General features: G+C 45.4%; 2 protein-coding genes across 7 annotated transcripts; both read left to right on the forward strand.

Annotated features, from left to right (window-relative positions):
- Window positions 1-18346: 18346 nt before the first annotated feature.
- Window positions 18347-71932, forward strand: LOC146863347 (uncharacterized). The gene is made up of 2 exons (XM_085642788.1): window positions 18347-18553; window positions 67967-71932. The coding sequence occupies exon 2, from the start codon at window positions 68173-68175 to the stop codon at window positions 69649-69651; it is 1479 nt and encodes a 492-aa protein (XP_085498914.1). The 5' UTR covers window positions 18347-18553; window positions 67967-68172; the 3' UTR covers window positions 69652-71932.
- A 3986-nt stretch (window positions 71933-75918) lies between these two features.
- On the forward strand, window positions 75919-118853 carry LOC146863348 (uncharacterized). Of its 6 annotated transcripts, XR_014978240.1 has the most exons (5): window positions 75919-76060; window positions 97365-97447; window positions 113095-113197; window positions 113293-113371; window positions 113642-115531. XR_014978240.1 is itself a non-coding variant. In XM_085642791.1 (3 exons), the coding sequence occupies exon 3, from the start codon at window positions 117375-117377 to the stop codon at window positions 118851-118853; it is 1479 nt and encodes a 492-aa protein (XP_085498917.1). In that variant the 5' UTR covers window positions 75919-76060; window positions 97365-97447; window positions 117169-117374. The 6 variants fall into 6 exon arrangements, 2 of the variants coding, with proteins under 2 accessions (XP_085498917.1, XP_085498916.1); XR_014978242.1 differs by lacking the exon at window positions 113293-113371; XR_014978239.1 differs by lacking the exon at window positions 97365-97447.
- Window positions 118854-144179: the final 25326 nt, after the last annotated feature.

Below are 144179 nucleotides of genomic sequence, written 5' to 3' on the forward strand. Positions count from 1 at the left end.
ATATTGTATCAGATTCCTCATGATGCAGAATGGTACACAGTAATTGATTTGTGTCATGCTTTCTTTTCCATTCCGTTGCATCATGACAGCCAGCCGATTTTTGCATTTCGGTTTGGAGAGCGTATTTTGGCATGGTGCCGAATCCCACAGGGGTATACAGAGAGCCCTTCAATTTTCAACCAGTTGCTAAAGAAATCTCTGGAAAGTCTAACCATGCCTGAAAATTCAGTTTTGGTCCAGTATATTGACGACCTATTGGTGGCGTCAAAAACACGTGAAGCTTGTGAAGCGGACACCATAGCTTTGCTGAACCATTTGGCAGATGGAGAACTAAAGGTATCTCCAACAAAATTGCAATTCTGTAAAAAAGAACTACAATATTTGGGACATACCATTGAAAAAGGGCTGAGAAAAGTAACCACAGACAGAATCAGAATTATTAGAGGAATGAGAGCCCCAATGACCCAAAGAGAGGTGAGAATGTTCCTAGGGATGGTTGGCTACTGTCGTCAGTGGATAAGTAACTTTTCTCTGATTGCCAAACCATTGGTAAGATTGACGAAAAGTGAGGTTAAAGACCCCCTTGAATTAAACAAAGAAGAATTGGCAGCATTCAGACAATTAAAAAACAGCCTTTGCGAAGCCCCAGCTCTGGGGATGCCAGACTATGAGAAAGAATTTGAATTGTACTGCAGTGAAAGAAATGGATGTGCACCCTCAGTGTTAATACAGAAACATGGAAGACAAAGGAGACCAGTTGCATATTTTTCGTCCATGTTAGATCCAGTGGCGGTAGGTTTGCCAGGATGTCTGAAAGCAGTAGCTGCTACATGCCGAAGCCTAGAGCAGAGTGAGGGAATCGTGATGGGGTATCCAGTAAGAGTGTTTGTACCTCATAATGTGGCGATCCTTTTAACAAGGAGCCGAACACAGTTCATGTCACATAGTCGGCTGACTAAATATGAGAAGGTCATTCTAGGTGCAACCAATGCGAGTCTGGAAAGATGTGTGAATGTGAATCCAGCTACACTTTTGCCTGATGCGGAGAGAGTAGAGGTAAGAGATGATGTTGATCATGATTGTTTGGATGTGCTTGACTTTTGCACGAAACCCCGACCAGACATAAAAGATTTACCATTGCCAGAAAGTGATTGTGTTGTTTGTGGATGGGTCGTGCTTGAGAACAGACGAAGGATTGTTGAGTGCGGCCTATGCTATATGCACAGTTGCTGCAGTTATAGAAGCATCACACTTGAAAGGAGTTAAATCCGCTCAAGTAGCAGAACTAGTGGCATTGACAAGGGCATGCAAAATTGGGAAGAATGTGAGAGTGACTGTGATAACAGACAGCCAGTACGGCTTTGGAGTTGTCCACGATTTTGGCCAACTTTGGCTGCAGAGAGGTTTCCTGACCGCAAGTGGAACTCCTATAAAGAATGCAGAAGTGGTGGGAAAATTGCTTGAGGCAATACAATTGCCAAAGGAACTGTCAGTGGTAAAATGTGCTGCTCATAGTCAGGGTAGTGATTATATCACTACTGGGAATCGCTATGCCAATGACATGGCTGTGCCCGAAATCAATATTCGGTCAATAGGGACAAGGAAAAGGAAATGTTTTCTTGCTCCATAATGTTTACTAACGTTGTGGGAACATGGGAAGAAGTGAGGCAGTTGCAGGATGAAGCAGGAGATGAAGAAATGAAGCAGTGGGTAAAAGCAGGTTGTGCACCAAGGGAAAAGGATCATGTGTGGGTCTATCGGGATGGAAGACCAGTAATGGCTGATAGCATGATGTCAACCATGGCACGGATGTATCATGGCCAAGGACATCTGGGAAGAGATGCCATGATAAGGGCTTTTAAGAAGACCTGGTACAATGCCAAATTCAGGTTGATAGCAGAGAGTCTCTGTCAAAGATGCCTAATATGCCAGCAGTACAATCCTGGAAGGAAAACAGTGGTGAGCCTAGGCACAATAGGCCGAGAGGGAGGACCCTTCACCAGAATGCAAATAGATTTCATTGAAATGCCCCCTTATAACAAGTTGAGGTATGTTCTGGTGGTAGTTTGTCTGTTCTCCAGGTGGGTAGAGGCATACCCAACTAGAAGAAATTATGGAATCACAGTGGCCAAACTCTTGTTGAGGGAATTCCTCCCAAGATACTGGTTCCCCATAACGATAGAATCAGACAGAGGAAGACACTTTTACAATGAGATTATGGAATTGATCTGTGAAGCATTGGGTGTACAACAAAAACTACATTGTGCCTATCGACCAGAGGCTTCTGGTGTGGTTGAGCAAATAAATGGTACGATCAAAAACAGAATAGGGAAAATGTGTTTAGCCACAGGAATGGAATGGCCTGATGTCTTGCCTCTAGTCTTGATGACAATCAGATCTACTCCAGACAGAACTACAGGTTTGAGTCCCCACGAAATTATCATGGGACGAGCCATGAGACACGTATTTGTTCCAGTCAACAAGCTGATGACAATAACTGATGACATTATTTTGGATTACTGGAAAAGGCCTGGCTGACGCAGTCCATTCTGTGTTTCACCAGGTTGGAGCGGACGCCACCACCCTTGAGAGAAAACCAGCTCATGACCTGAGCCCAGGTGACTGGGTGAGAATAAAAGTCTACAGAAGAAGGAATTGCTTGGTTCCAAGGTGGGGAAGACCAAGGCAAGTTATTTTGACTACAACAACTGCTGTGAAGTGTGCTGGACTGAAAAATTGGATACATGCAAGTCACACTTTGAGAGTTCCAAATCCAGCAGATAGCATTGGAAAAGAATATTTTGATGATTCAGGATCAAGTGATGATTCAGGCGATGACAATGCAAATTCAAAAGAAAATCCTGAAAGGGGGGAAAAGGAGCCAAGACTAGTTCAGACTCAAGAGAAGAAATTCTGAGGAAGAGATTACAGATTTCAGATGGTTCAGATTCTGGAGACGAGCAAAACGCCAGTGGCGAGCACAGAAAGAAGAAGAGAAAAGAAAATAATGTCCCGTCAGAAGTAACATTTACACCAGACGAAAGAGTAGAAGAAGTTCCACCTGAGGAAATTCTGGAAGGAGAAGAAGGGACAGTCACAGAGAGAGAGCGACAGATTGCGGAAGACCCCCGAGGAGGTGTAGGGAACTGCAACACACAGCTAGGTGAAGGGACAAGTAGTCAGCAGGAAAATTGCGTGCCGGAGACCCGAGGAGGGACAGAAGTAGGGCAAACACTAAAGAGGGAAAAAGAAACTGTTGAAAAAGAAAAACCACAGAGACAGAATCTGAAGACAGTGAAACTGAAATACCAGAGGGTCGAGTTCTAAGGAAGAGAACTTGGATTGAGGAAAGAAACAGTTAAGACGGCAAAACAAGAAGGAATGCTAAAGGAGATCTTTGGCCAAACAAAATAAAGAGACTAAGATATCGATTGACACGAGTCAAACCCTCAGAAGCTGAACAAGTGAATGAAGTAACAAGTCAGCACAGAGAAAAAGAGGGAGAGACAGAAGTGTTTGAAGGAAACAAACGATCAAGAAAACCAAACCAGAAGTATAAGTCACCTGAATGGACGTACGTGGCACTGCCTGAACAAGGAGAAGAGGTAGATAGTCAAGGAAATCCAGAGGAGACTTTACTGAAAGTGGTGAAGGAAGAAGAGATAGCGGAAATCCTGAGAGTTATCCTATCCGATATCGGAGAAGAAGCGGAAGATCAGGAAATTCTCTATGTGGATGATGAGGAGGAAGTGAAAAACGACGAGAGGCCAAGCTGAGTGATTTCAAGAAGGTCCTTGTAGAAAATATAAAGGATTGAATAAGAAATTGAAGTACTTGGATCACCTGATAAGGGCCTAGCTCTTGCAGGAAAACTACAAGAAGCGGAGTAGAAGAGGCTAAGTCAAAAGACACGGTCAATTTTAACAAGATGGCTAACATAGATGATAACAAGAGTAAATGTACCTTTATGAGAAGATGGTGCAAGACATGTTGTTGTTGTACAGGACTATTAATGCTTCTTTGGAGCGTACTCGCTCTTTTGATCTCTTTTAAAGTAACTTTAGATACACTAGAGGGACATACAGAGAATATGACTAACATAGTGAAAGTTCACTAAAGGTAGTTCCATTTAAAACAAGCACTGAGCATATGCACAAGGATAGGTCTATAACTGATTTTTCTAGCAATGTTTTTTCAAAATTATTGTATGAATATGTAAGAACAATGGCTGTAAGGGATTGCTACGTGTGTATGCAGTTACCTGCCTCTGTTTCAGAAGGGGTGACTTATCACCTTCCAGCAACTTATGGAATAACATGTAGCGTTTTAACCAGCATATTTTATCAAGTAGGGAAATTAGAATATAATCTGTCTAATATAGATAACATTCTTGGACAATTGCCCATGAATAATGAATTGAATCCAGCAAAAACCGCTAATGTACTAGATGAGATTTTTATAGAAACTAAAGAACTAACTTTAGAATATATTTTTAGAAACAATTTATTTGAAGACAGAAGAGAAAACATTTTTGGATATGGTTGAAGAAAGGAGAATGAAAATACATAAAAATGCAGAAGGACATAAGGAAGGGGAAAACATTTGGGAAATAGATGGGAAAAAGGAGACAAAGGGTGAAGCTAGACCAACAATAGCTATAGATTCAACCCAGAAAGGCAAATTATGCATTATGAGGGAAAGATCCCAATATGATTATTATTATATAGGGACAAGTGAGTGTCATGATACATATTTTATTGCATCTGGATGGGGATTTAGAGGCGGAGAAGATCCAGTCTTTCCTGGACTGTACTATATTTGTGGGAACAAGGCTTATTACAGGTTGCCCGACCATTGGTGTGGCACATGTTATGTTGGCCTGGTCTTTCCAAAAATCTTTCACATGGATAGAGTAGAAAATAGTGGACCACATAACCTACTAATGCGTAGTAGAAGAGAAACTTGGTTAGAAATTGTAGGTGATATTTTTGGAGCCTTGATACCAGCAGTGGGGATATCTTTGAATGCAAATAATATTCGGAAATTGTCAACCATAGTGGATCGCTTGTCAACAAGCACCGCTGGAGGATTTCTTTTGGTAAATACTGAGATGGTTGCCATGCGTGCTATGATTATGCAAAATCGACTTGCCCTTGATATCTTATTGGCAAAAGAGGGTTGAGTCTGTGGAATGCTGAAAGTTCAACATTGTTGCACTTACATTCCTGATGAAAGCAAAGATCTAAAAGTATATATTAAAAATATCACAGAACTGCATGATGAAATAAAACCACTGGAGGTTGAAAGTATCTGGACTAGAATTAGTAATAAGATGGCTGCTATTAAAACTTTCTTAGGTAAATTAGGTAGTACTATATTAGGGAAAATATTATTTCCACTAACGTGTGTGATTTTCATATTATTAATACTTAGATTAGGATGTATGTGTTGAAGACATAGAAGAAATAAAAAGAAAATTAGACGAGAAATTATCAAAAAGAAGGAAAAGAAACAAGAAAGAGATTTTAACGAGATAGAATTAGAAGAATGGAAAGAGAGTATGTATGACAAAACCAAAAGGGAAGATGAAAGAGAAACAGAATTTTAATTGAACAAGAAAACATTTTGAATTTCCATAAAAGGGGAAAATAAATTGATTTTTGTGGGTTTTGTTTGTGGTGATAAAATCACCAAAGGGGGGATTGATGGAGCAGGAAAAATATTTTCTTTTTATATACCCAATCCATTTATATATGTTTATATTAAAACGATTAATGAATAATTATAACAACTAATAGTTGATGTGTAAGTACTAAACCAACCTTATTAACAGAAAGAATACACGGGGGAATGCATTTGCATGCCTAAAATAATAAGTGAACTAAGTTTGTATGCATATTAAAACGATAAATGTTGCTTGAGTAATGTTATTGTGATTTGCGCTTAAATAAACCAGCATTAACGGCTTGAATGTTGCATATGGCTAGATAAATGCATACACATAAGGGTATTAGCAAGGAAATAACACTGTTTTAATCATTTCTATGTATTAATTACGATTTTGTGTTTCTTTGCTTAAAGTTGACTATTCTGGCCTACCAAAAGAGGGCCGCCGACTGAAACCTAACTAGAGTACATTACTTCATCATTTGAACAATGGAGAAAGGCGTCTGCGCTGACTTCATTCGTGTCTCTTGTGTGACCTGTCAGACCATGCCCATGAAGACTACCCTGGGCGAGGTGCCAATGCCCCTGAACGTGAAGCAAATGTTGCTGTTGGAAATATGAACTGTCGAACCCAACCTGTTTCCAACGAACTGATACATTTAGGACTACGGATTAGTCTTTCCCATACATTTGCTTTGAGACTTCTTTCACATGGGAAAATCTGAAAATATTTCCTAATGTATTGAGATGTATTAGAGAGGAAATAGGCTATCGTTAGACACCACTTCATCCAGAAGCTATTTGACGGAGAATCGATGATCAGAGATCTTTATGCTGACGGAGAGGACGGAGACTTTATAACTCTGATGAATTTACTGAGGACCAGTTCTGACTTAGAAAACGACAATTAGCCAGAATAGGTAAATATGACAAAAGATGATATTGCATTATTAGGATTTAACCTGCATATAAATTAGATAAAGAAAATCATTATTTGAATTACTGTGTCGGGTGATTATTTCCATTGAAATGTTTAATGATTAAATTGAGAGTAACGGTATCATTGAACTAAATAACAACTAAATGATTTGATCGACCTCTTGATGGAGGAATTGTTAGGGTGATTCAGGAGAAGTGGGTTTCCTCTATCAAAGAGAACAGTTGTGGTTAGGATTTGATATCCCTTTGTAGGTACGGATAGTTTGAGAGAATGAATGTTGGTGTTCTGCGCCCCACCAGCGTATGATGTGTGTATGTGCTTGTGACTGAGAAATCATTCTGTCCGTGGAAGCAAGGGGAAACTTAGTAATCCGAACTTCACCAGAGGCAATGGCAAGCCCTCGGCTCCAGCCGGCTCCTGTGACCCTGTAGTGCCCCTCGGCTGCAGCCGGCTCCTGTGACCCTGTAGTGCCTGCACCACTCTAGCCCAGGATGCCTCAAGTCTGGGGGACCCCCATGTCACATGACACAAATCAGCAGGGGTCGCATTGTATCGGGTGCACCCTACCAGACATTCCAGGAATATTCTATGCAAACGCCGCGGCATTCGATAAGCCCGACGCAAATAATAGAACCGCGTGAGCTTGAAACTCGCATTGCTAGGGGCGTCATTCACTTGGGCACACGCATGTTTCCGCGCTCCATCTGTGAGCGGTTCTTCCAGATCCGCAGCCCAGCTGTAAGATCCAGACGCCATATCAAGGCGGGTTGTCTTCTTTCAGAGCCATGTACAGTCCAGAGATGAGACCCCTACTAGAGCCAGATCCCAGTATGAGACTCAGAGTGCGAGATTCCTCCGGAAACATCATCCAGACCGCCCTGGCTGGACGAGAAAGCTTGGTGTGTTGTACGAATTGTCCCAGACCTACCTGAAACAAAGGCCCACCCTCCTCGCTGTCACAAAGGTGCTGTTGTGGTGCAGGTCTCGCGCCCTCTGAGCGCCACCCGCCGTCCGTTGGGACATCATCAGTGATTGTATGTGCAGGAAAGGCGAAGCCCCCAGAGAGGGGGAAGCCTGGATACAGGGGCTTGCCCAAAGCTCGTGTTACCGCTTGTTCTCAGACCCTCGCTGCCTGCCGTACTGTATATGGTCTGCCCTCCGACACCCTAAGGCTGCACATCAATAGCTTGGGGCGGCCTCCATCCTCCACCAGGCCGGCCAGGAGCCACATGTCCCAGCTGTGACCGTCCACACGCCAGAGTGCTGCGTGTTGCAGGAGTCCAGCCATGTGATACAACTGCAGGGTGAATGCTCGTAACTGTCTGTCCTCGCTCCAGTACCTCTCTAGATAACATAGGAAACACTTGGCATGGCTTCACATAGGGACAGACACCTCTTAGAAATATAATGTCATGACTGCCAAGCGGCCCGCTCCATCTGAGACACCGTCAATCAGTGCAAGACAACACTTTGCATGTAGGGAGAGGAATGCCCAGGTGTGTGACAGGAAACACAAAACTACCCGCGCTGTTTGCTAATTGGATTGAACTACCTGCAGCGTCACACATCTTTTCAGAATACTCCTGTCGAAAATCAGGCAATAGTGAGAGAGGAGAGGGTACTTTGGATCCAAATCAAAAACATACCTTCCTGTAACAGTAACTATCAAGAGAAGTGCCCATATCCCCTAGAGGTCATGACCTTCACCCTTCATTGTAGACAATCCAGGCTCAGTGGGCCCTTCAGACCTTTGGGCCCCGGTGTCACTACACCTGCTGTGCCCGATGAAAGCTATGCCCCTGCACTCCCAGCGAATATTTGTGAATTCTGTTTGGGGGAAGATACTGGGAGACACCTATACTAGGATTCATGGATAGACACTAACATGAGAAAACACTGGGAGACACAAACACTGGGAGACAGACAAGGGATGACCCTGAGAGACACAAACATTGAGAGACATGGATAAGGGAAGACTCTGGGAGACACAAACAGACACTGGGAGACACAGAGAAGGGAAGACCCTGGAAGTCACAAACAGACACTGTGAAACACCTGCACTAGGATTCCTGGATAGACACAAACACAGGGAAATACTGGGAGACACACACAAGGGAAGACCTAGGGAGACACAACCACTGGAAGACAGAGGTAGACAGACACTGGAATACACAGCCACAGGGAGACACAAACAGACACTGGGAGCCACAGAGAAAGGAAGACCCTGGGAGACACAAACAGACACTGTGAGACACCTGCACTAGGATTCATGGATAGACACAAACATGGGAAAACACTGGAGACACAGACAGGGGAAGACCTAGGGCGACACAACCACTGGAAGACTAATACACTGGGAGACACTGGGAGACACGAACACTGAGAGACACCTGCACTAGGATTCATGGATAGACAAAAACATGAGAAAACACTGGGAGACACAGACAAGGGAAGACCCTGAGAGGCACGAACACTGAGAGACATAAATAAGGGAAGACACTGGGAGACATGAACACTGAGAGACACAGATAAGGGAAGACACTGGGGGACACAAACACTGGGAAACACAGAGAAGGGGAGACCCTGGGAGACACGAACACTGAGAGACACAAATAAGGGAAGACACTGGGAGACATGAACACTGAGAGACACAGATAAGGGAAGACACTGGGGGACACAAACACTGGGAAACACAGAGAAGGGAAGACCCTGAGAGGCATGAACACTGAGAGACACAAATAAGGGAAGACACTGGGAGACATGAACACTGAGAGACACAGATAAGGGAAGACACTGGGGGACACAAACACTGGGAAACACAGAGAAGGGGAGACCCTGGGAGACACGAACACTGAGAGACACAGACACTGGTAAACACATACAGATACTGGGAAACACAAATACTAAAAGACACAAACACAGGAAAACACTGGGAGTCACGGACACTGAGAGACACAAACACTGGAAAACACAGACAAAGGAAGACACTGGGATACACGAACACTGAGAGACACAAACATGGGAAAACACTGGGAGATACAGACAAGGGAAGACCTTGGGCGACACGCGAACTGAGAGACACAGACACTGGGAGACACGTAGAAAGGAAGACACTGGGAGAAACAAACACTGGATGACATTGGGAGACACAAACACTGGAAGACATAGACACTATGACACACAAACAGACACTGGAAGACACCTACATTAGGATTCATGGATTGACACAAACATGGGAAAGCACTGGGCGACACAGACAAGTGACCCTGGGAGACAAGAACACTGAGCGACACAGAGACTGAAAGTCACAAACAGACACTGGGAGACATGAACACTGAGAGACACAGACAAAGGAAGACATTTGGAGACATGAACACTGATGGACTGGGAGATACAGGCACTAGGAAACACAGACAAGGTAAGACACTAAGAGAAAGAGACATGAATACTGAAAGACACAGGGAGATACCTATACTAGGATTCATGGATAGATACAAACATGGGAAAACACTGGGAGACACAGAGAAGGGAAGACACTGGTAGACACAAACACTGGAAGACACTTATACTGAGAGACACTGGGAGACACAAAGACTGGGATTTACAGAGAGAGGAAGACACTGGGACACGAACACTGAGAGACACAGACAAAGGAAGACACTGAAAGACACACACACTGGAAGACATAGAAAGAGGAAGACCCTTAGAGACATGATTACTGCAATACACAGCCACTAGTCTGGGAGACACCTACACTGGGATTCCTGGATAGACACAAACCTGGGAAAACACTGGGAGACAGAAGCACTTTAGTCTGGAAGACACAGACACTGGGAGGCTCGAAGAGACACTGGGAGACACGAAGACTAGGAGATGCAGACAAGGGAAGACATAAACAGACACTGGGAGACACCTGCACTAGGATTCATGGATTGACACAAACATGGGAAAACGCTGGAGATACAGACAAGGGAAGACCCTGGGTCACCTTGATGCAAGAAGAAAGGGGGATTGTTTTACAAAACATGCTTGATTTTTTTGTATATTGCTGGAATGTGATTGCTTTATTATGCACTTTGAAAGTAATTGCACTTTTTCCTTTGCTTTACCAACTACAGTTTGTATAGATTCTGTAATTAGGTACTTGCTGATATGGATTGTTTTTATTCTACATTCTGTGCTATTTATGGTGTTGATTGCACTTGCTTGTAATACGTTGGCCTTAAATCTTGTAATTAGCATTGCTTACAATAGAAATGATAACTTCAAACTGAGAAACAATTGCATCAATGTTCTGAAACATCCAAGCAGTTTTTATCCTCAGCCTCTTGCTTGCCTGTTTTTGTCCTACTTACTCATAAAGACATGATGGTAGAAATTGAAATTTTTCCTTAGTTGACATTATTATGCACAACGTTTGACAGTCACAAGTGTGTGCCATGCAGATAATTTACGTTTATTTCTCTTGGAGTTGGCAGGATAATGTTTTATAGCTTGTGTACTCATGTATATTGTCAGTTGAGTCTGTGAAATTGCAGGTTTAGGTTAGACTTTCAAAGTTTCAAGTTTTGTCCATCAATATAAATTCTAACTCAGACCCTTCATGGTTGTTCTTTGTTCTTTAGCAATAGGCAGTTCCTGAGATAATAGGATTGCTCCTCGGCACCCGTGAGGGTCTCAAGGCACTGGGAAAAGTGGCATGGGGACTGATGGGCAGAGAGATGTCCCACCTATAGGCATTGATGCACACACAGAGCAACACATCTACAGGAAGAAATACATGCATATCTTCATACAGGCACCCTTTCACATAAACAAACAGACATGCAGCTGTCATTTACACAGACTAAAACACATATGGCCAGCCATGCACACTGGTTGACATACCAATCAAAATAGAGGCCCCAATGCACACATACGTAAAGGCAAACAGCTTCCAATGCAAATAGACTAAGAGACATAAATGCCCTCATGCACAGAACCCAATATACATACAAATGCCAATGAATACAAACCCTCTTACATTTAGGCACACAATTCCATGGATTCATCGCATACAGCCACCCATGCACACAAACTGGTTGCCCATGCACACAAAGCAAAATACACAGTCACACATACACACAGACTTACAATTACTCATAAATAAAGACCATCACACGTACTGGCACCCATGCACACAGGTGAAAAAAGACAGAGCCTCCAAGCACATACAAAGAATAGGTCTGCAGGAAACTCCCCGCACACAGACACCCATGAACAGTCGACAACACAGATACAGGCATCTGAACACACAGAAGCATATATGTAACTCGCAGAAAATACACATAAAGGTACATCTGGACAGTACTATGAGCATAACGACAGATCAGGAGATGTGACTTGGATTGTTGTAGGTATAACTAGAGTGATACAGGTGTCAAGTACACTTGAAATGTAGCTCCTTGGTCCCCTAGTGACTCCTAAATGATGCCCCTGGTGTACTAATCATATATTATTGATCCCAAATAATGTACTAATTTATTCCTCTTAAGCACATAATTGAAATATTGATAGACACTATTTACCATTAAATTAGAAATCCAAAGGACATACTTTGCGTAATTTATTAGCTAGTTGAGTTGCCTGTATTTAAGTTTTCTTTTCTTTTATGTTTCAATACATAGCTAATTTGGAAATTCCACTCCTATTAGAAATTGACTCATTGTGAATATTTGGATGATGTGTCCAAAATAAATGTATCCATACTAATATGTATGCAAATATAATTTTAAATGAATCATAAACCTGCCCTGTCTTCATGTGAAAAATTAAAGTTGCCCAAAAACAAATTAAGTCCCACAAAGGAAAGTGATACCTTTCAATTGCTCCCTAAGTAAAAGAAATGTGAGTATTGTTCATGCAATTACACGTGTAACTGAATGCTAGTTACTCTGTGCCCCAACCTCCCACCACCTGGCTGATAGGGATGGTAAATTTGAAATGTACATATTTTATACCTTGGCCTAGTAGGTCCAGAATGTTTGATCATGCTTCTGGATTTCCTGAACATATTTGTATGCCCCACATCATAGTCTGCAATAGTGTGTAGAAAAAATGGTTACCGATATAAATAACAAACAACAATGTACTATGTTCTTACTTCCTCAGCTTGTGAGCACATACGTTATTGAATCTTTATATAATCTGATAAGTTGCTCACTGCACAAAATGAGGCATTCATATGTGAGTGGAGCTACGAAAAGGAAACAAAAATCTGAAGTAAAACAGAAGCTTGCAAAGCTTCAAAAAGTAACTTCATTTTTTCCGGTACAATCGAAATGTTGTACTGATAATGCGGCGCAGTCACAGTATGAAGGAGATGATCTTGTTGCTAATGAGCCAGTAAGAGAATATACTGAGGCTGTATCTGCTTCCACTTCCTCTAACATTATAGATTTACAAACTATTGCCGGAAATGCTTCTCAGAGTATAACAGATGACAGCCAATGTTCACAAATTCCACAACCAACAGCAGTGAGCTACGCAACAGATCCTGCCTTATGGAATCCTATCACAAACGAAACACGATCATATTGGGTTCAAAGAGGGTCTTCAACCTGTCAAAATCGAAATAGTGATTTTTCCAGTTCTGCTTGTGTTTATCAAATTGGAGAAAAGAAACACAAGCGGAGTTTATCCGATGCTGCTTTCAAGCAGCAACTGCAAAATGGGGAATTTGTAAGTCGTACATGGCTGTTATATTCTCCTTCACAAGGAACAGTGTACTGTTTTGCTTGTCGTTTGTTTTCTAGCACAGATTCTGCCTTCAGTAGATCTGGTTTTAATGACTGGAAGCATGCAGCCCGTCGTATTTCTCAACATGAAGCTTGCCCTGAGCATCAAAAATGCATGTTAGTATATACCACTCATCAAAAAGAAACTGGTAAAATTGATTCTGAATTAGAGGAACAGATAAAACATGAACAAATATACTGGCAGGGTGTGCTGAAAAGAATTGTAGCAGTTGTTAAATTTTTAGCAGCAAGAGGTATGGCATTCAGAGGAGAAAACCAGATGATAGGATCACTGCACAATGGAAATTATTTGGGGATTTTAGAACTTCTAAACCAATTTGACCCGTTTCTTGAAGAACACATCAGGAAATATGGAAATGCTGGAAAGGGCAATCCCTCATACCTATCAGCAACAATTTGTGAAGAATTTATCACATTAATGAGCAAGAAAGTTTTCTCTGCAATAATATCAGAAATAAAGGAAGCAAAATATTATTCTCTCAGTGTAGACTCCACTCCAGATGTGTGTCACATCGATCAGTTGACATTCACAGTGAGGTATGTAAAGGGTCACGTACCAAAGGAGCGTTTTTTGGAATTTATCTCCATTCATGGTCCTGGGGCAGAGTATCTTGCCGATGTTGTAGTGAAATTCCTAGAGCGGGCCGGTATTCCATTATCAGATTGCCGTGGTCAGTCATATGATAATGCATCCAATATGTCTGGTCAGTATTCGGGCTTACAGGCAAGATTGAAAGAGATCAACAAATTTGCTGTTTATGTGCCATGTGCTGGCCATTCTTTGAACCTGGTGGGTATATAAGTGCAGCATGCAGGTTGTTTCTTTTTTTGACTTTGTTCAAAATTTGTACACTTTTTTTGCTGCTTCTACTCATCGTTGGGATGTGCTACTTCATTCTGTAGGCCCAGATCACAAGGTTGTAAAACGCTTGTCTGATACTCGATGGTCAGCTCATGCAGATGCCCTCAATGCATTGTGTGCTGGCTATGAAAGAATTAAAGCTGCTCTTGATTCACTGACAAATGATCACATTCAGTCAAAAGATACAATGCATGATGCACTTAGTCTCCTTAAAAAAATGGACAAGCTGGAAACCATTTTCTTGACCATTCTCTGGAATGACATACTGATGCGTTTCAACGAAACAAAAAGAAGATGTTAACCTATCTTTGAAGTCTTATGTCCAAAAGTTGAGAGACCAATTTGATGACTATGAATGCAAGGCAAAGGCAAAAGCTCCTGATACTCATTACAGAGATTTTGGAAAGCGTACAAAACAACGAAGCAGTAGACAAACTCGGTTTGAAGGACCCTCTAGTGACACCGTACTTGAAGGGCGGAACAAATTTAAAGTAGAAGCATACTTACCGATCATGGATTCTCTGATTGATGGTTTAACACGGCGAAGCGAAGCGTATAGAGACCTAAATAATCGGTTTGGCTTCTTTATAGAATTAAAAAACATGAACACCAAAGAAATCGAAGGGTGGTGTGAAAAACTTGCCTCTTTGTACTATAAAGACCTGAACAAATCTGATCTCATCAAGGAATGCCAGCAGTTATCCTGTACACAAACATGAAACAATTTCAATGACTTGTCTTTACAGGAAAATAAAAACTGAAAAACTAGAGAACACTTTCCCTAACATTGAAATTGCACTGCGAATATTCTTGTCGATGATGGTCACAAACTGTACTGGTGAAAGGTCCTTTTCATAGTTGAAGCTCATAAAAAATGAGCTACGTAATCGAATGCTACAAGCCAGACTCAATTCTCTGGCTCTGCTGAGTATTGAGTCAGAAATGCTCCAAGAAATAGAATTTGCTGATCTGGTTAATGAGTTTACTGCTAGCAAATCCAGAAAGAGATGCATACTTTAAGTAGTGTCTTACAGGTGCCTAATATTGTACAGAGATGCTCCAAGGTTTGACTTAGAAGCTTTATTTTGCAGAAACACATAGTGACATTTTTGGTATTCATTGAATCTAAGTAAATATTCATAGAAACGCATTTACTTTCCTTTTTCTAAAAATCATCTGCATTAAGATGTTTGACTTCTACAACCTAAACTTCACTTAAAATACCCCTAGATGCTCTGGAATCACAGCACATTGTGCACTTATAGCATTGACATTATATGACAAGAAAAACTGACAAATGGGAAGAAGACCCAAGAACAAAATCACTTTGAATAATGTTCGCAAGAAAATGCCAAAACCGTGTTCTATGTGACAAACAGCATTGTCAAAATTCAAGCCAACAACATAGAGTTCTTGTACTCAATCTTGCCTATTTCGTCCTTCTCCAACTATGAAACAACCAAAGAGGGCCTGACCATTCAGGAAAACAGCATGGATGCCTTGCAGGCATCTCCAAGACTGAGTAGACCAGGAAAATGGTAAATCATAAATAGGGTCCATCTGAGCATCATAAAAGTATTGTCAGCAGTTCACAAAAGCCTATAACTTTCTATGGTCTATAACTTCCTACTTATCATTGAAACTTAATTCAAGCTTTTGATACAGGCAGCAAACATTGCCTTCAACAAAACTTCCAAACCCAGCAGCATTTATGTTCAATTCCTCAAAATTAAAATATAACTCCTAAACACAATTACTGCACAGGTCAGGTGTAGGTAACAAGATTTGCAGAGATACAAGATGAGGTCCAACAAGGATAATTGCTCAATCATGTTCTGTTTAACCTATGAACCATGATGTATATGATATCATCCAAACAAACACCTATTGCACAGAACACGTTGAAGAAGGTTGAACGCCAATGCTTTTCTGTATTTATGACTGTTTGCTGTCAGCCCATGCAATAAAGTTCATCCCAGAATCAACATTGTTAAGGCCTTAAACAATTTGAATTTCACCAGTAAAATGTTAAAGGTGATGTTCTGAGCATGTCTGAGGAAAGAAAGAACCAATGTTAACAATAGAAAGAAGGTAAGAAGAACAGCACTGAAAATAGTAAATGCATAGAAAGTTCTATACCTCAGGCTGAAATGAATGAAAAATAATATCATGGAACAAGACATTGATTGAATCTAGACAGGTGGATACAGAATTTTGCTAGAAAATGGGACAACATCACTCTGGCCTACTTCAATAATGTTATATGTGATACTTAGAGTGACTGAGAGAGTGGTCTAGCACAACCAGACGGCCCCACTGATCTTCATTTGTCTTCAGGTGTGGATTCAAGTAACATAATCACTATAAAATGTAATGTAAGTAATTACAGCTCATTTTTCTTCTTTCTTTTACTGTTTCATACATTTTGAAAGTATCATTAAATATTGCGTGACATAGCAAGGGTGTGAATGAACGTAAAATGGACAGTGAATTCAAAGTTATTGTGAACAGGGGCCCCCCAAATATGTTTGGCCCATGGCCCCCAAAATCCTTAAAATGTCCCTGCTGCAGACCCAGAGTCCGAACCCGCCTTCCAGGGGGTCCGATTTTAGGACATCCATCCCGACCCTGCTCCTCTTGCCCCCCCACACCCCTCACACCAATGACACCAGGAGGCTGTTGGGTTTCTTGATCAGGGAGTACAGCGGGACACAGATCGCGTTCTGCATTACACACAGAGAACGAGGCAGCTCCAGTTTGCTCAAAGCACCCCTGCCCGTTACTGACCCCGGGAGTGTGTTTCAGAACCATATGAAGTGCTCAAGGTGTCCACAACCCGGCCCAAATTAAGGTGGTATTGTGGTACCGGTCCATGTGCTACCTGTATGCCCAAATACCGGTACTTCTCTGTTTCCCAGGGTATCACACAGAACTTTAGATGTAACTGTTTGTGTTCATTTTTAACATGCCCTTCCTGACTTCGTTTACTTTTATTATCCGTCAGGGGTCACACGGGCAGCTGTAAAACACATTTTAAAGCGTTTTTTCTCTAAGATTTGGTGTTTAAAATATGTACTGACCAGGGATAAAATACCAGCTTTCTTATTTTTGTACCCGCAGGGACATTAGAATACCGGTAGTGCTGGCATACAACTGGCCAGGTGGCACCCTAGGTCCTGAAGGCGGGTATGAACAAAGTGAGCAATTGCCCAGGACCCCCACGTTCCAAGGGGTACCCCGAGAAGGTGAACTTTCTATTCGATGCCAGTCTTTTCTCTTTCTCAATAACACCTCTCTCTCTGCGCCCACCTTTACCTCCTCAGTGTCATCTTAAGGATTTTTGGGGCTCCTGGACAAGGGAGGGTTCAACGGTTCCTGGTTCTCAAATGTTGACTTATATTCAGAATTGATCGGCATCATGCGGACGTGAATACGCGGGACATGGATTTTGAAACTCAAAGTTGTTCTGAACTGGGATCCCCTAAAAGAGGTCTTGGCTGGGGATCCCAAAAACCTTAGGATGGCATTGGTATCATCTTAGCATAGTCGCTGGCCTTCACCGGCAGGGGCTGCCTCCCATGTCCTGGGGCTGTTAAAAAAACACATCCAGGATTTCCCCATGCAGAGCCTGCATTATAGGAAGTGGAACCTACTCTGTGGTAGGGTTTTCAGCTCACCCTGTTTTCAGCGTCTGGTGGCTCGGTGGACTAATGCGTCCCCTACAGGAGCATGTGTCCGACGTTATGGTTACAGGTTAAAATTGCGGCGGCTCCACTCAGCCTTTTATCCTCTGAGATCGATAAAATGAGTACCATCGAGTTGGGTAACAAGAACAAGTAGAAATAAATGTATTCGATATGACAACAATATCCCACGTAGGAGTATTCAATAGAATGTTTAAAACTTGGGTTGTATGGATATATTATATACATATTTACAGCAAGACCAAATACCACAATACCATATATTTAAATGGTTTTGTGGTATTTGGTCTCTTGCTGTAATATATTGGCAGAATTCCACAACTCCGCTCGCTCCCTTTAACAAGCTTCCAGCAGAACAAAGACGTGTGACTAACCCTCCGTGCCAGCAGGGGGCAGCAGCAGGCCTCGGCGCGCAGCCATAGAGGGCAGGGGACGGTTGCTGGTGGCTGCTGCAGCAACGGAGACAATACAGTGCCACGGCAGGGCTTCGCAGCGCAGTCTGCACACACCTACGTCTGCACGGGGCTCCGCAGCTGCAGCCCGATCGGAGCTTCTGGGGGAAGAGGAGACGGTGCCTGCTCAGGTAGGAAGCGCGCCCTGTGCGCCCAGATTGCACCTTTGCCCGGGAGGATGGACAGGGGGTGCCTGGACCAATCTCTTCCCGGGAGGATGGATGCAGCGGCAGTGGGCGCTTAGACCTGCCCGGGAGGATGGGTGTAGAGGCAGAGGGTGCGTAGACCAGGCCCTGCCCGAGGGGACGTATATATAGGGGGTGCCTGGATCATTCCCTGACCGGGCGGATGGATGTGGAAGCAGGGGTCGACTGGACCATCCTCTGCCCGGGAGGATTGCTGGAGTTTCCTCCCTGTGGATGGTAGGGATGCAGGGGTATCTGGACCAGCTGTGCCCCAAGGCTGGATGTGGTGGAGGCAGCGGGCGCCTAGACCAGCCTCTGTCCTGGAAGATGAATGGAGCTGCTTCCTTGGGGATGGGATGGAGGGGGTGAGTACCTGAACCCAAATCTGGGGTTTAGGTAGGCGGTACCTGGACCAATCTCTGCCTCGGAGGTGGGATGAATCTTCTCCCTGTGGATGGGAGCGAGGCAGGTGGTCACTGGACCCGCCTCTGCCCCCGATGCTGGATGGAGGTAGGCGGTCTCTGGACCGGCCTCCGCCCCTCCCCCGCCGTCTTAGTGACGTTGCCAAAGCATTGTTTCCCTGAATGGAGGCGACTCAAAACATCCCGGGTCCCGGGACCACCTGCCGCCCTCCAGCCGCCGGGACAGAGGCCGGTCTGGGACCGTCCTCCGCCCCGGAGGCAGGCGGTCCCTGGACCGGCCTCCGTCCCGGAGGCTGGATGGCGGCAGGCGATCCCTGGACCCGGGATGTTCTGGAGTCGCCTCCATTCAGGGAAACAATGCTTTGGCAACGTCACGAAGACGGCGGGGGAGGGGCGGGGCACCTGCTACTTATGCACTCCCCGCATATGTGTATTTATTCTGATAATTGTCTTTATTGTGGCGTGGTGGCCAGTTACCCCCAGACGGCATAGAACATCTCGGCCTGGGCTGGAGTGCTGTGTGCAGAGCAACCGATACGCCGTAGGACATCTCAGTGGGGTTGTCCCTGGTTGCAGAGTTCTTTATACAGCTTCCAAGCATCTGCCCTGCTATCGTTTTATTTTAATAAACCTGTATTTCTAGCTGGCGTGTTAATGTAACACCTATTTCCTTAACAGCGCTTCGAAGCTCCAGACCTTGGCTGTAAGCGCTATATAAGTACAATGTTAACTCAATTAAGCCGCTCTAGTCTTTCTTACCGACAGACTTCTAAGGAATGCCAGTATGTTTACAAAGATGTATGGCTGGATTAAATTGCCCTTAAATGTTAACATTATTCCCTATTGGGTCCGAATCTCCTTGAAATCATTACAATTCTGAACAATAATTCACAAAAAATAATTACTGTTCTATGGACACAACAAAGGACTCCTCAGACAGAAGACTCACGATTTTGTGCGAGAAAAATATTACTTTAGTAAATACTGCACTTCACTAACGTTTATTGCCGAAATGAAATAATTCCGGTTTTATCTCTGAAGCCTCCACTTCTCTGTTCCTAAATGTTGGTAGATGTTCACTCATCTCCCTGCAGTCATCAGTTCCAAACTGAGTCCCTCTGTAGTCTAAAGGCGAGCATGAAACATCCCCAGCAAAAACATTATTCCCTTAAGGGTGACACATTGTCTCTTGAACTGTCCACTTACCAAGCGTCTCAACTTTTCTGGACCTTGTGATAGAACGCATCAAAGCAAAAGTTCGTCTTGATCATACGGGTGCAACATCACTTCCTGCCAATGGAAGGCATTGTTTCCGGTTCCTGAGTTTTATTTAATAGAGCAGTGAATTCTGGGAGCTGCAGTCCTGGATCAGGTGAACTGAACCAAATGCATTAACCAATAGGAAAATCATTAAATAAATAAAAGCCCAGGATTGAAACAATTGCGTTCCAGTGTCACGAGATGTGTTCAGGCCTAGTTGACCCTCACATGGTGTTATCTTTTGTTAGGGGGGGGTCACCTTCCCTGTGGGACACCAAGCCTGCGGTGGTGTCTAACGCAAGCAAGACAAATAGACCCCCTTGTCTCCCTGGTATAGTACAAGAGTGTCATTGGGATTCAGCGGACCCCACCACTATGCCTGGGTGCTGGTACACCCATGACAGAGAAGAGCCTACAACAGATTGGAAAAACAAGCATGCAGGAGACAAGAGAGGAACTGGCGCAAACACTATGATGACTGAAAAACACCCTTACAAAGCTATTCTTACAAACTATAAAAAGATGGCCATCAATGAAAAAAGCCAGTACTATATTCAACAAACTGAAAAAGCCGGCAACTCCAGCAAAGAACTGTTTCAGGTAGTAAATAAACTCACCGTAGTTACAAAAAACAATTCCTCTCGTCACAACCAAGAATTCTGTAACTTGCTTGCCTATACATTTAAAAATAAAGTTGAACACATTTTTGATCTCTTTGATAAAAATAAAGTTAACACCGTCCAAATAGACCACAAAGCAACCATTGATGCGTTGCTCACAGAATTTACGCCAACATCCACAGATCAAGTAGCTTTGCTCCTTTCAGCTGCCAAATCTGGCTCCCCGAATGACCCTTATCCCCCTAAGATTTTACAGATGGCTAAACCGTACACTACCCCCCCCCCCCCCCCATCTGTCATCAGTATTTAATCAGATTATTTTGTAAGGATCATTTCCTAGCATATGGAAACAAGCCGGTATCCTCCCCCTTATCAAGAAACCAAACCTTGACATTAGCGATCCAGCTAACTACCGCCCCATCTCAAGACTTCCGTTGTCTGCAAAAATCACCGTGGAGAAAATAATCAATGTAGAACTATCCAATTTATTTTCGAAAATCCGCTTCTAGACCCCAGTCAGTTTGGGTTTAGAGCTAATCATAGCACTGAGACTGCATTGATAAAAACCACAGAAGTGCGAATGACATTAGACAGTGGAGGGTCCGGCTCTTATTTTGATGGACCTGTCCGCTGCTTTCGATATGGTGGACCATGGCCTACTGATCCACCGTTTGAACTATATAGCTTTAGAGGAAAGGCCCTTACACTGCTAACATCCTTTCTATCTGGGAAATCCCAAACGGTTCATCTAGGTCAGTTTAAATCCTCGCCGTTTACTCTGCCTTGTGGGGTCTCTCAGGGCCTTTCAGTGAGCCCGACGCCTTTTAATATCTGTATCTGAACTCGCCCCGCTGATTAGAAGCTTTAAGCTGAACCCAACATCCTATGGTGATGACACCCAGTTGGTGATCTCCACGGTGGATAAAGACGTCAGCCATTCTCTAAAACTCCATGACTGCCCTGAGCAGCTGGATGAGCAAACACTGCTTGAAACTGAATTCAAGCATAGCGGAGGTGCTACTGTTTGGTAACCTCGCTCCACCTTGGTCTCCTGCCTGGTGGCCAGACAGCCTGTGCCCATCCCCCCCCCACTCCAATGATTAAATCCACATTTCTTGGCAATATCATGGATGATAAACTTAACTACGAGACCCAGGTGTCGAAGGTTGTGGTGTCCTCTTTCTACACCATTAAAACTTTGAGGAAAATCCTCCCCTTTATTCCTAGAAACACCAGGAAGATGGTCATGTCCTCGCTAATTCTGTCCAAGCTGGAATATTTTAACGGCTTATACATGAATCTACAAGTCAGACTACTTAGGAAGCTTCAGGCGGTTCAGAATGCAGCCGCCAGACTGATCCTGGATGATCCCAAATATCAGTCGATAGCCACGGGCATTCAGGATCTTCATTGGCTCCCGGTCTGCCAGCGAATCAAATAGAAGGCGCATTGCGTTGCTCATAGGCCCTGCACAGTGAAGGTCCAAGATTTCTCTGGCATGTTTTTAGTTGTTACTCTCCAAGTAGATCTCTCCAATCTGCCAACGCCAGACTGGCTACCACTGTTAGAATCAGGAAAATGAATTTGGGAGGTAGGAGTTTCAGCTATAGCACCCCCAGGCTGTGGAACTCTCTTCCAGTATATCTTAGGACCATACCCATCCTTCTAGCATTCAGGAAAGAACTTAAGACCTGGCTTTTCAGAAGTTAGCTATACCTCAGTACAGTTGTATCATGATCCAGTAAGCGCCAAGGCACCTACGGGTATACACGTGCTATATAAGTTCCAATAATATACCATAACATAACAAAAGAATCGAGGCACACTCAGGTCTGTGCGCACACATGCTCATTCACAGACCGGGAAAACTCACTTTGTAGTTTTAATCATTCCAAGATGAGGCTTAGTCTGGAGTCCGTGTCCCTGTATACGGATCTTTTCTAGCTAGGGCCTTGTCTTTGAGGTGCCGCCAAGCCGCTGTCTCATTCCAATGTTTCTAGAATTCTTTATTTGCCCAGTGGGCTAGACCCTACAGGGGTAAAGGGACCGGAGGAAGAGTCGGTGGACCCCAAGCCTCAGCCGTCTGCTCTCATCCGCCCCTATTCAATGTCAGCTGGGGCCTTATTACAGTGAGCGCCCAGGGTGCAGCAGGAGTTTGAACCTGCTTCCTGTGGCACTGTGGTATTACAGAGGGGGCAGCAGACGCTTATGTAACCTCTTCTGGTGTTAGCGTGATCTTAGGGAGGGGGTCTTCAGTTGCATTGGGGTGTGGTTACATGCAATAAGGAAGCACTTTGCCTGTACACAATATTACAGGCGCAGGTGTAGAGTTAAAGAGCGTCAGCACATGCCAACTGAGCACCATTTAGAGCGGGCACACAGTCAGTACACGCCACTCGCTGTAGGCGACTCCTCGATCTGGGAAAGGGTTTCCTAGGGATCTGTTTGCCTTTCCCAGCGTTACAACAAACAAATGATGGACGGAATGCTGACAATGCAGACATTCTCCCCCAGTCAAGAGATCTGGGTTAAATCCATCGTTCTTTTGCCCACTACGCCACCCCAGTTCAGACATGGCCATATGCAAATCAGTCTTGACCCTGTGCCTCATGGGAACAGTCCAGCCCGAACTGCCAAGCCATGTCTTCCCTGGACCGGAATCAAGCATCCTAGGACCGGTTTCTGGCTATCAGCCGTCATCAGCCAGGATAGCTTGACTCCAGTGGCGTAGTGAGCACGGGACCCACGTCTGGGCATACCCATCCCACTTAGGGCGAAAAGCGTTACAACAAACAAATGAATGATGGACGGAATGCTGACAATGCAGACATTCTCCCCCAGTAAAGAGATCTGGGTTAAATCCATTGTTCTTTTGCCCACTACGCCACCCCAGTTCAGACATGGCCATATGCAAATCAGTCTTGACCCTGTGCCTCATGGGAACAGTCCAGCCCGAACTGCCAAGCCATGTCTTCCCTGGACCAGAATCAAGCATCCTAGGACCGGTTTCTGGCTATCAGCCGTCATCAGCCAGGATAGCTTGACTCCAGTGGCGTAGTAAGCACGGGACCCACGTCTGGGCATACCCATTCCACTTAGGGCGAAAAGCGTTACAACAAACAAATGATGGACGGAATGCTGACAATGCAGACATTCTCCCCCAGTCAAGAGATCTGGGTTAAATCCATCGTTCTTTTGCCCACTACGCCAGCCCAGTTCAGACATGGCCATATGCAAATCAGTCTTGACCCTGTGCCTCATGGCAACAGTCCAGCCCGAACTGCCAAGCCATGTCTTCCCTGGACCAGAATCAAGCATCCTAGGACCGGTTTCTGGCTATCAGCCGTCATCAGCCAGGATAGCTTGACTCCAGTGGCGTAGTAAGCACGGGACCCACGTCTGGGCATACCCATTCCACTTAGGGCGAAAAGCGTTACAACAAACAAATGATGGACGGAATGCTGACAATGCAGACATTCTCCCCCAGTCAAGAGATCTGGGTTAAATCCATCGTTCTTTTGCCCACTACGCCAGCCCAGTTCAGACATGGCCATATGCAAATCAGTCTTGACCCTGTGCCTCATGGGAACAGTCCAGCCCGAACTGCCAAGCCATGTCTTCCCTGGACCGGAATCAAGCATCCTAGGACCGGTTTCTGGCTATCGGCCGTCATCAGCCAGGATGGCATGTGCAGTCACCCACTACATCCCCTGCTGCGTTATCTCTGCCCCTTTCACATGGGCAGATTGCAAAAGCACAGTTATAGGACAGTGCATTAGTGAAAGGCAAGGGCAAGATTGTGGCTCCCTTAGGACAGCGCATTTACTGTAATAAGGTATACAATGTCAATCTGCGCAGAAAGGTAAAGCAGCGCTGCGGTGTAGCTAGGCAGCGCTCTCTGTACGTAATAAAACTGAATCAGACCGCACACTCTTTGTGGCTTTCACTTTATACACAAACACTGTCAAAGATCTCACGGACTTGAACAGTGTCAACTTAGATATTCCCGGTCAATCCAAAATTACCTTCATGCCGCCTGACTCAGTCAAGCATTCCTCCTTCTTTTAAAGCTTGTCACATTGAAGTACTTATTATCTATAACAAGATAAAAATACGTCTTTCACTTACAAGGAAGTCGAGTTAACAGTGCAGTCTCCGCAGAGGAAATGGGTGGATAAACCATTCAACTTTAAAGAGGTGGAAGCTGTTTATTTCTGCTGAATGGCTCTTAACCAATAGTAGACCTGCTAAAAATGTGGAAACTGTGGTGCGAGAAAAGTTGCAGAACTCTACTAGTATAACAAAAAAGATTATTAGTGCCTGCCAAACTTGATTCAGACCAGACGTCGGATTAAAACTATTCTGGTCACATGATATGATGGCCCAGGCTCGCAGCTCCCTCAGTGATAGGTTGGCCTAGGCTGATGATGGTTCCCTCAGTGACAGGATGGTCTAAGCTGATGATGACTCCCTCAGTGACAAGTTGGTCCTGGCTGATGATGGCTCCCTCAGTTATACATGGCCCAGGCTGATAATGGTTCCCTCATTGATAGAATGCCTAAGGCCGATGATGGCTCCCTCAGTGATAGGATGGCCCAGTCTGATGATGGTTCCCTCAGTGGAAGGACGGTCCAGGCGATGATAGTTGCATCAGCGACAGGATGGTCCAGACTGATGAAGGCTCTCTCAGGGATTTGACTGCACAGGCTGATGATGGCTCCATCAGCGACAGGATGGTCCATTCTTATGATGGCTCTCTCAGTGACCGGATGGTCCAGGCTGATGGTGGCTTCCTCACTGACAGGATGGTCCAGGCTGATGATGGTTCCCTCAGTGACAGGATGGTCCAGGCTGATGATGGCTCCCTCAGTGATAGGATGGCTCAGTCTGATGATGGTTCCCTCAGTGGAAGGATAGTCCAGGCTGATGATAGTTGCATCAGCGACAGGATGGTCCAGACTGATGAAGGCTCCCTCAGCGATTTGACTGCACAGGCTGATGATGGCTCAATCAGTGACAGGATGGTCCAGGCTGATGAAGGCTCCCTCAGTTATATATGGTCCAGGCTGATAATGGTTCCCTCATTGATAGGATGCCTAAGGCCGATGATGGCTCCCTCAGTGATAGGATGGCCCAGTCTGATGATGGTTCCCTCAGTGGAAGGACGGTCCAGGCTGATGATAGTTGCATCAGCGACAGGATGGTCCAGACTGATGAAGGCTCTCTCAGCGATTTGACTGCACAGGCTGATGATGGCTCCATCAGCGACAGGATGGTCCATTCTTATGATGGCTCCCTCAGTGACCGGATGGTCCAGACTGATGGTGGCTCCCTCAGTGACAGGATGGTCCAGGCTGATGATGGCTCCCTCAGTGACAGGATGGTCCAGGCTGATGATGGCTCCCTCAGTGCCAGGATGGTCCAGGCTGATGATGGCTTCCTCAGTGACAGGATGGTCCTGGCTGATTATGGCTCACTCCCTGCACTTCGCTTTATGTCTTAGAAGCCATTAATCCCTTTAAGCACGAGGCATTCATTATTATGAAAGCGCTGATCTACTCATGTGGTTTTCAGATTAGCAGCGAGATAACAACTAACAATTATTGTTAAATATCAAAATTTGTGCCGTGTACCAGTGCTTCAATGTCAGCATGTCAGGGCCATCCTACCCTCTTTAAAGGTGAGCTTGAAATATTAATCCAGAGCAGGACAGCTATTGTGAATTGGTCTGAAAGCTTTTCTCTCTGCATCCCAGTCTTTCTTATTTTTTTGCAATTCGTGGAAAGTCATGGAGCCCTTCATGTTATTGGATGTGTCGGGTGGGTGCTCAGTAATACATGTGGCAGGATGCATCGTGTGCTAGAGGAAAGGTAGTCACAATGGTGGCCAAAAGCACTGATGCTCAAAGATGGCCACTGGTGATTGACAAGTGAGAAAGGTTTCCTACATTTCTCGCTTCAGAAGTGACAACTTATTACATTAAATCCTTCTTGTTTGACTCCTGTATGACGTTTTGGCAGCCAGCCCCTCAGCACAGACTGGGTCTTCCTCTGCTGACTGCCTTTGCAAGCCCAGGCAGTCTTATTTGAGCTGGCAAGGATGTGTATTTAAGGCTACTCAGAGGATTATATTCAACGCATAATTGGAGGCCCTTCTCTTCTCTCCGGACATCCAACCACCACCACCACTACCCCCAGTACCAACACCTCCCATGTTTTATTAGATAAACTTGAAAAACTAAAGAAAAAACAAATCCGAACCGAACTCCATGCCCGAATGCTCTCAGAATACCTTAAACCAGGTGTCATCCCACTGGGTCTACAAATCAGAAATACTCCAGCCATATTCACTCAAGACCCAAAGTTTCGTACTGGCTTCAGTTATCTAGCCACAACTTGCTCACGCCACTGGATGGTCCTTGGAATTGACACAGCAATTAAACACAGCCTCAAAGAACTGGAAGAGATAGCAGAACTAGAGAGACTTATTCTGGTTGACACCGCCTTCAGACGCCAAAATTCTCCTAGAAAAAATTAACACAGCCATTGCCACCTTCAACACTTTTGAGCTCAACAAGAAAATAACGAAAATCCAGAAGGACATAAAATTCTACAACGTAGATACAACATATCCATATCTACAAGACGAATTCTATAACACTCCATACATCCCCCCCCCCCCCAAAGGACCCGCAACTGGGGTAGATACCGCAACAACCAACAGATTACCTTCTACGACTCTTCCAATACCTCGATTGAGGACTCTGACCCGGTTGAGGGACCAAGCACATCCAGAGCGACCAACAGACTGCCACCTCCCACAAGGTTTTTAGGGACAAGGCCGCGGACGCGGCCAACCACAAATTTGACCTCGGAACAACCGCCAATACCAACCTCAATTCTCAGGAGAAAGACAAACCCGAAACAGGTTCTACCAATGGGGTCCACAACAGTAACCAGCCATACAGCCGCCATCCCCCCTCAGCCTCCGCCTCCCCTCAAACCTTGGACCCAAAATCCATACCCATATTCAATCTATCAGACCACATCCTATCCCATGACGCGACCCAACTTCTCAGCAAGGGCCTCCGCTTTGTCCCTACGGAACGAACCAACTTCCTGGACCTACAGTCCAATCTCCTACTGTTCTTCCGACGAATCCGGCTTAACCAATTCTTCTTGGATAAACCATCCTACAGTCAACCCTCTGGACCATGGTTCCACCCATCTTCCACTTTCAATCCCCCCTCATCTGCCATGCCTCCAGAAATACTTGCCTTTGAACGCTTAGTTCTACGTGAAATCAGACCTCCAAGCACAATTTGAATATGTACCCTACAACCTACCCTTATCTGAGAAACAAGCCCTGATCACACTCAAGAACAAATCTGAGTTAATTATCAAACCAGCAGACAAAGGCAGTGGGATCGTAGTCATGAACACGGACAAGTAAGACCAAGAAGTGAAACGACAACTATCCAACACCAACCACTACCGCCCTCTTACTAAAGACCCCCTACCTGATCTCACCACCAAAATACAACAGATCACTGGACGAGCTAGATCTCTCAACATCATATCCCAATCACTTTACACCAACATCCCGCACAATGAAGGACTTAGTCATTGAGACACTATTGGAGACTAGGCCAAAACCCGCTTTGATTCCGACTGAATTCATCATGGATTTACTACACATTGCCTTAGAAAATACCTATTCTCTATACCGCGACACTTTCTACCTACAAGTCAAAGGTGTCTCCATGGGAGCTTGTTTCGCCCCAAACTTTGCCATTCTCTTCGTCCACCACCTGGAGATGACTCACATACTCACCACCAAAAATCCCTTTCTCAGTCACATCTCTCTCTGGCAACGCTATATCGATGATATTCTTCTGCTATGGAAAGGTACCACTCAGACTCTCGACCCCTTCATCGAATGGCTCAATCAGTCCCAAATCCACCTCAAATTCACCTGCGACTCTAAACCGAATGACCTCCCATTCCTAGATGTCATTATACATGCAGAAGATGACATAATTGGTACCTGCCTTTACCGTAAGCCAACCGAAAGAAACACCCTCCTTCAGTACTCTAGTTACCACCCACGAGGTCTCCGGGATGGCCTTCCCTATGGTCAATTCCTGCGCGTTCGAAGAAACTGCAAATGGCGGAAAGATTGCTTCCAGAAATCAGACATCCTCATAAAAAAACTCCTTGATGGGGGATATCCAAAACGTTTAGTCAGAAGAGCCCGTAAGAGAGCTTGGTACTGCCACTGTGAACATCTTCTCATACCACAATCCAAGAAAACCATGACCAGGATACCTTTTGTCTCCAAATTCAGCCCGTGCAGCAACGAAGTGAGTAAGATCATCAAACGCGACTGGCCAAAGCTACGAGCTTATGAAACTTTCAAGGAACCCCCTATCTTTTCCTACCAACGTGGCAACAATTTAGCCACACATCTAGTACATGCCATCACAAGGCCTACAAACACCACAAGCAAGAACACCATCACTGCCGCCTGGGGTTTACCCCCCGCTATTGGACACTACAAATGCCAATCCTGTGCTGTATGTGAACTCACATTGAACACCAAAGATTCTAAAATCAACCACAAAAAAACTCAATACCCTTACGAACTGTAGGTCACAAAATGTCATCTATGCCATCCAATGTCCCTGTGACATCATTTATATTGGCCAGACCACCCAAATGGTCAAACAGAGGATAATTCAACATTGCAGCAGAATTCACTGCAAAGTTCTTACTGCACCACTGGTTTCCCACTACATTGAGAAAAACCATTGCGAGACTGACATCACCTGGCAGGTGATAGACCAACCTACACTTCCCATCAGAGGTGGTGACATCAAAGCCCTCCTCAAGTGTGAGTGTAAATGTATCACCATTTGTAACTCAGTGAACACAGGCTTGAACACAATTAGTGAATGGAACAGTACCATCTTACTTTGATCCCCGGACACCATGTCCTTCCACAACATGTACATTCCATCACTCCTTACTTGCCCCATCACACACTACACCGCCTAACATCTCTGATGCTGCCAAATCCTGAATTACTAGGTCAGCATGACTCTGGCACCTCCCCTCTCTCTGAGGGTTCCTCCAGTAGAGTGTCATGCCCCGCGGTCCAACCCCCGAGACGTTCTAGTATTTAAGGAACCTCGGTGCACACGAACGCGCTTAGCGTTCTTGCTTCGAGCCCCATTTCCGTCCTTGTTCTTGGTGCCTGACTTCCGTTGTTGTATTTCCTGTTTCCATTATCGTCCTCTCGTTAGTTGAAGGTCTTTGCTCGTAGTTCTACCTGACCCCCCTGGACCTGGAGTTCCGCCCCGCAGCCGGCACCTCCTTCGCCTCTAATCTCCCTGCTGTATCGGGAGAGGTTTTCGAAGCCGTTTCTCCCCAAGCTTCCCTACTCCTGGTGTTCCGCCCCGCGGTCGGCTCAATCCCCGCCGCCGGGCCGGGCACGCTGCTCTTTCTCCCCGAGATTCCCTACTCCTGGTGCTCCGCCCCGCGGTCGGCTCAACCCCTACCGCCGGGCCGGGCACTGCCTGTAAACTCCGCCTACCTTAGGGAGAAGCTGAGGCCGTGTTACGGTCTCTTAAGTTGTTCAGCTACTCCTTTCGTCCATCATTCTTTAGTACCCTATCCTGGTGCTCCGTCCCGCGGCCGGCTCTGTCCTCGTTGCCGGGCCGGGCACTGCCTGTGTGTTCAACTTTGGATACTGCCTGTGGGCTCTGCCTATTTGCGGGGGTTCTTCCCTTGCCTACTCGGAGAAGAGATTGTCCTGTGCGTGGACCACTGCGCTATTAAGGCTCATTACGTCAGAATCACGATTATCCCATTCACCTTAGCAGACTAAGCACGACTCTCATTCTTTGTGGACCCAAGGTGGAGTACAATCCTGTGTTCTTATAATACTCCAGTAGAATGGTGGGGTGAGTTGCACACATTTATAGCATATGTTTTAAGATATAGTGGAGGCTCCCTTCTAACCCTTTGTTTTCTGTTGTAGAGGATACTAGATATTGAACCTAATACGCCGTCCCCCTATACGACTAGATGTAACATAACTGTGGTAGGTGTTGACAGGGGTTTATTCATACCATTGGGTTGTACGGTGAAGACAGGAGATAACGTAGTCCTTTTTTTACAGCTGGGTATTGCCTCAACTATTCCTGACTTGCCGCCAGCAACGCTACCGGAGTTTACCCCCGCCTTTCCTTGTTTCCCTGTTTTCCCCTGGCGTGCCATCTGATACTCTAGAGTCTGATAGAGTCAGAAGGCCATAGGGGAAGGCTGAGGCACTCTCGCCAAGTTCCTGACGCTCCTGCGTAAATATCCTGGCAGTCCTTAGATAGAGTTATTGCCATGCCGCTCATTAACGATTTTCACTAAGTCTGCCTTTATTGTTTACTTTCATGCATCTCCTTGCTCTTTCATTCATGCTATCATTGCGCGTTACTATCACAGTTCAATTTTGAAATCTGTGATTCCAATTGTCATTTCCTTTCTTGCATCTCCTCGTTGCTTCATTCAGGTCATTGTTGCGTATTTTTAATCCACATGTGAATGTTCGCATTCTTTCCATGTCAATCGTTTTTTTGCATTCTTCCTTCCCCCTTTCCTTATCCCCGCCACTTGCCGTGCAGCGTCACTCATCACACACCCACACTACGATCACATGACTTTGTGACGTAGTCCAACCCGGAAGCTCCGTCTTCATTTACAGAGCCTTCGCGTTTCAGTCCCCCTCCAGACCACACACGAACGTGGGGGTCTCAAGCTGACTGCAGCGTTCCCCCGCCGCTGGATTGATTCCACTGCCCAAGATAAGCGCCGTTACTAGTAGGGCCGAGCACCTGTCTCTGCTTCCAACCCGTAATTCACTTACACCTTTCCTTTCTCCCCAGACCTCCCCCATCGGTACCCACTCCGTGGTACACAGAGGAGCCTCATAATTGAATCTGCTATAAGCCGCCGATGCGATCCTCCTGGTACGGCGCCCGCACTTACACGTCCTCCCCACGTGTTCTATATACAGGTATTCCACACTCTTCCCGCGGTTCACTGCACGCCCCGTTAGCCATTGCCAATCATTCACGATCTCTACCTTTCCCTCAGGACGTCAGTTACTCACTGGAGACCGCCACGAACCTTTGACCCTGAAGAATTCATTTCCTTCTATCATCGGACACAGAACAGTGTCCGCTCCAGGTAGACCGCTTCTTTGATTCCACACAGCCCGTTACCTATTAATTACACACACCCCCATCCTGACTGTACCCCCACCACTATCACAATGGATACCTTCCTTATGAGTCCATTCATTCCACTACCTGCATGCGCATTCCATTACGCGGTTTTAATCACAGCCCACCCGCTTTCACTATCTTCACACAAACTGTGCACCTGAGACTGCGTAGATAGACACCTCACTATCTTCTAGCGCTCATCCTCGCGCCGCACATCGCTTTTCTTCCACCGCCTGATATCGCGGACGTCATTAATCACACTTCCCGCGAGGTATATGTAACTTCTCCCCCAGGTAACCTCCACTGCCACGCGCTCCCACCTTTCCCTTTTCCCCCTTGCCCCCGACCCTTCTCCATTCCCTCTTTGTACAGCACCGCTTAATCTGCAACCCGGTCCTGAAGATGGTCCTTAGTAATAGGATCGAAATGTCGTCGACTCCTCAGCGCAACTGATGGTGCATCACCTTCTGTGGTTCAACTGAAATTTTTGTCATTATTCATCCTAAATCTTGTAAATTATTGTCTTGAACCACAATACTCACTGTACATACTTGTTCACCTTTGCACTTTGCGCCGTTTCACCCTGATTGCACATTGCCACTTGCGTCGCCAATCTATGTGTCACGAACACTAATTAGCACCCAGTCCAATTCGGGTTGCTCATGCAATTTTTTGCCTACTGTTCTGTTACAACTGTACCTTCCAATTTTGTTCTTAATTATATGATGCCAAGTGCACATTTCAAACACCTACACTGAGTCTCCCGTTTTCCTTTCTTGTAATGTTTTTAACATACATGTCTAACTGTCCTCTTTAATGATACCAGTTGAGATATTGTTATTTTTCTCTCTTATTTAAGACTAAAGGCACCTAAAAAATAACTCCACTTATGGGCATACAGGATGTCAGCAGGGGCACCTAGTAACATTATATTATGTGCCCATACAGCTGACCCTCTGGTGTCGGTACAACATTAGTCATCCCTGCAACAAGGATCACACCCATTCATAACTGATTTCATGCTATAAAACTTTAGGTTCTTTTTCGCGGGCCCAGAGGAGTTTAACCGAGAATCCCTGTTCTCTGGGCCGCATGGCATACAGGAACTGCTAGACACAAACACTAAGGGGCCGATTCTGGGTCGGAAAGCACTCCGACCGAGCCGGACCCCTACAGTCCGACCGAGCGAGTACTATGCGCACGTATGCTGTCCGACTCTATTCGGTCGGACTCCCATAGACGTCAACGGGAGCCGGTCGTACGACACATACATGGGCTCCCATTGACTGAATGGGTACGTCCCGAACAAGTGCGCCCCCTACAGTGGGTACGCGTCGGTGCCATCCGCACCGTACATGCCTGTGTTGGGGAGACCCATAGGTCTCCCCCTGTGTCCGAGTCGTAGGGCTGCGGGTGTTAGGGGGTCCGACGCGGACCCCCGAAGTCCGACTCTGGGAGCTTTTGCGAGCCGGACACTCTGGCTCGCACAGGCTGTCCGACGCGTGCATCGTACTGGCTCGGTTGTAAATCGCATCCATTGCACGCCACGATTAGCTTCCGACCGACACATACGGAGTGGTTCGGACCCGGAAACGACTCGGTCGGTGAATTTCATGTAGCTCGCATCGTACTTGCTCGTTCGTACAGCTGTATGAGTCGGGCGGAAAACACGCGTACGGCTCGTAGTTTTTCAGGCCGGATCGCGTTCGGTGCCCTTCTGTTCTGCTATGGGTTTTTGGATCAGGTGGAATTCGCTCATCAGAGCCTCACTAACCCAGCCAGAACGTTTCTTCGTCCCTAGGACCTATCTACAATAGGTAACCACATATATCTACCGCCTAAGGACAGGGAATTCCTAATACACATACCAAGACCTCTTACAATCGGCGGCCTCGCGGTCCCATACGAACCCAGGACTCTCTACCCAGACGGCAGTATCACAAGTGGCGGCCTCGCGGTCCCATACGAACCCAGGACTCTCTACCCAGACGGCAGTATCACAAGTGGCGGCCTCGCGGTCCCATACGAACCCAGGACTCTCTACCCAGACGGCAGTATCACAAGTGGCGGCCTCGCGGTCCCATACGAACCCAGGACTCTCTACCCAGACGGCAGTATCACAAGTGGCGGCCTCGCGGTCCCATACGAACCCAGGACTCTCTACCCAGACGGCAGTATCACAAGTGGCGGCCTCGCGGTCCCATACGAACCCAGGACTCTCTACCCAGACGGCAGTATCAGCACAAGTTCATCCTATGATTACCATAACATCATCACACAAAGACTGCTAGTTCGAGCACTGCCTGTTCTCTGGTTCGAGGGGCTCCCCTTCTCCCTTATTCAGTTACCACTCATCCGATCAGGATTAACATCTGTTCATATAGCCGCAGCTGACTAGAAGAATAGGCTACCCTCTTATACAAGAACACGCAGCATACATTGGTCCACTACAAACTGGGGTATCATTATTCATCAGATCACACAAAGATTGCTAGTTCGAGCACAACCTGTTCCCTGGTTTGAGGGGCTCCTCTTCTCCCTTATTCAGTTACCACTTACCTGATCAGGGTTGCCATCTGTTCATATAGCCGCAGCTGACTAGAGGAATAGGCTACCCTCTCATACAAGAACACGCAGTACATGTTGGTTCACTACAAACTGGGGTATTTTATTACGCAATCACATAACATTACAACATTACAATATAACTCACAACCTGTAAAGAAAAGCGAAAGATTAAGTTGTACAATCTAATAAGAAAGGGTCGACATCACCTTAATAGTGTGTAGCCTGCACTCCGTGGTCATCTAGGTTCCCTTCTCGTCTATGCCTCGGCTCGTCTGGGAGTCACACCTCCGCGCACGGATCTGTTCCCTTCACCCTTCTCCGAGCCACTGGGACCTCTTCCTCATCGGCTACTCTCTCCTCTCTGGCTATTCTACTAGGAGAGTATCTATCTCTCGGTTTCTTCTCCGCCTTCAAGATGGCGTTTGTCTTCCCTGGAATAAGTAGTAGCTCTACTGCTAACGGCCAGACGCCGCCTACGGACTGAAACAAGTGCCAAGCAACTGCCTCGGACTTTCACTAATATAGAGGTGCATTTCCTCATGGAAAATTCCGGCCCGTAACCTGCCGCCCACCAAATTCTTGTACCTCCCCGTACCAAGGACACTTTCCCAGCCGGCCGGCCTGATGTAGTGTCTTCGGCATGAAGAAAAAATACAATCCTTCGATAAGGGCCGGCCTGAACCGGTTCTCTCCAAGCGAATAACACCTCATAACTAAAACACTGCGTTTGACCTAGAAGCTTCCCAAGCTGCCGGAGCAGAAAGAAAGATGGAGTCTCTCCCGTTTGAGGCCTACCAGGCCTGAATTCAGCACGGCTCCAGAAAATACCCTCACTACAGGACAGGTTATCCCTAATACTAACAAATCTATCCCCTAGGTTATGTGTGCAAGCCCTGATCTACGGGAAGAGCACAGGATCATGTTAAAGTGCCCAGCAGATAGGCTCCATTCACTACTCTAACCCTTAGACTTGGATGGTAAGAGACTGAAGTCACAGTAATCACCCTACAACACAAAAGGGCCGGGAAAATCGAGCAGAACATTTCACCCTTGACTTCAGTCTATTATACATCCATTAAACGGAACTAACATCTGTGGAAGAATAATATGAAACAAAACTAACTGATCTATGTCTAGTACCAGGTGTGCAAAATTGAAGTAGTGAAGGAATACACTGAATAAAGCAACAGATAAGATATTAAAATGGCGATAGCAATCAGAATACCTCCTAATACTTGACGTAACATATGGACATCGGGTAACCAATTAAAGATCCAGTCAAACCAGCCCTGGTCAATGTGTTTTCTAACTTCTTCTGTCAAGTCATGTAACTTATTGATATGTGTTCGAATGGATTGTGTATGATCAGACAAGTTAAAACAACAAAGACCCTCAAAGTCAGAACAATCATGTCCATGTTTAAGCAAAAGATAATCAATGGCCGCTCTGTTTTGCAGGATAGCCCTGCGTTCACCCTGGGCGTCTAATAGCATGTCAGACAGGACTGTAGACGTATGATTAATGGATTTCACCATCCAGCAAGCCATTTTCCCAATAGATTTGGCATTATAAACTGCCAAAGCAGGAACACCAATAATTGAAATAGCCAGGCTAAGGTATTCAGACTTGGAATATAAATGTAAAGATGAGTCACAATCCTCATGCAACTGCACTGTATCTCGAATCACGCGAGCGTCGGCATTTGGATGTGAAGCGAACATCAGTAAACTCAGTCTAGTAATAGCACAAGGGCCTCCAGAAATATTCGCGGGGACATATGGCCAGGAAGTATTACCACATGAGAAAAGCCATCCGGCAGGTAGTAACATCGTGTGATAATGACTGGGGGCAACTACCAAGCTCTTGCAAGTCATATTATTTAGAACAGGAGTACATGTTTTCGGTGTCCTTTGAAGGCACAAAGTTCGTTCATGAGCGGTAAATAACGTGGCACCTTTTAGTTTTAAGCGTACACATTCAGAGATCGCACTAGGATTACACGTAAGGAAAAAACATAGATCACCTCGTGTGATATTATAGGTAGTTATTTGAGACTGGATGGGAGGTATCGGGTCTGACAGTTCAGTACACGAGGGGCAATATTCATGGGTGGCAAAGTCTCCCAGAAGAACATTGGGGCGAGCCTTGGATATATTAAAAACACGAGTTAAAGTCTCCAGTGACGCAGGGACAGCAACCAGACAAGTTGCTAAAATATCATTCACTGATCTCATCGGTGTCAAGCAGAAATGAGGGGCGCTAGTCACCCGCTTCGCTAGTGCAGTCCAAAAGTTCGACGACGAATCCCACGCAGTGAATGAACGCGACACTCGGATTCTTGGCTCATCCCGGGTTGATGGGATCCCTCCTCTCTCGTCGTACCAGCCCGAAAGCAGTCCACTTCCGACACATCCTGCAGCAACAGTCCAAAGAATGATCTGAAAGAAAATCAAATACAGGCATTATTCATTCTCGTAAGTAACATTTGTCAGCCGGGACTGCTTCCCAGCTATCTTTCCCTGGTCTCATAACTAAAATGGTATTATCATGACCGGTTGCAATGACCTCTGCTTGTTCAGGGGAATTCTTAGGCGACTGCACCCAAACTCTGGCCCCAGGATTATCCGTGGAGCCAAAGCCTTTCTGGCCTCGTACAGTTAGCAACGTTGGGGCAGTGCCTTTTATAACCTCCCCACTGAAAACAGGCATTATTAACAATTGAGCCACTCGGTCAGTTGAATGTATCAGTAAGTCAACCTCACTGCTATTTAGCAGGAGCACCTTAATCTCTCCCTGATAATCACTGTCAATTATTCCTCCAAGTACCTGAACGCCTTTCACAGCCAGCCCCGATCTAGGGGCGATTAATCCGAAATTCCCAGTTGGTATATGAACACCAACACCGGTTGCAATGATGACCCGATCTTTACTTTTTAAAACGGTGTCATCCATGGCATGCAAGTCTAAACCTGCCGACCCTGGGGTCGCTCTACATGGAGCCAAAGCTCCGGGAGTAATTTCCCAGTACATCACAGTCTCTCTGATTTCATTTGGCTGAGCATTAACATTCGGAGGGAACAAACGCATAAGTGGAGATTCAGCATTTAGAAAAGGACGATTATTCAAAATTAATAGCGCTTGGGACAAAAAGTCTCGCCAATTCTTATACTTGTCATCTGTTAACTTACGTAGCTGCCCCTTCAGCAGACCATTCAATCTCTCCACAAGACCCGAGGCCTGTGGATAGTATGGGACATGAAAAATCCATTCAATATTGTTTTCCACACCGAATTCCTGTACCAATCTTCCACGAAAATGGGATGCATTATCAGATTGAATTTGGAATGGCACACCATAATACATCATAATCAATTCCAATGTTTTAATGGTATTCAATTGGGTAGCTTGCTTACAGGGAAGGGCCACCAATAGGCCACTGTATGTGTCAACAATAGTGCAAACATATTGACAATTCCTACTCATAGGAAGTGGGCCGATGTAATCAATCTGCCAAATTTGAGCGGGCAATTTCCCGCGATGCAAATGACCTTTAACAATTTGGGGCACTTTACGCTGCCTGATATGTTGACAAATGGGACAATGTAGAATAACATTTTTAATTAAGTCTAGGGGAATATAAATTCCTCGATCAGCAGCCCACCTGCTAGTGGCTTTCTCTCCAAAGTGTCCTGCTTTCTGGTGGGCCCATTTCGCCAATCCCGCAATATCAGAATCTTGCCTGTCCACCACTGCCTCAGCAATTTTGGATTTCTCATCTGCAATGTTATGAAAACATTTGTCAAGAGAGTCTATCGGGGTATGAGCATCCACATGGAAGATTGTAACAGTACTCTGTGGGAGCATTTCCCAAATCTCCTGCCATAATTCTTTTCCCCACAGTTCTTTGGAATGTAATCTCCAACCATGAGAATGCCAAGTCGGCAACCAAACTGCCAGTCCATTGGCAGTAGACCAGGAGTCGGTGAAAATATGACATGTACCAGGTAACTCTTGTTTCAAGGCTTGATAGACAGCATAGAGTTCAGCAAATTGGCTGCTCTTACCCTCACCAGTTGTGCTCAGCAATTTTTGTGTGATCGGATTATAGGACACCGCCTTCCAATGCCGCTTCGTCCCTATGAACCTTGCTGAACCATCCGTAAACCAGACATGGTTCCTGTCCTCAGCGGACAAATCATCAAAAGGTCTGCCCCACTTAACAGGAGACTCCTGTACTAAAGGTACGGAACATTCATTCTCAGTCTCAGTCGATGGCGCTCGCGCTACCTGCTCATGCAAAGATGCAACTCCTTTTTGTCCCACACGCGCCCTGTCTTGTATATACCACTTCCATTTAATCACACTCGCCTCTTGAGCATGTCCAATTCTGTGAGTTTTCGGCGAACTCATAACCCACTGCATGATAGGAATTTCAGGTCGCAAAACTATATCATGCCCCAAAGTCAATTGCTCGGTATCCACCAGAGCCCAATAACATGCAAGTAACTGTTTCTCAAAAGGTGTATAACGGTCACCAGCATCAGGTAACTTTTTGGTCCAGAAACCTAACGGTACTCTACTCTTGCCTTGTTTCTGCCACAAACTCCAATTCGCATAAAGACCTTGTACCGACACATTCAAATCCACGTCACCATCACGTACAGGCCATAAATCCAGAGCATGCTGAATCGCTTCTTTTGCCAGACTGAACGCATCTTGCTGTGGTTTATCCCATTCAAATACATTCTTTTTACGAGTGACACGGTACAAGGGGGCCAATATTTGACTCAAATGAGGAATATGCTGTCGCCAAAAACCAAACAAACCAATGAAGCTTTGGGCTTCTTTCCTACTCCTCGGAACTGCAAAATCAAGGATTTTCTGTTTAACCTGAGGGATCACTTCTCGGTGCCCCTCATGCCAATTAATACCCAAAAATTTCACAGCCTGGGACGGACCTTGTAATTTATCCGGGTTGATTTCCCAACCTTTCTCACGCAGGCACTCAATGACTCTGTCCAATTGGGTCTGAACTTCCTCTTGTGTCTCACCTTGGATCAAAATATCATCAATATAGTGACATATCTGAATTTGTGGATGAACCGGTACCTCAGCCAAATGCTCTGCCACCAGCCGGTGACATATCGTAGGACTATGTACATAGCCCTGGGGAAGACTTCTAAACGTCATCTGACGCCCATTCCACGTAAAACTGAATTGTTCCTGACACTCAGGGGCAATCGGAATCGAAAAGAAAGCATTAGCAATATCAATGGACGCATACCATGTACCTGGATGTTTTTGGATTCTTTCAATTAGGGTAATAACATCCGGTACTGCAACAGTCAAAGAGGGTGTGTGTTTATTTAATTCTCGATAATCAACAGTCATACGCCAAGAATTATCACTCTTACGTACAGGCCAAACAGGATTATTCCAAGCAGAAGTAATTGGGGTTATAACTCCTACATCCACCAACTCCTGAATAGTGGTACTAATCTCTTCATGACCACCTGGAATACGATACTGCTTCTGACAAACCACTTTTGTCGCCTGAGGAACTGTTATGGGGGGCATTTGTAAACTACCAACCCGTACAGGCCTGGACGATATATAATGTTTAGTTCCAAATTGGTAACATCCGTCATCTAAGTGCAAAGTCATTCCTTTCAAAATATCAATTCCAATTATGAATTCTAAGAGTGGCACCACTAATACAGAGTATTCTTTTCTAGGAATTCTACCTATTCTCATTTCAAGTAACGTTTGAACTGCGGGAGTTTCCTTTCCTCCTAATCCGGTGATTGTAAAAGACTGACCTTTAAACTTCTTTGATTTTCCATGAATAAGAGTGGCCTCCGCTCCTGTATCTACCAATGCTCGGGCCCTTTGGATATTACGATGTCTCCAATAAATATCAATATCTACATAGGGTCTATTATCTCTGTGAGCCCATCTGTGTACTGGAGCTTGACCTATCTCCTAGTCATTTTTACTGCATTCTGTGTACCAGGATAAATCAGGATAGAGACTCTCACGTTTCTTAGGTATCGATACCTCCTGTTCATATCCATCTCCATTACGAAATGGATTCCTGTCCTCTGTACTGTGCTGCGGGTGTCGATCAGCCAATCTGTGCCGATCCTCTCTCCTTCTCAACTCAGGGGATTGATCCCTATCATCTCTACGTCTGCTATTAACATAATCATCTCTCCCCCTTTCTTTTTCCCCCTCTCTCTCTCTGTCTCCGTCACGACGGGGGGACAAATCACGTACAGGACGTCGATCATCACGACGAACAGAGCGCCCACGGCGGTCGTCATCACCGCTACCGTCAGAAAAACCACGATCATACTCAGTCGTCCGGACACGCCGGGCACCCTCCTTTCGATCCAAGCCACGTTTGCGAAACATTTCCCACAAACGAGCAGTAGTCTCACCATCAATATCCTCCTTCCGCACACCATCAGCCACAAGACCAGAAAACATATCACGTCTAGAAAGTTTATTGTCACCAGGAGTACGAGTGTCAGGCCGGGACTGTCGTTCAGGTTTAAACCACTCACCCAACTCACCGAGTTGGCGTACCGATTCCAGCACCACAGATAACATGTTACCAGTCTGATTAATCAATAAAGTCATCATGACCTGCTTATAAGCAACAGGGGAAGAACGAATAATACGATTCCGCACAGAAGATGTCAAGAAACCATCAAGCAACCTGTCAGAAGTATTTAGAAAAATTGCCGTTTTCATCACCTCCTCTTTGAGGCGTTGTGCAGCATCGCGCAAAGTATACCACGGTTTATCATTCACAGGCCAGTCAGACTCAGTAGGACATTTTAGATTACAACCCTCAGTCGCCAATTGAAGCAAAGAAATTTGACCACCACCATTAAAGTTACGAAAATGATCCTGTATAGTAGAATCCGAACTCAAGGAACAAAACTTCAAACAATCGCCAGCATCCAACATAATGCCAGCAGCGCCCAGTTCATAAAGGCGAACCATCCATGTGAGTAAGGTCTCACCAGCTCGCTGGCGAAAGCGCTGCAAAATATCACTAATTTCTTGTTGAGTAAAATCCTCCAAAGAATCCAAAGAAACACCATTCGGAGCAGCGGGAGACTGCTGCAATTTCCGTCGAAAAACTGGATGTGCCGAGACCGCAGGACGAGCATCACAAGGAGCCCGAGCAGTACACACAGGGGAACAATCAGTTGAAGAAGCAGCGACCCCACTGGAGGGACGAGCGCAATCACGGGGTGCACCATCAAAGGTGCGAGAAGCAGACTCACAATCACGGCCGGAGCGAGAGGACTCGCGCTTGGCAGACTCCTCACCCGAGGAACAAGAGTCACTCGAGTTCCAGATATTACCATCCCATTCATCAGGATTCCAATATAGTCCGGCTTTCGCCACGACCAGACGCACTTTTTGCGTCGAAACCCGACCACGCCGGTTCTTGTATTTATAACGAGCAATTCGCACAGCCGCCCTCTCGGCAATAGTTTGGTACGTCTCAAGTTTGTCAGCAAGCAACTTATTCTGACACCGCAACAAAGTATGAGCATTCGGAATCTCAACAAAGTTCGCTTCCACGTCCTTATGCACTTTCTGTAAGTTCAACAACCTCTCATGCAGAATCCTGTACGCAGACAGAACAATCCAACCTCTGCGCCCCAAAACGGGAAGCTCATCACCCTTAGATACGGGTGCCTTCTGTAAACAAGTAATCACATTAGCCGGCTCCGCCAGCTCCAAAAAAGAATTCCAATTCTCACTCAAACCAGTGGAATCAGCCCACTCACGGGCTAAGGCTTCATAAGGCGTTGAACCCCAACCGGGAATCTCAACGGGCAACTGAAAAGTAGATTTCGACTTTCTAGAAAACATCTCGGAAAAGAAAGAAGAAAAAGAAAAGAAAGAAGAGAGAGAAAAAAAAACTATACGTACAATTATACCACAAATAATATACAAACAAAACCACGCACGCGCCGAAAGCAAACACGACACAACAACAACGCACACAGGTTTCGTAAACGGTTCGTGACGCCAAATGTTCTGCTATGGGTTTTTGGATCAGGTGGAATTCGCTCATCAGAGCCTCACTAACCCAGCCAGAACGTTTCTTCGTCCCTAGGACCTATCTACAATAGGTAACCACATATATCTACCGCCTAAGGACTAATACACATACCAAGACCTCTTACAATCGGCGGCCTCGCGGTCCCATACGAACCCAGGACTCTCTACCCAGACGGCAGTATCACAAGTGGCGGCCTCGCGGTCCCATACGAACCCAGGACTCTCTACCCAGACGGCAGTATCACAAGTGGCGGCCTCGCGGTCCCATACGAACCCAGGACTCTCTACCCAGACGGCAGTATCACAAGTGGCGGCCTCGCGGTCCCATACGAACCCAGGACTCTCTACCCAGACGGCAGTATCACAAGTGGCGGCCTCGCGGTCCCATACGAACCCAGGACTCTCTACCCAGACGGCAGTATCACAAGTGGCGGCCTCGCGGTCCCATACGAACCCAGGACTCTCTACCCAGACGGCAGTATCAGCACAAGTTCATCCTATGATTACCATAACATCATCACACAAAGACTGCTAGTTCGAGCACTGCCTGTTCTCTGGTTCGAGGGGCTCCCCTTCTCCCTTATTCAGTTACCACTCATCCGATCAGGATTAACATCTGTTCATATAGCCGCAGCTGACTAGAGGAATAGGCTACCCTCTTATACAAGAACACGCAGCACACATTGGTCCACTACAAACTGGGGTATCATTATTCATCAGATCACACAAAGATTGCTAGTTCGAGCACAACCTGTTCCCTGGTTTGAGGGGCTCCTCTTCTCCCTTATTCAGTTACCACTTACCTGATCAGGGTTGCCATCTGTTCATATAGCCTCAGCTGACTAGAGGAATAGGCTACCCTCTCATACAAGAACACGCAGTACATGTTGGTTCACTACAAACTGGGGTATTTTATTACGCAATCACATAACATTACAACATTACAATATAACTCACAACCTGTAAAGAAAAGCGAAAGATTAAGTTGTACAATCTAATAAGAAAGGGTCGACATCACCTTAATAGTGTGTAGCCTGCACTCCGTGGTCATCTAGGTTCCCTTCTCGTCTATGCCTCGGCTCGTCTGGGAGTCACACCTCCGCGCACGGATCTGTTCCCTTCACCCTTCTCCGAGCCACTGGGACCTCTTCCTCATCGGCTACTCTCTCCTCTCTGGCTATTCTACTAGGAGAGTATCTGTCTCTCGGTTTCTTCTCCGCCTTCAAGATGGCGTTTGTCTTCCCTGGAATAAGTAGTAGCTCTACTGCTAACGGCCAGACGCCGCCTACGGACTGAAACAAGTGCCAAGCAACTGCCTCGGACTTTCACTAATATAGAGGTGCATTTCCTCATGGAAAATTCCGGCCCGTAACCTGCCGCCCACCAAATTCTTGTACCTCCCCGTACCAAGGACACTTTCCCAGCCGGCCGGCCTGATGTAGTGTCTTCGGCATGAAGAAAAAATACAATCCTTCGATAAGGGCCGGCCTGAACCGGTTCTCTCCAAGCGAATAACACCTCATAACTAAAACACTGCGTTTGACCTAGAAGCTTCCCAAGCTGCCGGAGCAGAAAGAAAGATGGAGTCTCTCCCGTTCGAGGCCTACCAGGCCTGAATTCAGCACGGCTCCAGAAAATACCCTCACTACAGGACAGGTTATCCCTAATACTAACAAATCTATCCCCTAGGTTATGTGTGCAAGCCCTGATCTACGGGAAGAGCACAGGATCATGTTAAAGTGCCCAGCAGATAGGCTCCATTCACTACTCTAACCCTTAGACTTGGATGGTAAGAGACTGAAGTCACAGTAATCACCCTACAACACAAAAGGGCCGGGAAAATCGAGCAGAACACCTTCCGACCCAGATCGGAATCGGCCCCTAAATATGTTTGCTGTTGACAACCACTATCTCCCTATTCACTTGCATTCTTCCCAATTTGAGGACTGCATTTTACAGTAGGTGATCCCCATTTGCATAACCCTGTGTACCAACAGCAATATAATAATAATTAGCAACAGTGATTTGCATAAAGCGGATAGCCATCGTGGGAGCTAGGAGAACCAGTTTGAAAACCATTCCTGCTCAGGGGCACATCCCTCTTTACACATGTAATGTAAAAGATATTTATAGAGCGCACTGCAACCCTTCGGGCATCCTGGTGCTAAAGAGGGAAAGACAGTAATAGACAACTATGACATGAGCAGGAAGATGTTAAACTCTAGGAAAGAGCCAGGTTTTTATTTGTTTACGAAAAGACAGAAGATCTTTCATCTGTCGTAACTCCAGGGGTAACTTGTTCCAAAGTCTTGCAGCGGCAACACTGAAAGCTTGTCCCCCCAGCTTAACTCTTCTAGTCAAGGGTACTTTCACCCAATTAGCTGAAGAGGACCGAAGGCATCCGGGTGGGGGGGGGCAAACCAGCAGAATTTACTTTGCAATGGTATGGGACCCAATCCATGCAGTGCCTTAAACACAACGCAGAGGGATTTGAAATGAATCCTCTGCACTGTGGGAAACCAGTGCAGCTCCGGAAGGGCCTGAGAAGAAGAAGATTGACGGGGCGTGTCAAAGGCAGCCTGGCTGCCATATTCTGAATTCTCTGCAGTCTCCCAGTTAAAAACTTGGGGGATTCCAACAGCAGATAATTGCAATAATCCAACCTGCTCAAAATCACGCACCTAACTACCAAGGGGCGTGTTTGAGCAGGGAGCTGAGGAAGAATCTTCCTCAGAACCCTAATAAGAGAAAAGCAGTTTCCCACGGTCTTATTAACGTGTGTTTCCAAGGTCAGTTTCTCGTTAAATGAAACTCCCAGATTGCAAACTGACTTGGATTGTCGCAATGGGGGGTCAGCAGGAATGGGCCAGAAGTCGGCCGGAAGACAATAGGGCACTCTCCCACCCTCAGTACAAAGGATTTCAGTTTTATCTGCGTTAAATTGCAGAGTTGTTTCTTAACCAATGAACCACGTTCTGCATACAGACATGGAAGTTCTCCAATGAAGATGACTGTTCTCCCTCCAGTGATAAGATCAACTGGGTGTCATCTGCATAGTTTACCAGGCCTATGCCGTAAGATTTAATAATATCCACCAGTGGACGCAAATAGACGTTGAAATGAATGGGGCTTATTGCAGAGCCCTGCGGCACACCATGGTGGACTTTGGTAAACTTGGACTGAAAGGGGGGGAGAGCCACGGCCTGACATCTATCGGATGCATGCTTCTTTGAAGATTGTGCAATGCTTGGATGGCAAGCGTCAATGTCCTATTGTCCATGTAATTCCCTGGGATCCAAGTACAGATGATCTTGGCACAGACCCCTCCCTCTATTTCGGCCATTAAGTCCAGTACATATCGGTGCTATATTACCATGAAGTTCATTGCTCACATTTCTTCTTTGATGGAATGTAGGCCGAGGTCAGTGCTATTAATCATTTTAAGTATCTCCCACTGCTTGATTTGGAGCCAGTGGGCATTATCATGTCTGCTGGGTGAAGAAGGGTATCAACACTCTTTTCCCCCCCCCCCCACCCCTTAGCTATGTTTCTGTGAACAGTCTAAATTCTTCTGGAATGTCTTTGAATTGAGCCCACACAAAACAGTCTGCTGCTCTTCTCCCAAGTCGTAGCTCTCCTTTCACAAACTTGGTGCAGCAGGGTTGTCTTCTTTCTTAACTGGTGCAAGTCTGATAGTTCTTCTCTAGGAATGACCTGGGTCGAGGTGTACATGGTGACCAGGGAACACAGTCCTCTCTACTTGGGAACAAGCTGATTGGAGGCATACTCATCTTATTTATAGTAAAAATCCATCAGCATGGAGATGCCCCTTTTCATATCAGAATATATAAAATCACTCCGCAGTTAGCATTCATGCCCATCAGAAGTGTTCCTTTCCTCTGAAACATAAGGAGTACAATGTTAGTTACCATACAGTCAAGGGTCGTTCTTTCCCTTCTCACCAAGTGTATCCACCTACCTCTGCACCCCAGAATTCCTGATATTAGGTGGTCATACTTTCATTGAACCCCTCCCCATGCCACACGTTCCTCTTCTTATCCACAAGCTTTACAGCCCTACATATAAATTCCATGGCGGACTACCGTTTGTTGTTTAGGAAGACCAACCCGGTTACACTAAGAACCACTCTCGGTCCACAGATGGATGCTGGAGCAGACATGTTTGTGCACTTGGTCAGGGGTTTTGCTATCTCCAAAAATCTCTTCTCCGGGAACTCTCGGGGTCATGTGATATCTCCCCTATGTGGCCCTTCCTACGCTTCCTGTCCTGCTGGGTTTAGATATGAGTGGGCTTGGTTAAGATTTATAAAGATGTAGGGTTGGTGTCCTATCGCATTATGTTTACAACTACACTGTGGGTTCAGTCTTGTTGGGTTGGATCTTGGCCCTTCTCCTACAAAGGTAGAGGTATACAAGACATTTAGCTTTCTCAGGGTCCACTTCTTGAGACAAGTAAAGCTTGTCTGTGCCTACCACATGTGGAGTGAATGAACAGACAGAGCTAATCTGCTGGGACCATGTGTTATGCAAAAGGGTGATGTGCAATGCATGTGGGATTCTGGTGTTCAGCTTGGTATAATTGTATGTGACATATGAGAGATCCCTGCGCGGCACTGTGCTTCCCTATTACTAAACTTCTTTTGACTCAGTAGTTCCTCAGTAGTGCTCAAGTGTGGGACTATTCCACAAAAGGCCGATCATACATAGCCTTACAAGTACACATAAAGTTTGTGGTGAAAAACAATTTTTGTATGGGTCCTCAGGGAGTCCTCTGTGCTCCTCTGGTGGCTGTTTTCTTTCGGACAAGTTTTTTCTGATGGATGTTGTCGTCATGGAAGGGCTCGACCACATATTGGAACAGTGCACCCACACGCTTTTTTCCTTCCCTTTGAGGGTCATGGTTGATAGGCAGACTCCTCACTGTGGTCCTGTGGCTCTTTTCTCCTTCCATTTGTGAAAGTTTAGTAAATGTTCTGTCCTTTGGATGGTGGACATTGAAGACAAGCCGGCGTTGGTGCACTTTGTTGTCCTTGCTGCTACCTGTTTTTGAATAAGACCATTGTTAATGCAGTTAAATAAACATTATGTTGCATTCTCAATGGTTTTTGGGGAACATGTATTTTGCCACAGGGGTGTGATCTCATCAACCTACCAGCACGGTATCGGGAGTTGATCCTTATTGGGTGCGGTTGTCAGTAATTAGTGGAGTAAGGGTGAGTATTACAATTTTTCTAATGTAAGATCCTATTATAAAAAGCAGTTGAGTCCCCCCCCTCATCCTACTAGGGTGTTTTCGGGTCTTTTACAGAATTTTGGCTCAGTAGGTTGAATCAATGTTGGGTATTTGGAGGATAGTTCCCATGAGTTGTGGGGGGGGATAGATTGTGGTTTTAGCAGGGGTTCTATGGGTGTCACTAATTTTCTGACCCTGGCTTGTCTGGGACATGCATAAGAACATAGTTGCTGCGCAGACTATTTTCCTCCAGGACCTACCAGTTTCTGCATTTACTCCCAGGTGCACATGCTGCTTTGTGTGTATGCAACATGTGTGCTGAAATGTGGGATGAGGAGGGGCGTGTTGCTGCTGGTGTGACTAGTGCTTGCAAAATGCCCGGGGACACGCTTGATATTTTGTTCTCTCCCTGTTCCTGGCACGCTGTGTCTCACATGGCCCTCCCTCGTGGCATTAGATATCTAGCTTTGCTTAATCTCTACCCCCGTCTTTGTGTCTTTAAACTTCTTTTTCGTCTAATTTGCGAATTTTTCCCGTTTGTTTTGGGCGTTTCCCTTTAGTCTCACGTAATTCTTTGTTTTACCCTACCCCGCAGGAAAAGGGTCGCAGGCTTCTCTGTGGCCCCCTTCCCCACCTATGCTTCCCCCTGGGGTCCGAAGTCATGGAGGGCTGTTTCTGTGGATTGGGTCTGCAAGGCTGGTGCAATGAGCTTGGGAAATGTTTTGAACATCAGTGGTCCTCGTAGGGGTACACTTGGACCCTGCGTTCCATCTGGAGGCTTGGACATTTCAGCACCTCCCTCCCTCGGACCTCAGCCCATATTCTGTCTGAGTTCTTGGTGGGCCCGCTGTCCCAAGTTATTTGCTGGCATCTGTACAGTCATGCATGCACAACAAAACTGGCACACATCCTGTCGATCTCCGGTACGGAGAAAGCTAAGGTGACCACATAAAACCAAACATTTTGCAAAAATACATAGAAGAATTCCTAATTTAGCATTATCTGAGGGCACTGAATGACAGCGTCCATCAGTATAGAAACACAGACATGGCGCTAGGAGAAAATCAATTGTGGTACCTAATATCATACATGTACCAAAGAAGTGCCTTCACTGGTTGCAGTCAATCCACACTGAAAACCGGGACCTGACTTAAACAATTGCAAAAATCTGCTGGGACAGTTAGTGAAAAAATGGGACTGCTTCAGTAATCCAGGATGCCTGGCCACTCTAGAGAACCCCCAACTGGAGCCTCAAACTCCTCATCATGCTGAGGCCTAGTTGCATATTAACTTTCACATGTGGGGGCTGTGGAGTTTTATGGTCTTACCATCCCCGGCGCAAGAAGAACATTTGTTCCCGTCACCGAGGATGGTTTTGTTTTTAGAATAAAAAATTGAAGCCTTCATTGCTTTAGAGGCTTGTAGAGCGTTTTCGGGATGCTGTTGGGACTACACGCCATGAAGGAAACATGATGCCCGAAAATTTGGTCCTTCTGGCCTGGTGATCGGATAGCAGCCAAATAGACTTTGGCTATGAGACCTGGGTGTCTGCTGTTAAAATAATTTTCTATTCTGCCGCCTCGTCAGACTACCTTACCCCTGGGATGTGGCCACTGAACCCCGCCCTGGGGTATCGGCAGCAGAGTGAGGCCTAGATACCTTGGGTGCTTTAGGCAACCTGATTATTCGGTGCTCTCATGGAATGACCATCAATGCCAAACTGAGTGTGGGCACCTGATCGGCATAGCTCCCACCAACCTTAAATTCCTGAATGCAAATAAACTCTTGGGACTCCCCATGCTGTTTGTTAGTTTTTTCTGATACAATTATTTAGAGGCGGGGGTAGGAGAATGTTGGTTGTCTATATCATAGAGGGTGAACTAGTGGAGGTTGTCGCTGGAATTATCACCTTTGTTCATTTGCTGGGGGTCTATTTTGAAATATATAGTGTGGGTAACAGGAGTACTGCCCGGCGCTAATAGTACCTCAGATACTGGTCCCCACCTGTATTATTTATAGTTGTATATAAAAAAAAATCACTGAGATATACACATACAGCATCAATAATACGCAATTCTTCTTAGTTTCTTTCTTTTTGTTTTCATTTCTTTTTCTTAAGCTGTCAGAAAATAGCCGCAGTCTGAAAAAAGCCAACACGTGTTGTGCGGCACCCCTCCTTTGTTATTCTAAGCCTGCCGGGGGGGTGGGTGGTCCCTGTGGCCAGATATGGCCCGAGAGGGTGGGGGGAGCATGGCCCGCCTCCCTCTTTTTCAACAATACAATTAGCCCTGGGGACCCCCTCTTTACTATTTACAGTAGCACCCAGAGAAGATGTGGTTTCTGTGGGGTTACCTGCCCCCCCCCCCCCCCCCCCGAATATAATTTACATGAGCCCAGGGAGGTGGTGGGCTTAAATAAGCCCTTGTAGGGAGGCTCCATGCGCCTTCTTCCGTGTTTTTTTAAAATTATAAACTCTGCATGCCCCCGGGACCTGGCCCACCTGGGGGCTACATTAAAAAATAAAAAAATAAAGTGAGAGACTTTGCTTGTTTTATTTTTTTTATTCATGGTGGTAGTCGCAAATATAAATTCCAAAGAAAGCTTCTGCCCAGCACCGCACGCCTGCCAATACATGCCGGTGCCTGCCATGGTGGAGGTCAGCCACAGATGTTCAAACTTAGTCAAACCAAAAGAATGAGGTGGCACCCCGACCAAGTATTACGAGTGTTAATTGTTTCTGAGTGATTAAACACTCGTAATACTTGGTCGGTGTGCCGCCTCATTCCTTTGGTTTGACTAAGTTTGTGTATAAATCAAAAAAACATCACTGAGATATACACACAGCATCAATAATACGCAATTCTTCTTAGTTTCTTTCTTTTTGTTTTCATTTCTTTTTCTTAAGCAGTCAAAGTAGCCGCAGTCTGAAAAAAGCCAACACGTGTTTCGCGCTCCACTGCGCTTCTTCAAGGCTGTTACAAACCTAGAACATTACAATTAGAATCTAAACCATAAACAACTCAAAATTAGCACAATATATCTATTTAAACAACACACATGTGGACTCAGTCCACGTTTGTTAAAGCACAAATTATATATGCCCAAATGTTTTTTACATAATCTCCTTTAGGGCTACATTCATTTAAACATACAGTTAATCTGCCACCTCTTTTCATCAAAGTACCCTTACATCTATTTCCTTTAGCCTTGTGCTTCGTAAACATTATGATTATGTCTCATTTACCTTGCGCAATATCTTGATTTTTGCTATCTCTGTGTCTTCCTATATTGTCAGGACATATACTCTGATCAAAAAAGTATTCTTTACAAATGAAGAAATATTTCCATATTTTTTTTTTTTTACTTTGTAATATATTCGCTGTCAAGGCACAAACAAATCAGGTATTGTATCCAAATAATTACAAGCATTACATTCATACTTTTTGATGTTACGATAATTGGCGCAATTGGCGCAAGAGTCTTACATATGTCCCAACAAATGATAACCTTCCACATATTACATTTCTAACTCCCCCTCCCCCCCCCTATTTCCATTATTTTAATGTATATATTCTAAGGACTTCTAATTATTCCTTTTTAATTACTAATTTATTTAATTCTCACCTTTATAGCGTTTTTTATCTCCAAACGTTAACTTCATCCCTCTCAATTTTGATTTGTAATGTTTTAGTCAGGGTTGTTTTTAGATTCTTACCCTCGATAAGGTCTGTGAAAAGTAAATGAAACATTTGTAGATTTTCACTTCCTTGGCTTCACCCTGCTGTGAATAATAGCACTGGCCACTAAAGAAGCAAATAGCTTCCAAAAGATACATGGGTTTGACTCCGGGTAATGCAGCATAGTATCAGTCTAATAACTGAATTTCTTTTAGGACAGATGGCATACAAAGATGTTGTTTTATCGTAACTATCATTTAAACAAAGGTTCCTGTGTAAATGAAGCGATGCCCCAATCGAGACAATGTGTAAAGAAACTTTGAACTGAAATTTTTACTGTTTAGATACATGCAAGATGACGTCAAGTTCCCCAAAGGCTACCAGCAACATCAACAGGCAGAGTTAGCTCAATAGCTTAAGGCAGGTTACATATATATCCAGAGCTGAAAGTTTGAATCCTGGCATTGCTAGGGTGAAAGCAAATGTAAAGTGTTAAAAGTATTTTTTGTTTGTTTAGATTTAGCAGTAAAAAATGTTACCAACAATCAGTATGAAAGTTTGCAATTTAAATAGAATCGTTTGAGAACAGCGTTTTTAGACAGGAACACTCCGGGAATTTCAATGAGAAAAGACCGATACGGGACTTTAAAGAAAGGAGGCAGATTTTCCCGCTGTCTTAATTACTTTGGATTTCGCGCCCGAACAGGTGTGGAAGATTAAGTAGCCACAAGGGTATTTAAGGCCTTGAGAGCAACATGCTCAGTATGCGATAGGAATCGAAGGGAGACAGTCGAGGAGGCTTCCAGCCGGAGTTTAGGTAAGAATACAGGACTGTGATCGGACGTAATTTCCCTGGGGAGATAGATGTTGGACTTTAAGGGATATGTTAGCTACAACTAATAGATATGTTTCCTGTTTAATAACAAGCATTAAAAATGCAATAGGTCTCGTCTTTCATTAAGTTCAAGCCATTTGCTTTGCTATACAATACCATTAGCAAAGCAAATGGCTTTAACTTAATTAAAGGCGAGACCTATTGCATTTTCAATGCTTGTTATTTTTACAGTTCTTTCCTTGATGTCCTGGCTGCAAGTGTTGCTGAGAGCCACAGGAGATGGTATGTTTGTCAGACTGATGCATAAGAGTGGTGGCAGTGATGGAATTATAAATGACATTCACGAGTAACCCTTGTTCCACATTGCATTTACAGCGTGGCTTGTGTCACTTTTACATCAGAAGAGAAATGCTCAACCTATCCATCTAGACCCTCATGTGGCGTAATTAAATTTTTACTTGGAGACAATGTGGGGATGCTTCAAGGCAGTGTTCGCGGTGGCACAAAATGTGAACTGCTGCGCCACATAATTATTTCTGTTAAACTCTGAATGCCAGTTAAATGTTGCTCATACGGTTTAGAAGTGCAGACTTTGTGTTTTGTCCTTGCAGGCAAACAACCCTCAAGCCCATGAAATTGCTGCCACCTTTCTTTGATGCTTCCTCCCTCCCCCACCCAAACCCCTATCCCCAAGCAGCAGAGTAAACAAAAGTTTGGAGTGTCCTGCTGGACTAATCTCCGTCCACCCCCAGGCCAGATAACGCTGCCTTGTTGCCATGGAGACCAAGGGCTCTCCGTCACAGGCTTTGGACCTTTCACTGGTTCCTGCGGCCGGAAAAGGCGCACTCCTGGTTACCATGGCACTTTAACTAGGGCTGTGGGCCTGTTTCTGTGGCAGTATTCGCATTGTTGAGCTGCTAGCTGTTTCAGGACTGAAGCATTTTTATTAAGGAAGGGTGATGGGAAAACGCATGGTCACGTTTTCCTCATCATATGCGCACATCTACCTGAGTAGAAGTACACATCAACACTGTTGGTGCAAAACTTTAATTTGCCAGTGCTTTTTCCGGGTAGTCTTGAACACTTTTGGGGGCATTCTGGTGTGTTTAAGCTAGGTCTTCGGGATACAGTAATACCTTTTGTCTGCACCATTAGGATTACTATTTTCTTTTGATGTGCATTAGAACTGAAAAGGGTTTCTTGACATGTTGTGCATGTTGGCCAATCCTGTACACAGCGAAGCTCACAAGTTGCAGCCCGACTTCATTTTAACTCTGTCCCAAGACCAGGGGGCGGGAAAACAAAGCACTGCATCAACGTAAGTGATTCTAACACTGCATGAGCGGATGAAAGAAAAGCATCAATGAAAGAGATAACAGCGCAGGAGCCTGGCAGCACTGCACGAGAGAGACATCTACGCTGCACGTGAGCAACTGCCCGCACTGCCTGAGACACCTTGCACTGCCTGGAAGTGTCTCTCCACAGTGCAGGAGAGAGACAGTAGTACAGGCGAGAGACCACGGTTAATACAAAAGCCAGACTGTGCTTCTGCGGAGAGACCGCGTCATTGCAGGAGAGAGACATACTACACTACACTAGAAAGGAGACTGACCTCCGAATTTTATGAGAGACCTCAACACTGAAAGAAGCAGCCCAGTATCGGAGACAGTGCCACATTTTAAGAGACCCCAGGACTGCTTAGGAAAAAGTCATCCAGCACTGAGACTGAGTGAAGGACATATTCTCTCCTGCATGAGCATTATACGAAGCGTGTCCCGATCATGTCTATTTCATTTTATTACAGCATTAGAAAGGAAAATAAACAGTAATGGCCGAGCGTATCATTTTTTTTCTAATTATTTACTTTTGAAGCGGCACCCGCGCTTTAGCTTAAGTTGTTTATAGCTAAAGCGGGGCGTGCCACGATTGTAACCGTACGGAATTTCGAAGAGAAGCCTGCGAGTCATCCCCTGCATCACTGGCATCTGTAGTACCATGGAGGCGGGGCACCAAGATGCCGTCAGCCGCATTTGTTGGTTTAAAGATTGAATTCAAAGAAATTGCTGTAAAAGATCACTGCAGCCGCTCGGCCTGCGCGCATTGCATGCAGCCCTCGAAAATAAATACAAACAGACACGCAAAAATAAATACAAACAGACGCGGGGAGTGCAAATTCGCAGCACATAAGTGCCAACACTTGCTACGCGTCGAGAAGGAGATTTAGGAAACAAAATCGAGCGAAGTTTAATTATTCTCCTCACAAAGAGTCACATAAACCTCGCAGGCTCTTGATTACCCGTTGCCATTTAAAATCACGTAAATCTGCGCTCTGAAAATGGTTTCAGCACTGCTTCTCAGGGCTGTATATCCTATCCACGCCCACTTCTACTCCCGTAAGAACCTCTTTTTACTCCCTCAAAATAAGGCAGTACAAGGCAGCACCTCCCCGTCTAGCCCAAGGTTCGAGAGGCATGGCTGCCGCAGCCACACAAGGAGTACCAGCAGTTGGATCCTATGCTTTACAGCACTGGAAGTGTTATCTGCGAGCGGAAGTTATTGCTGTGCTATTAGAGCCCCTCGTATCCTAAGCACTTGTGGGGTCTAGTGTGAGGACAAGGGTCCCTCCCGTGGCCTAGGGGCGGTTACCCTAGATGCTGGTCTGTTGAGACATGCTGCTGCAGCTGATGGTAAAGCTCTGACCAGGATTTGTACAAGCGGAGATCGCTGAGCTCAGCCACAGTGGCTGCTGCCGGCTGAACGTCACTGCTCTGCGACGCTGTTGCCTGGCAACTTGCAGCCAAGAGGACTCTTACTAGCGTATTGGTGGTACTTTATGATGTCATACACAGGGACTCTTGCCGGATCAAAGTATGTAGAGAGAACTGCATGCTGTTCTCGGAGGGAGAGATTATGGTTCAGCGGTGAGAGCTGCCGACTCGGGAGCTGTGGACCAGTGTTCGAGACTCGTGGTCGGCTCAACACAATTATTAGCAAATACTTTAAATAAATGAACAAGTAAACAGACACAATTACTATACGTAAAAAAAGCAAATACTTTAAATTAATAAAAATGAACAAATAAATGAACAAATAAATGGACGCAATCAGCAAATACTTTAAATTAACAGCTTGCCTCCACACTCTGCATGTGCTCAAAAGTCGGCAATTACAAATGCAGGCTACAACCTCGCAGCGTGCTCAAAAGTCTCCAATTGCAAAGGCAGGCTACAGTGTGAAAAACAGATGGCACACTGCGCTTCAATTAAAAGAAGTGCAAGCAGAGTGAACTAATGCTGTAGTTAGGCGCCGCTGTATCGGGACTATACGGAAGTTAGCAAGTGACCAACAGCCAATGGAAAGGGAGATAACAACAGTGCTACCATAAGTAAGCCAATAGCAAGCGGAAAGACAGATTACATTAAGTTTAAGCCAACATACTTAAACTGGTGTACTCCATATGCTCTGCAAAATTCTCCCTATTTTACCTGAACAATCTAGTAGAACTGTGGTACAAGCATTAATTTCGTCACAACTGGACTACGGGAACGTTCTGTATCTGGGCGCCCCAAAATACGTCCTCCACCGGCTGCAGGTGGTGCAGTACGATGCAGCTAGGACCCTGCTACAAATCCCAAAACAGCAGCCAGCCAGAACAGCCCTGAGGGAACTTCACTGGCTCCCAGTCCAGGCGAGGATTAAGTTCAAGGCCGTGTGTATTGCCCACAGAGCCATGAATGACAGAGGCCCGGCACTAATAAAAAAATTGGTTAAACACTATACACCAAGCAGGACCCTAAGGTCCTCACATGACCATCTTATGCAACTGGGCAGAATAAAAAGAGTAAGATGGGGAGGAAGGTTCTTTAAGCACTTGGTTCCTAAAATGTGGAACACACTACCCAGGGACATGCGCATGATAACCAACGAACTAGCGTTCAGAAAAAAACTCAAAACACTGCTATTTCCTTAACCTCCCGATCAGACACTCTTATTTATACCATCACTGTTATGTTTCTCCTAGTGCTGGGAAGCCTAAGGGCAGCTACGCGCTTTATAAAGCCATAAACATAAACCTACAGATTACTTTAGGTCTCGCTGAGACAGCGCATGCAGCGCATGCGCTGCCAAGGCGAGACCTAAAAAGGAGGGTAAAAAGGGAGAGGAGTGGCTAGTGGAACAGGTTTCAATGAATATATGTGCCATAAATAGAGAATGCAGGGTGAAGTCAAGAAAGTGGAAATCTACAAATGTTTCACTTATTTTTCACAGACCTTAACAAGGGGAGGAATCTAAAAACAATCCCTGACTAAAACATCACAAAGCAAAATTGAGAGGGATGAAGTTAACGTTTGGAGATAAAAAAATAAAAAAACGCTATAAGGTGAGAATTAAATAAATTAACAATTAAAAAGGAGTAATTAGAAGTTCTTAGAATATATAAATTTAAATAATGGGAATATTTCTTCATTTGTATAGAATACTTTTTTGATGGGAGTATATGACCTGACAATATAGGAAGACACGGAGATAGCAAAAATCAAGATATTGCACAAGGTAAAAGAGACATAATAACAATGTTTATCGAAGCACAATGCTAAAGGAAATAGATGTATAGGTACTTTTGATGAAAAGAGGTGGCAGATTAACTGTATGTTTAATTGAATGTAGCCCCAAAGGAGATTATGTAAAAAACATTTGGGCATATATAATTTGTGCTTTAACAAACGTGGACTGAGTCCACATGTGTGTTGTTAAATAGATATAGTGTGCTAATTTTTAGTTGTGTATGGTTTAGATTCTAATTGTAATGTTCTATGTTTGTGACGGCCCTGAAGAAGCACAGTGGAGCGCGAAACATTGGCTTTTTAGGTCTCGGGACCATCCGGTCGGCAGACCGGAAGTCCGGAGATTTAATGTCTTTGAGAAGAGGGGCTTGCACCCGCCCCTCTTCTCTTCTGTTCTCCATTGGCTGGCCTCTTAAATGCTGGCCAGCCACTGGAGAAGAGGTCCAGTCACTCCGATTATGCCCCGTCCTTTTCGGATCGGGGGCGTGTTTTTTGCGAGAAGTCTCAGGGAGGAGACAACAGCAAAACACGCCCCCAAATCCGAAAAGGACGCTCCCTTTCTCCGAGGCATTTTCTGCTGTGCCTCGGAGAAAGGCGGTGGTGTGCTTGTTGTGAGATCTGCCCGGATGAACACCATGTAGCCTAATGTCAGCACATGTGTGGGAACTGTTTTTAAATATCCGACGTACGTATCGCGTCACAAAGGCGGAGATGACGGGGGAATGTATTCCATGCTTTTACCCCAAGAACGGCTACTGATTCCCCTCCCTTTGTTTCACATCTAAACAATGGGTTTTAGTAGGTTAGCTGACGAGGATCTTGGACGGCTTGCGGTGAGTCCATTGCTTGCAAACATGAGGCTGTGGGATAGCGGAGGCATTTCCGTATGTAGCGCTTACCCCAGCGACAGGAAGTGGATGATCACGCGCCGGCGCCCGCTGGCCGTAAGTGTCCTGGCAGTCCGTTTTTAGGGAAGACAAGCGTGTGAGCCTGTACTGAAGTCCCCCTCGAGTGCTGCAACCCCCCGGTCTCTGACACTCACCCAGGGTTTCCCACCACAGCGCCAACAAGCAGAAGAGCAGCGGGAGGCAGAGCATGACAGCCGCCCGGTTCGGTTCGCTCACACCAAGTTGATCAGCACCCAGATCTCAACCCAATACCACCCCCGCTAAAAGTCAGCCGCTCCGAGCACACTGCCCCCCCCCCCCCGTCCTAAACCGTCAGACCGTTGCCGCCATTCCACCCCTGCGGTCCAATGACTCCTGAACCACGCCAAGACCCAACCCACCCCGCCCCCCCCCCCTCCAAGCTCGGCTGTTCCGAGCATAAGCCCCCCACCCCCCAGAAACCCCACTGTCTCTTTACACCACCCCCTGCGCTCACAAGCCCCAGTCTTCATCCTAAAACTTTATTGTACTCGCAGCGCTTCCTTGCATGAGCGCGTGCTGCTCCTTGAGACTGCACCCCCCTAACCAGGCGCACGCCGACCCAAGCTGCTGGCCTTTGTCGCCCTCTGCCAGTAAAACCCGGATGTGTTAAGGAGGCCTGAACTCCACTTCTTCAAGCAGTGGATTAAAAGGTGAGAAGGCTTTCGCGGAGACACATTTAGTGGGTGTACTGGCCGCTTTTAAGAAATATATTTAGGGTCAGCGCCAGTGAAGAGAGGCGCACAGAGGGGAATGGGGATTACAGATTTGGCTAAACATCTTCGACACTACGACAACCTACCAACTTTTAAAGTTACTGATGGACTGGACCCCTCCCAGCCCCCTCTCTTTAACTCGTCTAGAACCCTCCCTCGGCCCCCACCTTCCGTCTTTCTCGCCTTGCCTTCCATGTCTGCATCTTCTCACCCTCCCACCACCTCCGGGTGCCTCTCCACTCGGGTTCACTCTGCAGCCTCTCTCCCCTGCTTGGGCCTCTCCATCCGTCTCATCACTGCCTTCTTCTTTCCACTTCTTCCCTCCACTAACCCCCCTCTCCTGCTTTTCGTTCTCTTTCCCCTCCTTGTGTCTCTCGCCCTTTCACTCCTCGTCCTGACTCTCTCCTCGTTTCCTTCTCTGCCCTCCTCCCAGAGGCCATCTCTCCTTTCTGTTCACCCTATCTCTAATCTGACACCCCTGCCAAGTGGCCTCATCTACCCCTACCTATGCCTCGAAGTCCATCGTCGCTTTCACACGCTCTCTTTTGTCACTCTCGAGTCCCTCATATGTGCCCCCTCTTCCTCTTCCGAGCTCCCAAAGTACACTATTTCTCCCCCCATCCGCCTGAGTCCAATGGGCTGACAAGTGGCTGACTGCCTGTGCCCACAACACTAGTGGCACCAATTTGTAGAGAACTGCTCTCATTTCCTGATGTGACTGACAGCGCCCCAGCCCAACGGTCCCTTCAGAGGGAACCTGCGTATTTGGAAATGTCTAGATTACCTTTCATGTGCCTGACTTCTTCCCAGCCCTACTGGTCTCTTAGACCCACTTGCTTGTATGAAGCCCCTCAGATTGTCCAACACGTACCCTAGCGAGAACCAGATGTCTGTGTGACAGATCGAGAGAGTTCTCGGGGGCAGGGCGCTACTGCTATCGGGGGAACCACGTGCCTTGCAGTCATCACTTTCTTGCAGTGCTTTACCGGCATCCGGCGCTAATTCAGGGAAAGCCCACTCATTTACTCGGCGAGTCACGTAGCGCCGCTGGAAAGGAAGTTCACTGTATCAGCTCAGCACTTAGAAATTCATCAAGGCGCTGAGCTAAGCCGTCACGTGACAGCAGTCACAAGAACAGTCCGTCCATTCAGCGCCTCCCCGGATATGGCGGATTTGCATCAGCCTTGGCTGCCCCTGCGCACGGTGACTCAACAAACACACGTTCCACGCGGTGTCACTTGATACAATATTGGAGGATGTGTCACGTCCTGCTTCCCTGAAGTGGCGGCGTCTCCCCCGCACCCTAAATAGCACCACCCTCCCTCGAGCTCGGTCTATAAATGTTTGGTGCCTCCAACTGGCACTGTACAGACGGCTCCACGCTGTTTGTTTTTGCTAAATGTATTGAAATGTTATTTGTCAGATGTATGTTTTAGGGAAATTCGGTGCTTACTGTGGCCACAGGGAAGTGCAGCAGCTCTCTGCCCCCACCGGCGAGGTCCCAACCCCCATGGCAGTGTACACTTTAATGCTACAATGCAACGGTCTCGGCATTGTTAAAGTTAGAGCTATTGGCATTGCTCATGACAATGCCGTTTCTTTAAATGTTTTAAAAACATAAACAAAAATAATGTCATGAGCAATGCCAATAGCTCTAACTTTAGCAATGCTGAGACCGTTGCATTGTAAATGCTTGTTTCAGACTGCGGCTACTCTGCTTAAGAAAAAGTAATGAAAACAAAAAGAAAGAAACTAAGAAGAATTGCGTATTATTGATGCTGTGTGTATATCTCGGTGATGTTTTTTTGATTTATACACAAACTTAGTCAAACCAAAGGAATGAGGCGGCACACCGACCAAGTATTACGAGTGTTTAATCACTCAAAAACAATTAAACACTCCTAATCCTTGGTCAGGGTGCCGCCTCATTCCTTTGGTTTGACTAAGTTTGAACATCTGTGGCTGACCTACGCCATGGCAGGCACCGGCACGACGTATTGGCAGGCGTGTGGCGCTGGGCGGAAGATTTCTTTGGAATAACATATATATATATATATATATATATATATATATATATATTTGCGACTACCATCATGAATAAAAAAAATAAAACCAGCAAAGTCTCTCACTTTATTTATTTTTTATTTTTTTAAATGTTTTTATTGGTTTTAACATGTTTTTAATCCCCCCCTCCCGACAAGTAGACAGTTTGTATTTTTACATCATACATTTTTATGTTTATCACATTTATATAACTATTATAGGAGATCTTACAGGAAAAATTCCAGAGAAAAAATAATAATAATAAAAAGAAAATGAAAAAGAAATCAATAAAAAATAGATGAATGAAAAGAAATAAGGCAAAGATAGCATATACATGTTACGGCATTGATAGTGAATCATATTTGTAAATCTCGCCAAAGTGTAAGTGGAGTCCAGATATTCATACCCCTTTCCCGTCGCCTTCTGTTTTTCCGTTTGTAAATAGCTATCTCGATGTTGTGCAACGCTAAGAGCCTTGCTAGCCATTGTTGAAAGGTAGGCGGTATCGGGTCTAGCCAGGCCGACGCTAAACATAGCCTCCAGACGGCCATGGCCACAAATACTAGGTCATAGCCATCCTCAAGTTTTTCTGTATCACCAACCCCAAGTACCATTGCCTCTGGAGGTAAAACAACCTTTCTATGAAGGACAGAGGTTAAAAACCTTTCTATGTTTTGTATAAGAGGCATTAGCACTGGGCAGGTGGCAAACATATGGATAGAATCTGCTTTAAAAAGATTACATCTGGGGCAACAAGTCCCATTGCCAGTTCCCCATTTTGCAATCTTATTCGGTGTATAGTAGAGACAGAAAAAGGTTTTATAAAATTGTGTCTGAAGTTTGGTGGAGATAAGAAGAGTTTGAGCTAATTTATAGGAGTCTAGAGATCCTTCTTTAGAAATACTCAGGTTGTTTTGCCAATTTATTGCCATTTTATCTAAGTCATCCGGGAGTTTATCCAGCAGCGCCTCATACACTCCCCCAATCGACTGTTTCTTAGAATGTATAATTATCTCTATAGTCATAGATTTTTCCCAGATGTTTCTTAATCCAAATTTATGAGTCAGAAAGGTTCTAATTTGAAGAAACTTAAAAAAGTCCCGCCAATCTAGGCCAAATTCTCCTTTCAAGAGTTCAAAAGATTTAATCCCTTGATTAGTATAGAAATCCCCTAGTTGTATTATTCCCAGGTTGTACCATTTTTTAACACAGTTATCTTTGAAGATGGTTAATGGGAGAGTTGGGTTATTTAATACAGGGGTGTAGTACGAAAATCGTCCTATCCCTAACTCTTTTCTTACGGTCTTCCATACCTTAAAGCAGCTATACAGAGTCTTAAATTTAACCTTTTTGTAGTAGCTATCATGTGTGTGTGTCCAGAAATATCCATAGCAGGATTCCCCGACCAATAACTGAAAGATTGAGGCAGTGTTTTCCTCTGTAGTATTACATCCTTGTAATAATTCTTTACTGTATAGTAGTACACAGGACCAGTAGTATCTCCTTAAATTGGGGAGCGCTAGCCCACCTCTATCCTTGGGAAGAGTAAGAAATTTATATGCTCGCCGGGGTTGTGCGTATGACCATATAAATCTAGAGAAGATACGTTCCATTACTTTGAACCACTGGTTTGTAATTTCTAAGCAGACTGCCCTGAATACATACAAAATCTTTGGAAAGTACACCATTTTAATTGCATTAGTCCTTCCAATAATGGAAAGATGGAGATTATTTACCCGTTGTAAATCCTTTTGTATTGTATTGAGTAATGGCTTAAGATTTAAATCCACCACTTCCTCTAGTTTAGAAGAGATAGTCACCCCCAGGTATGTAGCTCCCAGCACGACCCTAGGATCATCCATCCAAATTTTTTTGTTTAAAACAATTTGTGTCTTTCCTTGGTTTAACGCATAGCCAGAGACCAGCCCAAATTTTCTGGCCTCGGTCTCAATAACCGGCATTGCTATCTTAGGGTCTGCGGTAACTATAGCAATGTCATCCGCATATGCTAGTATTTTTGTTATATATCCCTGTGATATAATGGGGATTATATGGGTGTTTTTCTCTAAGTAGCGGATGAAAAAATCTATATATATTGCAAAAAGCAATGGCGAGCAAGGGCATCCCTGGCGAGTTCCTCTCGAAACAATGATTTCCTTAGTTAGACTTCCATTAACAGAAACGACGGCTCTAGGATTATAATAAATTTTTTGTATCGCTTGAATAAACTTGGTTCTAAATCCCAACGTCGCCATTGCTTTCCAGAGAAACGGCCAGGAAACCCTATCAAAAGCCTTTTCCGCATCCAGAAGTATCAGGGCCATAGGGTCTCCGGTGGTTTCTGTTCCATCAAAAAGTGTAATAACCCTCTGAATGTGATTTATAGTTGATCTTCCAGGGACAAAACCATGTTGGCTTTTGACGATGACTTTATGTATTATAGGCGCCATTCTATTTGCCAGAATTTTAGAGTATATTTTGGAGTCCGCGTTTATAAGGGTTATTGGGCGATATGATCCTAATTGTTCTGGGGGTTTCTCTTTTTTAGCAAAAATAACAATTCTTGCCTTAGCCCAGGAGCCGGGAGGTTCCCCCCCAGAAAAGATATGTGTAATTAGATCAATAAATGTATGTTTTATTTCTTCCAGAAATATTCTATAAAATTCTGCTGGGATGCTGTCCAGCCCTGTTGCCTTTCCATTAGGGAGGCTCTTAACAGCTGTTAGGACCTCTTCCATATTTGGTGCTTCCTCCAGAGCCATCTGTATATTTACCTCGAGTTTTGTGGTTTCACAATTCTCTAGGTATCTTTTTATTTCTATGGAGTCTCCATGACTGCTGTCAGTGTATAATTCTTTATAAAACCTCCAAAATGCTTGCTTGATCAGCTCTGGGTCCTTTAACAGTCCTTCTACTGGATCTACAATTTCCCTTATTAAATTAGCATTGGCCTGTTGTCGTAGTTGCATTGCCAGTTGATGTCCCACTAGCTCGTTCACTTCATAGACTAGTTCTTTTCGTGCAGTAGCTTTCCGAATTGCTTTATCTGTAAAAATATTAGTAATAGCTGCCTTGGCAACTGCTACTTGGGCTAAAGTGCTAGAAATATCTCTGGTCATATCTATATTGCTAGTAGCACTAATGAGATCGATTTCTGCTGATATAAGTTCATCCTGTAACCTCCTTAATTCCTCTTTCTCTCTTTTATTTATTCGAAGCGAATATGACATAGTCTCGCCCCGGATCCCTGCTTTCAGCGTATCCCACACAACCTCTATTGTTGAGCTATTAATATTTTCTGTGAGGAATTTTGGTATCCAGTCTTTCATGTGGATAAGATACTGAGGATCATATAATAATGCTTTTTCAAATGACCACATGTTAGGCTCTGATTTGGCTAAGCTAGAAGTCAACGTGCAAAAAAGGGGGTTGTGATCAGATAATATCCGGGGCAGTTTGACTGTTTGGGAGGTCCTAATTAATGAACTTGAAAGTAAAATGTAATCAATTCTGGTATGTGTACGATGTGGGTTTGAATAAAAGGTATATCCAGGGTCACCAGTATTGAAGTTATCAATCTGCCAGCTATCCACAAGTCCATGTACAAGACATAAATCTTTAAGCGAGCGGAATACTTTCGGTTTTCGCCCTTTATAGACCCAATCATCATTTACGGACCAATTAATGGGGAGGTTTATATTGAAGTCTCCACATACCAGGGCCGGAAGAGGCCAGTGTGTTAATTCATTGGAGACCTCATTGAAGACCGCGGGGTCATCTATATCGTTCCCATAAATGGCACAAATTGTTATTTTTTGCCCTATTTGATGGTTACATTCGGTGATAGCCCAACGGCCAAACTTGTCGGTTTTAGAATTATTGAACACCAATCCACTCCCTTTAGCCAGAATAGCCACACCACGATTTTTAACCCCTTGTTAAGTAGCGCAAACCAGTTTATAGCCTAGTGTGTTTAACAACTGTCTCTGGGATCCTTCAATATGCGTTTCCTGCATGCACACGACATTAGCTCCCCAGTTTTGTAACCCGATAGTAACCATTTGCCTTTTTTTTAAGTCGTTTAAGCCACCTATGTTCAAAGATAATACCTTTATCGCAGCCATGCTGATAGAACAAGCATGCCGTATTTTATTTCACATGTGTTTTGATTTCCTGTGGTCCCTAGAACTGTTTTCTTGTTCCTTTTTAACATAAATTTACTATCCTTTGTGTCTAACCTGTCCGAATTTCCCCCCTCCCCTTTGCCCTCCCCCCACCCACCACCACCTTGGAAGGTTACCTGGGCCAATCTGGTCCAGGGGTGTGACATCTGCGCAAGCAGGCCCTGTGAGCTGGGCTATTTCGAGGTAAATAAGATGCTTACTTTTATGGATAGTCCGCATCCTAAGACATTTAAATTCCCCGAGCCAATCAGGCTAAATTCCACGTGTTCCACAACGTGTAACTATTACAAAATAAGAATTATAATGATTAATTAATCTTAAATGTCCTCTTTTTTACTACAAGATAATGCTTGATTTAGGTTATTTCCCTGAGTGTCGGGAGACTGTCTCTGAGATTTCCCGAAGATAATTCTCCGCCAGTATTTCACTATTAAAATTTCTTGTAACACCCTTAAATATAATTTTTTTCTCACTTTATTTTTTAATGTAGCACCCAGGTGGGCCAGGTCCTGGGGGCATGCAGAGTTTATAAAAAAAAGAAAACATGGAGGAAGGCGCATGGAGCCTCCCTACAAGGGCTTATTTAAGCCCCAGGGACCACCACCTCCCCGGGCTCATGTAAAGTATATTCGGGGGGGGGACCCAGGTAACCCCACAGAGACCACATCTTCTCTGGGTGCTACTGTAAATATTAAAGAGGGGGCCCCCGGGGCTAATTGTATTGATGAAAAAGAGGGAGGGGGCCATGCGCCCCCTCCCTCTTGGGCTATATCTGGCCACAGGGACCCCCCCGGCAGGCTTAGAATAACAAAGGTAGGGGTGGCCGCACAGCCCTCCTCCTGGAGCCATATATGGCCTTGGGGACCACCACCGCACAGGGCCAGCTCCTACTATCTCCTGGGGAGCTCACCCTCGGGAGATAGTTGTTTGCCTGTCAAACTGCTCTAACTTGTTGGATGCAGAGTTTACATCTCTTTCTCTGCCCCCAGACATGTGGACAGGGAAAGAGATCCAACTATTGTTCTTGCACACAGGGAGCTGCATTTCCAGCAATGACCGCTCCTGCAGGAGGCGAGCAACCGGCTGGGACAGCCACGCGGTCCCCAACATGCACACTGGATGACCTGGGTGGGGCCAGGGCAACCAGGCAGACGTGGCCGGGCCCCAGAGGATGGGGTCCCCGGAGCTGAAATCGGCCGTGAGGCATAGCTCCTCTCCCCAATGGGAAGCACTTATGTATATATAAATAGTAGGAGCACAACTTGAAGCTCCACTGCTGCAAATTACAAATGATCCTGACTTCCTGGGCTTGACGGCAATTCCACATTTGAAATGCGACCCAAAATGCTTTGTGGAGGTGAATGCATCGTTGATATACTGGAGTGCAATCTGCAGTGATTGTGATGAGTGGGTTCTTGGGTGTCCTTACTTTGTGAGAGCAGAGTCCACCCTTCTCCCTTTACATTACTACAAGTATACAAATGTGCAAAATCACTTGGAAGCTTCACCCATATGGCTCTGCCTACCTTTGTATTATACAAAGGTAGATGTAGTGTAGAGTATGTACTAGACATTTACCCAAGAAGGTAGCACTTAGTATTTAACCAGTAGAAAGTACTCCATGTGGGTAGGTATTGTGTGCAAAACTGTGGACTTTTGTTGGATAAAGGGACACGTATGTTCCTGTGGTGGCCCAGTCACTGACACAGCTATTTACACACCCACACAGACACCTAGACATTCACACATTTGGACTCACACACCTACTGACAGACCTACTTGGATACTCTCACACACACTCAGGCACTCATGCACCCATTCACTTATGGACTGACTCTCACACCCACTCACAAACCTACTCATGCACCCACTCACAAAACTACTCAAACTCTCACAGAGCATCCAGCCACTCATGCACCCACTTACAGAACCACTCCTACTCTCTCACACCCACCACAGACCTACTCAGAGACTCGCACACCGACTCACAGCCCCCCACAGTTATGCATCCACTTGCAGACCCACTCAGCCACTCATGGATGCACACACAGACTGACACGCTGATTGAGGCACTCACAAACCCAGACACACTCATACCCAGTCACAGACCCACTCAGATACTCGTGTACCCACTCACAGACCCACTCACGCTCATGCACCCAGTGAGAGACTTATGCAGCTACTCCCAGACCCACTGAGACACTCACACACCTACTGAGACACTCAAGCACTCGCTCACAAAGCTTACAGTTAGGAAATACAACTAAACAAACCTTAGAAATTCACAAAAAACCGACTGTAACAGTGACGTTCTAGTTAATGATGCATTCCGTTGTAAGAGCAATAGTGTCTCTACCAAGAGCAAGACATCAGCGGTGTACATCAACTAGCTAAGAGGCTAGATGGTTATCAATGCTAGCTGAAAAGCAAAAAACTTTCAAACTGTAAAGGGTGATTAGATATAAATAAACACGTTTATATCACTTCATTTTGCGAATACATTCCTCTGTGCATCTAGGGTGGTAACGAATTTATAAGATCATTGGAGTAATAGGTTGATTCATAAAGTTTCAAATCGTGGTGGGTCATAATCCCACCAACTTTATGAGTATTAATGAGATAGCAGGGAAATTATGACTCACTGATTGGGAGCCACCGCAGGGATGGTGGCCTGCGAGGGACTGCAGACCACCATCCCTGCGATTTGCTTTCATTAAAGTAGACTTACTTTTTTTTTTTAAATAGAGCATGTTTTCTTTGAAAGGAAGGGACTGTGTTTAAAACAAAAGTTTCTTTCTTTTAAAATGTAAATCTGGCCCACAATCCTTACTAATCAACTAGTCATGAAAACTAAATAGTAGCTGTTATAAATGCATTACGAGGTTCTGAATTAATGTTAATTTTTTTTTCCCCATCAACAGAGATGACAGTCAGTAGTGCACCGAAGAAAATGAATTATGAATGATGAAAAAATGTGAGCCACGCCATCTATTTCAAGAGGAGTCAGTGTTATCAACGCAAGAACATGAACTCCATTTAAGCACCCAACAGTTCACAAAGAAAGCCTCTTATAGATTGAGCAAGGAGCCAACTTGTTAGAGCTTCTAATATAAGCCAAGTAAGAGAAATGACCAAAAGAAAAAGGAGTGCTACAAAAGGACGATTTATTTGTTCTGATTGTGGGAAGATTTTCAGTGCAACTGCATCACTTCTCATTCATCAGATAGTGCACACAAAAGAAAAATCTTATTCATGCAAGGAATGTGGCAAATGTTTTGGACTTTCTTCAAGCCTTAAAGTTCACCATAGAATACACACCGGGGAAAAACCATATGCTTGCAACATTTGTAACAAAAATTTCATTCAGCTAGCACATTTCAGAACACACCAACTAACGCACACACTAGAGAAATCACATGAGTGTAGTGAATGTGGAAAGAGATTTAGACAGCACGCACACCTTCTTTCTCACAAGCGAACACACACTGGTGAGAAACCACATAAATGTTCTGAATGTGGTAAGTGCTTTGCCCAGGGATCACACCTTAATTCTCACCAGCGCATACATACTGGGGAGAAACCACATACATGCAAAGAATGTGGAAAAAGCTTTGGACTAAAGTCATCACTTACTACCCATGAACGTATACACACTGGAGAAAATCCCTACACGTGTAATGAATGTGGAAAATGTTTTAACCAGTCATCAAATCTGGCCACTCACAAGCGATCACACAGTATAGATAAACCATATGAATGTAATGATTGTGGAAAGAAATTCAAAATGTCTTCATTTCTCATTACTCACCAAAGAATACACTCGGGAGATAGACCATATCGATGTAATGAATGTGGCAAGAGCTTCCGGCGAGCATACCACCTTAAATCGCACAATTCAATACATACAGGTGAGAAACCCTATATATGCAGTGAATGTGGGAAGAGGTTCAGCCGGTCGGAACACCTAGTGACACACCAGAGGACACACACAGGAGAGAAACCCTTTGCATGTAAGGAATGTGGAAAGAGATTTACCTTGTCTGGGGACCTTATAAAACACAACATAGTCCACCAAGGTGTTAAACCATATAGTTGTCAAACATGTGGGAAGAATTTTAGTCGTCGAACTTGCTTGATCAAACACCAGAGCATGCATTCCGGTGAAAAACCCTATTTCTGTAAGGAATGTGGGAAAAGATTTTTTTGGTCATCAAGTCTGCTTGTTCACCAGAAAGAACATGAAGGTTTAAAACTCATTCCATGCGATGAATGTGGTAAGGAATTCAGCTCATCGTACCTGAAAAGACACAAGGAAACGCATACACAAGGAAAGCCATTTGCATGTAAGATCTGTGGAAAGTGCTTTAGCCGTACTATATACTTACAGAAACATCAAATAATCCACAGTGGAGAGAAGCCATATAAATGTAATGAATGTGGCAAATGTTTCAAAAGGACAACAGAACTACTGTACCATGAAGGAATGCATACAGGTGAACAACCCTATAAATGTACTATGTGCCCGAGGAGTTTCCACATATCATCCGTCCTTGAGAAGCATCGCAAAACACATGACAAAAAGAAAAGAATAATAATAAATATGTAGTAACTGTGGAATGAATTTTGCTGGACTTCATGCTTGATGACTCACCGGTGAATGCACACCTGTACAAAATAAGTAATTTCAATAGATACCAATACTATTGCATTTATTTTGATGGATCCGTTATCTGTTACTACTTTCTTGCATTGTTTGCCAGGTGGTTGTTTTTGGCAGCTAATTGATCTTTATTTTGTCCCTTTCTAAGAAAGGATTTATTTCCCTGTTCAAGTCGGTGGGTGAAAGGGCTGAAACCAGAGTCGAACACAAGCTATCTTAATGTCCTGAAATGTAGTACCTTCCATTCAGGCATGTTGTTCCCTGCCTTTCTAAGTAGTCCCAGTCCAACTGAGTGCCACCTAGTACTCTCATTTGATTCTTGAGAATACGTAATAAAGTTCCAAACAAATCCTAACAGACAAATCAAATAAACATCCTGCATAATATTGGCTGAAATCCCTCCCAAAAGTGGTTTTCTCTCACATCCAGTAGCATGATTTCTATTCCCAATTTGACATGTTCACTATGCACAAAAATATCTTGTTAATCTAAGCCTGCAGTTGCTATAAAAATTATTTCCTTAGTTGTGGAATATGTCCCTTTTCATTAATCCATGTGCGCTTTGATTTAGCAAGTAAAGGGACGGTGCCAAGGTCAAGTATAACCCTTCCCGCCCTAATATCCTAGTTGGCTAGCGGGGGTAGGAGCGGTCTCCTAACAAGGGACTGCTGTACCAGAGATCAGAGACACATGTGTCCAGTCACACACGGGGCCAGAAGGGCGGCGTCCAGTGTGATCAGCAGACAGGTGGGGCATCATGAGTCAGGGTGCTGAAACTGTCCCGCCCTGTTTGGGACTCGGCTGAGTCATGTGACGCAGTGGATCTTTGCGGCGTGAGGTGATTAGTGCTTTGCACAACTTCAAAGGCATAGGGCGTTGGTTTCTTGGGACTCTGGCTTTTCCAAGCTAACGTCCTGGGCATTTGGGATATAGATGGGGCATTGATAACCAGTAGGGATGTTCCTTCATCTAGATTTGCTGGAGGCTCTAGACAGAAGATCTAGCGGGCAAGACTACAGCTATTTTGGTGGGGGGCTCTGGCGGCGACGGTGGTACCTCCAGAGCTGTGGCGAAGTTACAGGGCGATCTGGAAGCAAACGGGTACCTCTACGCGGCACCATAGGGGGAGCCAGAGCCCAGGAGCCTCATGGGAGGTTCCTGGAAAACCGTGTCGGCGCCCCATCAGTCCTTCGGGCGGCTTGCCTTGCTACGCTAGAAGGGCGGGCCTCTAGTGTCAGCTAGGCACCAGCCCACCCCCTTTCTGCTAGGGGACCCCTCGGGGAGGAGTCCCCCCCCCCCCCCCCCCACTCGTATCAGCCAGTGGCTGCGGCATGCAGGGCGTGTCACGGCCGGGGAGCGAGGATGAGGGGGGGGTATATAGGCCTCCCCCACCGTCTGACCTTCCTCTTTTCGTGCCCTGGACACGACGTCTCCCACCCTACCGCTTACCCGGCATGGAAGCAGCGGGGGAGGCATAGAATGTTGTAATGTTCTTTTTTCGTTGCAGGAGGAGTTACAGGGCGATCTGGAAGCAAACTGGTACCAAAGGGTACCTCTGCGCGGCACCATAGGGGGTGCCAGAGCCCAGGAGCCTCATGGGAGGTTCCTGGAAAACCGTGTCGGCGCCCCGTCAGTCCTTCGGGCGGTTGTGGGCCTGAACAACCGGGGGCTTGCCTTGCTACGCTCCACCCTGAAACGGGCGTGAGTATAAGGGACCATGATCCGGGAAGAGGATCACCGAAGGGGCAGCACAGACGGGGTTCGCCCCAGTGCTGCTTGGCTCCTCAGGCGGGCAGGCGGCCCAGTTGGTTGCCTGCCCTTGGATCGCCCGTAAGATAACCCACCATATTACATAACGGTGTATGTAATAAACCTGCAGCAGTTTCTTACTCAAACAAACATTTGTGTGGTGTGTTTTATTTATGTGTAAGAACATGCATGCTATTGTGGGGGGTGGGGACTGTTGCCTTCTGCTGGCGCTAGGAGGTTGATACTGTGGGGAATACCTCACAGACAGACAGACAGACGACTCCCCCCTTTTTCATGTGAACGTTGTGCGTAAGGACGCCAGCCCTCCTCCAGGTCAGTCTCCTGCAGAGCAGCAGCAAGCGTAGACATCTTGGGGCAGATTTGGCGCAAGGGGCTTGTAAATCTGCCCCCTTATGTCTGGAACCAGTCCTGCTTACTGATGCAGACTAGTCAGCATTCCAAGGCCGAAAGTAGATATGAACTTGCAGGTTTCAAACACCGGTACTACTGATGCATGGTGGTGACACCACAGGAAATGACATCACATGACATTTAACTTGCATCTAAAGTGTAAAGTACCTCACAGAGCATGGTATGTAAATCGAATAACAGGGAAAGACTATGGGGTCCTTAATACTGCAGACACCACAACAAGGCTGGCATGGCTACGCTAAACCGACAGATACCTTCTTGCGCTCTATTGAAACACGGCAACACCACCCCCATCCACTCTGGCCGTTTTCTACCCTTTCTTTATGTAATGACTAAGGGCCACATGTATCAAAATTGCATATTGCAATTACCTGATTGCGATTTTAGGAAAATTGCAATTAGGTAATCGAAATTTCCAATGTATGAAACTCCATGAGTTTCAAATACTGATTCGTAGTGGGTCGCAAACCGACCTACCTCATTAATATTAATGAGGTAGAATGCAATTTGAGACCCCGTAGGAATCACAAAAATCACAGGGATGGTGGCCTGCTGAGGTAAACAGACCACCATGTCTTTAATTGTTTTTTAATAAAGCAATCTTTTTTTTTGTAAAGCAGCCTGTATGCTTTACAAAAAGAAAAGGCATTCCTTTCATTTTTTAAGAGCAGGCAGTGTTCCGGAGGACCGCTGCCTGCTCTTAAAAAATTATTTTACAAACATTCACAGAGAAGAAAGGGTCCCTTGAAATTAGGAAGGGACGCCCTAAACGTGCCACTTCCTAATACTGAATTGCAAAACCCACTTTGCGATTCAGTAACAGGTTACCGAATCGCAATTTGGGTTTCATGCATGTGAAAAGCTGTTTTTGCGTTTGCAAATGGGCCTATTCTGTGAATCGGCACGTTTGCGAACTCAAAAAGGCTTCATGCGTGTGGCCCTATATGTGGTACTCAACGGCGTAGCTTCGAGTGGGGGGGGGGGGTTGTTTGGGGCAGGGAACAAAAAAGAAAGCGTGAGAAAACAAGAAAGGAGGAGTGGGGAGAAAAGGAACTGGAGAGGGCGTAAGATTGGAGAGTTGAGAACCAAGATAAGAAAAAATAGGGCTAGAGAGAAGGAAGAAGGGATAAGAGAAAGGAGGAGGAAGGAAGGGAACAGTGATGTGGAAATGTAAATTTCAAAAGGAAAGAACTAACAGCAAGCATGTAATATAATTTACTTAAAATACGATACACAAAATGCAGAAGGTCCTATAACTTGATAAATCAACATCAAAATCATTGTTATTGGGTCATTGTAGGACCGTAAAAGCACAGGATAAAACATTTACATCTTCACAAAATATAAATAACACTCTAAATGAATCAAAGAACCAACCTCAAACATGAACATAGGTTCACTGAATTAGGTGCCAGAAATCAGTTTCACCTTGTGTCCTATGGCTAATGTCATACAGAGGGTGTGGGGGTGGGGGGGGGGGGTGTTCTTTGGATCAGCTTGGAAGACTTCACATCTCTTAAAAAGCATCACACAATTGACAGGTTACAGGAAGGGCTACTGATGGCCCCTGCTCTCCTTTGATCTGACCACCTATTGCACTGAAAGATTCTGTTGAATAAAAGGTGTCACCCCTAAAATAGTCCTTGCCAATGTTTTGAATGGAGTGACAACTAATCCATCTGCCACCCAAAATATTGGCTTACATAGGCATTTTAAAAGTAAAGACACAAAAACAACAAAATACCCAACTGAGGGCAATCTTGTGTGTTCCCAATAGCAGTGCTTTAAATGGGCGGGTGCTGTCCGGTACCGAGTACCAACACTTTTTTATTTGAGAGGGAGAGTACCAGCACTTCTCAAGAGTGAGACAATACTTTTAATTGGAGAGCACCGGCACATCTCAGAAACAAGCAGGTAATTTGGTACAAAATATCTGAACTTCTATTTTTCCATTTCAAGCACTGCCCAATAAGGTCTTGGGTAATCAATCAATCAATCAATCAGGTGGGTTGTAAAGCGCGACTACTCACCTGTATGTGTCTCAAGGAGCTGAGGGGGGTGGGTCACTGATGTCCAGTTGAAAGAACACAGGACAGTTAAATGAAGTTCTGACTCCAGTGAAGGACCCGGCTGCACTCTATGCTGGTGACCGTGGATGACTAGTGAGCCATTGCTCCGTAGATTGAGGTTGCCATGTGGGCTGGGACATCCACAGTAGGTGCTGAGACCACCTTTGACCACTGGTAACTGGTCCATTTAGGCTCATGGGGGAATGCACCTCTGAATTTCGGTATCTACAGAAATCCAGGTCTGTGACACATAATTGCATCTCTAGTCTGTAGTTGAAGCCTGGGCATCCTCGGGTTTACAGATGGGCGAGCCAACAAATTAACAGGGAGAGCCGAGCCAAGGGTAGGGCTGGCTCTAAGAGGCCGTGCCTGAGCCGATCCCTTGAAATGTCTTCTGTCAGCCTCCCCCTCATGACGAGGGGGAGCGACACAGATAAGTCTCACTGACCCCACCTGCTCCGTGACAAGTAAGGGGCTGGTACCTCCTTTCATTGGCTAATCTATAATAAGCCAATGAGTGGAGTTAGCCGTCCCAATCCTCCAGGAATCCCAAGGCTTCCCTCTCACCACCCACAGTCACCTCTGCGGCCCGGTGCTATTTTTCAAATGTGGAGTGCGTGTCTGTATGAATGTTTGTGTATTTGTACATACCTGTGGTGAATGGGTGCGTGCGTATGTATGTGCTGGGTGTGAGTATGCGTGTGCCCGCCCAACCTCTGCTGCACATTACGGGCCGCCACTGTAACCCTTCCCATGGATCAGGTCACTCTTCCGGCAGGCACAACTCGCTCCGCCGAAGGCACGTGCTGCTCGTTCTCCTTATAGGGCAAGCAGAAAGGCTTATCCCTAGGATACCCCTAGCTTGGGCCTAGTCAGGTGGGGCCCTAACCTGCACCTATGGGGCTCCAAACAAGTGTCTGACCAGGGATAAAATACCAGCTTTCTTATTTTTGTACCCGCAGGGACATTAGAATACCGGTCGTGCTGACCTACAACTGGCCAGGTGGCACCCTAGGTCCTGAAGGCGGGTATGAACAAAGTGAGCAATTGCCCAGGACCCCCACGTTCCTAGGGGCACCCCGAGAAGAGGAACTTTCTATTCGATGCCAGTCTTTTATCTTTCTCAATAACACCTCTCTCTCTCTGCGCCCACCTTTACCTCCCCAGTGTCATCTTAAGACTTTTGGGGCTCAAGGACAAGGGAGGGTTCAACGGTTCCTGGTTGTCAAATGTTGACCTATATTCAGTATTGATCGGCATCATGCGGACGTGAATAAGCGGGACATGGTTAATGAAATTCAAAAGTTGTTCTGAAGTGGGACCCCTAAAAGAGGTCTTGGCTGGGGATCCCAAAAACCTTAGGATGGCATTGGTATCATCTTAGCATAGTCGCTGGCCTTCACCCGCAGGGGCTGCCTCCCATGTCCTGGGGCTGTTAAAAAACACATCCAGGATTCCCCATGCAGAGCCTGCATTATAGGAAGTGGAACCTACTCTGTGGTAGGGTTTTCAGCTCACCCTGTTTTCAGCGTCTGGTGGCTCGGTGGACTAATGCGTCCACTACAGGAGCATGTGTCCGACCTTATGGTTACAGGTTAAAATTGCGGCGGCTCCACTCAACCTTTTATCATCTGAGATCGATAAAATGAGTACCATCGAGTTGGGTAACAAGAACAAGTAGAAATAAATAAATTCGATATGACAACCATATCCCAAGTAGGAGTATTCACTAGAATTTGTAAAACTTGGGATGGATATATTATATACATATTTACAGCAAATTCAAATACCATATATTAAATGGTATTGTGGTATTTGGTCTCTTGCTGTAATATATTGGCAGAATTCCTAAACTCCGCTCGCTCCCTTTAACAAGCTTCCAGCAGAACAAAGACGTGTGACTAACCCTCCGTGCCAGCAGGGGGCAGCAGCAGGCCTCGGCGCGCAGCCATAGAGGGCAGGGGACGGTTGCTGCAGCAACGGAGACAATACAGTGCCACGGCAGGGCTTCGCAGCGCAGTCTGCACACACCTACGTCTGCACGGGGCTCCGCAGCTGCAGCCCGATCGGAGCATCTGGGGGAAGAGGAGACGGTGCCTGCTCAGGTAGGAGGCGCGCCTTGTGCGCCCAGATTGCACCTTTGCACGGGAGGATGGACAGGGGGTGCCTGGACCAATCTCTTCCCGGCAGGATGGATGCAGAGGCAGTGGGCGCTAGACCTGCCCGGCAGGATGGGTGTAGAGGCAGAGGGCGCCTAGACCAGCCCCTGCCCGAGGGGACGTATATATAGGGGGTGCCTGGATCATTCCCTGACCGGGCGGATGGATGTGGAAGCAGGGGTCGACTGGACCATCCTCTGCCCGGGAGGATTGCTGGAGTTTCCTCCCTGTGGATGGTAGGGATGCAGGGGTACCTGGACCAGCTGTGCCCCGAGGCTGGATGGGGCGGAGGCAGCGGACGCCTAGTGCATGGAGCTGCTCAGAGGCGCAACTAGAGCCAAATTTCGGGGGGGCTAAGTAAAAATTTCGGGGGGGCTGAATCCTTTAAGCCATAGGCAGAGTGGAGCTGCAGGGGTTCTTAGAAGGGGTGAAACAACAGCGAGGCCTCATTAACATGCAAATGACCTTTTAAAGACCTGTGAGGTGCTCAGACGCGGCTGTGTGTGCGCCGGGAAGCTGTCTCTTCCCGGGCTGCCACACACGAGGGGGGGAGAGGGGGGTGGAGAGGCTGAAGCCCAGTGAGTCCAATGTGTGTTGCGCGCCTGGAGCTGCTTCCCTGGGGATGGGCGAGCGCCTAGACTAGCCTCTGTCCCGGACAATGAATGGAGCTGCTTCCTTGGGGATGGGATGGACTGGGAGGGGGTGAGTACCTAGACCCACCTATGCACCGGAGGCGGGTTGAAGCTGCCTCCCTGTGGCTGGGCTGTAGGTATTCAATTCAATTCAATAAAAGCTTTATTCGGAAAGCAAAGCTCATCCATAAAAGCAAAATACAAAATACAGCATGATTAAAAAATTGTCAATATCAATATTACATTGAGATTTTAACAGTCCAATATTTTATGGGGAACTGTTCTTTAGCGTAAAGGTTAACAAACAAAGAAATTGCAATGCATATCAGGCGCACACTATCTTATTAATAAACATAGTTCATTTAAGAATGCATTAGAAAAATGGTTATAACACTCAATTTTTGGAAAGTCGCTAAAGTGCAGCTAACAGTCTTAAATTTGAAGTGTTACAATTAAAGATTTGTTCGGTGCCTTATGCAAAATTTTAAAAACTTTACAATATTAAAACATATTGCAGGAGAGTCCAGCATTTGTAGGGCCAACAGAGCGGAACGACATTCGCGTAAAGACATTTGTAGCAAAAGGGGTTGCAGCCAGCGTTTTCTGGGTTCACAGCAAAATTTGCATAAGAAAGTTACATGTAAAAGGGACTGTAAAGAAATATCGTCGCAGGGGCAGGTGGAAAGTTCCCTTGACCAGTCATTGGTATTGGGAAAGGTGATGAGTCGGTGGAAGTTGTTAAGTCTAAATCTAGTAAGTAGAAATACATCGTAAGTTGGCAAATTTAGAATAAGTTAAGGCTCTAGATTGTAGGAGGTTTGAATTAATAAGGAATGCTGAACGGAGGGTTTGTTGGCTTCAACTGCCAAACGAAGATCGTCAAGATGTTTGAGGCAATCCACCTTAAATATTTTTCTAGGGATCTTTGAAATGTCTTGGGGAGTAGTGTAAAAGTTGGGATGTCCCAAATCATTACAGAATTTGTGAACATAGTGTAACCAAGGAATTTTATGGAAATGCACCAGTTTTTGACAATCCCTAATGATTGCTTGGGTTAAAAGCAGTTTTTCTGAGGACCAAATACAATGCCACAACAAGATTGGTTGCAGTCGGATTGAATCAGTGATATATGGCAAACCCAGTTCTTGGTGGCAAAAAAAAAGTTGATGAGGATTTGGGGACTGATAGTAAATATCTCAGAAAACTGTTTTCGGTTTTTTGAATGGAGTCAACTTCGGCGTGTCCCCATATACCCGCGCCGTAAATGGCTGTAGTAATACATTTTGGGGGTAGATTTCCAAGGTTTCTTTAGGGGGTCTCTTTCCAAGTCTCTGGGTGAAAGAGACTAGGGCCATGGTGGACTTCAAAAACTGGAGATTTCTGGCCTCGATTGCCCTTTTCCGAGTCCCCTTTTCATCAATCGCCACTCCTAGATAGGGGTAAGTTGTTGTGTGATCGATCTTGGTATTAGTAATATAAATACCAGGTCCCTTTGTTGATTTTTTACCAGAGGTCATAATGAATGTTTTGGTGGGATTTATTTTTAAGTTTAGGTTGGACATAAAGTTGTAATAACGATTCAGGGAGCGTTGTAATTCTAATGGGGTACGAGCGAGTATTACCGCATCATCTGCGTATAGTAATGCGGGAATTGGGCGGTTATTAATCTGGGGCAGGTCCAGGCTCCCTTCCAACATGGCTGCCTCCAAGCCGTTGGTATAGATGGTAAAAAGAAAAGGAGCCAGGACACAGCCCTGTCTGACTCCCCGCTCAACCCTAAATGACGCGGTTAACTGGCCCCATGTGCCGAACCTCACTCTCGCGGTAGCGCCAGAGTAAAGATCTCTGATGTAGTTCACTATTGTTGTGTCCACCCCCATATCCACCATTATAGACCATGATTTGGTGTGTGAAACACAGTCGAACGCTGCGGAGAGGTCAACATAAGTCATATAAAAGTTTCCTCCCTTTGCATTAACATATTTCCCTCTTAGTAGGACCAGATTCAAGACCCGGTCGATGGTACTCAGGCCCTCCCTAAAACCATATTGAAGGTCGGAGATGGAGTTGTTATGTTCCGTCCAACATTGCAGCCGATCGAGTAAAATACGGCCCACCACTTTACCTAGAGAATCAAGTAACGAGATGGGCCGATAGCAGGACGGGCTATTTCGATCCCCCTTTTTAAAGATAGGAACCAGAATAGACTCCGACCAAGAGTCCAATGGTCCGATTTCACTAGTGGCTTTCAGCACTCTAAGTAGTAGAGGGCCCCATAGTTCAATGTTGGATTTATTTAAATCCACGGGAACCCCATCCGGGCCAGGAGCCTTCCCTCCCCGGCTAGCTTTGAGTGCTAGAATAGTATCAGCCAAGGCGAAATCTATAGGGGGGACGTTGGTGGCATAAGTAGGAGCTTGCAACGTCTGAGCGAGGGGGCTTGGAGATGGCGAGAAAGGGTCTGTAACGCTGAACATGTGCGAAAAATGATTAGTCCATTCGTGTTCGGTTATGGTAATCTCTAGAGTGCCACGTTCTTTTGGGCCAGAGAGGAATGTGGAGTTTATGACCTCCCAGAAAGCTGAAGAGTCCTTTAATTTGGAGCTATTTTGAAGGGCAAGCCAAAGTTCTTCTTTTAGTTCTTTTTTACGGTTCTTAAGGGACTCATTATATATTTTCCTCCGTTGGGAAACCTCTGCTTTGTCTCTCGGGACTCTCTTTAGGGCCGTTTTAAGTGCTTTGTGTGCCTTGGAGCAGGTAGAATTGAACCAGCTAGCTATTGGTTTCTTTTTGAATTTGGGAAAAATAGTAAGGGCCTTATTTATCTCTGCGATGATGATTTTAAAATTTGCAACAACCTCTTACGATGTAGAGGACTCCGCCAGACAGATTGTAAAAGCTGCCCTATTCCCTTCAACTATCTCTTTAAGAATTTTTTCTGGGTCAATACTGGACCATTTTAAGGCATAGCCGTTTGGTCGGTTCATTGACAGATTTTCTTGGGATAAAAAGTTTTTTTGAATGGGTAATACAACCAGCTAATTCCATTGTAATAGAAATAGGAAAATGATCGCTATATGCACAGTCATGGGTGGTAAAGTTGGTAATTAGATTGACTGCACTGAGAGACATTAATATAAAATCTATACAGGTCTGAGCACCTCTACCATGGTATGTGGGACTAATCTTAACGTTTGGGGTTATCAATTCATTTGAGAAAGTTATTTGTAGGAGGGACATGGTTTCATTCATGAACAGACCTTTAGGAGAGTGAGAAAAATGAGTAAACGGAGATTCATTGTATTCCGTGAAGCCACAAGTGATGTTATTTTTTCCACATAGTGGTAGGTTAAAATCTCCTCCCCAGATTAGGATGGAATTTTTGGCTTGAGGCTGATAAGGATACTCTATAAGAAAAGAGCGAATTTCTTTCAGCAGACCAATGAGGTGAAAATCTTGCAAATTGTTATAAAAATTTACAATGAGCACGTGGGTAAGTTTATTAAGTATTAAGGATGTTATCTGATAGTTGGGGTCTGTTTTTAGAACACTAGTAGATTGGGCTGGAATAAGATTTGAGATGTAGGTTACTAAACCACCCTTAGCCCGTCCTGAGGGAGAGGGAAGCGCTGGGGAAAAAAAGGTCTTGTAGCCAGATAGGTGAATGGAAGAAAGTGCCCAGGTTTCCTGCAGGCAGAGAATATCGTACCTCCTTTCATATGCTAGCCAACCCTCATGATGGATTTTTGAGTGAAGACCTGCAATGTTCCAGTAAATTGCACTAACTAAGTAGCTAGCAGGAAGTTTTTCTAATCTATTTGAGGAGATTGGTATGTGAGTTTTCTGGGCATGAGAGAAATCCTCGGGAATAGGGATCGGTTTGGGATCAAGATGAGTTATGGTTGGAAAAGTAGTTTGAATGTCTGTGGAGTTGGAAAGGAGTTGTGAATTTGCTTGTGAAGATTTATTAAAAAGAAAAGGTTGAGAAACGAATGAGGGTAGAGCATTACTCGATAAGGAGGGCTCTAGTTCTGGGATCAGAGTTAAGAAACGTGACTTTTTAGTACTTAGTTGCACAGAATTTGAGATATTAGGAAACTTAGTGGACGGGGGTAGTCAATCTACCTCCTCTATTAATGACAATGAGTCAAATCTGTTTTGCGTGAGAATGGAGCCGTTTGAAATTTTTGATGAGTCAGAGGATGGCCGGTAGAAAAAACCAAGTGGTACAGAAAGAATTGCGGTTGGAGTAGGCGAGGGTTCTTCCTTTTGTGCTAAAATAGAACGGGCAGCTCTAGGAGTTCTAAAGTTGACAATAATACAGTCGCCCTGTATGGTTTTTGAAGAGGGACCAATCCAGGCGACTCTCCGTACCATGATTATTTGATTGGAATTTAGCACGTTAAAGTGTTTGTTTGAGTAGCCAGTCCACCACTTTGTTTCGCAAAGAGGCCCAGGATTCTGTCGCTCCCTGGACCAGAGGGGGAACACCAGTTAAAACTACAATGTATGGACAAGTGGCAGGCGGCAAATTTGGACGTTCTAAATTTGAATGAGAACTTATATTCGAAATATTAGAATTACCAAATGGATAGGCTTTCTTTGGTTGGGAGTGTGTCGTGGGTAGATTCTTAACTATCGAACTCCTGTCAGGTGGAGGATACATAGGTGGTAGTAATGTTCCAGTAAACAGGGAAGAAGTATGTTCCTCAGGGTGACGAGAGAGATTGGTCTGGTGAACAGAGTGAGTAAAGGGTTGTGGTAGACCATCAGAACTCAGTGCACTAAATCTGGGTGAATCTTTAGTTTCTGTAATATGCTTCAATTTTAGCTCAAAGGACTTAAGTGTGTCATTTAGCTTAGAAAAAAGGCTTAGAGCCAAGGACTCAAGTTTGTGGTCGAGGAAAGTCTTTATTTCTTCTGTAAAATATTTGGAGTTTAATTGCAAAACATTATCAGATAAAGTTACATTGAGAGTGGGTTGGTCGACAGGGAGAGGTAGTCCTTGGTCAGTTTGTGTGCCTACAGATAGCGTTTTCGGTTTGGAGGAGTTGTTGCGTTGTTTAATTGCCCTACACTTTTTATCAGTGAACCCCAGGGCCGTAACTTGTGGGTGTTTCACTTTCCCTCGGGTTTGTGGTCCCATTGTACAAGGTGTAATTGGATGAGAGTTAGTCTCGCTAGTGCCAGATTGATTTTGTTTAATAGGGATGAAAGGCATGAGGGAAGAACTGGGAAAGGGCGAATTGGAAGGGAGAGGAAGGGTATTTTGAGGCAAAAGTCTGAGAGGGGACTGTTGGGAAGGATAGATTGAGAGTCTACGCTCTATAAGATTGATCTCTTTACTTATTATAGAGTCGGCCCGAAGAAGATAAGCATCCAATGTCCCCACAGTGCTATTGCGTGTCTCCATATTTTTTGCACGGGTAGTATTACAATCAAGTGTCAAGAATGTAACCAAAACCAGTTATAACAGGCGAGATATGCACCAAACCGTACTCATAAGGCTAGAGCCAGGATGAAGTAAATGCACTTTCAGCAAGTGGGCCGTGTTCATGAAACAGCACGAGTGGGAATAGGACTAGACAGGGACCTGGCTCAGCCCAGCCTCCATCGGCCTACGACGGCCTCAGACGGTCCCGCCCTTGTCCCGGGCTTCTCCCGGCGCGTCCCGCGCGCGTCCTCGCGGTAGGAGGGACCAGTCACGCCTTTGTAGCGCCTCCTGGCACGCTTCTAGATCGCTGTCAGCTGTGCCGCCTGGGCGAGAGGTGCGGGCTGCTGGTAGTTGTGGTCCTGGTGAGGGGAGGAGCTGAGCCCGGCCGGCACTGGAGCCAGAGATGGAAGTGCTCCTGTGCCTCAGCGGAGCTCTGCCGATTTAACACTGCTGCCCCACAGAATAATGCCGCCCTGTGAGTCCAATGGGTGTTGCGCGCCTGGAGCTGCTTCCCTGGGGATGGGCGAGCGCCTAGACCAGCCTCTGTCCCAGACAATGAATGGAGCTGCTTTCTTGGGGATGGGATGGACTGGGAGGGGGTGAGTACCTAGACCCACCTCTGCACCGGAGGCGGGATGAAGCTGCCTCCCTGTGGCTGGGATGTAGGTAGGCAGTACCTGGATCAATCTCTGCCTCGGAGGTGGGATGAATCTTCTCCCTGTGGATAGGAGAGAGGCAGGTGGTCACTGGATCCCCCTCTGCCCTCGATGCTGGATGGAGGCAGGCGGTCCCTGGACCGGCTTCTGTCCCAGAGGCTGGATGGAGGCAGGCGGTCCCTGGACCGGCCTCCGTCCCGGAGGCTGGATGGCGGCAGGCGGTCCCTGGACCCGGGATGTTCTGGAGTCGCCTCCATTCAGGGAAACAATGCTTTGGCAACGTCACGAAGACGGCGGGGGAGGGGCGGGGCACCTGCTACTTCTGCACTCCCCGCATATGTGTATTTATTCTGATAATTGTCTTTATTGTGGCGTGGTGGCCAGTTACCCCCAGACAGCATAGAACATCTAGGCCTGGGCTGGAGTGCTGTGTGCAGAGCAACCGATACGCCGTAGGACATCTCAGTGGGGTTGTCCCCGGTTGCAGAGTTCTTTATACAGCTTCCAAGCATCTGCCCTGCTATCGTTTTATGTTAATAAACATGTATTTCTAGCTGGCGTGTTAATGTAACACCTATTTCCTTAACAGCGCTTCGAAGCTCCAGACCTTGGCTGTAAGCGCTATATAAGTACAATGTTAACTCAATTAAGCCGCTCTAGTCTTTCTTACCGTCAGACTTCTCAGGAATGCCAGTATGTTTACAAAGATGTATGGCTGGATTAAATTGCCCTTAAATGTTAACATTATTCCCTATTGGGTCCAAATCTCCTTGAAATCATTACAATTCCACACAATAATTCATAAAAAATAATTACTGTCCTATGGGCAGAACAAAGGACTCCTCAGACAGAAGACTCACGGTTTGTGCGAGAAAAATATTATTTTAGTAAATACTGCACTTCACTAACATTTATTGCCGAAATGAAATAATTCCGGTTTTATCTCTGAAGCCTCCACTTCTCTGTTCCTAAATGTTGGTAGATGTTCACTCATCTCCCTGCAGTCATCAGTTCCAAACTGAGGCCCTCTGTAGTCTAAAGGCGTGCATGAAACATCCGCAGCAAAAACATTATTCCCATAAGGGTGACACATTGTCTCTTGAACTGTCCACTTACCAAGCGTCTCAACTTTTCTGGACTTTGTGATAGAACGCATCAAAGCAAAAGTTCGTCTTGATCATACGGGTGCAACATCACTTCCTGCCAATGGAAGGCATTGTTTCCGGTTCCTGAGTTTTATTTAATAGAGCAGTGAATTCTGGGAGCTGCAGTCCTGGATCAGGTGAACTGAACCAAATGCAATAACCAATAGGAAAATCATGAAATAAATAAATAAAAGCCCAGGATTGAAACAATTGCGTTCCAGTGTCACGAGTTGTGTTCAGGCCTAGTTGACACTCACATGGTGTTATCTTTTGTTAGGGGGGATCACCTTCCCTGTGGGACACCAAGCCAGCGGTGGTTTCTAACGCAAGCAAGACAAATAGACCCCCTTGTCTCCCTGGTATAGTATAAGAGAGTGTCATTGGGATTCAGCGGACCCCACCACTGGGCCTGGGTGCTGGTACACCCATGACAGAGAAGAGCCTACAACAGATTGGAAAAACAAGCATGCAGGAGACAAGAGAGGAACTGGCGCAAACACTATGATGACTGAAAAACACCCTTATAAAGCTATTCTTACAAACTATAAAAAGATGGCCATCAATGAAAAAAGCCAGTACTATATTCAACAAACTAAAAAAGCCGGCAACTCCAGCAAAGAACTGTTTCAGGTAGTAAATAAACTCACCGTAGTTACAAAAAACAATTCCTCTCGTCACAGCCAAAAATTCTGCAACTTGCTTGCCCATACATTTAAAAATAAAGCTGATCACATTTTTGATCTCTTTGATAAAACTAAAGTTAACACCATCCAAATAGACCACGAAGCAACCATTGATGCTTTGCTCATAGAATTTACGCCAACATCCACAGATCAAGAAGCTTTGCTCCTTTCAGCTGCCAAATCTGGCTCCCCGGATGACCCTTATCCCCCTAAGATTTTTACAGATGGCTAAACCGTACATTACCCCCCCCCCCATCTGTCATCAGTATTTAATCAGATCTTTTTGCAAGGATCATTTCCTAGCATATGGAAACAGGCCGGTATCCTCCCCCTTATCAAGAAACCAAACCTTGACATTAGCGATCCAGCTAACTACCGCCCCATCTCAAGACTTCCGTTGTCTGCAAAAATCATCGTGGAGAAAATAGTCACTGTAGAACTGTCCAATTTTATTTTCGAAAATCCGCTTCTAGACCCCAGTCAGTTTGGGTTTAGAGCTAATCATAGCACTGAGACTGCATTGATAAAAACCACAGAAGTGCGAATGACATTAGACAGTGGACGGCTCTTATTTTGTTAGACCTGTCCGCTGCTTTCGATATGGTGGACCATGGCCTACTGATCCACCGTTTGAACTATATAGCTTTAGGGGAAAGGCCCTTACACTGCTAACATCCTTTCTATCTGGGAGATGCCAAATGGTTCATTTAGGTCAGTTTAAATCCTCGCCGTTTACTCTGCCTTGTGGGATATCTCAGGGCCTTTCAGTTAGCCCGACGCTTTTTAATATCTGTTTCTGAACTCTCCCCGCTGATTAGAAGCTTTAAGCTGAACCCAACATCCTATGCTGATGACACCCAGTTGGTGATCTCCACGGTGCATAAAGACGTCAGCCATTCTCTAAAACTCCAAGCTGGACTATTGTAACGGCGTATACATGAATCTTCAAGTCCGACTACTTAGGAAGCTTCAGGCGGTTCAGAATGCAGCCGCCAGACTGATTCTGGATGATCCCAAATATCAGTCGATAGCCACGGGCATTCAGGATCTTCATTGGCTCCCGGTCTGCCAGCGAATCAAATAGAAGGCGCATTGCGTTGCTCATAGGCCCTGCACAGTGAAGGTCCAAGATTTCTCTGGCATGTTTTTAGTTGTTACTCTCCAAGTAGATCTCTTCAATCTGCCAACGCCAGACTGGCTACCACTGTTAGAATCAGGAAAATGAATTTGGGAGGTAGGAAATTCAGCTATAGCACACCCAGGCTGTGGAACTCTCTTCCAGTATATCTTAGGACCATACCCACCCTTCTAGCATTCAGGAAAGAACTTAAGACCTGGCTTTTCAGAAGTTAGCTATACCTCAGTACAGTAGTATCATGATCCAGTAAGCGCCAAGGCACCTACGGGTATACACGTGCTATATAAGTTCCAATAATGTACCATAACATAACAAAAGAATCAAGGCACACTCAGGTCTGTGTGCACACATGCTCATTCACAGACCGGGAAAACTCACTTTGTAGTTTTAATCATTCCAAGATGAGGCTTAGTCTGGAGTCCGTGTCCCTGTACACGGATCTTTTCTAGCTAGGGCCTTGTCTTTGAGGTGCCGCCAAGCCGCTGTCTCATTCCAATGTTTCTAGAATTCTTTATTTGCCCAGTGGGATAGACCCTACAGGGGTAAAGTGACCAGAGGGAGAGTCGGTGGACCGCAAGGCTCAGCCGTCTGCTCTCATCCGCCCCTATTCAATGTCAGCTGGGACCTTATTACAGTGAGCGCCCAGGGTGCAGCAGGAGTTTTGACCCTGCTTCCTGTGGCACTGTGGTATTACAGAAGGGGCAGCAGACGCTTATGTAACCTCTTCTGGTGTTAGCGTGATCTTAGGAAGGGGGTCTTCCGTTGCATTGGGGTGTGGCTTCATGCAATAAGGAAGCACTTTGCCTGTACACAATATTACAGACGCAGGTGTAGAGTTAAAGAGCGTCAGCACGTGCCAACTGAGCACCATTTAGAGCAGGCACACAGTCCGTACACGCCACTCGCTGTTGGCGACTCCTCGATCCGGGAAAGGGTCTCCTAGAGATCTATTAGACTTTCCCAGCAGGCAGGTGCAGTCACCCACTACATCCCCTGCTGCGTTATCTCTGCCCCTTTCACAAGGGCAGGTTGCAAATGCACAGTTATAGGACAGTGCATTAGTGAAAAGCGGGCTGTCTGTCCCTAATGCAAGGGCAAAATTGTGGCTCCCTTAGGACAGCGCATGTACTGTAATAAGGTACACAATGTCAGTCTGCGCAGAGTTGCAGATTAAGCGGTGCTGTACAAAGAGGGAATGGAGAAGGGTCGGGGGGCAAGGGGGAAAAGGGAAAGGTGGGAGCGCGTGGCAGTGGAGGTTACCTGGGGGAGAAGTTACATATACCTCGCGGGAAGCGTGATTAATGACGTCCGCGATATCAGGCGGTGGAAGAAAAGCGATGTGTGGCGCGAGGGGACAGGGACATACAGGAGGTTGATCTATATGATGGTTTTAGGGGTTATACACCCTGTCATGACAGGGACATATAGGATGTTGATCTATATGATAGTTTTAGGGGTTATATACCCTGTTCTTGTTTAAGAGAGAATAAACAACTTTTTAAAATACTCTATTCTTGATAGTAATATATATATAAATATTCCAATATAAGAAAATGTATTTTTTTTCCTTATCGTCTTTACTAGAAACAGTGCTCCCCATTTGTACTATTTGACAATTGGAACTTATTGATTTAAACACACAACAACTGGATCTATTTGAATATTCGAGGTGAGATCCTTGTTGCCATTACTTGACTCGGACTATAGAGTTATGCTAGTATCCTTCTTCGTCTCCTTGTCCTTATTTATTTTCTTATTCTTTCACATGGGCGTTTCCACTATTTTTTCTCTTCTTGTTTTTTCTTTTATTCTGTTTGTGAGATGGTGCTAATGGTTTTTTGAATGGGGGAACCTTGTTAGTGAATTTAGGCTTTATAATAAGCTACTTGGTTTTCTCCATATTTGTACTGTCTTCTGTGGTTACTCTTCTTTTTTGAAAACAAATTGTTTTTTAATTGACATCAAGCACGTGTGATGTGTTTTTTGTCTTCTTATCTAAATATACAATATGATTTTATCTATGTACATATTGGTATGTTGTTCATCTTGAGCTATTTAGTGTGTGGATATATTTATATCTATATGTGTTTTTCCTATGCCGTTCTATGGATATAATGTATATATTGTTTAGTGTACATGTGTGTGTGTGTATATATATATATATATATATATGTATATCTATTTTTAAATGTAGTATGTGACCTGTTGTATGTTGTGATTATCTTTCATTGAGTCTTGTCCTTGTCTTTATGTATATATTTTTTTCAGCCCTGACGAAGTTCTTTGTGAACGAAACGCGTTGGCTGATGATGATTTTCTACCACAGAGTAATAAAGGATATAATTTTGAATTGATTTGAAGCCTATGGACTTTTTCTGGTGCACCTTCCTTTTTTGTTTGAATTGAATTATCTGGTTTCCAGTGAAGTGGAGTTGCGGCGGACTCCGGAAGCAGTTGCACAGACTTTGTATATATTCTTTGGAAATAATTGGAACTGAGGTGCTGAACCCTGGTCAGCCGCATTTTGCTTTTGGGTCTTCCTCTGCTGACTACCTTTGCAAGCTCAGGCAGTCTTATTTGAGCTGGCAAGGATGTGTATTTAAGGCTACTCAGAGGATTATATTCAACGCATAATTGGAGGCCCTTCTCTTCTCTCCGGACATCCAACCACCACCACTACCACCCCCAGTGTTTTATTAGATAAACTTGAAAAACTAAAGAAAAAACAAAACCGAACTCCATGCCCGAATGCTCTCAGAATACCTTAAACCAGGTGTCATCCCACTGGGTCTACAAATCAGAAATACTCCAGCCATATTCACTCAAGTCCCAAAGTTTCGTACTGGCTTCAGTCATCTACCCACAACTTGCTCATGCCACTGGATGGTCCTTGGAATTGACACAGCAATTGAACACAGCCTCAAAGAACTGGAAGAGATAGCAGAACTAGAGAGACTTATTCTGGTTGACACCGCCTTCACAGACGCCAAAATTCTCCTAGAAAAAATTAACACAGCCATTGCCACCTTCAACACTTTTGAGCTCAACAAGAAAATAACGAAAATCAAGAAGGACATAAAATTCTACAACGTAAATAAAACATATCCATATCTACAAGACGAATTCTATAACACTCCATACACCCCCCCCCCCCCCAAAGGACCCGCAATTGGGGTAGATACCGCAACAACCAACAGATTACCTTCTACGACTCTTCCAATACCTCGATTGAGGACTCTGACCCGGTTGAGGGACCAAGCACATCCAGAGCGACCAACAGGCCGCCACCTCCCACAAGGTTTTTAAGGACAAGGACACGGCCAACCACAAATTTGACCTCGGAACAACCGCCAATACCAACCTCAATTCTCAGGAGAAAGACAAACCAGAAACAGGTTCTACCAATGGGGTCCACAACAGTGACCAGCCATACAGCCGCCATCCCCCCTCAGCCTCCGCCTCCCCTCAAACCTTGGACCCACAATCCATACCCATATTCAATCTATCAGACCACATCCTATCCCATGACGCAACCCAACTTCTCAGCAAGTGCCTCAGCTATGTCCCTACAGAACAAACCAACTTCCTGGACCCACTGTCCAATTTCCTACTGTTCTTCCGATGAATCCGGCTTAAACAATTCTTCTTGGATAAACCATCCTCCAGTCAACCCTCTGGACCATGGTTCCACCCACCTTCCACTTTCAATCCCCCCTCATCTGCCATGCCTCCAGAAATACTTGCCTTCGAACGCTCAGTTCTACGTGAAATCACAGACCTCCAAGCACAATTTGAATATGTACCCTACAACCTACCCTTATCTGAGAAACAAGCCCTGATCACACTCAAGAAAAAATCTGAGTTAATTATCAAACCAGCAGACAAAGGCGGTTGGATCGTAGTCATGAACACGGACAAGTAAGACCAAGAAGTGTAACGACAACTATCCAACACCAACCACTACCGCCCTCTTACTAAAGACCCCCTACCTGATCTCACCACGAAAATACAACAGATCACTGGACGAGCTAGATCTCTCAACATCATATCCCAATCACTTTACACCAACATCCCGCACAATGAAGGACTTAGTCATTGAGACATTATTGGAGACTAGACCAAGACCCGCTTTGATTCCGACTGAATTCATCATGGATTTACTACACATTGCCTTAGAAAATAACTATTCTCTATACCGCAACACTATCTACCTACAAGTCAAAGGTGTCTCCATGGGAGCTTGTTTCGCCCCAAACTTTGCCATTCTCTTCGTCCACCACCTGGAGATGACTCACATACTCACCACCAAAAATCCCTTTCTCAGTCACATCTCTCTCTGGCAACGCTATATCGATGATATTCTTCTGCTATGGAAAGGTACCACTCAGACTCTCGACCCCTTCATCGAATGGCTCAATCAGTCCCAAATCCACCTCAAATTCACCTGCGACTCTAAACCGAATGACCTCCCATTCCTAGATATCATTATACATGCAGAAGATGACAAAATCGGCACCTGCCTTTACCGTAAGCCAACCGAAAGAAACACCCTCCTTCAGTACTCTAGTTACCACCCACGAGGTCTCCGGGATGGCCTTCCCTATGGCCAATTCCTGCGCATTCGAAGAAACTGCAAATGGCGGAAAGATTACTTCCAGAAATCGGACATCCTCATAAAAAAACTCCTTGACAGGGGATATCCAAAACGTTTAGTCACAACAGCCCGTAAGAGAGCCTGGTACTGCCACCGTGAACATCTTCTCATACCACAATCCAAGAAGACCAGGATACCTTTTGTCTCCAAATTCAGCCCGTGCAGCAACAAAGTGAGTAAGATCATCAAACGCAACTGGCCAATGCTACGAGCTTTTGAAACTTTCAAGGAACTCCCTCTCTTTTCCTACCAACGTGGCAACAGTTTAGCCACACATCTAGTACATGCCATCACAAGGCCTACAAACACCAAAAGCAAGAACACCATCACTGCCGCCTGGGGTTTACCCCCCGCACTTGGATACTACAAATGCCAATCCTGTGCTGTATGTGAACTTACATTGAACACCAAAGATTCTAAAATCAACAACAAATCTTACAAACTCAATACCCTTACGAACTGTAGATTACAAAATATCATCTATGCCATCCGATGTCCCTGTGACATCATTTATATTGGCCAGACCACCCAAATAGTCAAACAGAGGATAATTCAACATCGCAACAGAATTCACTGCAAAGTTCTTAGTGCACCACTGGTTTCCCACTACATTGAGAAAAATCATTGCGAGACTGACATCACCTTGCAGGTGATAGACCAACCTACACTTCCCATCAGAGGCGGTGACATCAAAGCCCTCCAAGTGTGAGTGTAAATGGATCACCATTTGTAACTCAGTGAACACAGGCTTGAACACAATTGATGAATGGAACAGTACCATCTTACTTTGATCCCCGGACACTATGTCCTTCCACAACATGTACATTCCATCACTCCTTACTTGCCCCATCGCACACTACACCGCCTAACATCTCTGATGCTGCCAAATCCTGAATTACTAGGTCAGCATGACTCTGGCACCTCCCCTCTCTCTGAGGGTTCCTCCACTAGAGTTATTGCCATGCCGCTCATTAACGATTTTCACTATGTCTGCCTTTATTGTTTACTTTCATGCATCTCCTTGCTCTTTCATTCATGCGATCACTGCGCGTTACTATCACAGTTAAATTTTGCAATCTGTGATTCCAATTGTCATTTCCTTTCTTGCATCTCCTCGTTGCTTCATTCAGGTCATTATTGCGTATTTTTAATCCACATGTCAATGTTCGCGTTATTTCCATGTCAATCGTGTTTTTGCATTCTTCCTTCCCCCTTTCCTCATCCCGCCCTTGCCGTGCAGCGTCACTCATCACACACCCACACTACGATCACATGACTTTGTGACGTAGTCCAACCCGGAAGCTCCGTCTTCATTTACAGAGCCTTCGCGTTTCAGTCCCCCTCCAGACCGCACACGTACGTGGCGGTCTCACGCTGACTGCAGCGTTCCCCAGCCGCTGGATTGATTCCACTGCCCAAGGTAAGCGCCGTTACTAGCAGGGCCGAGCACCCGTGTCTGCTTCCAACCCGTAATTCACTTACACCTTTCCTTTCTCCCCAGACCTCCCCCATCGGTACCCACTCCGTGGTACACAGAGGAGCCTCATAATTGAATCCGTTATAAGCCGCCGATGCGATCCTCCTGGTACGGCGCCCGCACTTACACGTCCTCCCCACGTGTTCTATATACAGGTATTCCACACTCTTCCCGCGGTTCAATGCACGCCCCGTTAGCCATTGCCAATCATTCACGATCTCTACCTTTCCCTCAGGACCTCCTTTACTCACTGGAGACCGTCACGAACCTTTGACCCTGAAGAATTAATTTCCTTCTATCATCGGACACAGAACCGTGTCCGCTCCAGGTAGACCGCTTCTTTGATTCCGCACAGCCCGTTAACTATTAATTACACACACCCCCATCCTGAATGTACCCCCACCACCATCACAATGGATACCTTCCTTATGAGTCCATTCATTCCACTACCTGCATGCGCATTCCATTACGCGGTTCTAATCACAGCCCACCCGCTTTCAGTATCTTCACACAAACGGTGCACCTTAGACTGCGTAGATAGACACCTCACTATCTTCTAGCGCTCATCCTCGCGCCACACATCGCTTTTCTTCCACCGCCTGATATCGCGGACGTCATTAATCACGCTTCCTGCGAGGTATATGTAACTTTTCCCCCAGGTAACCTCCACTGCCACGCGCTCCCACCTTTCCCATTTCCCCCTTGCCCCCGACCCTTCTCCATTCCCTCTTTGTACAGCACCGCTTAATCTGCAACCCGGTCCTGAAGATGGTCCTTAGTAATAGGATCGAAACGTCGTCGACTATTCAGCGCAACTGATGGCGCATCGCCTTCTGTGGTTCAACTGAAATTTTTGTCATTATTCATCCTAAACCTTGTAAATTATTGTCTTGAACCACAATACTCACTGTACATACTTGTTCACCTTTGCACTTTGCGCCGTTTCACCCGGATTGCACATTGCCACTTGCGTCGCCAATCTATGTGTCACGAACACTAATTAGCACCAAGTCCAATTCGGGTTGCTCATGCAATTTTTTTGCCTACAGTGCTGTTACAACTGTACCTTCCAATTTTGTTCTTATTTATATGATGCCAAGTGCACATTTCAAACACCTACTCCGTCTCCCGTTTTCCTTTCGTGTAATGTTTTTAACATACATGTCTAACTGTCCTCTTTAATGATACCAGTTGAGATATTGTTATTTTTCTCTCTTACTTAAGGCTAAAGGCACCGAAAAAATAACTCCAATTATGGGCATACAGGATGTCAGCAGGGGCACCCAGTAACATTATATTATGTGCCCATACGGCTGACCCTCTGGTGTCGGTACAAAATTAGTCAACCCTGCAACAAGGATCACACCCATTCATAACTGATTTCATGCTATAAAACTTTAGGTTCTTTTTCGCGGGCCTAGAGGAGTTTAACAGAGAATCCCTGTTCTGTGGGCCGCATGGCATACAGGAACTGCTAGACACAAACACTAAGGGGCCGATTCCGATCCGGGTCGGAAAGCACTCCGACCGAGTCGGATCCGGAGTGTTTTCCGACCGAGCCGGACCCCTACAGTCCGACCGAGCGAGTTCGATGCGCACGTATGATGTCGGACTCGGTTCGTTCGGGCTCCCATAGAAGTCAATGGGAGCCGGTCGTACGACACGTACATGGGCTCCCATTGACTGAATGGGTACGTCTCGACCAAGTGCGCCCCTACAGTGGGTACGTGTCAGTGCCATCCGCACCGTACATGCCTGTGTTGGGGAGACCCATGGGTCTCCCCCTGTGTCTGAGTCGTAGGGCCGCGGGTGTTAGGGTGTCCGACGCGCACCCCCGAAGTCCGACTACGGGAGCTTTTGCGAGCCGGACACTCCGGCTCGCACAGGCTGTCCGACGCGTGCATCGTGCTGACTCGGTTGTAAGTCGCATCCATTGCATGGCAAGGTTAGCTTCCGACCGACACGTACGGAGCGGTTCGGACCCGGAAACGACTCGGTCGGTGAATTTCATGTAGCTCGCATCGTACTTGCTCGCTCGTACAACTGTACGAGTCGGGTGGGAAACACGCGTACGACTCGTAGTTTTTCCTTCCGGATTGCGTTCGGTGCCCTTCCCACCCGAATCGGAATCGGCCCCTAAATATGTTTGCTGTTGACAACCACTATCTCCCTATTCACTTGCATTCTTCCCAATTTGAGGACTACATTTTACAGTAGGTGATCCCCATTTGCATAACCCTGTGTACCAACAGCAATATAATAATAATTAGCAACAGTGATTTGCATAAAGCGGATAGCCATTGTGGGAGCTAGGAGAACCAGTTTGAAAACCATTCCTGCTCAGGGGCACATCCCTCTTTACACATGTAATGTAAAAGGAATTTATAGAGCGCACTGCAACCCTTCGGGCATACTGGCGCTAAAGAGGGAAAGACAGTAATAGACAATTATGACATGAGCAGGAAGATGTTAAACTCTAGGAAAGAGACAGGTTTTTATTTGCTTACGAAAAGACAGAAGATCTTTCATCTGCAGTAACTCCAGGGGTAACTTGTTGCAAAGACTTGCAGCGGCAACACTGAAAGCTAGTCCAACCCAGCTTAACTCTTCTAGTCAGGGGTACTTTCACCCAATTAGCTGAAGAGGACCGAAGGAAGTGTGGGGGGGGCATACCAGCAGAATTTACTCTGCAATGGTATGGGACCCAATCCATGCAGTGCCTTAAACACAACGCAGAGGGATTTGAAATGAATCCTCTGCACTGTGGGAAACCAGTGCAGCTCCGCAAGGGTCTGGGAAGAAGAAGATTGACGGGGCGTGAACAAGCCAGCTTGGCTGCCATATTCTGAATTCTCTTCAGTCTCCCAGTTAAAAACTTGGGGGATTCTAACAGCAGAGAATTGCAATAATCCAACCTGCTCAAAATCACGCTCCTAACTACCAAGGGGTGTGTTTGAGCAGGGAGCTGAGGAAGAATCTTCCTCCGAACCCTAATAAGAGAAAAGCAGTTTCTCACGATCTTATTAATGTGTGTTTCCCAGGTCAGTTTCTCGTTAAATGAAACTCCCAGATTGCAAACTGACTTGGATGGTCACAATGGGGTGTCAGCAGGAATGGGCCAGAAGTCGGCCGGAAGTGAATAGGGCACTCTCCCACCCTCAGTACAAAGGATTTCAGTTTTATCTGTGTTAAATTGCAGAGTTGTTTCTTAACTAATGAACCACGTTCTGCATACAGACATGGAAGTTCTCCAATGAAGATGACTGTTCTCCCTCCAGTGATAAGATCAACTGGGTGTCATCTGCTTAGTTTACCAGGCCTATGCCGTAAGATTTAACAATATCCACCAGGGGACGCATATAGACGTTGAAAAGAATGGGGCTTATTGCAGAGCCCTGCGGCACACCATGGTGGATTTTGGTAAACTTGGACTGAAAGGGGGGGAGAGCCACGGCCTGACATCTATTAGATGCATGCTTCTTTGAAGATTGTGCAATGCTTGGATGGCAAGCGTCAATGTCCTATTGTCCATGTAATTCCCTGGGATCCAAGTATAGATGATCTTGGCACAGACCCCTCCCTCTATTGCGGCCATTAAGTCCATTACATATCGGTGCTATATTACCATGAAGTTCATTGCTCACATTTCTTCTTTGATGGAATATAGGCCGAGGTCAGTGCTATTAATAATTTTAAGTATCTCCCACTGCTTGATTTGGAGCCAGTGGGCATTATCATGACTGCAGGTTGAAGAAGGGTATCAACACCCTTCCCCCCCACCCCTTAGCTATGTTTCTGTAAACAGTCTAAATTCTTCTGGAATGTCTTTGAATTGAGCCCACACAAAACAGTCTGCTGCTCTCCTCCCAATTCATAGCTCTCCTTTCACAAACTTGGTGCAGCAGGGTTGTCTTCTTTCTTAACTGGTGCAAGTCTGATAGTTCTTCTCTAGGAATGACCTGGGTCGAGGTGTACATGGTGACCAGGGAACACAGTCCTCTCTACTTGGGAACAAGCTGATTGGAGGCATACTCATCTTATTTATAGTAAAAATCCATCTGCATGGAGATGCCCCTTTTCATATCAGAATATATAAAATCACTCCGCAGTTAGCATTCATGCCCATCAGAAGTGTTCCTTTCCTCTGAAACATAAGGAGTACAATGTTAGTTACCATACAGTCAAGGGTTGTCCTTTCCCTTCTCACCAAGTGTATCCACCTACCTCTGCATCCCAGAATTCCTGTCATTAGGTGGTCATACTTTCATTGAACCCCTCCCCATGCCACACGTTCCTCTTTTTATCCACAAGCTGAACAGCCCTACATATAAATTCCATGTCGGACGACCGTTTGTTGTTTAGGAAGACCAACCCGGTTACACTAAGAGCCACTCTCGGTCCACAGATTGATGCTAGAGCAGACATGTTTGTGCACTTGGTCAGGGGTTTGCTATCTCCAAAAATCTCTTCTCCGGGAAATCTCGGGGCCATGTGATATCTCCCCTATGTGGCCCTTCCTACGCTTCCTGTCCTGCTGGGTTTTGATATGAGTGAGCTTGGTTAAGATTTATAAAAATGTAGGGTTGGTGTCCTATCGCATTATCGTTACAACTACACTGTGGGTCCAGTCTTGTTGGGTTGGATCTTGGCCCTTATCCTACAAAGGTAGAGGTATACAAGACATTTAGCTTTCTCAGGGTCCACTTCTTGAGACAAGTAAAGCCTGTCTGTGCCTACCACATGTGGAGTGTATGAACAGACATAACATGACCTGGCTGATTGAGAGCCGACTGAGCTAATCTGCTGGGACCATGTGTTATGCAAAAGGGTGATGTGCAATGCATGTGGGATTCTGGTGTTCAGCTTGGTATAATTGTAGGTGTCATATGAGAGATCCCTACACGGCACTGTGCTTCCCTATTACTAAACTTCTTTTGACTCAGTAGTTCCTCAGTAGTGCTCAAGTGTGGGACTATTCCACAAAAGGCAGATCATACATAGCCTTACAAGTACACATAAAGTTTGTGGTGAAAAAACAGTTTTTGTATGGGTCCGCAGGGAGTCATCTGTGCTCCTCTGGTGATTTTTTTCTTTCGGACAAGTTAACATTTTTTCTCATGGATGATGTCATCATGGAAGGGCTCGACCACATATTGGAACAGTGCACCCACACACTTTTTCCCTTCCCTTCGAGGGTCATCGGTGATAGGCAGACTCCTCTCTGTGGTCCTGTGGCTCTTTTCTCCTTCCATTTGTGAAAGTTTAGTAAATGTTCTTTCCTTTGGATGGTGGGCATTGAAGACAAGCCGGCGTTGGTGCACTTCATTGTCCTTGCTGCTACCTGTTTTTTAATAATACCATTGTTAATGCAGTTAAATAAATATTATGTTGCATTCTTAATGGTTTTTGGGGAACATGTATTTTGCCACAGGGGTGTGATCTCATCAACCTACCAGCACGGTATCGGGAGTTGATCCTTATTGGGTGCGTCTGTCAGTAATTAGTGGAGAAAGGGTGAGTATTACAATTTTTCTAATGAAAGATCCTATTATGAAAAGCAGTTGAGTCACCCCCTCATCCTACTAGGGTGTTTTCGGGTCTTTTACAGAATTTTGGCTCTGTAGGTTGAATCATGTTGGGTATTTGGAGGATAGTTCCCATGAGTTGTGGGGGGATAGATTGTGGTTTTAGCAGGGGTTCTATGGGTGTCACTAATTTTCTGACCCTGGCTTGTCTGGGGCATGCATAAGAACGTAGTTGCTGCGCAGCCCCTTCCTAAGACTATTTTCACCCAGGGCCTACCAGTTTCTGAATTTACTCCCAGGTGCACATGCTGCTTTGTGTGTATGCTACATGTGTGCTGAAATGTGGGATGAGGGGGGGTGTTTTGCTGCTGGTGTGACTAGTGCTTGCAAAATGCCCGGGGACACGCTTGATATTTTGTTCTCTCCCTGTTCCTGGCACGCTGTGTCTCACGTGGCCATCCCTCGTGGCATTAGATATCTAGCTTTGCTTAATCTCTACCCCGCCTTTGTGTCTTTAAACTTCTTTTACGTCTAATTTTTGCGAATTTTTCCCGTTTGTTTTGTAGGTTTCCTTAGTCTCACATGAATCATTGTTTTCCCCTACCCCGCAGGAAAAGGGTCGCAGGCTTCTCTGTGGCCCCCTTCCCCACCTATGCTTCCCCACCTATGCTTCCCCCTGGGGTCCGAAGTCAGGACGGGCTGTTTCTGTGGATTGGGTCTGCAAGGCTGGTGCAATGAGCTTGGAATATGTTTTGAACATCGGTGGTCTTAGTAGGGGTACACTTGGCCCCTGCGTTCCATCTGGAGGCTTGGACATTTTAGCACCTCCCTCCCTCAGACTTCCGCCCATATTCTGTCTGAGTTCTTGGCGGGCCCGCTGTCCCATGTTGTTTGCTGGCATCTGTACAGTCATGCATGCACAACAAAACTGGCACACATCCTGTCGATCTCCGGTACAGAGAAAGCGAAGGTGACCACATAAAACCAAACATTTTGCAAAAATACATAGAAGAATTCCTAATTCAGCATTATCTGATGGCACTGAATGACAGCGTCCATCAGTATAGAAACACAGAGATGGCGCTAGGAGAAAATCAATTGTGGTACCTATTATCATACATGTACCAAAGAAGTGCCTTCACTGGTTGCAGTCAATCCACACTGAAAACCGGGACCTGACTTAAACAATTGCAAAAATCTGCTGGGACAGTTAGTGAAAAAATGGGACTGCTTCAGTAATCCAGGATGCCTGGCCACTCTAGAGAGCCCCGAACTGGAGCCTCAAACTCATCATCATGCGGAGGCCTAGTTGCTTATTAACTTTCAGATGTGGGGGCTGTGGAGTTTTATGGTCTTACCATTCCCGGCGCAAGAAGAACATTTGTTCCCGTCACTGAGGAAGGTTTTGTTTTTAGAATTAAAAATTGAAGCCTTCATTGCTTCGGAGGCTTGTAGAGTGTTTTCGGGATGCTGTTGGGACTACACGCCATGAAGGAAACATGATGCCCGAAAATGTGGTCCTTCTGGCCTAGTGATCGGATAGCAGCCAAATAGACTTTGGCTATGGGACCTGGGTGTCTGCTGTTAAAATAATTTTCTATTCTGCCGCCTCGTCAGACTACCTTACCCCTGGGATGTGGCCACTGAACCCCGCCCTGGGGTATCAGCAGCAGAGTGGGGCCTAGTTACCATGGGTGCTTTAGGCAACCTGATTATTCGGTGCTCTCATGGAATGACCATCAATGCCAAACTGAGTGTGGGCACCTGATCGGCATAGCTCCCACGAACCTTGAATTCCTGAACGCAAATAAACTCTTGGGACTCCCCATGCTGTTTGTTAGTTTTTTCTGATACAATTATTTAGAGGCGGGGGTAGGAGAAAGTTGGTTGTCTATATCATAGAGGGTGAACTAGTGGAGGTTGTCGCTGGAATTATCACCTTTGTTCATTTGCTAGGGGTCTATTTTAAAATATATATTGTGGGTAACAGGAATACTGCCCGGCGCTAATAGTACCTCAGATACTGGTCCCCACTAGTATTATTTATAGTTGTATATAAAAAAAAAAATCACTGAGATATACACATACAGCATCAATAATACGCAATTCTTCTTAATTTCTTTCTTTTTGTTTTCATTTCTTTTCTTAAGCAGTCAGAAAATAGCCGCAGTCTGAAAAAAGCCAACACTTGTTGTGCGGCACCCCTCCTTTGTTATTCTAAGCCTACCGGGGGGGGTGGTCCCTGTGGCCAGATGTGGCCCGAGAGGGTGGGGGCGCATGGCCCCCCTCCCTCTTTTTCAACAATACAATTAGCCCTGGGGACCCCCTCTTTAATATTTACAGTAGCACCCAGAGAAGATGTGGTTTCTGTGGGGTTACCTGGTGCCCCCCGAATATAATTTACATGAGCCCAGGGAGGTGGTGGTCCCTGGGGCTTAAATAAGCCCTTGTAGGGAGGCTCCATGCGCCTTCCTTCATGTTTTTTAAATTTTTATTATAAACTCTGCATGCCCCCTGGACCTCGCCCACCTGGGGGCTACATTAAAAAATAAAGTGAGAGACTTTGCTTGTTTTTATTTTTTTTTATTCATGGTGGTAGTCGCAAATATATATTCCAAAGAAAGCTTCCGCCCAGCGCCGCACGCCTGCGAATACATGCCGGTGCCTGCCATGGTGGAGGTCAGCCACAGATGTTCAAACTTAGTCAAACCAAAGGAATGAGGCGGCACCCCGACCAAGTATTACGAGTGTTTAATTGTTTTTGAGTGATTAAACACTCGTAATACTTGGTCGGTGTGCCGCCTCATTCCTTTGGTTTGACTAAGTTTGTGTATAAATAAAAAAAACATCACTGAGATATACACACAGCATCAATAATATGCAATTCTTCTTAGTTTATTTCTTTTTGTTTTAATTTCTTTTTCTTAAGCAGTCAGAAAGTAGCCGCAGTCTGAAAAAAGCCAACACGTGTTTCGCGCTCCACTGCGCTTCTTCAAGGCTGTTACAAACATAGAACATTACAATTAGAATCTAAACCATACACAACTAAAAATTAGCACAATATATCTATTTAACAACACACATGTGGACTCAGTCCACGTTTGTTAAAGCACAATTTATATATGCCCAAATGTTTTTTACATAATCTCCTTTGGGGCTACATTCAATTAAACATACAGTTAATCTGCCACCTCTTTTCATCAGAGTACTTATACATCTATTTCCTTTAGCATTGTGCTTCGATAAACATTATGATTGTGTCTCATTTACCTTGTGCAATATCTTAATTTTTGCTATCTCTGTGTCTTCCTATATTGTCAGGTCATATACTCCCATCAAAAAAAGAATTCTATACAAATGAAGAAATATTCCCATTATTTTCTTTTTTTTAAAAACTTTTTATTATATTCGCTGTCAAGGCACAAGCAAATCAGGTATTGTATCCAAATAATTACGAGCATTACATTCATACTTTTTGATGTTACGATAATTGGCGCAAGAGTATTACATATGTCCCAACAAATGATAACCTTCCACATATTACATTTCTAACTCCCCCCCCCCACCCCCCTCCCTATTTCCATTATTTTAATTTATATATTCTAAGGACTTCTAATTATTCCTTTTTAATTGTTAATTTATTTAATTCTCACCTTATAGTGTTTTTTTCTCTCCAAACGTCAACTTCATCCCTCTCAATTTTGCTTTGTAATGTTTTAGTCGGGGTTGTTTTTAGATTCTTCCCCTTGATAAGGTCTGCGAAAAGTAAGTGAAACATTTGTAGATTTCCACTTCCTTAACTTCACCCTGCGGTGAATAATAGCACTGGCCACTAAAGAAGCAAATAGCGTCCAAAAGATACATGGGTTTGACTCCGGGTAATGCAACATCGTATCAGTCTAATAACTGAATTTCTTTTAGGACAGATAGCGTTAGATACATGCAAGATGACGTCAAGTTTCCCAAAGGCTACCAGCAACATCAGCAGGCAGAGTTAGCTCAATAGCTTAAGGCAGGTTACAGATATATCCAGAGCTGAAAATTTGAATCCTGGCATTGCTAGGGTGAAAGCAAATGTAAAGTGTTAAAAGTATTTTTTGTTTTTTTAGATTTAGCAGTAAAAAATGTTACCAACAATCAGTATGAAAGTTTGCAATTTAAATAGAATCGTTTGAGAACAGTGTTTTTAGATAGGAACACACCGGGAATTTCAATGAGAAAAGACCGATACGGGACTTTAAAGAAAGGAGGCAGATTTTCCCGCTGTCTTAATTACTTTGGATTTCGCGCCCGAACAGGTGTGGAAGATTAAGTAGCCACAAGGGTATTTAAGGCCTTGAGAGCAACATGCTCAGTATGCGATAGGAATCGAAGGGAGGCAGTCGAGGAGGCTTCCAGCCAGAGTTTAGGTAAGAATACAGGACTGTGATCGGACGTAATTTCCCTGGGGAGATAGATGTTGGACTTTAAGGGATATGTTAGCTACAACTAATAGATATGTTTCCTGTTTAATAACAAGCATTAAAAATGCAATAGGTCTGGCCTTTCATTAAGTTCAAGCCATTTGCTTTGCCATACAATACCATTAGCAAAGCAAATGGCTTTAACTTAATTAAAGGCGCGACCTATTGCATTTTCAATGCTTGTTATTTTTACAGTTCTTTCTTTGATGTCCTGGCTGCAAGTGTTGCTTAGAGCCACAGGAGATGGTATGTTTGTCAGACTGATGCATAAGAGTGGTGGCAGTGATGGAATTATAAATGACATTCACGGGTAACCCTTGTTCCACATTGCATTTACAGCGTGGCTTGTGTCCCCTTTACATCAGAAGGGAAATGCTCAACCTATCCATCTAGACCCTCACGTGTCGTAATTAAGTTTTTACTTGGAGACAATGTGGGGCTGCTTCAAGGCAGTGTTCGCGGTGGCACAAAATGTGAGCTGCTGCGCCACATAATTATTTCTGTTAAACTCCGAATGCCAGTTAAATGTTGCTCATACGGTTTAGAAGTGCAGACTGTGTGTTTTGTCCTTGCAGGCAAACAATCCTCAAGCCCATTAAATTGCTGGCACCTTTCTTTGATGCTCCCTCCCTCCCCCACCCAAACCCCTATCCCCAAGCAGCAGAGTAAACTAATGTTATGAGTGTCCTGCTGGACTAATCTCCGTCCACCCCCAGGCCAGATAACGCCGCCTTGTTGCCATGGAGACCAAGGGCTCTCCGTCACAGGCTTTGGACCTTTCACTGGTTCCTGCAGCCGTAAAAGGCGCACTCCTGGTTACCATGGCACTTTAACTAGGGCTGTGGGCCTTTCTCTGTGGCAGTATTCGCATTGTTGAGCTGCTAGGTGTTTCAGGACTGAGGCGTTTTTATTAAGAAAGGGGGATGAGAAAACGTATGGTCACGTTTTCCTCATCATATGCGCACATCTACCTGAGTAGAAGTGCACATCAACACTGGTGGTGCAAAACTTTAATTTGCCAGTGCTTTTTTCGGTCTAGTCTTGAACATTTTTGGGGGCATTCTGGTGTGTTTAAGCTAGGTCTTCGGGATACAGTAATACCTTTTGTCTGCACCATTAGGATTACTATTTTCTTTTGATGTGCATTAGAACTGAAAAGGGTTTCTTGACATGTTGGCCAATCCTGTGCACAGCGAAGCTCACAAGTTGCAGCCCAACTTCATTTTAACTCTGTCCCAAGACCAGGGGGGGGAAAACAAAGCACTGCATCAACGTAAGTGATTCTAACACTGCATGAGCGGATGAAAGAAAAGCATCAATGAAAGAGATAACAGCGCAGGAGCCTGGCAGCACTGCACGAGAGAGACATCTACGCTGCACGTGAGCAACTGCCCGCACTGCCTGAGACACCTTGCACTGCCTGGAAGTGTCTCTCCACACTGCAGGAGAGAGACAGTAGTACAGGCGAGAGACCACGGTTAATAAAAAAGCCAGACTGCGCTTTTGCGGAGAGACCGCGGCACTGCAGGAGAGAGACATTGCTACACTACACTAGAAAGGGGGCTGACCTCCGAATTATATGAGAGACCTCAACACTGAAAGAAGCAGCCCAGTATCAGAGACAGTGCCACATTTCAAGACACCCCAGGACTGCTTTGGAAAAAGTCATCCAGCACTGAGACTGAGGGACATATTCTCTCCTGTGTGAGCATTATACGAAGCGTGTCCCGATCATGTCTATTTCATTTTATTACAACATTAGATATGAAAATAAACGGTAACGGCCGAGTGTATCATTTTTTTTCTAATTATTTACTTTTGAAGCGGCACCCGCGCTTTAGCTTAAGTTGTTTATAGCTAAAGAGGGGCGTGCCATGATTGTAACCGTACGGGATTTCAAAGAGAAGCCTGCGAGTCATCCCCTGCATCACTGGCATTTGTAGTACCATGGAGGCGGGGCACCAAGATGCCGTCAGCCACATTTGTTGGTTTAAAGACTGAATTCAAAGAAATTGCTGTAAAAGATCACTGCAGCCGCTCGGCCTGCGCGCATTGCATGCAGCCCTCGAAAATAAATACAGACGCACGAAAATAAATACAAACAGACGCGGGGAGTGCAAATTCGCAGCACATGAGTACCAACACTTGCTACGCGTTGAGAAGGAGATTTAGGAAACAAAATTGAGCGAAGTAATTATTCTCCTCACAAAGAGCCACATAAACCTCGCAGCTCTTGATTACCCGTTGCCATTTAAAATCACGTAAATCCGCGCTCTGAAAAGGGTTTCAGCACTGCTTCTCAGGGCTGTATATCCTATCCACATCCACTTCTACTCCTGTAAGAACCTCTTTTTACTCCCTCAAAATAAGGCAGTACAAGGCAGCACCTCCCCGTCTAGCCCAAGGATCGAGAGGCATGGCTGCCGCAGCCACACAAAGAGTACCAGCAGTTGTATCCTATGCTTTACAGCACTGGAAGGGTTGTCTGCGAGAGGAAGTGAATTCTGTGCTATTGGAGCCCCTCGTATCCTAAGCACTTGTGGGGTCTAGTGCGAGGACAAGGGTCCCTCCCGTGGCCTAGGGGTGGTTACCCTGGATGTTGGTCTGTTGAGACATGCTGCTGCAGCTGATGGTAAAGCTCTGACCAGGATTTGTACAAGCGGAGATCGCTGAGCTCAGCCACAGTGGCTGCTGCCGGCTGAACGTCACTGCTCTGCGACGCTGTTGCCCGGCAACTTGCAGCCAAGAGGACTCTTACTAGCGTATTGGTGGTACTTTATGACGTCATACACAGGGACTCTTGCCAGATCAAAGTATGTAGAGAGAACTGCATGCTGTTCTCGGAGGGAGAGATTATGGTTCAGTGGTGAGAGCTGCGGACTAGGGAGCTGCGGACCAGTGTTCGAGCCTCGTGGTCGGCTCAACACAATTATTAGCAAATACAATTAAACACACAATTACTATACGTTAAAAAACGAAAATACTTTAAATTAATAAAAATGAACAAATAAATGGACGCAATCAGCAAATACTTTAAATTAACCGCTTGCCTCCACACTCTGCATGTGCTCAAAAGTCTCCAATTACAAAGGCAGGCTACAGCGTGAAAAACAGATGGCACACTGCACTTCAATTAAAAGAAGTGCAAGCAGAGCGAACTAACACTGTTGTTAGGCGCCGCTGTATCGGGACTACACGGAAGTTAGCAAGTGACCAACAGCCAATAGAAAGGGAGATAACAACAACGCTACCACAAGTAAGCCAATAGCGAGCAGAAAGACCGATTTACATTAAGTTTAAGCCAACATACTTAAATTGGCGTACTCCATATGCTCTGCAAAATTCTCCCTATTTTACCTGAAAAATCGAGTAGAATTGTGGTCCAAGCATTAATCTTAGCGCCTGCCTATTGAAAGAACCGGTTTGCGCAAGAGGAAGAGCTCGGTGCACGCCCACAAATCCCGAAGCTGGTAGGTTCCTCGCTCGCACAGGCACGCGCTGAACCAGCAGGGCCTGGGAAAACTGTACGGGCCACTTTTCAGAACAGAAAAGGAGTGGCGGTGACTGAGGGCAGGTCCAGCCCAGGTTTTCGCTTCAGCTGACGGAAGCCGACGGAGCACAGAGCCCAGAGCTCCGAGCAAGCGGCGGAGAGAAGTGCAGCTGTCTCATCTCACCTCGTGCGGTGTGTTTTTTCTAACCGGCTAACCCGATTGAGGTTCGAGGAGATTCGAGGAGGGACTACGACGCGGCGCGGCGTGGGGGCAAACTCCCTCTTCTCACTCTCTCCTTCCTCGCTGGACCTAACTCCCGCGGACCGCTGCAGAGTGGGGCGGGGGGGAGACCTCGAGTTGGTACCAGAGCTGGTACCAGAGTAGGGGAAAGGAGTGAGACGACCCCCTCCATCAGACCAGCGTGATAGCGTGACAACAGAGCAACAGGACAACAATCGGACAGCCCATACGCGAGACTCCATCCAAGGAAGGCGGTCCCGTTTTTGCCAGAGAGAGTAAGGCAATATACGGAGCGGCGGGAGACCGACCTTGAGTCCGGACCCAGGGCTTAAGCGTACCAACAGACCCGCCAGGTGAGGGTGTGTGCTGGAGCATACAGGGAGTTGGACGGGGATTCCAGGGGGTATTTAGGATAACAATTGCGTCGAAATTTGAGGTAATTGTGGGACTGAGGACACGACCAGATGATGATAAGGACAAGGGCGTAGAAAAATCCCCAATTTAATCAATATACCATTAGTAACAGTAATATAGGACACAGGGGCGAGGGCACAAGGAGCAACAAGGAACAACAAGGGCCCTCAAAGAGGTCTTCAGACACGGTCACGGATTAAAGCTACAACAATGCGATCAGGGAGGGTACGGAAAACGATAGCAAAGTCAAAGTCGCAACTCAAAGCAGTGAAAAGGAAAGCAGAGAGCGTGAATAATAGCCCTCTACGAGTGGTGAACCCTAAACAGCCTTCCGTGGACTTTTTTAAGATAAAGCGGGAAAAATTGGACATAATGGAGGCTAAGGACAAAAATAATGATCAGGATAAAGATAAAGACACAACTCTAACAAACACAAATTCAGAAATAAGCAAGATACAATTTATCACCCCAACTAAAGACTCCACATGGAACCAATGTGAAATGAATAATCCTCATCCAATTATCCCAATTATTTCAATTTGTACACCAAGAAACGCAACAAACGGAATCAAGGGAAGCAATCCCTGCATCTACCAACCCAAGATTTATACTAAGTTCTCCTTTTTGAAAGATCCAACTACGGCAATTTTTTCTAAAACCAGTGTAATAGAGGGTCTGCAAACACCTCTCTTGACTCAAGCAGTTCTAATTTGACATCACAAGTTGAATCAGGCATGCAACAAACTACATTAGTTCAACAAGGAATTGCCTCTAGAGCAACCAGCATGAGCACTGATCCAGCTAGGTTGGTTTTTCAATTATACAATGAACCACCAAAAACAATTGAGACCCTTTACGCGAAAGGCACTCAAACAAAAAATGTTAGTATGCAATTAGACCTCCAACTAGAAACGGCAAGTAACTTAATAAGCACCGTATCAAACAGTTTGGAACATAAAAACCAACTGATATCACCTGCTACACAAGACAAGTCGGTGCTTTTTGATGATCTAAGCGAACCAGCTTACCAGTCGCAAAACAACAAAAATGACAACGTCGGCGTAAAAACGCAGAGTCCTCAATATAAACAGCGACAGGTGATCGATATTCCATCTATGATAAATGCAAAATCACCTGTTAATATGAAGTCACAAGAAGACAAACCAACTGGGAAGCCCATGGTAAAACATCTACATGAGGAAATAGCAAAAGATTAAAATTTTGAGGAGGAAAAAAGAAAGGACATCAAAGTAAAACAAGCATCCCCACTCCCACTAATACCGTATAGGGGACTAAGTATAGACCAAGAGCAATTATCAATAAACCAGGGAGAAAGGACGTCACCCAAAAATATCCATTCAGATAGCACCTACCAGATTACACTTGGGGATAAATCAAATAAAAGTGATATGTCCTTCCTAGCCACGCAAGAATGGGAAGAAATGGTCGCTTCCTACAACCAAGAAACAATACCAGATAAAAACTCCCCGGCAGAAAAAACACACTTAAGCAATAATATAATCTGGGAGGCCATGCTAAGTACAATGCAATAATCGACAGCGGCACTTCAATATCAATCACACAAAATGGATTTACAGTTGACAATTTTACAGACTCTAGCAGACTTTACAGCGGAGATAGACAGGAAATTAGCCGGCCTGAACGATCTAATAAAGAGGGGCCAGGAAGGAACTTGTGCTGTACAACAAATCAGACAAGAATGCCCATGTGCACCAATAATTGATAAGTTATCAATATTGCCAACTATATTAGGAGATCTATTACTGGACTTAAAAATAGTAATCATCGATCAAACATAAAAAAAAAACATAAAACTGATGGAAAAAGACATATCCTCATCAATTCAAAAAACGGAAATTCTTGCAGATAAATTCTCCGCAAATACAAAATAAGTCATAAGATCGAAAGTTCATCTTACGATAACCATCAACACGAAAATAAAATAGAATCGAACATCATTTTACTACACCCGCAATATAAATCCAGAGGCCCAATAGATATACTAAACAGACAGAACATTCTACAGCTCCTACACTCAACGCACAATTAGAAAACATTACGTCTTCTGATTAACTATCAATTGAATTTTTACCAAAAAACAGCACAACACAGAATCCACTATAACGAAATGCCAAAATTCTGAGATCACAAGAAGAATCTATCAGGAAAGGGAATGCTTTAAAAACTGGGGAATTGACATGGAATTGGTCATAAAACCACCATATCCAACTCCTTTCCTAACAAATAGAATAAGCAATTTAAATCAGACAATAAATTCAGTACTGAGAGGCGCAAGAAGTAGAAGTCCCGGGGCTACAAGAGATGAGAATTTATTAACTACAATATCTATTACAGGGCCCCAACACACTCAACCCCAACTCTTAATAAATAAAAACTGGCTAGGAATACATCGTGCACTCACAATAGAGTCTAAAAGATGACCTGATCTGATAACAACTCACCAATTACAAACTAAACAAAGCGGAATAAAAATATGTACCTGGAACATCAATGGTCTAGCGGCTAAAATGTCAGATCAGGAATTCATGAGCTACACAGAAAAATTCTATATGATACTTCTAGAAGAGACTTGGAAAGAGAAACAATTTAGTCTGAAGGGATTTGCATCACATTCTGTTCCAGCAACCAAGACCTCAAATCTAGGACGTAGCTCAGGAGGATTATCGATACTGACCTCTGTAAAAACGATTGGAGATACAATACCAATAACTATTAAAATATCACCGCCAAATGGTGTGCAGGCCATAAAAATAGCGCTGAAAATAGATCAACAAATGCAGACAGTAATAATAATAAACATCTATCTGCACCCAAAAGGAAAGAAAAAAGCAATCTCAGAACTTCCGGCTGAATTAGACAGGTTGATGGAAGAGGAAATCATGGACCACATAATTCTTGCCGGAGATTTCAATATGCACCTCATAGAAACGACCCAAGCTTCAGATTTTATACAAGAGATATCAGATGCTTGGGACATACCAACATCAAACCAACTTGTGGTGCTAAATATCTTCTACAGGAATTGGAGCATCGTAATATGAGGGCTGTGAATGGCCGCTTTAGCGAGGATCAGCCACCGGCGGCAACTTTTCACACGCCCAAAATTTCAACATACTTGGACTATACCTTTTGTGAGCCTAGGTCTCTTCAATAATATAACTGCATTTGAGATTGGCAGTAACGATCTTAGCGATCATTTTCCCCAGGAATTAACCCTGGGAGCAAATCCAGCCGAGAAATTTTCAGCAACTGCAGCAATAGCCCAAATTAGCACCATTAACTTCAAGCGAATAAGGTGCAACTCGGAAAATATAGATGTAATAGCGGTTACCGCGAAACAACTCCATGCACAAATGGACGAAGAGGCTGGGAACCCTTTAGAACGCTGGTCCAACTACACTAAATCTCTTAGCGAGACATTTCCAAATAATTCAAACAAGAAGGAAAAGCCTGCCGCATATACCCCCAATAAAAAAATGAAATGCCCTGAGATCAAGAGACTGAAACGACTTATAAATCAAACATTTAAACAACTACGTAAACACCCAAATAACTGGCAACTGCAAAATACCTTGCGGCAAACAAGGAAAATATTAAAACAAAGGAGATGGGCAGTTAAGAAAGAGAAAGATCATAAAGCCTGGGCATTACTTTACTACGATGCAAAACAGAAAAACAGTGCCAAATTCTGGCAAAAGGTCATAATGCTGCTGAGACCAGGACACCACGGGATTGGTTCCAACGTTACGGAAGCAGCATGGAATAATTATCTATTCAAGCACTTTAATGATTCAGAACTAGTTGTGGAAACTCGGATAACAAGTACAACAAGTAGTAACTCTGCCTATATAATAGCTGCAGCTATTAGTCAAAATAAGACAAGTGAGGTAAAGCTTGAAAATCACTATCTGCCAGAACAGAATAAAGACCAGTTGACTAAAACAAACACATTGATCTTAACTGAGGTGAACCCTGACATAGAACTACAACTTATCAAGAAACAAATACCTAAAGGTAGGCGAATAGGAGCACCTGGTCCCAACGGAATACCACCAATGTTATTTAAACAAGATCCCGATTTTTGGAGCAAAGTTCTGGAGCCAGTTTAAAGACACGCTCTAACATCTACAAAACTACCAGATTCTTGGGTGGATCAATTGTAAGCCCGATATATAAACAAGGAGGGCGCGACAACCCAAACAACTATCGGTTGATCGCCCTGATAGATGTAGAGACCAAATATTACGCAGGGATCCTTCTGGAAGAATTAACAAGTTGGGCAGCTGAAAACAACATCATCCCCATAACGCAGACTGGATTTCAAAAAGGCCAAGGAGCGACAACGAACATCATGGCCCTGTCCATACTTATGGATGCCGCAAGAGAGAATAAATACGCATTGTATTTCTGCTTCATAGACTATGCAGCTGCATTCGATCATGTGGACCGCAATACACTCTGGATCAAACTGGCAAGATGGGGGATTCCTTCCCCACTCCTGAATCAAATCAGATACCTGTACACGGATACGTGGATTAGGATAAAACTGGGAGAAGGCTCTCGATTATCCAGAAGAATCCCAACAAATAAAGGCCTCAAGCAAGGATGTGTCCTCTCACCAGTGTTGTTTAACCTCTTTATGGCTGATTTGCCTGAAGAATAGGACAGATGTTCATCTCACGGTCCATCGCTAGGAGGAAAAACCTTGACAAACTTGCTCTATGCCGATGATTTAGTCCTACTCAGTCGCACTCCTATTGGGCTACAACGCCTCTTGGATACAACTAATAAATTCTCAAAAAAGAACATCTTAAAAATAAATTATACAAAAACTAAGATCATGGCAGTCAACTACCATAAAAATTCAACGCCAAGGTGGTACCTTGATGGGCAAATAATACAGCAAGCAACTTCCTATAAGTACCTGGGTATCCTCCTGGACCACAACAACTCATGCAAACCACAGCTGGAGACCTTAAGGAGAAAAGGGATGACGACCTGTTTGGCACTTAAACCTTTAAAGAATCTGCTGCAAGACCTCTCTCTGGAGCCTTTCCTAAAAGTATTGAGAGCTAAACTCCAACCTACAATCACATATGGGAGTGAACAAATGAGAGGAAGAGACGCCATGACGTTAAACAATATAATAACAACTTCATATCGTTCAATATTCCAACTTCCTAGATATGTCTCTCCAGCCCAACTTGCACTAGAATTTGGTGTACAAAACCAAATAGTGGAGAGAATGGGAGCCTTTGTAAAAACCTGGCATAAAATCAGACTAGCGGAAAAAGGCACTTTAAACAACCTTTTATGGACAGAGATAACACGAACCAGCAAATCTCCAACTAACAAATACCTCAAAGACTCAATAGGGAAACTAGGTTTAGAGAACCTATGGAATACTTCAGCGACTCACACTGTTTTTAAAAAGCTAGCAACAAAAGCGACAAGAAGCATCTCCCTCGCATTAGAAAAGGAAGCACTATCAAGACGAGCTCACGGATGGACAGTTCTTAACAATTATAAAAACGGCAAACCCCAAACCTACCTAAATCTAGGAATAAAGATTCATACAAAACAAAAATTCCTGAAGTTAAGACTGGGGGTTGGGCCTATAAAAGCTCTATTACCGCCATGGAAAAGAAGAGGACCAGATTATAAATGTAGATTATGTGGACTGGGCGAAGAGAACATTATCCACATTATCTGCATATGTGACAAATTGAAAGACATAAGGGTATCACTACTAAAGCCTTTTTTTAATCAGTGCGGCGTGAGGTCCTGCAGACAGGCAGTACTTCTATGTTTCAATCCGACCGTCACTCAACTAAATTGCCGCCTTACAAAATTCTTGGACATTACAGAGAAAAGATTAAATATTTAAAAAAAAAAAAAATAAGGAACCTTTGCTAAACAGATAAATTTACCGGCAACTTGTATAAAATTTCAAACATCGAAAATAATACATGGTCCAAGAAATGAACACCAGGATTAGATTCCCAAATGGTTCAGGGAAGTAGAGATTACCCCTTTGATGATGGACAATTTTCTCTTACTCGCACATTTTAAGAATTGTAACCTTTTCTTTTTTGTATTGTATAGTGTCCTCTGTTTTTTTTAGAACATTGTTTTTTACATTGTACATAATCTGAATCAATATGTAACTGTCCTTTCTTTGTATGATCAACATATGCAATGATTTTAATTAATTTATGCATAATAAATTTACTTTCTTACTTACTTGTCACAACTGGACTACGGGAACATTCTGTATCTGTGCGCCCCAAAATACGCCGTGAACCAACTGCAGGTGGTGCAGTGCGCTGCAGCTGGGACCCTGCTACAAATCCCAAAACAGCAGTCAGCCAGAACAGCCCTGAGGTAACTTCACTGGCTCCCAGTCCAGGCGAGGATTAAGTTCAAGGCCCTGTGTAATGCTCACAGAGCCATGAATGACAGAGGCCCGACACTATTCAAAATATTGGTTAAACACTATACACCAAGCAGGACCCTAAGGTCCTCACATGACCATCTTATGCAACAGGGCAGAATAAAAAGAGTAAGATGGGGAGGAAGGTCCTTTAAGCACTTGGTTCCTAAAATGTGGAACACACTACCCAGGGACATGCGCATGATAACCAACGAACTAGCGTTCAGAAAAACACTCCAAACACTGCTGTTTCCTTAACCTCCCGATCTCAGACCCTCTGATTTATACCATCACTGTTATGTTTCTCCTAGTGCTGGGAAACCTAAGGGCAGCTACGCGCTTTATAAATCCATAAACATACAGATTACTTTAGGTCTCCGTGAGACAGCGCATGCAGCGCATGCGCTAACAAGGCGAGACCTAAAAAGGAGGGTAAAAAGGGAGAGGAGTGGCTAGTGGAACAAGTTTAAATGAATATATGTGCCATAAATAGAGAATGCAGGGTGATGTCAAGGAAGTGGAAATCTACAAATGTTTCACTTATTTTTCACAGACCTTAACAAGAGGAAGAATCTAAAAACAACCCTGACTAAAACATTACAAAGCAAAATTGAGAGGGATGAAGTTAACGTTTGGAGAGAAAAAAACGCTATAAGGTGAGAATTAAATAAATTAACAATTAAAAAGGAATAATTAGAAGTCCTTAGAATATATACATTTAAATAATGGAAATATTTCTTCATTTGTATAGAATACTTTTTTTGATGGGAGTATATGTCCTGACAATATAGGAAGACACAGAGATAGCAAAAATCAAGATATTGCACAAGGTAAATGAGACATAATCATAATGTTTATCGAAGCACAATGCTAAAGGAAATAGATGTATAGGTACTATGATGAAAAGAGGTGGCAGATTAACTGTATGTTTAACTGAATGTAGCCTCAAAGGAGATTATGTAAAAAACATTTGGGCATATATAATTTGTGCTTTAACAAACGTGGACTGAGTCCACGTGTGTTGTTAAATAGATATATTGTGCTAATTTTTAGTTGTGTATGGTTTAGATTCTAATTGTAATGTTCTATGTTTGTAACAGCCCTGAAGAAGCGCAGTGGAGCGCGAATCACGTGTTGGCTTTTTTCAGACGGCGGCTACTTTCTGACTGCTTAAGAAAAAGAAATTAAAACAAAAAGAAAGAAACTAAGAAAAATTGCGTATTATTGATGCTGTGTGTATATCTCAGTGATGTTTTTTTTGATTTATACACAAACTTAGTCAAACCAAAGGAATGAGGGGGCACACCGACCAAGTATTACGAGTGTTTAATCACTCAGAAACCATTAAACACTCGTAATACTTGGTCGGGGTGCCGCCTCATTCCTTTGGTTTGACTAAGTTTGAACAACCGTGGCTGACCTCCGCCATGGCAGGCACCGACACGTATTGGCAGGCGTGCGGCGCTGGGTGGAAGCTTTCTTTGGAATATATATATATATATATTTGCGACTACCACCATGAATAAAAAAATAAAACAAGCAAAGTCTCTCACTTTATTTTTTAATTTTTGTAATGTAGCCCCCAGGTGGGCCAGGTCCCGTGGGCATGCAGAGTTTATAAAAAAAATAACAAGGAGGAAGGCGCATGGAGCCTCCCTACAAGGACTTATTTAAGCCCCAGGGACTACCACATCCCCGGGCTCATGTAAATTATATTGGGGGGGGGGCCCCAGTAACCCCACAGAGACCACATCTTCTCTGGGTGCTACTGTAAATATTAAATAGGGAGTCCCCGGGGCTAATTGTATTGTTGAAAAAGAGGGAGGGGGCCATGCGCCCCCACCCTCTCAGGCCATATCTGGCCACAGGCCCCCCCCCTCCCCCGGCAGGCTTAGAATAACAAAGGAGGGGTGCCGCACAGCCCTCCTCCTGGAGCCATATATGGCCCTGGGGACCCCCCCACCCAGGGCCAGATCCTGCTATCTCCTGGGGAGCTGACCCTCGGGAGAAAGTTGTTTGCCTGTCAAACTGCTCTCACTTGCTGGATGCAGAGTTTACATCTCTTTCTCTGCCCCCAGACATGTGGACAGGGAAAGAGATCTAACTATTGTTCTTGCACACAGGGAGCTGAATTTCCAGCAGCTCTCTGTGTGCGAGAGCAATGACCGCTCCTGGAGGAGGCGAGCAACTGGCTGGGACAGCCACGCTGTCCCCAACATGCACACTGGATGACCTGGGTGGGGCCAGGGCAACCAGGCAGACGTGGCCGGGCCCCAGAGGATGGGGTCCCCGGAGGCAAAATCAGCCACGAGGCATAGCTCCTCTCCCCAATGGGAAGCACTTATGTGTGTGTATATATATATAGCAGGAAGCCCAACTTGAAGCTCCACTGCTGCAAATTACAAATGATGCCGACTTCCTGGGCTTGACGGCAATTCCACATTGAAAGGCGACCCGTACGTTAAAGCTGAACCCTAGTGAGGAAGCTATTCTTTTTATTGGAACTGCGATATACAGAATTATTCTTGCAGCATTATGGAAAAACCAGGATGCCCCTAATTTTCAAATGTGGCTATCCAGATTTCTGTCTATATATAATTACGAGCTAGCAATTTATGCCACTAGGGGCTTCAAGTCCAAAAAACGAGGCGATAAGATCTGGTCCCCTATCACAGCTTGGGTTACTGCAGGTGTTTCAAATTAATGTATAAAAACTCTGTCAATATGTTTCCTACATTCTCTTTTATTACAATAACCGTTATAGCTTTATTTGGTCTCTGTATGTACCCTTTTGGTTGTTTGTATTTTTTGACTCGACGTGTTCTTCAACCCAACATTTACCCTGCGTGTAGTATGACCTCATTGTTAGTGGTTTTTCTTGTTTCTTTTTCTTTTTTACTTGCTGGAGTTGTCTAAAATAAAAAAAAAAAGAAATAAAAAAAAAGAAAGGCGACCCAAAATGCTTTGTGGAGGTGAATGCATCGTTGATATACTGGAGTGCAATCTGCAGTGATTGTGATGAGTGGGTTCTTGGGTGTCCTTACCGGGTGGGAGCAGAGTCCATCCTTCTCCTGTTACATTACTACAAGTATACAAATGTGCAAAATCACTTGGAAGCTTCACCCATATGGCTCTGCCTACCTTTGTATTCTACAAAGGTAGATGTAGTGTAGAGTATGTACTAGACATTTACCCAAGAAGGTAGCACTTAGTATTTAACCAATAGAAAGTACTCCATTTGGGTAGATATTTTGTGCAAAACTGTGGACGTTTGTTGGATAAAGGGACTCGTATGTTCCTGTGGTGGCCCAGTCACTGACACAGCTATTTACACACCCACACAGACACCTAGACATTCACACACTCAAGGACTCACACACCCACTGACAGACCTACTTGGATACTCTCACACACACTCAGACACTCAGGCACTCATGCACCCACTCACACATGGACTGACTCTCACACCCACTCACAAACCTACTCATGCACCCACCCACTCAAAAAACCACTAAAACTCTCACAGACCAACCAGACACTCATGCACCCACTTACAGAACCACTCCTACTCTCTCACACCCACCACAGACCTACTCAGAGACTCGCACACTGACTCACAGCCCCCCACAGTCATGCATCCACTTGCAGACCCACTCAGCCACTCATGCACGCACTCACAGACTGACTCACACACTGAGGCACTCACAAACCCAGACACACTCATACCCACTCACAGACCCACTCAGATACTCGTGTACCCAATCACAGACCCACTCAGATACTCGTGTACCCACTCACAGACCCACTCACACTCATGCACCCAGTGAGAGACTTATGCAGCTACTCCCAGACCCACTCAGACACTCATGCACCCAGTGAGTATACTATGCAGCTACACCCAGACCCACTGAGACACTCACACACCTACTGAGACACTTATGCACTCACTCACAAAGCTTACAGTTAGGAAATATAACAAAACAAACCTTAGAAATTCACAAAAAAACAACTAACAGTGACGTTATAGTTAATGATGCATTCCGTTGTAAGAGCAATAGTGTCTCTACCAAGAGCAAGACATCAGCGGTGTACATCAACTAGCTAAGAGGCTAGATGGTTATCAATGCTAGCTGAAAAGCAAAAAACTTTCAAACTGTAAAGGGTGATTAGATATAAATTAACACGTTTATATCACTTCATTTTGCGAATACATTCCTCTGTGCATCTAGGGTGGTAACGAATTTATAAGATCATTGGAGTAATAGGTTAATTCATAAAGTTTCACATCGTGGTGGGTCATAATCCCACCAACTTTATGAGTATTAATGAGATTGCAGGGAAATTATGACTCACTGATTGGAAGCCACCACAGGGATGGTGGCCTGCGAGGGACTGCAGACCACCATCCCTGTGATTTGCTTTAATTAAAGTAGACTTACGTTTTTTAATGGAGCATGTTTTCTTTAAAAGGAAGGGACTGTGTTTAAAAACAAAAGTCTCTTTCTTTTAAAATGTAAATCTGGCCCACAATCCTTACTAATCAACTAGTCATGAAAACTAAATAGTAGCTGGTATAAATGCATTACGAGGTTCTGAATTAATGTTAATTGTTTTTCCCCATCCACAGAGATGACAGTCAGTAGAGCACCGAAGAAAAGGAATTATGAATGATGAAAAAATGTGAGCCACGCCATCTATTTCAAGAGGAGTCAGTGTTATCAATGCAAGAACATGAACTTCATTTAAGCACCCCACAGTTCACAAAGAAAGCCTCTTATAGATTGAGCAAGGAGCCAACTTGTTAGCGCTTCTAATATAAGCCAAGTAAGAAAAATGACCAAAAGAAAAACGAGTGCTACAAAAGGACGATTCATGTGTCCTGGTTGTGGGACGATTTTCAGTGAAACTGAATCACTTCTCATTCATCAGATAGTGCAGACAAATGAAAAAGCTTATTCATGCAAGGAATGTGGCAAATGTTTTGGACTTTCTTCAAGCCTTAAAGTTCACCATAGAATACACACAGGGGAAAAACCATATGCTTGCAACATGTGTAACAAAAAGTTCATTCAGCTAGCACATTTCAGAACACACCAACTAACGCACACACAAGAGAAATCACATGAGTGTAGTGAATGTGGAAAGAGATTTAGAAAGCACGCACACCTTGTTGTTCACAAGCGAACACACACTGGTGAGAAACCACATAAATGTTCTGAATGTGGTATGTGCTTTGCCCAGGTATCACACCTTAATTGTCACCAGCGCATACATACTGGGGAGAAACCACATACATGCAAAGAATGTGGAAAAAGCTTTGGACTAAAGTCATCACTTACTACACATGAACGTATACACACTGGAGAAAATCCCTACACGTGTAATGAATGTGGAAAATGTTTTAACCAGTCATCAAATCTGACCACTCACATGCGATCACACAGTATAGATAAACCATATGAATGTAATGATTGTGGAAAGAAATTCAAAAGGGCTTCATTTCTCATTACTCACCAAACAATACACTCAGGAGATAGACCATATCGATGTAATGAATGTGGCAAGAGCTTCCGGCAAGCATACCACCTTAAATCGCACAATACAATACATACAGGTGAGAAACCCTATATATGCAGTGAATGTGGGAAGAGGTTCAGCCTGCCGGAATACCTGGGGACACACCAGAGGACACACACAGGAGAGAAACCCTTTGCATGCAAGGAATGTGGAAAGAGATTTACCTTGTCTGGGGACCTTATAAAACACAACATAGTCCACCAAGGTGTTAAACCATATAGTTGTCAAACATGTGGGAAGAATTTTAGTCGTCGAACTTGCTTGATCAAACACCAGAGCATACATTCCGGTGAAAAACCCTATTTTTGTAAGGAATGTGGGAAAAGATTTTTTGGGCCTTCAAGTCTGCTTGTTCACCAGAGAGAACATGAAGGTTTAAAACGCATTCCATGCGATGAATGTGGTAAGGAATTCAGCTCATCGTACCTGAAAAGCCACAAGGATACGCATACACAAGGAAAGCCATTTGCATGTAAGATCTGTGGAAAGTGCTTTAGCCGTACTATATACTTACAGAAACATCAAACAATCCACAGTGGAGAGAAGCCATATAAATGTAATGAATGTGGCAAATGTTTTAGAAGGACAACAGAACTACTGTACCATGAAGGAATGCATACAGGTGATCAACCCTATAAATGTACTATGTGCCCGAAGAGTTTTCACATATCATCCGTCCTTGAGAAGCATCGCAAAACACATGACAAAAAGAAAAGAATAATAATAAATATGTAGTAACTGTGGAATGAATTTTGCTGGACTTCATGCTTGATGACTCACCGGTGAATGCACACCTGTACAAAATAAGTAATTTCAGTAGATACCAATACTATTGCATTTATTTTGATGGATCCGTTATTTGTTACTACTTTCTTGCATTGTTTGCCAGGTGGTTGTTTTTGGCAGCTAATTGATCTTTATTTTGTCCCTTTCTAAGAAAGGATTTATTTCCCTGTTAAAGTCGGTGGGTGAAAGGGCTGAAACCAGAGCCGAACACAAGCTATCTTAATGTCCTGAAATTGAGTACCTTCCATTCAGGCATGTTGTTCCCTGCCTTTCTAATTAGTCCTAGTCCAACTGAGTGACACCTAGTACTCTCATTTGATTCTTGAGAATACGTAATAAAGTTCCAAACAAATCCCAACAGACAAATCAAATAAACATCCTGCGTAATAGTGGCTGAAATCCTCCCAAAAGTGGTTTTCTCTCACATCCAGTAGCATGATTTCTATTCCCAATTTGACATGGGGTCCCGCATCGCTTGGAGTCCTACCTGCTGCTGGGGTGCTGTCTTCCCTCGCTGCCATCTAGAGGGGCTGCCTGCTACCGCTGTTGCGCTCAGAGGAGTCGAGGAGGGCTTGAGACACGACGCTGGACTCCGTGTCCCAGGAGCCCGTGCTCGGCTGCACCTGTGCTCTCTCCCCGCCCACCCGACCTGGACTGCTTTAAAGACCTCGCGGAACCCGCTGGCGCGGGTCCCGCATCGCTTGGAGTCCTACCTGCTGCTGGGGTGCTGTCTTCCCTCGCTGCCATCTAGAGGGGCTGCCTGCTACCGCTGTTGCGCTCAGAGGAGTCGAGGAGGGCTTGAGACACGACGCGGGACTCCGTGTCCCAGGAGCCCGTGCTCGGCTGCACCTGTGCTCTCTCCCCGCCCACCCGACCTAGCCCTGCCACGTCCCATAAAGGAGGAGGCGCCATCCGCTACGCGGGACGCGCCGGACAAAGCCCGGACAAAGGGCGGGCCGTCTGTGGCCGTCAGGGGCCGAAGGAGGCTGGGCTGGGCCATGTCCCCTTCCTCTTCAGTAACTGTGAGTACATACCCCCACTCTGTACCTGGAGAACTATGTCTACACGTTCTGGAAAGTTGTTAAGGAACGAAGGCGCAAGGGGGCCAAATGTGGCAAGCCCCATTATAGGGACCATGGACCGTTTTATCACCAGGGTGGCGGCGGTCATTGAAAAGGAGATTGCCATGTCTGAGCGGCGTTTATCTGAGGTTTACCTCCCCTCAAGACGTTCATCCTTGGGGGTCGACGCCCAATCATCATTGATACCGGCCAGTGCCCTGGTCCAAGCCATTTCTTCTCCTAGTGTGCCTAGTGTTTCCATAGACCCCCCCCAGTTGGTTGGCATAGAGCAAAATATAGGTAGACTAGAAAATTTGGCTGCTTTTTTTTCCTATAGTCACTGCGGAGGTTGATGGCCTTGGTAAGCTTTCCACAACATCATCCACTAATTCCCCAAGCGAAGCTATCAGTGATCTGGAACCCTCAACACTGCTCACTTCGCCCTTAGCCCTACCAGAAGGGGAGCTAGCCAGGTCTCCCAAAAACTCCCAAACTCCAATCATTAGACAGGAGAATAGGCCCCCAAGTAAGAAGGTTCGAAAACGTAAAAAGGGTTGCCCAGTCAGACAGGCCGCTCTTTATCAAAGCTTAAGAAAGCCTTTTGGAGCTGGTATGAGAACCATAAGGGCTAAGGCTATAGCGAATGAATCTGATATAGTTGGGGATGTTTTGAATCCTTCTGAGGAGTTACACCCAGACGCAAATACTGTGAAGCCTTTAAAGCTTCTTGACTTAGCAACGGCTGAAAATATTTTTGAGAAGGTTTACAGCCTCTTGAACCCGTTGCTAACACAAGTTAAATGTCTCGGGGAGAGGATAGACAAACTTGAGCAATCAACCCTTGACGGCTTTCATTCACTTAAAACAACAGTTAAACAAATAATTAGAGTGACTGAAAACAAGGACTTGGGTGCAAACGGGAACGAGTCCTTACCTCAGAGAGACCCTAAGCACCCAATTTGTCTTAACAAGGGTGTTTTTAATAGTCCATTAATCCCAGCTCTCATATCTCCCCCCCGTCCCAAAGCAGGACCACAGCAAAAGGGTTCACTAACTCACATAGAGCCTGATAAAAATAAGCCTAAGCCTCTCCAACAAAAGCAGCCACAGACAGCTAGTGGCAAAATGGAAGTTTCCCAAAAACCAGGGGCATGTAGCAATTTTAACAAGTTAGCCCTAGAGAAAGTCCCTAGGCCTGTTTCCCATCCTACCACTATATCCACCCCTTCACTGGCCTCTAGCAAGCCAGTACGACGGATCCCCCCTGTAAATCTCCCACCAGACTGTCAACCTTTTGTTGCAGTCATGGTCAATGAGCCCCCTCTAAAGGAAGGCCAGTTGGAAAATCATCAATCACTTAAGAATAAGTGTATCCACTGGCTGAAGGCAAACAAGCCAATCCCGTTGGGTGTGGATGGCATTATTTTAAGTGTCCGCAGAGTGGACTGGGTAGGGCAGGGGAAAAAAACGCAGGAGGGGGATTGTATAATCATAAATTTCCAAGACCCAAGAGTGGTACCATCGAATTGCACCCCAATTAAAAGTATGGGGGCTCCGGGGGTTAAAGTGGTAGATCTTTCCTACTTTTACCCCAGGCAAATTCTTGATTCTACTGGAGGAAGTTTAAGTCCCCCTCCTCTTGGCCAGAATTGGACTGGGGTTTCAGGGGATATTAGGGAGAAACATTTGTGGACAGCAGGACCTATTTGACTGGAAACTGGGTATAGACCAGATTCAGCGGAAGCATTAGTACCGAGCAAAAGAAATCCTATAGGTGGGATAGGCGACTCTATATCCACCCCGCATGACCCCCACTCCCCTCATGTTCCTCCGAGGAGGCCCACAGGCAGGGGCATTCGGGCGCCCTGCGACACTCCAGCTGTGACGGACCTAGCCCTTAAGGTTTTCAGCTGGAATGTCGCAGGGATCGCAAGAAAACTGGCTCTACCGGATTTTGTTGCATCCGTTGATGAGCACTCCCTGTGCCTTTTCCAGGAGACATGGAGTTGTGTTCCGGTCCATAGGGTGGGCTTTTCTTCCTATTCTTCCCCTGCTCAGGTTTCGGATTCAGGGAGAGGGCGTCCAGCGGGTGGCCTCCTTATTTGGGTCGCGGCTTCTCTGGACTGTAGAATCATGGAGTTCCCCACAGGTTCCCCTGACATACAAAACATTACCCTAATAGATCAAAGGGGAAGAGTTGTCTTAAATGTTTATAATGTTTATGCCCGGGGAACTGTGGGCGGGAGAAAGTCTCCTGTAATATCTCTCCTTGAGACCTTGTTAAACAATACCCCACAAGTCTCGTACATTGGTTGCTGGTGACTTGAACTGTACGTTCGAGCCTTTGGGCTCGGACGTTTCCCTCGACCAAGAAGAGGAGGATACCAGGTGGGGGATTCCGGCTCTGGAAATCCCACCGATTAGAAGGTGGTCAGAAGTGGCGCTCGAGCTATACTCCCTGAGCCTTGAATTCAACTTAAGGGCAGCAAATGGGAGGACACCCTCGGATAGGTTGGGTGCCCACACGTATAATAGGCCAGGACATACCTCTAGGTTAGATTATTTTTTAGTAGACGTATACTTATGGCCTTATGTAAAGGACATGCAGGTGGTCCCCTCGACTGAAAGTGACCACAACTTGCTTTCTTTAAGTATGGTCCAGTGGTGGCGACATTCAAGTAAGGTTAATATAAATCGGGTAGCATCACCTCCGGATGATTCTGAAGTCTCCCCTTGTGGCAGACGAATAAAATGGGCCAAATTGGTTTTATCAGAGGCAAAGGTAGAAGAAATACAATTTCACCTAAACTATGCGGTATCAAACCTTGGAATCTCCTTAGAAGAGGTGGGTAGAGTGAGTGGGCTCTTTGTCTCCCTGGTAGAAGCCTTAACTAACGTCTTTACATTATACCATAACAAGTTGGGTAACAAACACTCTAAAAAACCAGTCGACGGCTGGTATACCCAAACATGTAGGGCTTACAAGGCAAAGCTAGTTGAGGCACTCAAAGTCAAGTCCCGTAGTGCGATACAGGAAGCAAGGAAGGCCTACAATAAGTCCCTTAAACTCGCTAGGAGGGAGTGGGAAGACAAATACTGGGAAGACCTGTTACAGGCCAGCAAAATTAGGGACTCAAGGGCATTTTGGCATCTTATAAGTACACGGAAAAACCCCGATGCACTTGTGAGACCCTGTAACATCCCGCCTCAAAACTGGGTAAAGCATTTTGGGTCCCTATACCTCCCTCCAGATGGGGATCGTAATGTGGGGATGGACCACACACGAATAACTGAACCTCATGCCTATGATCTCTTCACTCCGTTAGAGATTGAGGGGGTTATAGGGTGGGTAGCCCCTCGCAAGGCAGCGGGCCCTGATGGCCTCCCGGGGGACCTTATGAGGGCATATCCAGCGGAATGGGCACGGGTCATAGCAGCTCTACTAAATGATATTATGATGGGAGGGGCAGTGCCAGAATCCTGGAAAGGGGCGGTGGTGGTCCCGATTTATAAAAAAGGGTGCAGGGAAACACCGGGGAACTACCGACCTATAAGTCTGATTGACTCCACCCAAAAGATAGCTGGTAAAGCTATCCATGGAAGGATTCTCCACTGGGTGGAGGAGAACAAAATCCTTTCAGACTTTCAGGCAGGATTTCGGGTTGGAATGGGGACAATAGAGCAGGTGTTCAGGCTGGTATTATTGGGGTGGAAGGTGGTGGAACTGGGCAAGGGTAGTCTTTATTTGGCCTTTATAGACCTGAAGACTGCCTTTGACCTAGTCCCCCGGGAAGATCTTTGGAGGGTGCTTTATGAGTTGGGATTACCCCCATACATCTTGTCCCTTCTCATTAGCCTTCACGCCCATACCTTTGCTCAGGTCCGTTGGGGTAAAAACGGAGAACTCACTGAGAAGATTCCAGTGTCCAGGGGCGTAAGACAGGGCTGTGTCTTGGCACCCACCCTATTTTCACTATATGTGAACGGGGTGGTAAAACATCTGCAACAAGAACCAGCCGACGCCCCCTGTCTCGGAGGAGTCCGTATCCCCACCCTGCTTTTTGCGGACGACACGCTCCTGATTTCGAAGACCCCTCAAGGCCTCCAGAAATTACTAACACGATTTCAGGAGTTTTGTGCTGCAAGAGGATTAACAATAAATGTGAACAAAACAAAATATCTAGTCCTAAATCCTCCTAAGAAATTGGGCCGTCCACCCACACTTAACTCGATCCCCCTAGAGAAAGTAGCCGAATTTGATTACCTCGGCATTCGGATCACGGATAGGATGTCTTGGGCTAATCATATTGATAAAATGGTCCTCAACCATAGGAGAGTGGGAGGTGCTCTTATGAGGGAGTTCAGGGCCTCTCCCAGGAGATCATTTACCCCAGTAATTGATATCTACAAGGCTAAAGTAGTGTCATCAGCCTTGTACGGGGCAGAACTGTGGGGCCATTGCCGTCTGAACGCCCTAGAGACAGCGGAGAGTAAGCTATTGAAATCTTTTATCTCCGTGCCCCTGAGCACACCATCTGTACCAGTGCGGTTGGACACGGGCTGCAAAAACATTAAAGACCAGGCCCAGCTTCGCCCGCTCTTGTTATGGACATGTATCTGGAGGGGTGAAGAACTAAAGTCCTATGCTGACGCCCTGGGGGAAATAATGAGCCTGGGGGGCTGGGCTAAGATAAAGTGGCTAAGAGAAACCAAAAAGCTTTTGGAGAAGATCGGTCTAGGAGGCTGTTGGTCATCACGTTCAGCCCCTCCAAAAGAAGTCGTTAAGGCGCTTTATTGGAAATGGTGTGCGGAGCGTCTAATTACAAACTCTAACCACTGCAAGTCCACTGTTGCCTTTTTGCAAATTAAAGACATTGTGGCTTTTGAACCCTACCTGGACTTGATCACTCTCCCCTTTGACCGAGCCCTTTATTTTAAATTCAGAGTTGGATCCCTCCCGCTAGGTGCAGTGGTATCGAGTTGGTCATCAGCGGCCCGTATTTCTCCCAACTGTGCATGTTGCCCAAGCAAGGTTGAGACCATTGCGCATGTCTTATTTGTATGCCCGGATTACGCAAGGCCTAGGAGTTCCTGGTTGAAACTCCTTTGCCGAAATATGGGCACACGTAGCCACCTAGAAGCCTTGCGTATCCTAACCACGGACACTTCCCCCTCTTTAGTGTGTGGAATTGCAAAATTTTTAAAATGGTTTTGGCTAATTCGTTGTAAGAGATTGTCAGTAGCTGTTTAATTCCTTTTTAGCTAATTTATTAACGGGCACTTCATGTCCTTTTATCTTTTTATGAATTTCATACTGGCTTCTTGTAGCTTTTGTTTCTTTGTGTACATTGTAATAATTGTATTTTTTAATGTGCTTACAAGATATCTTGCATATCGAATAAAAGCTTATGATGGATGGAATTTGACATGTTCACTATGCACAAGAATATCTTGTTACTCTAAACCTGCAGTTGCTATGAAACTTATTTCCTTAGTTGTGGAATATGTCCCTTTTCATTAATTATCCCATCTCCTCATTTTAACTCCTAGCTAAAACAGTATTTCAATACTACTTCCTTTGTTCCTTACTGAAATAAATTTGGTAAATCACATTTCCTTGTACCAAGGTCATGTGAAAGTCAGAAAGAGAAGAATAGTAAAGAACAAAAGGCATTGCCATATTAAAGCACATGCTGGATTCAGCACATTTGCTTATCTTTCAGATTGTTTTACACATCATTTTTGGTAAATCAGCATCACATTCTTGGTTTGCTTTTTAAATGTCCTTGGAGATTTTTCATCTTGGCATAGTTAATTATACTTACCTGATTGTGTACCGGATTTTCCTCATGTATTTCTGGTTTTGTTTGGTGTCGCCCCATTTAAGGCAAAAAAGCAGACAGTGAGAAGTGCTCTGTGAAGCAACAGTGATTTTTGGTAGGGCCACCTTCTTTTTGAGAAAATGGTTTCACACAATGTATGACAAAACACTGGGGGACAAAGATTAATTTCATTTTAAATGTTGCTGTGGCGATACCACCAACTCAAATATTCTATTAAATAGCTGCAGGTGAATGTTTTTTGTAACTCTTAAGTGGTGTACTGATTGAGAAATAGGATATTTAACTGTGCTAAATTTAGGTAATCGCTCACTGAAACAACATCAATCAGAAACAAAAGTAATGTTATGTTAAGTTATCAAACAGCAAATACGCATGGAGTTCAAACCATTCCTTCATTTATTTTTGACACAGGCCCATGACCTCTACGCTTGTTGACCAAATTATATGGATCCTCATAATCCATCTCTTGCAAGCTTAGCCAAGACCTTAATGACCATGCAAATAGAATATCTTCGGTACAGCAGGAAATCGGATTACAGGGCAGAAAAATGTAACTTTGCAACAATAACTAGATAGGGAGAGATACAAGAAATGCTCAGATGTTACCTACCCAAAAGTCCACCAGATGTATTATGCTTTTCCTCATTCATAATGCTATTTTAGCGCATGTTAACTCTCCTGAAAGTTGTTTGGATGTGAATCTAGTTGTAAATATAGATGATTACCTCATTGAACAATGTGGGAGATGCAGTAAGGGAGATCCAAAAGTAATCGTATTACGAAGAAAAATTAAAATAGTGGCGTTACACCTTGAAGAGTAGAGGAAATTGAACCACTGCTGATTGAGGGTGTTTGGAGTCTCTTTCCTAATGAATAGAAAGAGAAAAGGATTTCATCAGTGCTAACGTTGTGGCAAAACAGGGTATTTTTTAAAATAAAATTCCTAGAGCCGTGATTGTCTCTGTAAGCCTAGTACTGGAGGATCAGGAAAACTTTCATACTTGGTCAGAGAGGAGATCACTCCATCAAGTGTTAAAGGTGATTTGGTCTCTCGTCCTTATGAAATGTTTGCAGACTAGTCAATCCGATCTTGTTGTGCCTGTAACCTTAAAAATAAAATCTCAGTTACCACTGCACTTTTAGTTTTATTACATTCTGGAGTAACTGGTACATTTTTAGACACCACTTTCATCATATTTCTTTCAGTATCTATACAAAAGTTGGAGACTGCCTTAGTACTGGCAGTAGATGGACAAGAATTATCCTTTGTTACTATCACATGGCAAGCAAGACCAGTGTGTACGAATATTCCGAACTGACAGAAGACAATGGTATTTTGATTTTAATCCTGCTTCTCACTGCGGGTATATTTTGGCTTTGCCATGAGTATTTTAGCATAATCCTACAATTGACTGGAAAAACTTACTATCACCTTGCATTCACATTATTCTTTGCAGACCAGCTTTGGTAAACCTCCCATGTTGGAGCATCCCGTAGTATGGGTTGGGGTAACTTAAGAATTTGAAACTAAATTCCACCACTGCATGGAAATTACAGTGATGTGTTTGATAAGGTCAAAACGAGTAAATTATGTCCTAAGCAATTTGAGTGGTGTATAAACATACAACTAGTAGCAGTGTTACCTTCTAGTCACAGCTATCATCTTAGTGAAAAAGAAACTAAGTACCTCAGAACCTATCTAGATGAGCTCCAAGGGAGTGGTTTTATAAGGCATTCAACATTTCAGATTTCATGTCCTGTCTTTTTTGTTGCAAAAACAGGAGAGGAATTGAGACTGTGTATTTATAATAGAGCTGTGAACAAGGTAACTGTAAAACATTGTTTCCTATTGCCTTTAATTTCAGTCTTGTTTCAGATGAAGAGGGCAGCCATTTAACTGGATCTTCATGGGGCCCGTCCTCATTAGAGTCTGGGACTAAGATAAGTGGAAGGCAAAGGCACATTTCCTATGAAATTCACACTTTTCTAGTATAGCATTGTACAATTGGACTCTGTAGTGCCCCAGCTGCATTCTAACTTTTTATGAATGAGGTATTGTGAGAGTGTATATTGACCTTTTGATCTTTTCCAAAACTGAACAAGTGCATATGTGTGAGCTGTGTTGCAGCACCTATGAGAAAACCATTTGTATTCTACACAGTGGAAGTGTATTTTTTCATGCAGAAAAGGTAGAATTTTCAGGATGTCTCCTTAGTCCTTCTGGCATACGTATGGATTCTAAAAGAGTGTATACAATTGTGTAATGGCTTTTTCCCTCGTATGTCAAGGAAGTTCAAAGTTTGCGTGGCTCCACAATTTTCAGAGGTACATTTTCTGCCACAGTATCCCTAATCATGTGATTTATTTGCAAAGGATGCCATTTTCAGTTGACTACAGAAGCCAAAATATTGTTTCAAAATTTATGGACAGTTTACTTCTACTCCAACTTTACATTACGCTGACCCAAAACTGCCATTTATTGTAAAGGCAGATGCTTCACTTTTATGCAGTAGGAAATGTTATTTCTCAAAAGAGCCTGAGTCTGGACAAAAACATCCAGTTGCATTCTCCTCTAAACAGCTCACCACAGCTGAAGCTAAATAATACACATTTGTCCTCCTCTCTGTCACAATGTACGAAGCCTTCCCAGACCCCACCATGTAGCTGATGGAGGCAGGTGTGCATACGGCACTAAGAGGAGTAGGCCACAAAGGAAGATGGTGGTCCCCTGCTAGTAGCAGTGCCATGATCGAAGACTGGTGCCCGAGAAAGGCCATTGGAGTGGGATCACTCCGGCTAATAGGCAGCAGTAATTCCCTTGGCATGGAGACTAGGCTGAGTGGCCACAGAGTCCCTGGCTGTGTAGACACGGCAGAATCCAGGCACTGACTGTGAGGTAAGGAACCACTGTCAGTGCGGAAATATGGAGCTCAATGCGCAACAGGGCACACCTACACAGAGACTGAGTTTGAAGGGGTTCTGTTATAGGAGAAGTAATTTACATTGTGGCTCTCCTGAGCAATGGAATGAACAAGGGCATAATCCTCACCACTCATATTGTAGGCTAGCCAGGAGTATCTTGTGGTGGGCCCCCTCTTTTGAATAGTGCGCTTGGGTTTCACCCCTATAATGGTGTGAGGTTAGGGGTAGAATGATCAATCTGTGAATTACCTATGACATTAGCTCATCTCTTTGAAGGCAAACTCTCCAGCACCGTCTAAACAGGTTCCCCATAGGCAGAAGCCGGCCAGCTGGACTATCAGCAGCCTGACACTCCTGGTACTTAGCAGTTCATGGCTGACCTGTTCCATATGGTAAAAGATGACTTCCATGCTGGGCAAAGAGTTACGACAGGACAGCAAGAAAGATATGAATGAGCTGGAAGGATCCTCACTGGAAGAGGAAGGTGATGAGAAAAGAGGAGCTGGAAGTCCTAAAACAGCAGATCATCAACCTACAGGAACAGAATATGGACCAGCAGCAATGCGTTGATGGCATGGTAAATTGCTCCTGACTGAATGATATATGTATCTGAAGGGTGTCACAAAGTGTGATGGAAGTGGCATTGGGGGCTAAGTTTGGCAGATGGTCAAAGAGCTACTTCAAAAATCAGAATAGACAGAAATCTTGCATAATGGAATCCACAGCACGGCCTTCAGAGCCATCCGACAAGCTGATGAAGGTTCAGTTCTTTCATCAAAAAGAAGAAAGAATGGCTTTGGCAAAGCAGAGAGACCATTATTCTTTTGACTGTGACACTATTAAGCTCCTCAGAACTCTTCTGCCGTCACACTTCAACAAAAGTAAGCCTTTCTACCCGTTAATAGACTAAGCCAACTCTCACAAGGTGGGTTGTAGATGGGGCAGAGGGTCCTTTCTGCTTTATCTTTAAATGCTATAACCATCCGTATCAAACAAGGCCACTTAGAGCGACCATACAGACACATTTACTCGCTAGCGACACATAGTGATTGTGTTTTACTTGCTAGCGACACATAGTGATTGTGTTTTACTCGCGACACATAGTGATTGTGTTCTAGATACTTCGCTGCAGATCACTTCTTCTGGCCAAATACAAAAATGAAAGGTGTGGCTATTTTAATGGCACACAAATAATATGTTGCCCTAGAAGATTCATTATCCGATCTGCTTTCGTCCTGATGAAGACCCGCACCGACTTGATAGTAGTGCAATAAACAGGGTTGAAACGTCGACAATATTCTCTGGACCAGTAATTAGAGTCTGCGTAAAACTGAATTGTCATAGTTCGCAAGACTACTATAAATCTGTGTTCGCTGGCCAATACCAACCTAGATCTTTTAAATTACACTGTACATGTTTTGCACTTTTTCACCGAGCACCAATATTCACCTTGTCACTATTTGTTATGATTATGTATTGTGATGGCCTTTCCAAATAATTTTTGGAGATAAATATATAAATGATTGAATTTATATAAAAACTAAAAATACTAGAAAATTTGGTTTTTGTTTCTTGTGTCACCTATGACTTACTTAGACTTTTGCTGTGTGTTTAGTAAGACATTTTTTACCCGACAGAACCTTTGTGTTTTTGATATATGCACCAAAAGGGGCAGGAGGCTTTCATTTGGCACACAATTCATAATATACTGACTAAAGCCACAAGCCCCTTAGTGACAGGAGGGGAATGGAACATCATCTTACCTAGAGCTCGGCTCCTCAATGGGGGAATGGGGGGCGGAGGCGGCAGCATCACTCACAGCAGAAGACCTTAGTTGTGTCTCCGAGATCTGCTTAATTGACGCATGGGGGTTCCAGCACCTCACGACGATGGGTTACACATACTTGAAGTAGCATGCAAGTCATGCACCAAATACATATGTTGCTAATGGACAAGAGGCTAGCCCCAGACATAGTCGAAGCACCAGACGGGGTTCCTTCAATCTTGGATCATGCATGATGAGTCCCAAGGGACCTGCGCTGGTGTTCTAACGAAGATTTAACGAAAGACCCAGTGGAGGCGATTCATACTGGGCCTGCATCGCGGAGATTGCTATAGTGTGAAGAAAATCTGGGAACAAACGCAACATAATCTATCAGAGGAACTTGTAGAGTAGTATAAGTAGACAACCTCACAAAAAGTATGTCAGAAAGTCCTGATGATTAGAAGCCCAGACTAGGTCTAACCCTGATTGTCCGTCTGATGGGATGGACCTCTTTCAGTTGCTGTTGATGTTCATAGTTTTCCAGACCTCAGAATCTTTGCTATGATAAAAATGGCAGAATTGAAAGTTTCTGTAGTTTGTAATGGTATTTACACTGGGTCTTCTCTACTTCCGTGAAGGTATTAACTACAGGTTCCATGGCTCCTGCATGCCGTCAACCATGGAGCCTTGGGCCCAGATTCTCAAAGGTTTAGTGCCAGGTTACTTTTGTATTGCTAAACCGACGCTAAACCTTTTTGGGGATTCACGAAACAATGCAAATTGTTATTAGCCTTGGTTTGTATGGAAGAGTAACGCAAAGCAGCGTGAAAAGCTGCTTTGCATTTCTTTGCGTCAAGGGGAGATTGCATGGGCGGTACATGAGCGTACCTGTGCTACCACCCATGCTTTTTGACACTACACTCTACTCTCAAACAGCACTAGAAAGGGTTTAACGCCAAAAATTAACGCTGCTGAAAAGCAGTCTTTAAACGGAGAAATGTTTTCACAACTTTGCACGCATGCTGCACTGCGCAGGACACACAATATCAGGAAAAGCCTTTTCACTTGTCTAAGCATAGTATTTTGTACAAAACCTATGCTAGACTGAAGCACACACCCTAGTGCTATGGCGATAGGGTGTGTCCGTGGTGCTCGGCAGCTGGAATCGGCTCAGTGCTAGGGAGAGGGGAGAGCCCTATCTCGGTAGATCTGTCGCTCTCCTGCTCCCTCCCTGTCACGCAACACAGCACAGCCTCTTTGGGTGCTGCGCTGCCTGACACCTTTCAGAATCTGGGCCAGTTCAGTTGATGTCTCCTCTCCAAGACGCGTGACTTTGGCACTGAAATGCACTAGGATAACTGCGCTCCTGACAAATGCCTAGATCTGAAAAAAACTGAGGGGCATGTTATCAAGGACGGCGTTAACATTATCGCCGGTTTAGCGGCAGAAAACTGACGCTAAAGCGGTGATAATGGGCTTGATAATATGCCGCAGAGAATTTCAATAGAAGCCCATGTTCACACCAGAACATGGGCTTCTATGGGAATTCTCTGCGGCATATTATCAAGCCCATTATCACCACTTTAGCAGCAGTTTTCTGCCGCTTAACCGGCGATAATTTTTAACGCCATGCTTGATAATATGCCCCTGAATAATGTTTGCTTGACTGCAAAGGCGACATGGCCCAGTAAAAAGTTGTTAATTCATGCAGAATAATCGACTTCTGAATTGTCACACTCAGGACCCCCCTCCAAACATGGCACAGGATTGGCTTCGCTCACCATCTAGGACGCCGCTCCCAATTGAGCGGATAGTGACCATTATTGTTGTTAATGATTATGCCTGTATGTATATGGGTATTCCGCACTGTAAATAATGCCCCCTGTTGTACTGCCTTCAGTCCATTGCTTGGGCCTCGAAAAGAGCCGTTGAGGCCCTCATTACGGGTGATATTTTCTGATATGTGCTATCGCCTTTGTTGCAGCATATATCAGAATTCTGAGTTTTACCTTAGTTATTACAGCCAGTAGATACCAGCTGCGACAAAAATGCATCCTTGGAAAAGTTTCAGTAGCTCAAACCGGACGGAATTCGAAGGGTGAAAAATGTCCAGGAAATACAGATATTCTGCAGTATGCACCAAAAATCGCATGATATGTCCCATTCCACGAGCATAGCTCGTAATATGTTACAATTATTGTATCCTATAAACTTGCGACTGCCTCTGTGTCAGAATTTATCTACACCAATTATCACATCAAAAACTGGACCACTCGTAACGAGCTCCTCAGAGTTGTATTTCCCAAAGTGTGGGAACTGTGGGGAATATTTGCAAGCCCCTATGGTCACAGGAACGTCACTTTTAGTGACGTTCCAGTGGCGGTATTGGCTTCACCTTATTTACAAGGCAGCGTTAAGCCACTTAACTGGCTTAATGCTGCATTGTAAATAAGCAAAAGACGGATTTAGGCCCAGATCTCTGTACTGGGGTGAATGTAGGACATTGTTCTGCATTCTGTCCATCAATTGTTCTTGTAGCATTGTCACCCCGAGTGGGAAGGGTATGCCCAGACGTGAGTCCCATACTCTCCATGCCACTGGAGTCAAGCTATCCTGGCTGATGAGGGCTGAAAACCCGAAACCGGTCCTAGGATGCTTGTTTCCAGTCCAGGGAGGACCTGGCTTGGCAGTTCGGGCTGGACTGTTTCCATGAGGCACAGGGTCAAGACTGATTTGCATATGGCTGGGTCCAAACTGGAATGGCATGGTGAGCAAAAAAGCGATGGATTTAGGCCCAGATCTCTGTACTGGGGTGAATGTATGACATTGTTATGCATTTTGTCCATCAATTGTTCTTTTTGCACTTGTCACCCTGAGTGGGACGGGTATGCCCAGACGTGGGTCCCGTGCTCTTCATGCCACTGGAGTCAAGCTATCCTGGCTGATGAGGGCTGAAATCCCAAAACCGGTCCTAGGATGATTGTTTCCAGTCCAAGGAGGACCTGGCCTGGCAGTTCAGGCTGGACTGTTCCCATTGGGCGCAGGGCCAAGACTGATTTGCATATGGCTGGGTCCAAACTGGAATGGCATGGTGAGCAAAAAAATGATGGATTTAGGCCCAGATCTCTGTACTGGGGTGAATTTATGACATTGTTCTGCATTTTGTCCATCAATTGTTCTTTTTGCATTTGTCACCCCGAGTGGGACAGGTATGCCCAGACATGGGTTCCATGCTCTCCATGCCACTGGAGTCAAGCAATCCTGGCTGATGAGAGCTGAAAGCCCAAAACCGGTCCTAGGATGCTTGTTTCCAGTCCAGGGAGGACCTGGCCTGGCAGTTCGGGCTGGACTGTTCCAATTGGGCGCAGGGTTAAGACTGATTTGCATATGGCTGGGTCCAAACTGGAATGGCATTGTGAGCAAAAAAATGATGGATTTAGGCCCAGATCGCTGTACTGGGGTAAATGTATGACATTGTTCTGCATTCTGTCCATCAATTGTTCTTTTTGCATTGTAAATAAGGCACCCTTTCACGCTACACTTAGCTTGAAAGGGGTGGACAATGGCTGTTGTTGTGGGTGTTCTACCACAACACCCATAGATTTTGATGCTTCCCCATATTTATATGGGTGGTGTTCCAACAATCTTTTTGAGAAGAGTGGTGTAAATATGGGGCAGCGGCAAAATTAAGAACAGGGAAAACCTGACCTTTCCCAGGTGAAACGAGGAGAAATGCTTTATTTTTCCTTATTTTTGCTGTTTGCGTTGTGCAGCACACATAGAAACAGCAAAACGTCATTTATTGTTTATGTGCAGGAAGGCGTATATTCCTGCACGTAAACAATCATTTAAAAAAATGACATTTTGCAACTTCTATGTCTGCTGCATTATGCAGCAGACATAGAAGTTACAAAACGTCATGTCAGATTGTTTATGTGCAGGAAGGTGTCCCTTCCTGCACATAAACAATCCTTCCCCTCAACTCAGGCACCCTTGCACTATAGTGCAAGGGTGCCTGCGTTGGTGCTAGGCTGTTAAATTTAGCGCCAGTGCAGAAAGAAACGCAGGGCTGCACCGTATTCTTGTAAATACGGTGAAACCCTTCATGTCAGAAGTGGCGGAGCGACGTTAAGCCAACAATGCGAACACCGCGCTCCATCACTTCTTTTGTAAATATGCCCCTGTGTGCGAAATTGCATCAAGCCCTTTTGAAAGGGGATTTAGGTAATCTGGCTTCCCAACTCGACTTTACTTCACGATTTTTCCTTGAACTTCGTTTGTGCGGTAGCGCTCTCTGCTCCTTCACTAATAACACAAAAATGCCTTAGCTTGTCAGCTGAAGCAAAGTTATTTTCACAGTTTGAAAAGGCTTGAGTGGGATGACAGAATAGACAGTCACTAGTGAGTTCATGTTAACACCACTGGGGCAAAGAATCATGAAGGTCAATTCAACAAAGAGCCAAGGTTAGCAGAAGTGACACGCCTTTTCACCTTTACTTTCACATACACATGCTAATACATACACATGCTAATACATACACATTCACAGATACACACACTCTCCCTCACATAAACATACTCTCACCCACAAGCATGCACATAACATACATTTAAGAGCATTTTTAATTTACCTCCGCTTGCATTGAGGTTCATAGTCCAGCTAACTGTAGTCAATTATTTAATACAATGTGTTAGTATTTACTATTAGGGCAATACAATAAATGACCGAAAACAAGGGAGCTGGAGCCCCACCCGACATAAGGATGAGCTTCCCCTGTGCTCCTGGCACTGATTTTCCCAACTTTGGTGCCAGGGGTCGCAAGAGGCAAACCAGTGGTCACAGCTCCGACCCCTGGCTACCCCTACATAACGTAGTAGCAAAGATACTGCTCCTTTGCACTGGATTACCGCACATTTTTTCTCGCCGCAACCATTGGCTTTCATAGGCTGTGGTTCTATTTGTAATGCAGAGCTGGGCCTGGATGCTGAGACTAGTTCTGTGGTTCAGGTGTCTTAGCATTTGGAAGAAGACTACTCCCCTCCCCACTCCCCCCCCCGAATCATCATGAACCCTCCCTCCCCCCAAGTGCCAACGTGGTATGATGAAGATGGTTTCAAAATTGACTAGTGCGCCGTTTGAGACAAGGTAACCGAAGGGAATCACTTGGAACATGTTAAGACAAACAAGGAGCCACTTTCTGGGTACACTACCTCAACTTCGACCTACTCTTAGAATGCCAGAGTTTGGCTTTTTCTTTTGCCCGTTTCTGTCAGCTCAAAGCCTACTATTCAAATCTTCACGACCTTGGTTTCCAGGCAGGATCATTTTAGTATCTGGGGCTTCTGAAGGACTCGAATCCACTGCAGGCCACCACGCCTGCTCTGATGGACGTTCATCTCTGCGTCTAGGGCTTCTGGAGGAGTCGATGAATCCACTGCAGGCCACCACACCTGCTCTGATGGACACTCATCTCTGTGCCTCTTGCTTCTGAAGGACTCAATGAATCCGCTGCAGGACACCACACCTGCTCTGATGGACACTCATCTCTGCGCCTCTGGCTACTGAAGGACTCGATGAATCCACTGCAGGCCACCACGCCTGCTCTGATGGACACTCATCTCTGCGCCTCTGGCGTCTGAAAGAGTCGATGAATCCACTGCAGGCAACCACGCCTGCTCTGACGGACGCTCATCTCAATGCCTCGGGCTTCTGAAGGACTCGATGAATCCACTGCAGGCCACCACACCTGCTCTGATGGACGCTCATCTCAGTGCCTCAGGCTTCTGAAGGACTCGATGAATCCACTGCAGGCCACCACGCCTGCTCTGATGGACACTCATCTCTGCGCCTCTGGCTTCTGAAGGTCTCGATGAATCCACTGCAGGCCACCACGCCTGCTCTGATGGACACTCATCTCTGCGCCTCTGGCTTCTGAAAGACTCAAATCCACTGCAGTCCACCACGCCTGCCCTGATGGACGCTCATCTCAATGCCTCGGGCTTCTGAAGGACTCGATGAATCCACTGCAGGCCACCACACCTGCTCTGATGGACGCTCATCTCAGTGCCTCAGGCTTCTGAAGGACTCGATGAATCCACTGCAGGCCACCACGCCTGCCCTGATGGACGCTCATCTCAGTGCCTCGGGTTTCTGAAGGACTCGATGAATCCACTGCAGGCCACCACGCCTGCTCTGATGGACACTCATCTCTGCGCCTCTGGCTTCTGAAAGACTCGATGAATCCACTGCAGTCCACCACACCTGCCCTGATGGACGCTCATCTCAGTGCCTCGGGTTTCTGAAGGACTCGATGAATCCACTGCAGGCCACCACGCCTGCTCTGATGTATGCTCATCTCAGCGCCTGGGGCTTCTGAAGGACTCGATGAATCCACTGCAGGCCACCACGCCTGCTCTGATGGACACTCATCTCTTCGCCTCTGGCTTCTGAAAGACTCGAATCCACTGCAGGCCACCACGCCTGCCCTGATGGACGCTCATCTCAGTGCCTCGGGTTTCTGAAGGACTCGATGAATCCACTGCAGGCCACCACACCTGCTCTGATGGACGCTCATCTCAGTGCCTCAGGCTTCTGAAGGACTCGATGAATCCACTGCAGCCCACCACGCCTGCTTTGATGGACGCTCATCTCAGTGCCTCTTGCTTCTGAAGGACTCGATGAATCCACTGCAGGCCACCACGCCTGCCCTGATGGATGCTCATCTCTGCGTCTAGGGCTTCCGGAGGACTCGATGAATCCACTGCAGGCCACCAAACCTGCTCTGATGGACACTCATCTCAGCCCCTAGGGCTTCTGAAGGACTCGATGAATCCACTGCAGGCCACCACGCCTGCTCTGATGGACACTCATCTCAGTGCCTGGGCTTCTGAAGGACTCGATGAATCCACTGCAGGCCACCACGCCTGCTCTGATGGATGCTCATCTCAGTGCCTCAGGCTTCTGAAGGACTCGATGAATCCACTGCAGGCCACCACGCCTGCTCTGATGGACGCTCATCTCTGCGCCTCTGGCTTCTGAAAGACTCGATGAATCCACTGCAGGCCACCACGCCTGCTCTGACGGACGCTCATCTCAATGCCTCGGGCTTCTGAAGGACTCGATGAATCCACTGCAGGCCACCACACCTGCTCTGATGGACGCTCATCTCAGTGCCTCAGGCTTCTGAAGGACTCGATGAATCCACTGCAGGCCACCACGCCTGCTCTGATGGACGCTCATCTCTGCGCCTCTGGCTTCTGAAAGACTCGATGAATCCACTGCAGGCCACCACGCCTGCTCTGATGGACACTTATCTCTGCGCCTCTGGCTTCTGAAGGACTCGATGAATCCACTGTAGGCCACCACGCCTGCTCTGATGGACGCTCATCTCTGCGTCTAGGGCTTCTGGAGGACTCGGTGAATCCACTGCAGGCCACCACGCCTGCTCTGATGGACGCTCATCTCTGCGCCTCTGGCTTCTGAAAGACTCGAGGAATCCACTGCAGGCCACCACGCCTGCTCTGATGGACGCTTATCTCTGCGCCTCTGGCTTCTGAAGGACACGATGAATCCACTGTAGGCCACCACGCCTGCTCTGATGGACGCTCATCTCTGCGCCTCTGGCTTCTGAAGGACTCGATGAATCCGCTGCAGGGCACCACGCCTGCTCTGATGGACGCTCATCTCTGCGCCTCTGGCTTCTGAAGGAGTCGATGAATCCGCTGCAGGGCACCACGCCTGCTCTGATGGACGCTCATCTCTGCGCCTCTGGCTTCTGAAGGACTCGATGAATCCGCTGCAGGGCACCACGCCTGCTCTGATGGACGCTCATCTCTGCGCCTCTGGCTTCTGAAGGAGTCAATGAATCCGCTGCAGGCCACCACGCCTGCTCTGATGGACACTCATCTCTGCGCCTCTGGCTTCTGAAAGACTCGATGAATCCGCTGCAGGGCACCACGCCTGCTCTGATGGATGCTGCAGATTGGAGGTTTGGACTGGCAGTCGCCATCTGACAAGTGATGTGCTGGCTGCCTGTCACTTTTTCAGGTCTTCTGCATATCGCACAGGCATTTTTGATGAATAGTTGAAATGTTCCTTTTTTGCAGTCCACTATGCTTGTAACCTCGGCTGTCAGAGTAGCTGTTCTTTAATCTAAACTGCACATAATATATCTAGAGTGTGTGTTCACATGCTTTACAGATGCGATGAATAGACAGAAAAGGTTATAGCCGTTTTGGGTGAAGATGACTTCTGGGTTTCTTTAAGTGTTTAGCCTTGTCTGGAGTCTCTACAGATTCTGGGAATCTGTGCAGTGGTGGCCCCTCCACTAAGGTGGAGGAGTGCCTCCCCACTGCTCACTGACCAGTGTAAAAGACAAAATAAAATGATAATAACTGATGTCCTTATCACTTCGGGGAGGAGAAGTGGTTGCTGTACTCTGAAGTGTGCATGACGCTTTGGCCCGGCGTCTTGGCCTGGGCAAACTGTCATGTGCACTTAGCATGTTCTCCACTCAGGCTGCATTACAGCCTGGATGGAGAACATGCCCGGACTCCCTCTGAATAGCAAATTATGGCACTGAGACTAATCACAGTGCTGCAGTTCAGCATTGTGATTGGCTCAGGGGAGCCTGGGTGTTTACCAACCACAATGCTGCATCGCAGCATTGTGATTGGCTCAGGGACGCCTGGGTGCTTACCAATCATAATGCTGCATCGCAGCATTGTGTTTGGCTAAGGGAAGCCTGGGTGCCTCCTGGAAGGCGCGCGGAGGAAACACGGTGTGGGAGAGACTGAGGAGAGATGCAGCGATCGGGTACGTTTTTGTCCCGAGCCCTCTCCCCTGCCCAGTTTGAAAGTTAACGACAAGATGATCAGCACATTCTATATCCAATAATTTCAATTGAACTCCGAGATTAGTCTTTCACATTTAGAAAAGTCACAAATGGTTTCATGGAGACATATTGTTAAGTTTTCAAATCCTTTATTCCTATTCACAGATTAAGTCTTCCAAAGGTAGCTTTAAAGTTAGACTAAGCATAGTATTTTGTACTGCAAGGGTACTCTTTCAGTACAACACCTGTGCTAGACTGAAGCAGACACCTTTGCACTGAGATGCAAAGGTGTGGCTTGTGTGTGGCGATCGGCACTGGAGAAAGAGCCGAATAGTGCCATAACTCTGTAGATAGGGTGCTTTCCTGCTCTCTCCTTGTCACACCACGCAGTGCAGCATTCTTGGCCGCTGTGCTGTGTTGCATGCAATTGTAGTAATTATATCTCTATGCACTGGTTTTGTGTCACGAAAGTGACACAAACCGGCACAAAATGTTTATTTGTAATTTATTTTACAGCGCAAACCTTTATTTGCAATGGAAAGTAACCCTAAAGTAATGCAAAGTAGCACTCGCACTGATTTGCTGTGTTTCATGGTGTGGGGGGGGCATTTCATGAATGGTACATGGGTGTTCTCATACAATCCCCATGGTTTTTGATGCACAGCCATAGCTACTAACATTTGTAGACCTGGCTTTGCACCACTTCGGGTGGGACTTCTGCTGCTTGTGGTCAGGGTCTGCATGCCCACATTCCCTCGCACCAGTCTCACTCCTGAGTGTCTGGTCACCATTTCAATCTATGGGCCCAGGATCTGCAGCAACGTCCCCGCATCCATCAGGACTACCCCACATGTGTTCCAACTCAGAAAGAGTTGAAGAAGCCCTTCCTAAAAGAACATTAAAACATGATGTAGTAACTGTCCATAAACCAGCTTCCTCTTAAATCAATTGTGAACTGTTTGCTTGCACTTGACCCTCTGCAGTGCTCCTCTGACTTCTGGCCAGGTTCTCACTATACAAATTCCACACGTATACATTGATACAGATGCTGACTTCACATGCTGTATGCAAACCCTACCCATACCCCATTATTAAGGAGGTGGAAGCAGTGCCAAGCGTCTAGAGTCCAGTGGAGCCTTAGTGTTACATGAGTCCATCATGAATGTTGATGGTCCCTTGACGGCAGCCAGAAATCATGGTTCAAACACGCCAAAAGCAAGGATAGAAAGATCTGATGCTTTGCTACCTACAGTGCAGAGATTCTTTATTAGCTTCTGGCGCGATTTAGTCCCATCATTGAGTGTTTAATCGCCTTGTTGTTTTACGCAAAGGCCTCCTAAAGTTGATGAATTAACAAACGAATAAAACGTTGGGATAAGACAGACTTAAGGGGCACAAAGGGACATGTTTACAAGCCGCTATCGCCACCACAATGTCACTTTTCAGGGCGGTGGAGTGGCAATAGGGGCGTCACATTATTCACAAGGCAGCGTCAAGCCACTTAGCGTGGCTTAACACTGCCGTGTGAATAAGGCCCCCTTTCATGCTATACTTAGCATTTAGTGTGAAAGGGTTGGGCAATGGGTGTTTCACTGCAACACCCGTTGATTTGGACGCTGTTCTATATTTACAAGGGCAGCGTAAATATGGGGCAGTACCAAAATTAAGACCAGGGGAAACCTGGTCTTAACCCCTTCCCTGCTCATGACGGAACCGTTCCGTCATGAGCCACGGTTGTCGTGTGCTCATGACGGAACGGTTCCGTCATGACAATCCTGCCGGCGGCCGCTCCGCCTGCGCGGCGCTGTTTCCCCGCCTGTGCGGGGCGACAACGCAAATGGGCGGAGTCATGACGGAACCGTTCCGTCATGAGCACAGCTCAACTGTGGCTCATGACGGAGCGGCTCCGTCATGAGCACAGGCCCGCCGCGCTGCCCCCCTGCCCCCCCCAGCGCTGCAGCGGAATGTCCGCAGCAGCGAAGGGGTTAAACAGGTGCAACGAGGAGAAATTTTTCATTTCTCCTCGTTTTTGATGTTTCTATGTGTGCTGCATTGTGCAGCACACATAGAAACAGCAAATGGCCATTGATTGTTTATGGGCAGGAAGGTGACCCTTCCTGCACATAAACAAACTTAAAAAACAAACATTTTTTAACTTCTATGTGTGCTGCCTTAAATGACATTTTGTAACTTCTATGTGCGCTGCATTAAGCAGCACAGATAGAAGTTACAAAACGCTATTTAAAGATTGTTTATGTTCAGGAAGGGAGACCTTCCTGCAAGTAAACAATCTTCCCCTCAACGCAGACACCCTTGCATAATGGTGCAAGGGTGCCTGTGTTGGCGCTAGGCTACTGAATTTAGCGCCAGTGCAGGGGGAAATGCAGGGCTGCACCGTATTGTTGTAAATATGGTGCAGCTCTGCGTTTCAGGAGGCTAACGCCGCGATCAAGCACCTCGTAGTAAATATGTCCCATAGGGGCTTATTTATGAGAGCCCTGCGTCACTTTTGCAGCACGTAACGTAGGTACATGCTTGACGTGGCTTTGAGTTGCCTTCTAAATCTTGAGTAAGGGACAAGACTGCGCCCAGGAGGCGTTCCATGGGTGTTGCAGTGGGGGGTTTTCACGCTACACCCATGGATTTTGACGCATCCCCAGTTTTGCAAAATCCTGTAAACCTGAGGAACTGCTAAATCCATATGCATCCAGAGGTGGAGCATAATGAGTAGACGTATGCTTATTTCTCCTAGTTTTATTCTCTTACTATGTGAGCTGCATTCTGTAGCACACTTACAAAGAGGAAAATGCCTCTTAGGATTGTTTTTGTGCATGAAGGTGTCCCTTCCTGCATGCAACTGAGGCACCCTTGGACCATGGTGCAAGGGTGCCTACGTTGGGGCTAGGTTGCCAAAACGGCACCACTACAGGGAGAAAAGACAGGAATGCATTTTATTGCATAAGTATGGTGCATTTCTGCCCTTTCACTTTGGCGTAGGTCAACACAGCAAGGCGCCTTCCTCCGCAGCCCTACGCCAACATCCCATAAATGAAGGCCTAAATATTCAATTCAATATTCGACAGTGATCAGGAACTCAAGGTGTTGCCCCCTAAGTTCTATCCATTGAACTTTGGGCAGATGAACCCAAAATTATTTTCCAGGTACCCAAGAATTCTCATCTACAGGTTTCAACATACCTCTCATCTTATTCTTAAAACTTGCCTGAGCTCTTGCCTCTCATTGAGGGGGTTGAAGCCAGCTTTGTGACCAGGTGCCCATTGCTAGGAGGTTACCCTATGGTGAAGCATGCCACCTTCAGGTGGGTGAGGGAAGCTGTCCTATAAAAGGGACACTCCTGCTCCTCTTCTATCTCCCATCAGAGCCATTGGCCTTTTGGATTTATATGACTTTTTCAAAGTGGAGTTGTCCCCTGCTGGTCTTTAAATCTCCTCAGGCCATTTTTGTGTAGTTAGCCAAGAATTCTCACCACAACCTGCCAACCACAGCACCGAGACCGCCCTCATCGCAGCCACCGACGACATCCGAGCCCTGCTCGACAACGGCGAAACAGCGGCACTCATCCTCCTAGACCTCTCCGCAGCATTTGACACTGTCTGCCACCGCACACTAGTCCAACGCCTCAACGACACCGGCATCCAAGGGAAGGCTCTGGAATGGATCATCTCATACCTCTCAGGCAGAACACAGAGAGTACGCCTCCCTCCGTTCCGCTCCGAGGCCACCGAAGTCATCTGCGGCGTCCCGCAAGGATCGTCGCTCAGCCCCACTCTCTTCAACATCTACATGAAACCCCTCGCTGCCATCGCACGCAAACACAACCTCAACATCATTTCCTACGCCGATGACACCCAGCTAATTCTCTCCCTCACCAGAGACCCCGACACCGCCAAAGCCAGCCTGCACGAAGGGATGACAGACGTCGCTGAATGGATGAACATCAGCTGCCTGAAACTGAACACGGACAAGACAGAAGTCCTCATCCTGGGACCATCACCCTCCGCATGGGACGACTCCTGGTGGCCCCCGGCACTAGGCACCGCACCTGAACCGACGGACCACGCACGCAACTTGGGCGTCATACTGGACTCCTCCCTATCGATGACCAGACAAGTCAACGCCGTCTCCTCAGCCTGCTTCCACAACCTCCGCATGCTCCGAAAGATCTTCCGATGGATCCCAACCGAGACCAGGAAGACGGTCACCCACGCTCTCGTCACCAGCAGACTAGACTACGGAAACACCCTCTACGCCGGTACTACGGCCAAGCTTCAGAAAAGACTTCAGCGAATTCAGAACGCCTCCGCCCGACTCATCCTGGACGTCCCCCGACGCAGCCACATCTCGTGCCACCTGAGAGACCTGCACTGGCTCCCGGTCAACAAGAGGATCACGTTCAGACTCCTCACCCACGCACACAAGTCCCTCCACGACCTAGGCCCAGGGTACCTCAACAGCCGCCTCACCTTCTACACGCCCACCCGCCGGCTACGTTCCGCTAACCTCGCCCTCGCCGTCGTCCCTCGCATCCAGAGAGCCACCGCTGGAGGAAGGTCATTCTCCTACCTGGCAGCTAAGACTTGGAACTCCCTACCCGTCCACCTGCGGATGACCCAGGACCACCTGGCCTTCAGGAAACAGCTCAAGACCTGGCTGTTCGAGCAGTAGCAGACCCCCTTCCCCAAGCGCCTTGAGACCCTTACGGGTGAGTAGTGCGCGATATAAGTTCCATGATTGATTGATTGATTGATCGTGTATGTTAATGGTAAAATAGTGCCCACTTATTGGCATTACAGGCTCGCTTTACAGAGAATACCATGGAGTATGGTGTC

The sequence above is a fragment of the Triturus cristatus genome, chromosome 2_2 (assembly GCF_964204655.1).
Source record: "Triturus cristatus chromosome 2_2, aTriCri1.1, whole genome shotgun sequence".
Lineage (NCBI taxonomy): Eukaryota > Metazoa > Chordata > Amphibia > Caudata > Salamandridae > Triturus > Triturus cristatus.

Coding starts and splice junctions, on each gene's coding strand:
- LOC146863347 (XM_085642788.1), top strand. CDS start 68,173: ATGACCAAAAGAAAAAGGAGTGCTACAAAAGGACGATTTATTTGTTCT.
- LOC146863348 (XM_085642791.1), top strand. CDS start 117,375: ATGACCAAAAGAAAAACGAGTGCTACAAAAGGACGATTCATGTGTCCT.